Source organism: Anolis carolinensis, chromosome 4 (genome assembly GCF_035594765.1).
Source record: "Anolis carolinensis isolate JA03-04 chromosome 4, rAnoCar3.1.pri, whole genome shotgun sequence".
Taxonomy (NCBI): domain Eukaryota; kingdom Metazoa; phylum Chordata; class Lepidosauria; order Squamata; family Dactyloidae; genus Anolis; species Anolis carolinensis.
Window position 1 is genome coordinate 10,966,833 of NC_085844.1, and position 144,179 is coordinate 11,111,011.

At 40.4% G+C, this 144,179-nt stretch overlaps 1 long non-coding RNA gene across 1 annotated transcript; it reads right to left on the minus strand.

Annotated features, from left to right (window-relative positions):
- Nucleotides 1–13,369: 13,369 nt before the first annotated feature.
- Nucleotides 13,370–111,918, minus strand: LOC103278485 (uncharacterized). Its single transcript, XR_010005857.1, has 2 exons — nucleotides 110,312–111,918; nucleotides 13,370–14,104 (listed from the first exon to the last, which is right to left on the minus strand). It is a non-coding gene; the product is annotated as an uncharacterized LOC103278485 (long non-coding RNA).
- Between the last annotated feature and the right edge of the window lie 32,261 nt (nucleotides 111,919–144,179).

Below are 144,179 nucleotides of genomic sequence, written 5' to 3' on the forward strand. Positions count from 1 at the left end.
CCTATTATTCCTCTGGGAATTATTTGCCTTTGTTTTGCCTTCTTCCTGTTGAGTTTTGACTTTTAAAAAAATGCTTCTTTTTCCCCAAATAAAAATTGCTTGCAGCTGAGGCAGGCCCACTGAGACTAAAAGGTGAAGAAATGCATGTTTCTTCAGAAAGTCTTTCTCCATGTATGTGTTTCTTGGAAATGAGCGTATACTAGCAAAGCCTGAATGTGAACCTGATTTCCTTAGTGAACATTTAAAAGAACAATTCACACTTTCTGGTAACCAGTGAGATTGGAAACAATTGAGATCCCCCTCCCTTCAACGTACCTTGACAACCAGTGACTACATTGAGAGACAAAAGTCTTTTCTCCTGGAGATCAAGGCACTGCAAGATGATGGAAATCCGACATGAACCTCTTGAAATTGACAGATGAATGGCAGGAATATACATGGATAGATCTCAAGCAAGATCTCAATAAACCTGAAGATTCCAGGGGAAGCACTGGGAGACTCCAAGGGTGCAATGTTTCCTACTACTTCTCAAAAAAGATATTACAAAGTTACTTTGTGAAAACACCTGTGAGCCAAGGCGACAGAATTCTCCAATGGCTCTTTTTCTTCACTTTCAATTTCCATCAGCCTCTGCCTGACCCCTTTCCCATATATCAGAAACTGGGAACGCATGAGTGAGTTCATGCCATTGGATAACTGATCCTGTTAACAAGTCCTGATTAAGCAATAGGATCTTAATTGAATTGTTGGCGTTAATAGGTTCAGGGAAATGGTGAATCATTGAGTGATTAGATGTTAGAAAACAACATAAATGTAATGGGTTTGGCTCAATCCATGGACAAGTCTGCCTTTTTATATCATGGTTCTTTTATGGGTTATTTAAGGATTGCATTGGAATACAAAACAAAGTGGAACACAAGGAAACATGAATCTGTAGTTCAATGAATCATATTTCAAAATTAAGTGTTTTTGGAATAGGTTTACATTTCAATCAGTACTCATCCTGTTTTCTACACTATTTGAAGAACAGCTGCATAGAAAAGAGGACATCTATAGTCATGATAATGAAGGAGCAGTGAGTTGTTCCCTTCATTCTCCTATTTTGTCCTTCCATAGTTAGTTATAATAGATCGATCCAGCTTCTGTCAGGAGTACTTCGATTGATATTCCTGCATGGCAAAAGGTTGGCCTGAGTGCCTCCTGGGGTCTCTTCCAACTCTATAGTTCTATGATTTTCAACCCACTGACACTGGAGTCAATGGACAGAACTGGAAGATGTGACTACGAAATCAGTAAAGGTTATCAAAACATCCAATCTACACAGCTATAGCACTTTGATAACACTGTAAATGATTCATGCTGTGGTTGTGTGGTTAGAAAACAGCCTGCTTGATATAGTGGTATGGACACTGGCCTAAAACTCTTGAGGCTAGTTGTTGTGACTCAGCAGCAGTGCTAGAGTAAAGATGAGGAAGGGGATTTTGGGTTACAGATGCAGGAGTCAGATGATGGGATGCAAGATGAATTCCAGGATGATGTCATGGGGATGGAGAATCATGGAGTTACACAGGCTGGTTCAGAAGTGCAAGAAGCACAGCCTATGGGTGAACTCCTGAACCAGCCTGTCACAGATGAAAACCAGGGAGACATTCCTATGGGAAATAATGAGCTTGATTTGTCTCAGGCTCCTGTTCAGGTGCAAGATAATTAACTGTTTGGCCTTGACAGTCAAGAAGCTCCATTGCTATCTCGGGCAGATCGTTTGCAATGGAAAGGAATGCCTCAGAGTAGCCTGAGATTAGCTGGAAAATGGGAAGCCACTGAAGGGAAGAGAAATGCACTTTTGGGTTGCTTTTAAAACTGTGTGTTGGGAGACAAATCTCTGTCAAAGCAAATTCTCGCTTCATCAGAGTGGATGGTCTATGTCTTCATGCTTTGGAAATTCTCCTGCTTGTGAATCCTTGTAACCTGTGGACTATTGTATCTTTGGGAATAGACTTTTGCTCTTTGTCTATGGATCATTGGATTTATTGACTCTTTTACAACTACTTTGGGAACTATATTTTTGCCTGCTTTGATATTATAAATACTGCTTTTGCTCAATAAAACTACAAAAGACTACCTTCTGTCTGTGGCTTGGTGTCAATAGCAAAGTGAACTATTCTGAGGTGCGACACTAGTATTCAAATCCTCATTCAGCTGTGGAAAGCCTTTGGGTCCTATTTACTAGCGGTGTGCAATTTTTCATTATTTATTTATTTATTTATTTACAGCCTTTATATTCCGCCCTTCTCACCCCAAAGGTGGCTCAGGGCGGATCACATTGCACATATAAAGGCAAACATTCAATGCCATGACATAGAACAGAGACAAGACGCAGGCACCGGGCTGGCCTCGAACTCATGACCTCTTGGTCAGAGTGATCTCTTGATTTGTTGCAGCTGGCTTGCTTTCCAGCCTGCGCCACAGCCCGGTCCTTGTAAGTCATATCAAATTAGTTAAATTAATACCTACAATGTGATATCTGACATGTGAGATTGGCCCGAGTAAAACACTTAAAGATTAAAACTTACTCAATACTTTTTTGTTTGAATTTTGTAAATCTCTGAAGCCTCCCAGAGTCAGTTTCATTTTCAGTGCAAGCAAAGCAAAGCAAAGCCAAAACAGCTGCCTTTCCTCTTTAAATTAATGGCCTCTTGCCATTAGGAGAAGGAAACAGCAGGGAGAATGCAGAGTTCACTGAGAAAGAGACTGAGAAAGCACAGAATTCTGGGAAATGTCATTTAGGAAGGCAAGGACCCCTATGCCAGAGAATTCAAAAGGCTCTGTCTTAAACTACATTTCCCACAATTCTTATCAGCATCAGAAAGCCCCAATCAGGATGGGGAGAGATTGGTCCCTCCATAGCAGCAGCCAGCCAAGGTTCCAATAAAGTATTGAATTTGCAAAGAGGAAGACTGACTGATACTTCTAGTAAGCAAGTCTCTGTGCTGGGCTGGGAAGAAATCCCTAAATTGAAATTCTATTGGTTAATATGAGAGACATTAAATGAGAGAGCTGTTGTGGCTTTTTTTGAATGTTTTTGTCAAAACCTTTAAAAAATCCAAAAAAATCAGTAGATGTATGAATATTTCTGAAAGTTGGGGTATGATCCCATTATCTTGTGTCACTGTATAGAAAATCCAAGAAGATAGCTTTTGCTGACTTAAAAAAATGTTGTTTATAAAAACTGAAAATTCCCCAAAACTCTGTGGATGAGTGAAACATTTTGAAACTTGATGGGTGAATAGTAATAAATATGTTCTACCATTGTAGCAAGTTTCACCTCAATAGCTTTAACAATGAGGCAGAAAGGAGCCCCTGAATTATTCTCCACTTGTGCAATTACAGAAAGGAGCCTCCGGTGGCCTAGGGGATAAAAGCCTTGTGACTTGAAGGTTGGGTTGCTGACCTGAAGGCTGCCAGGTTCGAATCCCACCCAGGGAGAGCGTGGATGAGCTCCCTCTATCAGCTCCAGCTCCATGTGGGGACATGAGAGAAGCCTCCCACAAGGATAGTAAAACATCAAAAACATCCAGGCGTCCCCTGGGCAACGTCCTTGCAGACGGCCAATTCTCTCACTCCAGAAGCAACTCCGGTTGCTCCTGACATGAAAATAAATTACTATAATGAAAAAAATAACAAAATTTTGTTATTCTCGTTATAGTAATGAATGTTTACTAATGCTACTTTAGAAACACTTTAGAAAGAAAACACTAGCGCCCCCTGATTTTGTAATGACTTGAAATATTTTTTTTTATTGATTGCACAGTCCTACTATTTACACTGCAGTTATAAAGCAGATTGAACTGGATTATATCACAGTGTAGTTCTCATATAATCGAGTTCAAGACAGTTCATTCTGCATAATATAATATAATAATAACATAATAATAACATTTTATTTATATTTCATGCTATCTCCCTAAGGGGACTCACAGTGCACGTACACATCAAACATTAGATGCCATTTGGAGACAGGACAGAATAGAATAATTCAGACAGAAGGAGGTATATAGTCTTGAAGTGCCATTTTTTTTGGTGCCTTGGAGGTTGAGATTGCGCTCAGATTCAGTCACAGGGCTGCTTTTACTTCATTCTATGTGAAGAAGAGCCATCAGGACTTCCTCCTTCTACCTTCCTCTCAGTCACCACATTTCTGGTCTGGTTATTTACGGTGTCATAAATACCTCCCAAGCAATTTGCGGTACCTAATTTCTCTACATACAGTTTATAAGCTGTTTTTGAATTGCTTAGGTAAACATTGATCTGGGCTTGAGGTCGAGAGCTCACCCCTACCGGGCTTTGAACTGGCCACCTTTTGGTGGGTAGATTTTATTACTGCTGATGATTTATCACCTGTGCTACAGCCCAGTCTACACTGATCATATAATGCAGTACAAACTGCATTATATGGCTGTATTTATGGGGCCACCTTGGGCAAATCACAGTCTCTCTGCCTGTTGGAAGGTCATGGCAAATCCACTCTAAACAAATCTTCCTGAAACAAGACAAATTATGTATGATAGGGTTGTTTTAAATCAGAAATGGCTTGAAGACATACAAAAAAACATCAATGAGGTACTTAGAATGAGGCACTTCTTGTAGGAGGGCATTTGTGGTTTGTAAGCAGAGACATTTTAAGTGCCTATAATATGTTTTCTGTCGTACAGGATGGTGTGTTTTTGCAGTTTGGCGAATTTAAATGTGATCACAGTTTAAAGTGCTATGAGATGTGATGAACATAAAACTCAATGAGTTTAAAGTTCTATCAGACTGATATCAATGGAGGGGTCCTCTTGGAACCAAACCTTCATGGATACTGGGGTCCAGTGAATAGAAATATACAACATTTACACACACAATACAAGCAAATAGAGGCTGCATTGGAAGAAAATAGTTTATATGATGGGGTTACAGACCTTAATAACAGCCTTAATAACTTCTTTGTTCTTTCTATCTTTTCATGTTTGCCTTTGGCTTGCCTGACTGAACTGTCATCTAGACACATGTCCACACTGTGAGGTTATTAAAAGCTACAGGGGAAAAAGTGATAATTAGTTATGAGCACAAGATGAAAAAATGTAATTTTACTCATGCACGTACTCTGCCTGTTGTTTGGTTCTTTTAAAAAATGCTCTGTGCTGTTTTGAATTATATTGTTATTGAAGATTAGAGTCCTGTAATTACAAAAGTCAATTTTAGACACCAGTTTGTACTGTGTGAATAAATGTCATTAAAATGAACAGTTTTGTTTGGATTTGTTGGGTTTCTTTAAAAAAATAACCCTCCCTTTGTGAGAAAGTTAAGATCGGTGTGGGGAAATGTTAAAATAATAACTCAGTTTGCTTTGTCATTAATTTGCTCTTCTGGTAATTTCCCCAAAGATATCTTCCTCAGTCAACCTAAAAAGCAAGGAAATAGGAATAAGTTAATTCTTCCCATTTATTTTAGTCTTGATACATCTTGGATTCACATAACTATTAAGTTAAGTTCATGCAGATTCGAATCACATTGGGGCATGCATGATTTGAAAACAAGCATACAATCATTAACCAGCTATCGCCAAGTGGAAATAGTTTGGCATTTCGTAAAATAGCATTTTCCTTGTATCTGGAGTCATTGCAGATTGTAACAGAATAATGGGATTTTCTCAATGTGGGATGCCATGACAAGCACAGGGGCCAATTATGATCCCAGTTATCATCCCTAAAGTGGGCCACACCATTCAATTTTCCATCAGATGTTTTAGCAGAAGATAAAAACAGAACAAGGTGTAGTTTTGACCCCCAGATGTTAAGGATTGAGGAAGGGATTTATGACTTGTGTGCAGGGGTGCTTTAAGAGATGGAAATGCCGGGCTGTGGCACAGCTGGCTAGTGGCGCAGCTGGCAGCTGGCTAGTAACCAGCTGCTATAAATCACTACTGACTGAGAGGTCATGATTTCGAAGCCCGGGTCGGGTTAAGCCTCCGACCAAAAAAAAAAAAAAAATAGCCCCGGCTTGCTGACAGTTACATCTGTCAAGTAGGGAAAATTTAGGTACGCTTTATGCGGGAGGCTAATTTAACTAATCTACAACACCATAAAACTGCTCACGAGGAAAAGAATGAGGAAGAACAGCCACCAATAGACGGTGAAACAACTGCTCCCCCTGTGGCCGGAATCGTGAAGCTGGAAAGATGTTAAAAAATGCCTCTGTGTCTGTCTAAAACTGAATGTTGTTTGTCTGTTGGCATTGAATGTTTGCCATATATGTGTTCATTGTAATCCGCCCTGAGTCCCCTTCGGGGTGAGAAGGGCGGAATATAAATACTGTAAATAAAATAAATAAATAAATAAATCTCAAGAAATTTCATTCTCTCATGCAAGATAAATGCATTTTATTACTTTGCTCCTTAGTGTGAGGAAACTATTAAAAGCCACCCAGATTTTGAAGACCATTCAAAGTTTGGGACTTACTTTGTGTTTTAAAAAACCCAAAGAAATGAAATTTACAGCTAACTCTCCACAATGTGAGTTTATATTTTACAGATTTGATTATTCACAGATTTGGCATGTTGTGTTGTTTCCAGGCTGTATGGAAGTGTTCTAAAACATTTTCTCCTGATGTGTCACCTGCATATGTGGCTGGAATCTTCAGAAGATCTGGAACACTACAGAGGCCTATCACTCCTTTATGGCATCATTTTTGAGATGATCATCTGTTCCAAACAGATATGGGAAGTGACATCAATGTTGCTATTTATCTAAACGATTTTTTAAAATGGTGTTTTAAAGTCACTGAATGCAGCTGTTTTACTGTTTTCCAGGTAGTTGATTCCATTCTCTGTAATTTTCTTGATTGTAGCACCCCCTTTTTTGTGTAAGCATGCATTTTGGGGTGATGACGCTTAAAGAAAATCATGGGGATTCAGCTTATCATTGGGAAGTGTTCATGATGGCTACATATTATCTTTAGTAGTAGAGAAAGAATATATTACTATGACTATTACTGGGGAACAAGCAAGGGAGAATTATTGTCGTTACATACACTTTTGCAGGTTTCTGTGTGGCTGTAAGGGAAAATGGGATTCTGGACTATCTACTTTTATTACATGAAGAAATAAACTGTCATTGCAGCTGGACTTTCACCAAAGTTCCTGTTTTCTCCAACAATCACACAAAATCCCACATTCTTCACATGAAACTGAATGTATTCCATTACTTGTGCATCTTACAACCCACCTCAAGCAATTAATGGGTTAAATCCACCAATTGCTCTATTATCTATACTAAGGCAACTGTAGTGGAAACTTTTAAAAATCCCCCAAAATCTATAGATGTGTGAAACTTTCTGAAACTTCTGGGGATTGATGCCTTGGTTATCTTGTGCATTGTATATAAAATTCAAGTAGATAGTACTTGTAGTTTTTTTTAATGCTGTTTATAAAAACATTGAACATTCCCCAAAATCTGTGGATAAATGAAATGTTCTGAAATTTGGTGGGCTAACAGTGGAAAATGTCTTCTGCCATTGTAACAAGTTTCACTCCAATAGCTTTAAAACTGAGGAAGATAGGAGCCCCTGAAGTTTCCAAATTATAGTAATTTAGTTATGGGCATGTGCAATTACTGTACTGAAACAGTTATGAAATTTTGTTACTCTCATTATAGTCATGAATTTTTCACAAACTATACTTTAGAAATGAAATGCCACCACCCCCCACACACAGTTTTGTAATGAATTTTGAACCATTTTTAATGGAATGCACATTCATACTAAGCATCATTCATCAATGTCTTGTTGCCAAATATCAATTCCTGATGTGGAATCTGAAGCTTTTGTTTGTTTCAGGTGCCAGAATAGTACAGGTCACCTTACTATCTGAAAGCACAACCATTTTGTAAATATGTCAGCCTTATAAAATGGTTGTATATAACACTGCCACTTGATGCATGGCCAACTGCAGTTATTGTCAGATTACATTGTATCACCACTGAATATCTTTGTGTTTGTTAATAATTTGAGGTTAAAACAGTACAACATTTTACAACATACCTGATTCTGTTTATGAAGGAAAAATCAAGATTGCTATTCATCAAAATAACCCTCCCCCCCCCCAAGATTCACTAAAGATTACATTGCTGATTCTTTCAAAATAACAGTTTTGTGTGTATGCATGTGTAATTTATTGGTCTATGACAAGTTGGCGGAGATGCAACATCTGGTTGCTCAATGAAGTCTTAGATTTTTACTCAATTTTCCAGCTGGCTTGACATGAAAATATAAATCTAAACTTGATAAATACCAACCACTGTTCCTACGTTGGTGAAATTAATTTCCAAAGTCTATTGTAAGTCCGTATAGCAATCACAGTCGCAGACAAGGAGCAAGCATCATTTTGGTTTTGTCGGGCTCTCGGCAGTAAACAGCTATCACCTCTATCTCTCGTCTGTGCAGGATTTCATTTGAGCGATATGCAAATGCATGAGGTTGTTAAAGTAACTGATTGCAGAAATATGTAATCAGGAAAAAGATGTTAGTTCTTGTGCCCTGGATAAATCCAGTTCAGATAAATAGTGTTTCTCCCTTCCTTCCTCCCTCCCTCCCTCCCTCCCTCCCTCCCTCCCTCCCTCCCTCCCTTTTTTACATTATTTACTTTGATGTTTGTTTTCTATATAAAAATGACAGCATCAAAATATACTTAATAAGTGTTCCCAATCACCTTTGTATGCACTTTCTCATTACTTCCTCCCTAGATATGGATGCTTAAGTAAGGGAAACTTGTTCAACTTGGCAAATGGTTATCTGTACAACATTTTAGATAGATGTCATGCATATTCAACCATATTGGGACTGAATTATAGTTTCTTTTCATGAAAGACTAATTTTAGCAACTAGATAGTTGCATGAAACTGTAGATAAGACCAAATTACCTGATATATCATAAGAGGACCTTGACATTCTTCTAGATCCTCAAATGCAACTCTATGGTAACTTCTGGAGGAAGTTATCATAGAATAATGCAGAAGATCTAGTAAACTATTAGGTAAAAAACCATTTTCACCAGGTAAAAGTAAGTGAAACCATCAGTTGGTGGCACAATATAGGTGAGATTAGGTACTATAAAAAGGAGGTTATATTCAACACTCTCATTGGGACCAGTTTTCCCATAAAAAAGGGAGAAAATTTGGCCTGCATAACTTTGATCTTCCATCTGCTGAATCTTGTGTCCGAATCCCACAACTTTCCTTTGGTTCTCAGGAGTGGCAAATATTTGTGTGAGCTGCACTATTTGATATTGGTGATTTAACAGGGTATCTCTCCATATGTATCATACAAACACATCTTTCAACTTTTAAAAAAGCTAGGTCAAATCCAGCATCAGGAACTGCTTTCATTCCACCCTCACCCCCCAAATGTGGAAGGTTCAGACAAGAATGGAGTCATGTGATCATTAGATCATTATTACAGTTTCAGTTTTGGGTTGTGATCCTATATCATGGTTGCATATCAAAGATCTCTGCATGCAGAGTTACATGACAATGCTATGCAACCCTTGTATTAAATAGCAATGTTGTGCTGCCATAATATATATAAAAGGAATTGTATACACATAGGTTGTCAACAGTATTCCAGACATTGTGTGTAGTGGAACCCCCCCCCCCAAAAAAAAAGTTCCCCTTCAGTAATGAGAAGATGGGAAAACGGTAAGTGTAGCTGAAGCTCTTGGAAAGGGCATTTCATTCAGTCAGTTGACATTCTACACGCTCTGTTTAGTCTTCTTTGGGTTGTTTTAGGTTGTGTCTATACAGCCAAAATTAAGTGGATTCACTGCTTATCTGCTGCAGAGAGTCTACATGATGCATGGCTGGATTTGACACAGAATTGCCCAATCAACTATTCATGTGGCCATCAAAACAAGCAACTCAATTCCACAAGCTTCCTGGTGATGTGGCATTTCTGCTGATGTCCTTTGTGGCACTTCGCCCTTTGTCCAGAAATGTGACATCACCACCAAGCCTTTGGGAGGGAGCTACTTGCTGGTGGTGACACAGTGGCAGCAGTAGCGATCCCAATGCACCTTCATCTCAGCCAACCAAAGGGCTCTAGAGACACTCCTGGGCTGCATCTGAGCAGCTCCAGAGCCCTTTAAACCAGAAGTATCTCATAGGTACAGGCAGTGCCATAGTTTTTTCTGAAGACTACAAATCTCAGGATGGCTTCAAGCATGATCTTCATTTGCTCTTCTGTTTGAGTGTGGCGGTGTCCTGGCGGCTACATAAGGATTCATAGTCTTAGATTGAATGAGAACAGGTCTGGGGAAAAATGCAGAAAAGAGCAAACAAGCCGAGCAAAGAACTGGAGAAACAATGGCAGATGTTCCAGCAATGACACCTGGCCTGGGAGTTCCATGCCAGATGTCCATATATGACAGCTGCCATTTTAGATTCCTACATTACTCCAGAGTGACAGTAGGTCAGAAACTTTGGGAAACTGAAAGAACCATTTCCTACTTGCCCTTGTAACACTGCTGTATGTGTCAACACTATAGGGATGTAATATTTCTATAATTTCATTCTTGAAGGAAGTGATGGACAATTTTAGGTTGAGTAAGAGGGAAGAAAGAAGGAGAAAAGAGGAGGAAGGGTAGTAGGAGGAGAAAAATAACAACAGCACACAAAGTGCTCCATTTTTAAAATTAAAACTTCCAGATGCCACTATAAGCATGACTCATTGGGACCATGGTAGTTGTGGTAGCTGTTTGAAGATATGCATACAGTAAAAAACAAAAACAAAAACCCTGTATGGTTATGTGTACCACAGTCTCCACAATAGATGTTTAGCAACATTTTGTATCCTTAACCAAACTAAAATGTTGAACTAACTCTCATGCTGCTGCTTCTTCTTGCTTCCACTCTGTTGAAAGAACCAGATCCAGTAAACTCTGTCTTGGTGGATTTTGAGGCTGTGCAAGCTTGCCATTAAACCTACGTATTTCCTCTGACCTCGTATTTTAATTACCAAAGCAATCAGCTTCTCTTTAGCCCTGCTAGATATTTTACAGTTGACATACTTAACCTCTAGACCTCCTCATTCCCGCAAAATCAACTTCTCACATTAGAATATGGAATTGTAATAAATATAGGAACTAATTGGCTTGAAAAAATGCATTAGGAACATTGCGTTGGGTCATTAATCGGTGCCTGGTTTTTTTTTTAGAAATGCAAAATGTACTTGGCTGGTTTTTCTAACTGAGCATGAATAATAAATAGGAAAATCTGTACTCCAGTGAAAACCCAATGTTAGTGGTCGGGAGAGAAATCTATTGTGCACTTACCAAAGCAATGTTTAACAAGTGTGTCAACAATTCAAAGATTTCTTTGATAAAAACATGAAATGATTATTTCCCCCCAAATTGTTGTTTTGCTTTGCTTTGCTTTGCTTCCGGAAAAGGTCTCTGATGTTGACACAGTGCCAATTATGTTGGCATTATTCAGTCTGAATGCTCATTTTTATTATTTTAATGGCCACTGTGCAAAATAATTGAAACTTTGATTCAGCAAGAACCTAATGAGGATATCAGATTTGCAATCTTGCAAGACTGACGCAAGCTGGACAGACCATCTTCATCTGACCCAGATGCTGACTCTTAAGGTGCTCACAAACCAAGTAGCCAATTTAGTACAATGGCAAATAAAAATGATTTTTTAAAACCTTGAAAAAGAATCAAATAAAAAGAGGGGCATTCAGAGGAATAATCAGGAAAATTCACAAGTAAATATGCAGATTTATACTTGATGGTCAACATGGCTAAGAATGGGAACCCTCTCTATCTCATTGAGGAGACCATTCCACACAATGGACCCTGCGACAGAAAAAGCCTTTCTCCATGTTCACATACAAACAAGTCGCTTCAGTCCATATTATGATAAAAACAGCAAGTGCCTCCCCAGAAGCTAAAAACCAGGTCTTTCCAGGTTTAATACAGGTTGAACATTCTGAAATACTCTCAAATCCAAAAATGTCCACATGGAGGGCTGAGATAATGGCTCCTTTGCTTTCTGATATCTTCAAACTAAGTGTATACAAGTGTATATGAAATATAATGAATTTCATGTTATTTTATTTATTTATTCATTCATTTATTTATTTTTATATACTGTTCTTCTCCCCCAGGGGACCCAGAGCAGTCTTACACAATGGCAAAATTAAATGCCACATATAATACAAAATGTAGTAAAAACCAACAATCGTAAAATACAAATAAATACCAATATCGTACCCAGTTAAAACAGTAAAACACCGTGTTTGGAGTTTGCTTCCATCTCCAGGAGATAGATAGATAGATAGATAGATAGATAGATAGATAGATAGATAGATAGATAGATACACACACACACACAGATACATCTGTATCTATCTATAGCTATCTCTCTATCTCTATGTATGCAGCTGCAGGAATTCCAAATCCCCTTCCCACAAAAAAATCCAAAATATCTGAAACCATCCCAACCAAGTATTCAGATGAGAAATATTTTGGCATAGCATCACTCTCACCTTTAATCAGAAGTGGGAAGAGATGCCCTTTATTTTTTCCTAGATTTATTGCTATCCAAGGAGAGCAGAGCCATTAATCAGTTTTGTTCATCTTTGTGCTAACTCTCCATTCAGCAGTGGATTAAATAAATGTATTCTTATTTGAACTAACCAATAAGACTGAGACCTTAATCTGTTCCTTCTAATCCAATATTCTATCAGAAGGTTCTGCTGTTGATATATTTCATTTGTACTTACTCGTGTTATAACCTGTCTTTTTTATACTATGGGACTCAGATGACACCTGAACTTTAGGTTATATAGCTGACTTATTTGTTCTATGGAATTCAGTGAAATATGTTTCTGAGCAAACAAGGTCATGATGATACTGCTTAATATCCAGCCATGCTGGACCTATAAGTAAGGGGACTGGGTATGAACTCATGCTGCTTTATCTTTCATTGAAAAGTACTCTTTTTATAAACTAATAAAATCATCAAAGTCTCAAGGATACTATTACGACCATAAAAAATGAAAAAAAGAGCAACTATATATGTGCTGCCTTTTGACTAAAAAATGAAAAGCCAATGGATTGGATTGATAGCTTGCCTTCAAAGAGAAGTATGTTCTTATTACCTGCACTTGTATTGAGGACAACACTGGTATCTGATGATGCATAAAAATTATTAATAAGACACATTAACATCACCCAGATGGCTTAGTTTAAAATTCAGTCAAAGGAAGTATGAGACTTTCTTTTCAACGGCTTTTGCAGAGCCATGAATAACCAGTGACAGCACAGTCTCATGCCATTCCTAACTCATATTTATTGAGTTTCATAGAAAATATAGGGTAATACAGTCATATAATGATAATGGCCATGTCTACATAATCATATCTCAATTTAATATTTGAGATGTGGATATTATTTTTGCCCAAGCACATACACATACCTTTTCCCTTCTTGACATGCTACAATTGAACCAAGAACTCTTTTGTTAACCATATTTTCTTTAGGCCAGAAAGTTGTGGTTACTAGAATTGAACAAATGGATTTTCATCTAATTTCGCATGCTGGTAATCAGAATCTAGTTTGTTTTTAGTGAAAATGAGAAACTATGATGAATTATAGACATTTTGGCATGTTACATCATACAAGAAGGGGCAAACAAAGGGAAAGTACAAGGAAATAGTCAAATGGAAATTAATATTTTGCATTATTTTTCATGTACCCTCAACATATCAATAAATATTAAAGATTTCACAAATCTGTAAGATATATTTATGTCTTTATGACCAATTGGCTGGTTATTTTGTGCTTCACTTTCTGGGTTCTTTGGGGCCAACTGTAATTCAATATTGCAAACACAATCACAATTTATATCCCGATGTATGTTTAGCAATAAAATGAATCAGATATGAACTTTAACACATATGCACTTTTCCAAAGATTCCATGCATCAAATGAGGTGGAAATTCAGGACTTGACTGCAATACTTTTCTGCTAGTGTTGCTCAGTTTTACGGCAACATTTGGATACGGTCTGAAAGACATAAACAAATACAAAATAGGTTTAAATGTAATATAGAAGTACCACTACAAAGAATGTGTCCTTTTGTGACCCCATAAAAACTCAACTGAAAGTACAATTACCTTTCTCAAGGGGAAAAGAGCTACTCCTTAGCTCTGGTCACAGTAGTCTCTTTCCAGCTCACCTAGTAAGTACAGTTCCTTCCTTGGAGTTTTCCCACTTGTTGGGTCAAACCAAACGTTCATGTGTAAATTGTAGAAACATAGGCCCCTACACACACTGTCCTTATATCCCAGGATCTGATCCCAGATTATCTGACAGTGGGAAATAATATAATCCAGTTTAAAGCAAATAATCTGGGATCAGATCCTGGGATATAGGGCAGTGTGGAAGGAGCCAAAGTCATATAATGGTGATCCTGTTTCCTTGGCAGGATTTTCTTGGTAAGATTTATTTAGAAAAGGTTTGCTATCATAATTCTTCCTAGATTGAGAAAGTCTAACTTGCCCTAATTTTCCAGGCAAAAATTAAAATCTTGGTCTCCACGAATAGAAGAGCTCTTCCACACAGCTGAATAAAATCCCACATTTTCTGCTTTGAACTGGAATATATGGCAGTGTGGACCAGAAACCCAGTTCAAAGCAGATATTGTGAGATTTTCTGCCTTGATATTCTTGGTTATATGGGTGTGTGGAAGGTCCCCTAGTCTAAAACACAAATCAGTTCACTATATTGTGTTGTCGAAGGCTTTCATGGCCAGAATCACAGGGTTGTTGTGTGTGTTTCCGGGCTGTATGGCCATGTTCCAGAAGCATTCTCTCCTGACAGTTTGCCTACATCTATGGCAGACATCCTCAGAGGTTCTGAGGTCACAACCTCTGAGGATGCCTCCCATAGATGAGGGTGAAACCTCAGGAGAGAATGCTTCTGGAACATGGTCATACAGCCCAGAAAAACAAACAACCCAGTTCACTATATTGTTTCTCCTTAAGTAGAAGAGTAATGCCTCCCTTTTCAGTAAGAGAAGACAAATGTATATTACTTGAGAATGCACATTTACATGGATATTAGCCATATATCTTTGCTTTTATTGAATTGAACTGAATAAGGATGTTGAACATTGAATAATAATATCCAACCATAAAGGAATAAAGGTGTGTATGTGTTGCCAATGGAATTCTGGAATATGTATCTTGAGAGAGGAAAAACTGATGATAGAAAAGCAGGGACTAACACACACCCCTACTTTGGGTATATGCTCAACATATTGAGAAATCTGTTGCCCCAGTATGTTTCCTCTCATATCTCACTTCACTGCTAAGAAAGATGAAACCATCATGAGAAATGTATCCTGCTGACACAATAAGCTTTACACAGTTTCTTCACCCACAATTCTGATGCTTTCTTTCCCCCCTGGTGATGATATTGAGTTTGCACCATCATGACATACGTTCACACAGTATGTGATGCTTGGAAGTCTAGAATTGTATCATAGTTTTCAAATTTTCATTCTCTTCTATGGTTGGGTCACGGAGGAAGGCTGGATAAAGAGAAAGGGAGAAGAAATATAACCAGATCTAAAGCTAAGGATTAAATAAATACATGACTGCTTTAATATTTATTTAAGCTTAGTTTGTTTCAAGGATGAGAACATCATTCCTGGAGCTGAGGTACATTTCCTAGTCCTTCTCTTCTAGGGTTCCTGGTATGGGGAAAACTTGAGAGCAATGCACTGAAAAAATATTACTGTTGTTGATCTCCAAGGAGTTGTAGATTGTCCAAGGAGTCCACTTTGCCTATTCTTTTTCTTCCCCAGTGACATCAGAAATGCATCAAGTTTAGATTCACACCTTTCAAGGCTTGTAGTGGTCTTGATCTGACAATCCTGTATTTCCCACAAAGGTTCAATCCCACATTCAAAATGGGCAATGGAATTAATTACCTAGATATATAGTGAGGTCTGTTCTCTGGGATATTTCTTTAATATTTATTGATACGTTGAGGACACAAAGACCTTTTTTTCCTTGTCCTAAATCGGGCTAGGGTAAAGGTAACGTTTTCCCCCTGACATTAAGTCTAGTCATGTCCAACTCAGGGTGTTGGTACTCATCTCCATTTCTAAGCCAAAAAGCCGGTGTTGTCCATAGACACCTCCAAGGTCATGTGGCCGGCATGACTGCATGGAGTGCCGTTACCTTCCCACCGGAGCAGTAACTATTTCGAACTGCTAGGTTGGCAGAAGTTGGGGCTAACAGCAGGAGCTCACCCCACTCTCCAGATGTGAACCACAGACCTTTCAGTCAGCAAGTTCAGCAGCTCAGCAGCTTAACCACTGTGCCACAAGGGACTACCAGTTGAAAAAACTCTAAAATCAGGACAGTAAATAAAGAATAAAACTCTGAGAACGGGAATTCCAGACATGAAACAGTCAGGGCCAGCTAATACTTCCCAACAAAGGATTCCCTGAGGCAGGAAGAAGCCAGGCTTTGAATCTGCAAGGCCATTAAATGCTAATCAAGGTGATCAATTGCAACATTCAAACTTGCCTCAAACAGACAAGAGTTCTTTATCCCAACCTGGATTTTACACAGATAAATAAACCGCACTTGTCTAGTTCCCAGCAGACCTCACGCCTCTGAGGATGCCTGCCATAGATGTGGGTGAAACGACAAGAGAGAATGCTTCTGGAACATGGCCATACAGCCTGGAAAACTCATAGCAACCCAGTGATTCTGGCCATGAAAGCCTTCGACAACACATAAAAACAATCATTTTGGTGTTAATTTTGGTGTCATTGGGGAGTTCAAACCACACCAATGTATCAAGACACATATAATCCCCAAGAAAAGGGACTCCCCATGTTAAACACATACAGTGGGAAAATAACTTTGCCACTGTTTGCTTGGTCTCTGAAAAGATGGTTGTCTTTCAGCTGAGGGTAAATGGTTTAATAAGAAGCCACCCAATTGCTTTCAGTCTACCCACTTTAATCGCCATAGTAACCTTGTGCAGATGTGGTCAGAATTTTATTCAAGTCATATTAAATCTCTCCCAGTTGTTCTGTTATAATTACTTCATATTTCACTAATCTATAAACAAATACAAAACCACATTTTGCATGATGATAAAAAGTAATGACTGCTGGTAGTTAGTTATCCCTCTCCCCACTTCTAATTATTTTGGCAAGGGAGTGTTTAGGTTCTGGAATGTGATCTTTAGAAATAAATGGCATATCAGCTTTTTTGTCTTCACTTGGGGCTTTATATGTTGATGACTGGAATGCTAATGCCGCAATTAAAACACATATTATCTTTATTGCTGTGTATTATAATAACTCAATGGAATGGAAAGGCATTGCAAATGGACATATGAAGACTGACTGGGAAAACCCGAAAATAAAAGAAGTAGGTGTTTATTGGTGAATGGAGAGATCACTAAGTACAAAAAGGGCCATATTACAAACAGGTTGTTTTGAAAGATTACTGTATATACCCGAGTATAAGCTTAATTTTTCAGCCCTTTATTTAAGACTGAAAAAGCCCACCTCGGCTTATACTTGGGTGAGGGTCCTGGTTGGCTTATATTTGGGTCAACTTATACTCGAGAATATATGGTACATTTATTATTTTTCTCCATTATTATTGGTATTATTACATTCATTATTTTTCTCTATTATTGTTGCTACTATTACATTTACTCTTCTTACTCTATTTTTATTATTATTAATAATACATTTATTGTTTCACTCTGATGTTATTGCATTTATTATTTTACTCTATTATTACTTGTATTATTTTCCTGTATTTATTATTATTATTATTATTACATGTATTATTTTATTCTATTATTATTAAAAGGATGCATAAGCACATTTACATTGAAGAAGATGAGAATAATGATTTGATCAGAGTTGGACAGTTTTATCTTAAATTTGAGCTTTATGTAAATATTCAAAAGCATTTAACCTACTGCTGCCTCAATTAATGTAATTTTATTGGTATCTATTTTTATTTCTGAAATTTACCACCTTCGGCTTATACTGGAGTCAATGTTTTCCCAGTTTTTTGTGGTAAAATTAGGTGCCCCAGCTTATATTTGGGTCAGCTTATACTCGGGTATATACGGTATATTTCATTTTTCCTTCCTTGGTCTGGGACCTCATCAAGTCAAAAATCATAGCGTTAGATACAGGGATTTCCAAACTAAGGCCCATGGGCTGGATCTTTGCTTCCAAGGTTATTTACCCAGTGCCCAACCTAAATGTTAGCCTTAGGGTTGCCCTAAGTCTGAAACAATTTGAAGGTACACAACAACAATAATCATCATTAACTTGACTATCTCATTAGCCAAAAGCAGACCCACAGTTCCCATTGAAATGTTGGTAAGTTTATGTTGTTAGATTTATTTAAATATTGTATTGCTCTTTCATGTTTTTTGCACTACAAATAAGATATGTGCAATGTGCATAGATCTTTTTTCCCAAACCATAGTCTGACCCCCAACTATCTGATGGTCCATGAACCAGGTCTCAGCTTACAAAGTTTGAGGACCCTGGAGTTAGAAGGTTCTTCTCATTAAACAATCTGGCAACCAGGACCTGGCTCCTATTGATGTCTTACACATGCACCCATTCCCTTAAGAAGGCAATTGTCGCTCTACCGTTGTTTTATATATTTGATATATTTCATATTTGCATAAGTGGAGATCAGTCGTATCAGAAACTGCTATCACGCAGTGTAGTAACTCACGCTGACACCTCCATGGATCTCCTCCCAGATCAGACAATAAAGAATCCTTATTATCATTTTTTACTAATTGAACTCATAAATCAAAACTCCTCTATATCATTGAATGTAATGGCAATAGTGGTGACATAAACAACTAGCAAAATTGTTGTGCAAAAGCCAAATGCAGTCCACTGGGAGGTATGCCAATGATTATACCTGTGTTTTTAAACACCTGTTTGCTTTCAGTCATGCTTTTGCATTTTGCACTTTGAAACACACACAACTCCTAAATGTATTTAGATGCTCTCAGTCTCTTGTTGCTGTGGGTTTTTTAAAAATCTGTTTTCCCCCTCCCGTCACAAAAGTAAAGCATAGACTTACCAAGGATTTTTGGAATGAGTGCCCAAAACAATATTTTTCTGCAAAATCTAATTCCTTTATTCTTGTGCCATTTCCCCCTATGAATTTTCTGGCATATGCAGAAACTCTTAAATAACACACTTCCTTAAGAATGTGGAAATAGCTTTGTTTGGTTGCTGTGAAAAGAGTGGGCTGCAAAACTTCCTTTATGTGTCTGGCAGTAGGCTTTTATGTTACTATTAGCAGTTGTATTGGGCTTTATACTCCACTGAAGTAGCATTTAGTGGGTGTATTAATTATTTGTAGTTGGATGCAAACCGGAGAACATTAGTATGTAGGGGGCTAATTTAGAAAACTGAGTGAATAAATATTGGGCTTAAGACAACACCTGGGCTACTCAGCTGTGAGGCAGGGTTCATTAATTTATTTATTTCCCACTTAGTAGCACCTGGGGACTGGAAGCTCGAATGTAGCTTCTGTTGTTTAGAAAAGAGGCAGAAAGAGCAGTGAGGAGAAATGAACTTCTTTCCAAGTCAATCTAGTTAACTGAAAAGGAAAAGAGCATCGGGTTTACATGTTTATGTGTACTGCCTGCTTTTCGATGGGGCTAATTTCTATTTAGCGAAAGTTGGACAGCAAACAAATTTGATATGAAGAAACATGGCATCATGACTTTGCACCAGAAAAGAACAGAGGAGTTAGTTAAGGATATTGACAAGCCGGAGCGTGTCCATAGAAGGGCGGCCAAAATGAGGAATGATCTGGAAGCCAAGCCCTGTGAGGAATGGCTTAGGGAAGGCAATATGTTTAGCCTGGAGAAGAGAAACTTAAGAGGGGACATGATAGCCAAGTTGAAATATATGAAAGGATATCCTATTGAAGATGGTGCAGGCTTGTTTTCCGCTGCTCCAGACACAAAGACATGGAGCAATGGATTCAAATTTCAGGAATAATATTCTACCTAAACATTAGGAAGAATGTCTTGATAGCAATTGCTGTTTTACAATGGGATACTGCCTTGGAGGATGGTGGAGTCTCCTTCATTGTAGATGACAATTTATTGGGAGTGATTTGATTGTTGTTAGCTCCAGCTCCTGCCAACCTAGCAGTTTGAAAACATGCCAATGTGAGTAGATCAATAGGTACCGCTCCAGCGGGAAGGTAACGGTGCTCCATGCAGTCATGCCGGCCACATGACCTTGGAGGTGTCTACGGACAACTCCGGCTCTTCAGCTTAGAAATTGAGATGAGCACCAACCCCCAGAGTCAGACATGACTGGATTTAACATCAGGGGAAACCTTTACCTTTACCTTTTTCCTATTTGGCAGAATGGGGTTGGATTAGATGGCCCTTGTGGCCTATTCCAACTCTATGATTCTATGAATTTAATGCTTCTCCATTGGATGCTTTTAAATAGTGGCTAGCTGGTAAATATTTGGAAGGATTTCCATCGCAGATATCAGTGGTTCTCTACCTGTGGGTCCCCAGACGTTTTGGCTTTCAACTCCCAGAAATCCTAACAGCTGGTAAACTGGCTGGGATTTCTGGGAGTTGTAGGCCAAAACACCTGGGGAACCACAGGTTGAGAACCACTAACTAGATCATCCTTGAGACTCTTTCCAACTCTAGGAATCTATAACCCCCTCCATCCCTTCTTCATCTCATATTGAAAATCTGCAGCATCGAGAGGCAGCTGTCACAAGTGATTACACAGTGCTACTTTTTCTCATCTTCACTTTGATTTCCTCATCTCCCCCAAAGAATTTCAATCCTATGTTTGGCAAAAGAGGAAAACAACCCAACACACCCCCATCCCTGACTCATTTTGTGAGTTCCTTTTTTTCTGTAATGTGTTTAGTCCAGCTGGAAGAAAATCTTCATGCAAGGCAAAAAAAAAAAAGCAGGAAAAAGATATCACAGAAAATTAAAGGCAGGAAGAACACTGAATTGAATTCAGATTCATATTTAGGAGGCATGATTAGCATATATGCTGGACACATACAAACATACAAACAGGTCTCCCACCTTTGCTTCCTCCTGTCTCAACTAGCATTCAGGGGAAGGACACAGCAACTCTCCTGCTTTAAAAGCCATAACCTTTGGAATTATGTTGCAGCTTCCCGATGCAAGCTGAGCAACAATAAAAAAGGCAATCATTTTTTGCCAACTCAGTGAACCTTATTATTTTAACATCAGCGTGATGGCATTTTAAAAGCCTTCCGGCATGCTGAGAGAGTTAAGTACACATGTCCTGTTTTTAAAAAGCAAAAAGGAAGAAGAAAGGCATCACTGACCAAGACTGAAATGAAGGAGGGACCTGTCATAATTGAGCATCAAGTGGGGTGTTCTTTTTGTTCTTTCCAAATGATGCAAAACAGCTTGCTAGAGTGGCTGGGTATTTTTGTTTCCTTGTTAGACATGCAGTTAACATCCATGAATCAGGAGATTCAAACCAGATGGACCATTGTGAGTCAGAACATAGGGATATGTTGCTTTTTGGATTGTAACACCTGGAATGCCTAGCCATCTTGGCTACTTGAAACCATTAAAAGGAACTCTGCCAAGTCCTATTGCTAGCTTTGCTTCTAAGGAATTGAGATGTTTGGAGATAAAGGCAAAGAAGCTTATTTATTTAGACAGATGTTTGGCAATTAACTGGTTTTGTTGAATTTTTTTTCAGTGGGACATACGTTTTGTATGCCTGTAAACTATTTTAAATTTAAATTGCTGACACACTGTGGGAACCACATCTTTTCTGTTCCAGTATTTACCAGCTGCAATGGCTATGCTGCCTTTTTCACTAGTGAAACTTATGCTTTGTATTTTTTGATAAAGGTCTCCAGTCCTTCAGCCAAAAAGCACAGTAACCTCTTGACATTGCTACATGGCTAGAATTGACTATGGACAGCTGGAAGCAGAAAGGTGAAGCAACAAAGCCTGGTGTGAATTTGCCTTTCAATGCAATTGAGGTCACCTGGGGAAGGTGCCAAATTCTCCATCCTTTAGGTGCATCTCTCTATTTTTCTGCAATGAAAATGCAGTCAAAGGAGTTGCAGGTGCAACTGCAAAATTCCTCTCCTTTCATGGGTTCCTTCTGCATTTTGTGTGTGCTCCTCACACAGCTGTGCTGGCTGCTTCTCAATACCTCTTTGCTATTCTGGAGGTTAGGGACTGGGCCAAGTAGCTAACAACAGCACCAAGAGGGGTTCTTTTCTTCTTTTTCACTTAACAGTCTCATCACAGCCAGGCTATCGTCTTTCTCTTCCCTTCAATGTTCATGTCTCCCACTTGATTCTCTTCACCTTGTATGTTGTCTTGTTTGGTTGGCTGCTTCCAGGAAAGAAAGACCGACCAGCAGCTACAGAAACCTTTTACTCAGTGTTCGACTGTTAATGTCAGACTGAACGGATGTTAATACAGACCAACCCCACTTAGCCATGGACTCAAAAACCATGTTTCACTTTTGCAGGTTCTAAAAAATCTAGCCTCTAGAAGTGTCTATGAGTTTCTCTAGATCAGGGGTCCCCAAACTAAGGCCCGGGGGCCACATGCGGCCCATTGAAGCCATTTATCCGGCCCTCGCGGTGGCAGCTCCCTCCTCTTCTTTACTTGTTTATAATGGTATTTTAATTATTATTTAATTAATTATTAAGGGGTGCTTTGCTAGTGCTTTTGGTGCACAAAGGTAGAAGGGAGTTGGACTAAATGGCCCACGGGGTCTCTTCCAACCCTCTTTATTATTATTATTATTATTGACAGAAGGACACAGCATAACACAGCAAACGAGATATATATGCTGGATTTCATATCACAAAATCACAAGTTGAACACTTCCCAAGCATTTAGGACTGTGTGATTTATTATTATTATTATTATTATTATTATTATTATTATTATTATTATTATTATTATTAACAACATGGAAGCTGAGTGGCCATCTGTCAGGGGTGCTTTGCTTGTGCTTTTGCTTGTGCTACACAAAGGTAGAAGGGGGTTGGACTAAATGGCCCAAGGGGTCTCTTCCAACCCTCTTTATTATTTTTATCATGATTATGATTATTATTAACAATGAGGCTGTATTTGTTCCCGTTTTGTTTTTTTACTTCAATATAAGATATGTGCAGTGTGTATGGGAAATTGTTCATAGTTTTTTGTAAAAAACTATAGTCTAGCCCTTCAACTGTCTGAGGGACCGTGAAATGGCCCTCAGTTTAAAAAGTTTGGGGAACCCCTGCTCTAGATCTTCCATTGTGATTCAATCTTAAGCTTTCAGCCCAGATATAGTCAAAATATAGGGTTCACTATTATCCATGGTTTCAGGGACCCACAAGAATCTTGTCTTGGAGTATATTGCTCTATGGTGAAATCTTTTGCTCTTCCCTGTTTCATCACATCATGGTGCACAGCACCATGACCTGATTAAGTAGCGTTCTTCTCATTGGAAGCCAGCAAATGTGCCTCCCTCTGCTATGCAGCCAACACAGGGGGTAAACACATTTGTCCAAGGGCACATCTATACTGGCCAAGTATTGAATGATGAAAGTGTCAAAGGTGGAAATGAAGTAAAGGTGCAGTTTATCAACCATAAAGGGCAGAGACTGATTCTGGACTCTGACCTGGTTTTCCAGCTTCTACAGTATTAGTGGCTTCATGACCCTGGAGGATTTTTTTCCAACCCTCCCTGCCCCAATGTACATGTGCAAATTGCTAAAGTAGGCATGAGCAAAAAAAAAAAATTGAAAATGTCGTTAATTGTAATAAATTCATTAAACATATTAATATTGAACTGGGTTCCGAGGTGGTTTGGCACTTCTGAATTAACCTTCCAGTTCGAAGCGTTGGTGCCCATACCTCGAAATACCTTCAGATAACCTTTGGATATATGAGAAAGTGTTTTAATTCAACTAACCATTGCTGTTCAGGAGAGAAATCCCCTTCTGGGAGTGGTCATTTGCTAAGGAGGGAGCCTCGCTCCTTTGAAAAGGGTTGCAAGCTCATTTGCAAAGGGCATTGGTGGTTGGCTGGCTGCTGTTGCTATTCAGGAGAGAAATCCCCTTTCCCGTCCTTGAGTGGTTGGTTTCTATGGGACTCTTAAAACAGGTGTCAGAAGTGGATGGAGCCTGGATTTGCGAAAGGCATTGCTGGCTGGCTGGCTGCTGAATTGCTCTGCAGGCTCTCCCTTGCAAACCACTTCCTCTTCCCATTCTTAAACCAGCTTACAGAAGTGGAGTGAGCCTGGATTTGCAATGTCCTCACCAGGATTTCCCTTGCAATGTGCTGGCAAAACCCCAAACTAGAACTCTCCACCCAGGTTGGTGTGTGACTGACTTTCCACTTCAGGGCAAGAAGAAAATTAGAAATGTTTTTAATTTTTTGCTTCAAAAATTGGAAATGACTTTAGAAACAAAGCTCCAGTGCCCCCTACTTTTGAAGCAAGTATTTAACCATTTTTTTCATGGATCGCACATGCCTATTAAACAGCTTTACCATGTGATGTGGCTTACACCTACATGCACCAATGCACATTATTGGGTCTATTTTGGAGTACGCTATGACTTTGCTTAACTGGTTTAAGATCCCTAAACCATGTTCTTCTGCACATTCACACTATGTGTCATTGGAACACTGTGTTTTTGATATACCTTCAGTGCCGATGTAACCTGAGTCAGTTTGAGGACAGTTGTAATAACAAAATAAGGCAAATATTTTGAAGCCATCTTAAATCTTCAGTGTTTCTTTAATGTAAAGATTAATACAACTAGAAATGTTTCAAAGCCTAATCAGTGATTGGTGAACACAAGGAGAGGAAAAGAATTAGAGCTGTGCAACAGAGTATGCACTCTAAGTTTAATTCTGAGCACATATGAATAAATATAGAAATGACCGGATCTGTGGTGAGATACTGAAAAGCTGGATCTCTGGTGGGCTACTGACAATCTGTATGGACAACACAGGCTAATGTTCTCACTTGCTGTTAGAGAGCCTTTTCTGCTTCTAACCCTCTGTGCTAAGCTGTGGTGGGTGTCCTGTTTTTACTGTTTTTCTTCTTAAAATTTGGCTCCTGCCCTATGCCTTGAACAGAAGAACAGGTGGAAATGCTTATATTCATGTGCTGAAAGCTTTACTGATTGCTGAATAATAAGCTGCTGGTAAAAGCTCAGGAGAAGCCTGGGCCATTTGGCTCCCCAAGTCCACTTTTCCCCAACCAGTTAGCAATGCTAAACCTATGCCATCTCACATTTTTGCAGCAGAGCTCCACAGTGCTGTAACATTTCAGAACTTCTCTTTGACTATCCATCTATAGCTTGGAAATACATTGGTTTTTATTAGGAACTAGCACATATACCTGGATTTTAGTTTGCACTTGAAAGGGATTACCCAAGGTGTTGGATCTCTCTCTTCAAAATAGATTCTACATCTTGTGTAGTAGTAGCAATAATAATAATAATAATAATAATAATAATAATAATAATAATAATAATAATAATTGTGCGGTTTTCTGGCATTGTATATTTCTGCTGCATCTGTAGTCACATTTGTATTTTGATTCAGTAGCTCACTTGTCGATGGATGTCCAGAATCAGCAGCATCCACCGCTTCTTCCTGAAGAAGGAGACAGAAGTCCTGGTCCTTGCAGCCCAGGAACAAGCCATCAGGACAAATGCAATTAAGGCCAAGATCGAAAAATCAGCTGATGACCCAAAATGCAGACTGTGCAAGGAAACCAACGAAACCGTTGATCATATCCTCAGCTGCTGTAAGAAAATCGCACAGACAGACTACAAACAGAGGCACAACTATGTGGCCCAAATGATTCATTGGAACTTATGCCTCAAGTACCACCTCCCAGCAGCAAAGAACTGGTGGGATCACAAACCTGCAAAATTATTGGAAAATGAGCACGCAAAGATACTGTGGGACTTCCGAATCCAGACCAACAAAGTTCTGGAACACAACACACCAGATATCACAGTTGTGGAAAAGAAAAAGGTTTGGATCATTGATGTCGCCATCCCAGGTGACAGTCGCATTGACGAAAAACAACAAGAAAAACTCAGCTGCTATCAGGACCTCAAGATTGAACTTCAAAGACTCTGGCAGAAACCAGTGCAGGTGGTCCCGGTGGTGAACAGCACACTAGGTGCCATGCTAAAAGATCTCAGCCGGCATTTGAAAACAATAGACATTGACAAAATTACGATCTGCCAACTGCAAAAGGCCACCCTGCTGGGATCTGCACGCATCATCTGAAAATACATCACACAGTCCTAAACACTTGGGAAGTGTTCAACTTGTGATTTTGTGAAACGAAATCCAGCATATCTATCTTGTTTGCTGTGTCATAATAATAATAATAATAATAATAATAATAATAATAATAATAATAATAATAATAATAATAATAATAATAATAATTGGTATGTGCCTCTCCTTATGGCTCGAGGTGGAGTACAACATAGGTTAAAAAAATCTCATTTAATGTTTGTTTGAAAAGCTAATGGAGATGCACCACTGCACTGACAATGAAGGCACCAGCTTCCACTGCTTTGAGCTGATGTGAGAACAGGGCCTTTACCAATATTACACTAAGCAGCAGCAATGGAAACATTAAAACTGCCATGTTTTTAAAGATGGAGATCTGTGAAATCCATTAGGCAAAATAAGAAGCTTACCTAATATCCCATTATTTCAAATGATTTCAAATTTCCAATGCATAATAAAAGGAGTATTAGCACATTCACCATGTGCTGCATGTTTCAGGCTCTCGAAATTATCTTTTGGGAGGAAAAAATGATGACAAAGTATTGGTGTCTTCCCCAGGCTTCAAGTTTGCACTATCAGAGTTAATTCCCAGGAAACCAAATGTATTTTACACTCAAGTGTTTGGGCATTTTTAAAACAATGCCAACATACATCCTTTTGAGAGGCTGGGATACAAACAGACACACACACATCCCCTAGAATTTGATTTTGTTTTCCATTTCAATGACGGATTCAAGTTAAATGGAGCTGAACATCTGCCCACAGAGACTCCATAACTGGCTTTTTCTCTTTACACGTTTTCTTGTATCGGAGATGAAACTGTCTACAGGTTTAAGAATAATGAAAGAAAATATGTTCTTGCACTCTACATATTTGTGTCTGCATTAGGGAGAAAAAACAACTACTTTAAAAATATTCAGACTGTGTTTTTTGCGTGTTGAGAAGCCCCGATGATGGGATTCCTGGACTTATGGGAATCTTCCCTGCAGGAAACTCTCATGTGATTGTTTTGCACAGAAAACAGCTTTTGCTGTACAAGCAACAAACATTTTCCTCAGCAGAAAATACTGTTTTTTAATAAATATATAAAATATGGACAATTTTTTGTGTCTCAGCAAGCAATCTGTGCCAACTGGTAGGTTTCTGACAATGGCTAATCTACTCTGGGTTTCAACTTGAACTTTGAAGGAGCTCTCCAAGGTCCTAGATTTATATAGGGTTCCGCATTTGGTTGAAATATTTAAAGTGAAGGTCAGTGAAGTAATTTACACCATTATACTGTTTATTAAAAACTCACAAAACACAGAGGGTGAGAAAAGTGAACCACAAAGTAGTGAGGGAACACTGTATTCCATTTTTTAAAAATAACGTACCTGGGAAAATCAGAGCAGTTTCATTATGATGATTATTGTCGGCAGACTAAAGTAATAGAAAATCATATTCCTGAAGACAGGAAGACATATTCCTGTGTCTTGCATTTTTTAAAATTTCTGTTCAAAAAATGAGATCTGCTACCTGTAATTGTCTTTCAGAATAACTCCCAAAATGTGAAGATTCTCTTTATTCCAAAGTTCTGATATGCAACAAGGTTTCTTGATACTTTATGAACAAATTTCAAATTTTTTTTTTAATACATGGCAGGCCCTTGCTATTTTCTGGGGTTTGGTTCCATGAACCCATGGAAGTAAATAGATCAATTCTGTGCAGTAAATGCTGATTCCTTAACTGAAAATACTATTGTCTGTGCAAAACATCCATGTACAAATTTTGCACAGAATAAAATTCTTCAAAAGCCATATGTGTCATGGAGCCAGATCCCAGGGCTGAATTTCCAAGCCCTGAATCTGACTTCATAACATAAAACAACCCTGCAAGCACCTGGCGGGAGAAGATAAAATGAGCCTGGGAACTCAGAGTTGAAAGTATAAACAATTATAATTGCTGTAGTGTGTGGGAATAGAAATCATGGTAGAAATGTGATCCAGAAGGTGGGGCTTGATGATGATATTTACGTGTGATATTACGTTGCATCAGAAGTGATAAAATTAGATGTATGTAAACATTAGGTCATTCTCGACTTTTCCAAAGTCATGTATTCTTCAATAAAGATTGAATTTGAGAGCAGCTATCTTTGATCTGCGTTCAGACTGATCCTTTGAAGTGAGCCCGACATTAAAGTCGAGAATCCATTTCTCACCCTCCTGCGGAATTCGCAGTGAAGTGATAATGAGTGAAGAAGGAGATCAAAGCCCAAATGGGGCAGAGAGGCCTTTGCAAGGGGCCCGGCCGAAGAGAGAAGAAACGCTGCAAGCCATAGCTTCCTCTACGGGGTACCCCAGGCCGAACGGCGTGACCCAGAGAATTCCCAGGGGAGGAAGAGGCGTCTCTGCGGCTGCAGAAACCAGTTGGGGATCTGGAGGAAGTATGCCGGAGACCGTGGCCCTGCGGTTATCCATCCTGGAAACTAATTTATCCAGGCTGTCGGAAACCGTGGGGAGATTGGTGCCATTATTGGAAGAGAATCTCCAAAAGGAGCCCAGCCGATATGGCGCCGAGAGAGAACCAAGTAAAGAAGGAGATTGGAGCCAGAGGGGCCAGCGAGCGTCAACGCAGAGCCCCGTGGCGGCAAGGGACGAGGGAGATGAGGAATACTGGCGGGAGCTGGAGTTCCGGGACAGAATGGCGCGAGAAGTGGAGCGTCAGCGAGCCCTGGGGACTCTGAGGCCGCCATCTCCAACAGAGCTCCCAACCCCCCGAATGGGCGTCGGAGTGGAAAGGCCACTGGGGCCAGGGATCGGGTCCAGTGGATTGGCAGACGAAGGCGGAGAGGAGCGGGGGATCCTGGAAGAGGAGGAGGATGTGCCGTACGACGAGGAAAGGCGAGATGAGGGGGCTACAGCAAGGCCAGTATGCGGATGGGCGGAAGAGCCGACAGCGGCGGCAGACTTTCGGGAGCCGCGCAGAATGACCACCGGAGTGGGGCGCGGCGTGTTCCAAGGAGCCGCCCGAGGAAACCTGATGCAACCCTTCCCCATGCCTCCCAGACAGCATCAACGGGCTGCAGAATGGATGCCTAGAAGGGAAGATCTCAAACTAGAATACGGAGGGGAATCAGATGAACTGAACTTTTTTCTAATTAGCATCAGAGGATACATGGAAGACAATGCACACACATTCCCCTCCGAGGCAAGCAGGGTTCGAGCCATCGGCAACACACTAAAGCGAGGAGCAGCCAGCTGGTATGTGCAGCTTCATGCCAGACGCGACCCATGCCTGAGGTCAGTGCCCCGCTTCCTCGCCGCACTGGAAAACCGGTTCAGAGACCGGCTAGAGCAATTGAGGGCTCGAGACCAGCTGAAAGGAATAAAGCAGAGGGACAAAACAGTGCCCGAGTACGCAGAGGAATTCCTTCACCTCGCGGAAAGGGTACCAGAATGGTCTGAAGTGACCAAAGTGGAGTTATTTAAAGAGGGACTGCGCCCCGAGATCTTCAGCTGGGCAGCGCACAGAGACGACCCCGAAACGCTCCAGGGATGGATTCAACTAGCGGGGCGCGTCGAATCCACCCTGGCCCAAGTAAAGCGCTTCAGGAGCGGCAGCGGCCAGCAGAGACCGGTGGCGAGGGGTCGAGGAGAAACGAGGAAGCAGGAAAGACCCGGAGGGAGGCCGGGGATTCCCTCCAGAGGAGACGACAACAAACCTAAACCGGGATGCTTTGTATGTGGGAAGACGGGCCATCGAGCAGCAGAATGCTGGGCCCGGAAGGGGGAGCCGCCAAAAGCCCCAAAGCCCAAGCCAGCAACCGGGAGGCGCGCGGAAGAGGAGGTGCAAGCCCCAGAATCTTCAGAAAAGCTGGTGAGTCGGGACAACCGCATGATAGTAGTGCCCATCTGCCTCTCAGGGCTAGAAAATCGGGCCACCTGCAAGGCATTTGTGGATTGTGGGTGTTCTAGAAATATTATAACCCCGGAGTTAGCAGGAGCGCTGAAATGCCAGCAGATGGCGCTTGACTCCCCAATTGCATTTTCGCAGCTAGATGGATCAGTCGCTGCTGGGGAAGTATCTACAAAGGAAATACGAGGAATCCCATGTAAAATAGGCAAATGGGAAGGAAGAATATCCTTTGTGATAGCCCCTATTGCCACATACCACATAATATTAGGGATACCATGGCTCGAACAGGCAAATCCTGAAGTAGATTGGAGAGGAAAAAGCCTAGCATTCAAAGAACAGCAGATGCAATGGGAGATAAGCAAAATTGCAGAAGAGGAGGACGAGGAAGATGAAGCAGGGGAAATAGACCCACAGCTATTGCCACCTGAATACAGGGACTTTGTGGATGTTTTCAATCAGAAAGAGGCCAGTAAATTGCCTCCCAAAAGGAATATAGAAGTAGAAATTGAAATAACCCCAGGAGCAAACTTACCCAAACCAAAAGTGTATCCCATGTCTGTGCAGGAGAAGGAGGAATTAAGGAAATACATTGATAAAAACCTGGCGCGAGGCTTCATTAAGCCATCCAATTCTCCTCTCGGGGCCCCAGTGTTATTTAGGAGAAAGAAAGACAACTCCCTAAGATTGTGCATTGATTATCGAAATTTAAACGCAATTACTAAGGACAATAAATACCCTATGCCCTTAGTCAAGGATTTAATTACCGTATTGAAGAAAGGGAGCATATTTACTAAACTGGATTTAATTGAAGCGTATCATAAATTAAGGATCAAACCGGAGGATACTTGGAAAACTGCATTTTCCTGCGCATTCGGCCATTTTGAATACGAAATTTTGCCTTTCGGGTTAAAAAACGGAGGCGGATGCTTTATGCAGCTTATAAATGAAATACTACACCCGTTATTGTACAGAGGGGTATTCATATTTCTTGATGATATCTTGATCGTAACTGAAGATAAGGAAAAGCACGTAAAATTGGTCCGGGAAGTTTTGCAGAGACTAAGAGAAGCAAAGCTGTACGCAAAACTGTCCAAATGTGAATTCAATAAAACTCAAATTGACTTTCTGGGGTATCGGATATCTCCAGAAGGGTTAGCTATGGATCCAGCTAAAGTAGCAGATGTGAAAGAATGGGGAGTGCCTCAAACAAGGAGGCAATTACAATCATTTCTGGGGTTTGCAAATTTTTACAGACCCTTCATAAAAGGTTTCGCGCAAATAACCGCACCCCTTACAGAACTTTTAAAAACAAAAGGGAAAGGGGAGACAGCAAAAGTGAAAGCTCCTGGCGCCAAACTGAGTTGGACGCCAGAATGCCAAAAGGCATTCGAAACCTTAAAAGAATGCTTCACTGAAGGACCCATCCTAAAACACCCCGATATCAGGAGCCCTTTCATAATCCATTGCGATGCCTCAGACTGTGCGTATGGGGCAGTACTATTGCAAAAAGATCAAAATGGGAACTTAAAACCCTGTGGATATTTGTCCCGGAAGTTCAGCGAAACTGAAAAAAGTTGGCCAATATGGGAAAAAGAGGCATTAGCCATATTAAAAGCCTTAGAATGCTGGCGACACTTCCTCGAAGGAAGCGGAATCCCATTTGAAATTTGGTCTGACCATAAGAACCTACAGTATTTAAAGTCTCCTAGAAAATTGTCCCCCAAACAAATTAGATGGGCGCAATACTTCAGCAGGTTCGATTTCCAATTAAAGTTTTTTCAAGGGAAGCAGAACGTCTTGGCAGATGCTCTTTCACGCATGCCTCAACACGAAGGCATAACCACAGCAAAAGAGGGGACAATATTCTCTGACAAACAATGGGGCTTAGCTGTCAGGACAAGAGCACAAACCCAAAAGGAGGACATGGCTTTTGTTGAACTCGGCGGGGAAGGAAACTGGGGAAATGAACTTAAACAGTCTTATGAAGGAGATCAATGGATCGCGTCCAACGCAGAAAAGGGGGAACAGAAGGGGGGATTTTGGTTTGTAAACAAGAAACTGTATATCCCAGCAATATTAAGGATTAAGATTCTGCATCGTTTTCACAACAACCAGAGCGCTGGTCATACAGGAATTACAAAAACAACAAAGGCAATAGTAAAACATTGTTGGTGGCCAGGAATGAGGAAGGACATAAAGAATCATGTTGTTCAATGTGATGATTGTGCCAGAAATAAATCGGGAGGAGGGAAGCCTATGGGATTGTTACAAACAGTAGCGGAACCTACCAGACCTTGGGAATGTGTAGCTATGGACTTTGTGGGAGAACTGCCGGTTAGCAAAGGACATCGTTATATTTGGACAGTATTAGACCTGTTTTCTAAACAGGCTCACTTTATAGCGCTGACGAAACTACCATCGGCTGAGAAACTAGCTGAATTGTACATAAATCATATTTACAAACTACATGGATGTCCCAGTAGAGTAGTCAGTGACAGAGGAGTACAGTTCACAGCAAAATTTTGGGAAAAATTCTTGGAAATGCTAGGAGCAGAAAGGAGTCTAAGTTCTGCTTTTCACCCTATGACAAACGGGGCGGTGGAACGTACTCAGCAAACGCTTGGGCAGTTCCTTCAAATGTACTCTAACTTGAGACAAAATGACTGGTCTAGGTGGTTGGCTTTTGCGGAACTAGCCTTTAATTCAACTATACATTCAGCAACAAATAAAACCCCCTTTGAAGTAGTTTACGGGTATGAAATACAGCCTTTACCCCAGTTGCCAAGGTGGACAGAAAATGAAGAAACAGAGGCCGGGAAGTGGAAAACGCAAATGCTAGAATGTTGGAGTCAAGTGACTGCATCCTTAAAGGAAGCACACAAAAAGTATAAAGCGTTCGCAGACAGAAAGAGGGTGGAAGGCGATAAATTAAATAAAGGAGATCTAGTGTGGTTAAGTACCCAAAACATCAAATTGGGGCTACCTTCAAGAAAACTGGGCCCCAAATATATTGGACCATTCAGAATACAGGGTGTTATCAATGAAGTGACTTTCCAGTTGGCATTGCCAAAAAGTTTAGGGAAAATACACCCAGTATTCCATCGCAGCTTACTGAAAAAGTATATGGGGACTTTGGACAAAATGGACACATAGAGTTATTGTTTGATTTGTTTCAGAACTATGATGAAAGAAGAACCGAAGAGGAGGACGAAGAGAACGAGGGCGCCATGTCATGGAGCCAGATCCCAGGGCTGAATTTCCAAGCCCTGAATCTGACTTCATAACATAAAACAACCCTGCAAGCACCTGGCGGGAGAAGATAAAATGAGCCTGGGAACTCAGAGTTGAAAGTATAAACAATTATAATTGCTGTAGTGTGTGGGAATAGAAATCATGGTAGAAATGTGATCCAGAAGGTGGGGCTTGATGATGATATTTACGTGTGATATTACGTTGCATCAGAAGTGATAAAATTAGATGTATGTAAACATTAGGTCATTCTCGACTTTTCCAAAGTCATGTATTCTTCAATAAAGATTGAATTTGAGAGCAGCTATCTTTGATCTGCGTTCAGACTGATCCTTTGAAGTGAGCCTGACACATATGGTTTTCCATTATTGCCCTACAGCAAGAAAAAAATTGCTGAAATTACTCATTTTTTCCTTCCAGAAACGAATTCCTAGTCAATCCTTTGCTTTCTTGCAGTGAGATTTCCCTAGCATTTTCTCTACTTTCTTTAAAGCAAAATAAAATTAAATAAAGAACTCGCTGAAGTGAGAGATTAACGGAGCTGTCAAGAACAACATTCAGTGCCAAGAGTCGCTGATCACACGTCCCGACGGACCTCGATAAGTGCACCTAATGCTTGACATCCAATTTTCTAGTGACATTTTAACCCTGAGCATCTCCTAAATATCCATTTACCACATATTTCACAACCCCATTTTTTGTGTTTGTTCTGATATGTGTGGACAAATGTCTCACTCTCAGCTTTCCATTTATCCTGGAGATCAAGGACTGTCTTTTTGTGCCATATAAGTGATTGCTCAAGCTCATATTGCCATTTCCTTTAAGACTACAAATATCTTTTGGCAAAGTGCAACTTCATTCCTTATTTGTTCTACAAGACTGACAAAGCTGAGCACAATTTTACAATTTTTCAAGATTTTACTCTCTGAAGAAGTTGGAATAGGCAGGCATCTTTCCACATTTTCTGGGTTTAGGGGCACAGGACCCAATGAAAGTGAAAAACTCCAAATAAAATGCTATTTTAAAATGAATTTTGGAATCTTCTATCATGACACGATGATAAAATTCCATTGGAAACTGACTACATAATCTCATTGAAGGATATAGAAGTTTCTCTCTATAAATAATATGGTCCACTAGTATTTCTGGAGGAAATTGACTACAGTGGCATACTGGAAGACCTAGACATTGCCAGACATAACATTTTAAATCAACTGTTAGTCCCTGTAGAATCTACCCAGCAACTGCAGATGTAGTGGGACAACTCAATAGAGACACAGCAATATAGCATGTCAAGAACTTCTCCAAGAGCAAGCAAATCCCTATAGAGGGGCTGAATATTCAAGCATAATTTGATTGCCATCCCCCTACTTTGACACCTGAAAGTAAAAACAGAGATTATGATCTGGAGCAGGAGTTCTCAAACCTTTTCAGCCATGGAGTGCTTTTTGAAGCAAACGTTTCTCATGGAGCCCCAAGAAATATTCAAATATTATATATTATACTAGCTTGGGGACCCAGCAGTGCCTGGGTTATTAGAAGAAGGCATTGTTTGTTTTGGGATGTTAGGTAATATCACTGAAGTCTGGTCCAGATCTGTCGTTGGCTGGGTTTAGTGCTGTCTGGATAAGGGTGAACTACAACTTCCAGATTTCCCCCAAATCCTGCCAGTACTCGCAGTTGACCATGTTGGTTCTGTATGTCAAGTTTAGTCCAGATCAGTTGTTGGCTGGGTTCAGGGCTCTCTGGATAAGGATGAACTGCAACTCCCAGATCCGAGGTCAATCACCCCCAAACCAGGCTCGTATGCACAGTTGGTTATGTTGAGACTGTATGCCAAGTTCGGTCCAGACCTGACATCACCTGGGTTCAGTGCTTTCTGGATGCAGGTGAACTATAACTCCCAAAATCAAGGTCCATTCCCACAAACCCCTGTAATGTGCCCTGATGGTCATGGGACTTCTCTGTGCCAAGTTTGATCCCAGTCCACTGTCTGTGGGGGTCACAGTATCAGTGAAGGTACTGAAAGTCCCATCATCCGTGGAAAGTTAGGTCCAGATCTATCATTGGTTGGGTTAACAGTGTTCTCTGGATGTAGGTTACGTACAACTCTTGTAAATCATGGTGAATTTTCCGCAAACCTCTTGCTCAGTTGTTGATCAATTCCTCCGTTAACTGTGTGTCATAGGAAAAGGTAGGAAAAAGTTAAGGGAGAAGCAGTGGGAGGGGTCATGCAAATTAAGGAACCTGGGATGTCCATTCTGGAAGAGAAACAGAACATCTAGGATGAAATTGTCCCCACTGGAAAGCCTTCACTTGGGTGGGGGGCAGAATGGTGTTTGTAGAGGACTGTCCTGTTTTGTCTTGCAAGAACAGCCTTAAGACACTGTGGTAAGTAAATGAAAACTGCTTTACTTCAGCAAAACATAAAGTACAGCACACTCAGTGGAATAATGCAAAAGAAAACAAGGAAGTCTTAGGGCAAATACAGTTCTTAGTCTCTGATACAGTCCCAAATCAAATTCCAGTCTTCAGACAAAGAAACAGCAATAAATCCAGATGCAGACTCGGAGCAGGCACATGGGGAGAGAAGGCATTCGAGTCAGTTTGTTACTAGAAAGAGCTGACTGCACCTGCTTCTGCTTTATAGCCCTGGGTCCCCTCAAAGCTGCTAGGGCAGTTCCTAATTACTCCGCTGCATTTCTGGCAGCTATCCTAGCTGAACGACGTCTCTGCTCTGTTTTCTTTCGCCTCTCCTGAAAAGTGGGTACTTGCAAAATCTCCTCCTCAGATTCCAACTCACCCTCAGATTCATGAATACTTTCCTGCTCCCCTTCCTCTTCTGAAGAAGAGGAATACCTAACAAGGATGCTGGCAGGGTTTGGGCTACATTTTCATCGCACGCATAATAACCTGAATGTCAGTGGAGGGAGGGCCATTGGTGTCTCCTGCTCAGTGGGAACTATAGCTGATTGTGGAGGTGGGAGGCTGTCTGTGTAAGTGGACACCTCTGCCACATACACACATACACATTTTTCACTTTTTTATGTGTATAGATTATATATAATGTATATGTTATCAGGTATGGGCCGGACCAGTGGCAGATGGATGAAGAGTATTTCTGTGAACTAATTCATGCAGTGAAAAAAAAAGGAAAGAAAGAAAAACAATACAATATTTGAAATGAAGAACAATTTCAATCTACATAAACTTATTTCACTGGAAGACCCCATGAACCATATAGTCCAACCCCCTTCTGCCATGCAGAAAAAAACCAATCAAAGCACCCCCTTAGCAGGAGGAGGGAAATAGGGTTTTGGAAGCAAAGAAAGAGGGGGCAAGGAGAAAAAGGTTTATGGGCAATGAGGGAAACAGGGAGAAAGGGTCTGATGGCAAGGAAAAGAGTCTGAGGGAGGTGGGGAAAAGGATCTGTGACCCAAGAGGACACTGCTGCTGCTGCTGTTTCCAGCAGCTCAAAACTCTAATTCCCTTGCATTTCACAAGAGGATTAAAGAGGAGGAGACAGGAAGCAGCATGGCACTCTGGAGTCCTTGACTATCACCCATGGAGCCCTAAGGGCTCTGCAGGGTGTAGTTTGAGAACCTCTGATCTGGAGTATTCAAGGGTGGTCATTTTTCAAACACAGACTTCTGTTTAATTTTTTACACACCTCAAGTCTTTTTTTCTTTTTGAAGGAGTCATCTGTTTGAAGACCTACTTAATTCTGATCTGATTTAAAGATAAAGACTGACAAAAAGGAAGATCAAGGAGATTTAAAATCGACCATCAATACTGACTTCATAGTTGGACAAGAAACTCAGAAGTCAGACACGTCACCAGGTCATTGTTTCCTTCTCTCAAGAGAAAAGAATCACATTTATATGTATAGTTAAATTATAAAAATGAGTACTAACTTTGCCTGTATTATTCATATACTTTAGTACAGGCAGCTTTATGAAACCAATGGTCAAATAGTCACCTCTACATACTAGATATACCCATGGGAAGCATTTTTATGGTAGGAGGAAGATATTGCGTTAATCTGCTAAACAGAAAGCAGCTCTCCAAAAATCAAAATTGGGAACAATAATATAACACAGCAGCTGTAGTAGGGTGAGTAAACAGTGCAGATCAGCTTCTTCATGGCCTAATACATTATTTGCATCATAAGCAAGTAAGTTTGCATAGTATGCAAATTAGGTTATCTGGATGTGTGGAATGAGATTATGACAACCCTGAAAGAAATAAACCCAATAAGCTCATCTTACAATTTCCCCCCCAATTTATATTTACAAATATTCAGGTGAGCAACGACTTCTACCTCTTATGAGAACTAACTCACTGTTTATATATCATGAATCTATTCAAATCTTTGGTGGACAAGTCTCAACATAGGCAAAGGGTTTGCAAGGCATAGAGGCAACAACAATGCAAGTGAATAATGTTTAGAAGTTTATCAGATGTCAGGCAAGAAGAAAAGATAGAAAAAGTTCTTAAGTAAGGATGATCTTCCATTCCTCTTTAAGATTTTAGAGAGCCCCAGACAAGGAACAACAGAGAGATCCCAATTAGACAACTGAACACAGCAGCTCACTAGAGGGTAGAAGTTCACAACCTTTGATCTTTCAACTGTTTTGTACTTAAGATCTCAGAATCCTCAGCTGCTCTGTCAATGGCAATGGATCCTGGAACCTGAGGTTGTAAATATCTGGAGGGCAGAAGGTTGAGGATTGACTATTATAAAGCCCCTTTTACATTACACATATCACTTTGATTCCACTACAACTGGTGTGTTTCCACTCAATGGAATCCTGAAATTGTAGTTTTGTAAGTTATTTGGACTTTTTTTGCCAGACAGCTCCAGTACCATGTCAAACTAGGAATCCCAGAATTCTGGAGAATGCAGCCATTAACAATTAAAGTGGTACTTTAATTGTTACTTTAATATAATTATGTAGAATAAAATACACCTATGGGTGCAGCAAAATTCACATGACAGAATCTAAGCCAGTGGTTCTCAACCTGGGGTCTCCAGATGTTTTTGGCCTACAACTCCCAGAAATCCCAGCCAGTTTACTAGCTGTTAGGATTTCTGGGAGTTGAAGGCCAAAAACATCTGGGGACACCAGGTTGAGAACCACTGATCTAAGCAATCTTATCTCTCTGTATAAAAGTCACAATATGTCTGTCTGTATGAACTACAAAGTCTGTTGCTAGGTGACTCTTTGTGATGTCACTAAGTTGGCTGTTGCTAGGTTAAATAGCCCTGGATATATATGCTAATATATGTTTAAAAGCTGCCTAGCCTACATGTGGGGTTGGTGCCAGTAGTTTAATCAATCCTACCGATTGGCCAACATCATTATCCAAGTTCAGGACAGATTAAATGCTTATATTTGCTTTCAGGGTCACATTCACAAAGTGTTACTATCAGCTGTCCATCCTGCATGGATAAGGAACTCCCCCAAAGTTATACTGTATATTTTTTTAAAAAAATAGAGAAAGTAGGTCCACCTGGTAAGATACATGGAGGAGCATACCACCCTAAAGCCTCATTTCAATACCTTCCATATACTTGCATCCTTAAGTTATGGAAAAGGAAGCAAAACCTTTCTCTCTATTCACAGGATACACAAATAAAAGGGAAAAAACCTGTTGTCACAGTAGAAAATATTGAACTAACTGAACCATGATTAAACTCAATATGAGGCAGCTTCCAATGTCGCTATGTGCCTTTGAGTTCTTATGTAAGTGGCCATCACTTGTTTGGGCCATTGCAATGGGTTGTAGAGATGGCATTGGCTTTCCCTTTAAGGTGCAATTCAAACTCAGTTTAGAAAAATCCTTTTTGGGTAAAACTGAAGCGTGTTCTAAGGTTATCAAATCCTTGGATGTTATAGTTTTGCAGTCTTTATAACCTTCTCAGTTAAGCATTCTGGTGCCTCACCAAACTACAAACCCTAGGACTGCATAGCACTGAACCATGGCACAAGTGGCGTCACACTGCATTAATTCTACAGTGCAGATTCACCCTAAGTCAGGTTGACTCACATCAGAAATAGTCCAAGTAAGAAATAACCTAATCCTCCCCTTAATTTTCCCTCTTAGGCATTTCAAAGTATGCAAAAATGTGTGTATGAATATAAAAACCTAAATTTGAATATAGAATCAACTGAGCACTGTACATTTTTTTGCGAACTCTGTGTTACTTGTGAAGCTTTATTGTCTGCAGTGACAATCTGTCTTTTGAAGTGCAGCATTTGAATGAATGCATAATTTAGACTGCATAATTTGGAAATAAAAATAAAAAACACTGTCCCTGAATATGCCACTTACATAAGTGGTATAGCTTTGGGAACATAACTGTACGTTTAGAAATTGCACTTTACGATAAATAATTTACATTGCCAAATCTATAGATCTGTACTTTGTTTTAATTTTTTTTTATTTTGCTCATTTCCTAACTACTTTGCCAAAGTAATCCTCAACTGTCTGACTGCAAAGATGATTTGTTTTAAGGTTTAAGTAATTCATTGAACAACTCCAATCATATCAAAAAATTCAATTTCATTATTCCCCATGAGCAACTAGATTAGAGATAAGTATTTTTCTTTAAAAAAGGACAATTGCTAAGGGAAAATTGCAAAGTTTCTAATTCAATATCAAATCTGATTCTTTTAAATTGCTGGACCTGTGTTTCATATTTTCCAGCAGAGCATACTGAAGGCCCTAATCTTTCCTGAAAGCAATGCATACTGTGCTGCATATCAACAACATAAGCCTCGTTGTTTTTCTTGTGTGCCTTCAAGTCATTTCATGGAGATCCTAAGTTGAACATCAATTGGGCTGTTGTTGAACAAGATTTGTACAGAGTGGATTTACCATTGCCTTCCTTTGAGACTGAGCGTGTGTAACTTATCCAAGATCATAAAAACATAGAATAATGTTTATGGAAGAGGTTACAATTGCGATCCATCCAACTCTGAGGGATACATATGTTCTCAGTTTACAAACTTCCTGAGAAAGAGGCTTCACCGCAGTCAAAGTCAATGTATCCCATTGAGTGTGGAGGTGTCTCCTTCTGTGAAGGTTTTTAAACAGAAGCTGGATGGACACGTGTCAGGAGTGCATTGATTGTGTATTCCAGTGTGGCAGAAAAGAGACTGGATGGCCTTCGTTGTCTCTTCCAAATCTATGACCCTATGGGCCCATCTACACCGACCACTTAACATGAATTGAAAGCATTTCAAAAACATGGTGTTTTAATGGTGCATAGCATGAACATGTAAAGAAACACTCATGAGACACCAAAACTGGGATAAGCAGGATCACAGGATACTCCATTAATGTACATATAGGTATAGGGTTGTTGTATGTATTCCGGGCTGTATGGCCATGTTCTAGAAGTATTCTCTCCTGACGTTTTGCCCACATCTATGACAGGCATCCTCAGAGGTTGTGAGGCATGGAGAAACTAGGCAAGGAAGGTTAATATATATCTGTGGAGAGTCCAGGGTGTGAGAAGACTTCTTTGTCAGTTGGAAGTCAGCGTGAATGTTGCAGTTAATCACTTTAATTAGCATTGGAAAGGTTTGTCTCTTGCCTGGAGGGCATCCTTTGTTTAGAGTCATTAGCCATCCCTGGAGCTCCTCTGCCCTCAGAGTGTTGCTTCCCATCTACTGTTCTGATTTTTGAGGGTTTTTTTTAATACTGGTAGCCAGATTTTGTTCATTTTCATGGTTTCCTCCTTTCAGTTTAAGTTGTCCACATGCTTATGGATTTCAATGGCTTCTCTGTGTAGTCTGACATGATAGTTGTTGGAGTGGTCCAGCATACTTCTAGAACATGGCCATACAGCCCAGAAAACATACAACAACCCTGTGATCCTGGCCATGAAAGCCTTCGACAATACATAGGTATAAATCACACCTCATAAAAGAACAGATTAATGAACAAGCACTCCAGTAATTTGTTATGCTTCAAACCGAATTCAGTCTAGTCCAACAAAGACACAATAACTGTGTATGGTTGCAAAAGGAAAAAAAAAGTAAACTTTACTCTTTACAGCAGAGTCTAAACATAAAACTTGTAGTGTTACATCAAAATATAAATCTAACAGAGTAAAAAACTTACATAGTCCTTGGAAGCATTTCAAGATGCAAAGAGCATTGCATGACACAAAGAGTGTGGCTTTTTCTGTGTCTTCTTACAAAGGAGAAAGGCAAAAGCAAAGCCAAAAGCAAGAGCAGAAGCTCAGCTAAACCCCACTGGTTTTGGTCCAAACTTAATTGCTTAACTGCTGACCCAGATTAGCTCATATTGTGATCAGTAGTATCTTCAACACATACATTCTTGGTCTTCATTATACCCTAACATAATTCACACATGCTCATTGAGGCTGGGATGAGCTTTGAAAAAGACTAATTCTTCATGGCTGTGAAGACATGGTAGCTGCAATCCTGGAACCAGGTCAAAGTGAATTCACCAGTACGCCTGATCACATATTCAATTTGTTTATTCCAGTGTTGCTTCCATCCTACATTACAGGCAATCCCCAAGTTACAAACAAGATATTTTCTGTCAGTTTGTTCTTAAGTTGAATTCATATGCAAGTCCAAAAAATGTGTATTTTAAAGTGTAACTCTAGCAGTATATTTGTATGTGAATGTATTAGGCCTGTGTGATCAATGAAAAATGTTTCAATACTCATTACTAATTTGGAGGTGTGGTATTTCTAAAGTGTTTCTAAAATATCATAAGGAGTCCATATCATAATTATAATGATATAACAAAATGTTTGTTACTTTTTTATTGTATAATTGTGCAAGTGGAGGCTTCTCTGGCTCCTTTCTCCCTCATTTTTAGAGCTAGCAGGATGAAACGTGCTACATTGATAGAACACAATTACCACTGTTACCACCCACCCACCAGCCCCTGGGTTTCAGTTTTTATAAACAACACAAGAATTATCTCTTTGAATTTTATTTTCAGTTACACAACCAGGGCATCATTCCCCCCAAGTTTCATAAAAGATTGCATATCCACTGATTTTTAGGGAATGCTAACCAAAATGAACAGAACATAACTATTTCACTGGAAGACCACAGAAGCCATCCAATCCAACCTCCTTCTGCCTGGCAGGAAAAACAAAGTCATAGCACCCCCAACAAATGCTCATCAAGCCTTTGAAATAATTATAACAGCAGCAATGATAGGAAAACTACTACGTAAATTTGGAATTACTGCATGTCAACTTTGCATACCACACAGGGTCGATTCAACTCCCAACAATCCCCCTTTATCCTGAAATCCCTTTAGAGAATTAACACCAAAACGTTCATGGAGGAGGAGGCAGCCCAAGGCGGTAAGCAGAATTCTGCAGAATGTAGTTTGGGAAGGCAAGGACCCCTGTAGCAGAGAATTCAAAAGGGCCTGCCCTAAACTACATTTTCTAAAATTCTACTCGCTTCCCACATTAAAACCTCAATGTGATGGTCTCTGCCTGTTTCTCCCTGGGCTGGCCTTGTGCCAGAGGGACTTCTTCCTTGCCCAGCCATCCAACCTGGCATCCCTCCCTCCTGCCCGCTGGCCCTGCCCCCCCCTTGGGGAAAAAGCAGGATTTCTCCCTCCACTCCATCCTCTTTGGGGCCCTTTTGGGAACAAAACCCAGCTTTTTGAAGGAGAAGCAGTGCCCGCGATGGAGACCTGGAGCCATTGATGAGACTTGACATAACTCTTCCAAAAGTCATAGATCAGTGTTTTGCATCTTAAGTTTTTTGCGTGGGCGCTCCTCACATTTCTTAATATCAAGTTATATGCACTAATCTTATAAAATAGATATGACAAATGAAGTGCAAATGAAATTTTGCACAGCCCTAAGTGTATGTGTGTGTGAATATAAGCCTAGTCAGTGCTGATATCTGTGTTTGGATGTGGAACTTCATCATGCAACACAAGGTTCATATAGCACAATGAATATGTTGCTCCACATGAGGGAACAAAAGCTGACATATTTTTTTTTCTAGGAACAAGGATAGTCAGGGGGAAAAATTACTTGAGATCTCTTCTTAGAAATGTTGGGTCTAGTTTTACCCAAGCCTTTGCCTGATATACTGCATTGTGTCTATAAGAATATTTCACCGTCTTCTGAGGGAAAAAAATATAGACTTTGACCAGTAGTTGGAAGTGGTATCATCTATTTTGTCTAGAGGTGATTCCCAAATTCTTGTCCTCTCAGTGTTTTGGACTTTAGTCTCCAGTAGCCTCAGCCACTTTGGTCAGTGGTCAGAGATCCTGGAAGCTGAAGTTCAAGAATACATGGAGGACCAGAGTTTGGGAATCATGGGTCTATTTGGAAATCTCTCAAGTAGACCAAAACATGACACCTTCCTATCAATGAACATCTCAATGTGTTGTCGTAGGCTTTCATGGCCGGGATCACAGGGTTGTTGTATGTTTTCCAGGCTGCATAGCCATGTTCCAGAAGTATTCTCTCCTGACGTTTCACCCACATCTATGGCAGGCATCCTCAGAAGTGTGAGGTACCATAGATGCGGGTGAAACGTCAGGAGAGAATACTTCTGGAACATGGCCATACAGCCCGAAAACATAAAACAACCCAATAAACATTTCAATTAATTCCAGGTTCACATAATCTTGTTTAAAGAATCTCAAATTCTGTATTGCATCTAATGCTGTACCTGAAATAAAAGAAAATGAGTTCTTCAACCATCTGGGTTAAGCAGAGGAGTAGAAGGAACAATAACAACAACTTTATAGACATCAACTTTCTCCATTAGTCTTGATTTGCAATGAAAAAATCCACATCTTAGTTTGTCTGCCCCATTTTCGGCTAGTCTTCCATGCTGGGAAGGAGGGCAAGAAAGCTTTGCCAAATACAAACCCAGTCAAACACATCCTCGCATCAACAACTACATATGCATTTATGAACTCTGCAAACACCACAGCCTCCTCACACCCACAGTGCACACAGGTGTGACTCAAGGCATTTAGATGCAATTGCTTTCAAGGTTAAAAATATGGGGAGTGGAAGAGAGTGAGTGAGTTAGAAGGGAGGAGAAAAATCACTTATCATAGAGAAGGACAATTATTTTTCAGAAGTGGGAAATTTACCTCCCTCCCACAAACCTTTTTCTTTTGAAACAAACAACACCTTTTGAAGGTAATTTTCAAAGAGCCTGACAATCAGTTTATGAAAGCTTTCAATTCTTCAGTACTTGCACAAAATAGCTGGAAGAAGATGACTCCCCAAAGGGTAATATTGGGGCAAAAAGAAGCAATTGGGAATAGGGTTTCCAGCATGCCAAAAATCTGCTGCCTGAAGACAATGTACTTGGGCATGTTCTTTCCTATCTCTGCCCTTCTACCAAGGTGTTGTGGTTTAATTTTTGTCTAGCATTATCTACTGTGAATCTATATAATCAGTAGGATTGTCTTATGTGCTGACTCATGATTCAATTTATTCTCCGATTGTACTGTAATTGGGATTAAACAAGAATGTTCTCACTTCTTGAAAGGGAAAGGTTTCCCTTGACATTAAGGCTGGTTGTGTCTGACTCTGGGAGGTGGTGCTCATTTCCATTTCTAAGACAAAGAGTCGGCATTGTCCATAGACACCTTCTAGGTCATGTGGACAGCATGACTGCATGGAGAGCTGTTACTATCCCACTGAAGCGTTACCTATTGATCTACCCACATTTGCATGTTTTTGAACTGCTAGGTTGGCAGAAGCTAGGCCTAACAGTGGGAGACAACATATCAGAATTTCCATGGCAAATTCTTTTAAGGACTAATAAACCTGTATGTCTAGTTGTAGAAGTACTTCAATAACAGAGGTTCAGAGCAATCACTGATTCTGATGTCTTTTCTAAACTGGCCCTGTTTTCCATTTTCAACCAGAAGCTGCTCCTAGATGTCCAGACAAGACCCAGGAACTTCTAGTTAGAAGCATAAGGTACATAGAATTAGTTAATGCATTATAACTATTAGGAGAGGTCAGGGAATGCTCTGGAGATTTGGTGAACTTTTCGAAAAGTTCTCCACTCTCGGATATTGTGGACAAATTGACTTCAAACCAGTCTTCTGCTCACATGACAGTGCCACTGTCTCTTTTCCTTTGTGCACCATGAAGCATGCAAAAGAAAACAGATTGTGGGTCGTACTGTTGTCACTGCAGTAGGCTGCCAAGACCTCCAGATAGCTCCTGGTCATTACTGGGCAACCCTATTGACATTAGCATAGTCCAAATGTAAAACAAAGGTATCACTCAGCCACAGAATATAAAACAAAGATGAATAGCAAACACCGATGCAGGTTCAAGAAAACACCATAGTAAAAAAAAAAATCCAGTCAAAAAGTCAAAACACCTAGAATTCAATGAAGTCCAAGGATCAAGAGTCTATACCATAGTCAATAGCCAATCCAGAGATTCAAGGTTCCAGGGTTCCAAGAGTTCAGGAGACAGGTCAGAATACCAAAAATACACAAACCTGGGGAAAATACCAGCAGCATCCACAGCCAAAATAAAACAAACACTTTTCTCTTGAAGATCAGTCTCCAGGCTAGCTCCTTATATCCAGTAAAACCCAGCTACAACCTATTTCTTGCATGCCTCCACCTCAATTGCTTTCACCTGTAAACTCTTACTTGCAGATTACTCAGCCCTTTAGAACGAAGACTTACATTAACCCCTTCCATCACCAACTGCTAGGCCTGACACCACCAACCACCATCTACTGCAGAACATGATACATGGCATATACATATTTTTTCTTATGGTCTTGCTCTCAGAATAATAAAAATTAAAGGGAGGCTTAGATGACTCTTTGATGGTGGTACTTTGAGGTTCATAAGTATAATGAATTAGGTAAAGGTAAAGGTTTCCCCTGACGTTAAATCCAGTCATGTCTGACTCTGGGGGTTGGTGCTCATCTCCATTTCTAAGCCGAAGAGCATTGTCCGTAGACACCTCCAAGGTCATGTGGCCGGCATGACTGCATGGAGCGCTGTTACCTTCCGGCCGGAGAGGTACCTATTGATCTACTCACATTGGCATGTTTTCGAACTGCTAGGTTGGCAGGAGCTGGGGCTAACAGCGGGCGCTCATTCCGCTCCCAGGATTTGAACCTGGGACCTTTCGGTCTGCAAGTTCAGCAGCTCAGCGCTATAACACACTTCGCCACCGGGGTTCCTCTATATGAATTAATGGATGAAAAATTGTCAAAGATTAGGGAGTCACATTGACTCCTGAGGGGACTTTGGAGATATACTGATCTCTTAGAAATGGCATTTCCCCACCCCCTAAATAATTGATGGACCTCTTTCCATGGGACATTTTTGCCCTGTTTTTCCGCTTTTATGCTTGGACAGGGCCTGCCATGCACCATCACATGATGCATTGCAGACCCTGCCCACATTTCTCCCAAAGTGGGGTGGAAGTGCAAAAAGGCGCTTCCTCCACTACTACAGGGAGGAAAGTGTTGTTTGGAGCCACACTTTCTTCCCCTTTTTGCCATGTGATGGCAGAAGAGTGGCGGGGCAACATGCATTGTAGCACTCTTTGTCATCTGATGGGGGGGGAAGGGTGCCAATTCTGTCCCATCCCCACCATGTGATGAGGGTAGGAGGGAGGGCTTGTGTGGCACCACGAGCCACCCCACACACCTTCCCTTTAGCAGCACAATGGCACATCCCAAAATGACAGTGTGAAGAGGTTCTTAGAGACTGTAGAAGAAATTTTGCCCCCTTTTTTGGCTTCTTTGGTACGTTTTAGGCCCAGATAAGGTCTTTTTATAGCAGAAAGGCAGTTTCTAATCCCATTCTGTTGGGAAAAGGTCACTCATAGGCATAACATGACACTCCCCCCCGCACCGCCCAAGAAAACTTGGGTTGTTGGCTGCCCTGGGGTTGTTGGCTGCCCTGGGGTTGTGCACACAAGCTTTTAATGAATGAGAACACGGACTTTACATGACCTGTATGAAGATTTATTGAGGATTCTGGATGAATGGATTTTAATCTTTAATGCTTAAAATTTTATATAATGTGATTTTATTTTGCAATGGTACCTGTTTTATATGAATTGTTGTTTTGTAGATTGTTTTATATGAATTGTTGTTTTTACATTGTTTTTAGGCATTGAATTTTTGCCTATTTATGGTAAGCCGCTTTGAGTCCCCTCGGGGAGAAAGGCAGGGTAAAAGTGATGTAAATAATAATAAATAATAATAGCAGAAACTACTTTGAAGGCCACATGCTGTCCAAAGGTGCACTGTCCCCAATTCCTAATTTAATCATTCAGTTAATTTCTTCCCAAGGCATGGTGGATGTTCTTTGATTGCACACAACTGGAGAATTAGCACTCCCTTCTGCACCAACGATAGCTGGCAATAGGTTTGGATCATTAACTACAAAGAAACCATCAACTTTGAAGGACATCTCAGAGAGACAGTTTATGTTGCCTGGGCTCTCACGGCCCCAGTTTTATCTTCTGGTGCATTATCACTGAGCAGCTATTTAGTGATGCATGTTCAGCTGAGAGTTTACAGCCCCACACTTGCATCAGGCAACCAGATCTGGATAAATTTAGCTCTGTTTTTCTCCTCCATCTTTCGTGCTGATGTGCTTGCGCTTTAGGATAATTCCTCTGACACCGAGGAGTGTTAGTGAGAAATTCATGCACCATGCTTTCATCTTCCACATTAAAATAAGATCACCTTGTTAATACTTCATTAATGGAGTGAAGCTGATGCACCAGAGATTTCCCCCTATTAACTTGGGGTCTGAATAAGTTTTAAATGAATACTTTCAAGATTGCAACTCTTCCTTGCAAGAGAGTTATTCAATAATATATCCAGGGATGTACGTGATGCTCTGTATTTTAATGTTGTCTTCCATTTCATTTCCCCCGCCATAAAAAAGGAGAAGAAAATCAGCAATCAAGGATTTCTTTTATTAAACTTGTAAAATTGATACGCCTTTAAATATTTAGTGCTAAAGTAGATTACAGAGGCAAAGCCTGAGAGTAAAATTGTGGCAGGAGAATGGAAATTGTATTCTTGGACCTTTAATGTGTGATTGTGAGTCCTATTATTTTTAAACAGGAAGCTGAAACAGATCACTTCCTGTTCAAAGTTATAAATAATCCAAGGACAAATTTGTGATAACGTTTTTCAAGGGCAAATGTATGAGTATCTGTTATCCCATAGCATTGATTGCTTGCTTGCGTGTTTAATAACAAATTTGTTTCTTTTAGTCATTTTTTATGATTACTGCTATTTTTATTTTGTCTCCCCTTTATCTTTATGACATAGTTGGTCTGTTTCTGCAAAAGGTTTAGTCATTGTGATTAGTTTATTTATTTTAGATCAGGCGATTTGAAACCCTGCCCATGGGCCTAGTTTGGCTTATCAAATGGTCCCATATGGCCTACAAAAAGTCCAATAATTTCCATTGTTATCTCTCCTCTCCTGTTCCGATATCAGCCAGGACGGCAATGCCTTAAATCAAGAAATAGCTTTCTAAGATCTACAAAGATACTTGCAGGAACATGTCAGCAAGCGAGAATCCAAAAGTGGCAGGTTAAAACTCGGAACCTTAATCCATGATTGAGACTGGATGAGAGACTGAAACTGAAACTGAAGATGAGTGACATGGAAGGCACTGAACAGACTGTGCTCTGGCACCACAAGGTGCAGAGACAATCTTCAGAAATGGGGCTACACAGTGGAGTCTGTGACATGTGAGTGTGAAGAAGACCAAACCACAGACCACCTACTAAAATGAGCCCTGCCACATGCACAATGGAGGACCTTCTCTAAGTGACACCAGAGGCACTCCAAGTGGCCAGTTACTGGTCAAAGGACATGATTAATCATTATAGGTTCGATTTATCTGCCCACTCAACAATAGGATGCTCTGCTATGATTACCTTGCACTTTATTGACTATATTAGCTGTGAAACTACCTCTCCCATTTTGAAATATTCTGCACTTTGGCCCAGATCCGTGTTTTAGTCTCCCGTTTTTAACATTTTATGCTGTATGTTGATTTCTTATCACTGTTTTATTGATGCTGATGTTTTATTGTTGGGATATTGTTTCATTGTTTTATTGCTGTTATTATATTGTTGTGTCGGGCAAGGCCCCATGTAAGCCGCTCCGAGTCCCTCCGGGGAGATGGGGAGATGGGGCGGGGTATAAAAATAAAGTTGTTGTTGTTATTATTATTATTATTATTATTATTATTATTATTATTATTATATTATTATTATTTAATATAATGCCAACTTTTTAACTTTATTTGTGTTTCTAAATACATTTCAACTGTACCCTCGGTTTTGCTTCTGATACGATAAATAAAATGAAGTGTGGTACAAGTAAGCATGTTGGTTAGAGAACCAGTGGAAAAACAAAAAGACAGAAATCAGATATAATTTCATGTTTTCAGAACCTGCATGCCTCATCTTCTTCAGATGTATGTGCACAAAACCAGTAGTTATTAAGCTTTATAAATATAACACATAACCAAAGGAAAAAATAACAAACCACACAAAGAGGAAAGCACACACAAACATTTCAGGTTGTTAACATGGTATATTGACACATAAAAGGAAGAAAGCAGGTAGATTTCTTCTACCTGCAAAATACAAACAAAGTATTAAGCATTCTCAGTAAACACCTACTGCCCCATCTCTCTTCAAGTCATGATGCCGAGTATAGCCTAGTTACACTCACTGGACCTTTCAATAAATTTATTTATTTATTTATTTACAGTATTTATATTCCGTCCTTCTCACCCTGAAGGGGACTCAGGGCGAATCACATTATATACATATAGGGCAAACATTCAATGCCCATATACACATACAGGGCCGGCCCCACTCATGCGGCAGCTGACGCCGCCGCCTCGGGCGCAGGCCCGGGGGGGCGCCGTCAGGCTGGGCGGGAGGCGGGGCACCGCCCTGACGGTGCCCCGCCTCCCGCCCAGTGCGCCCTGGCCCGTCTGGCCTGCTAGAAAAGGCCAGACGGGCGAGCGGGAGTAGCGTGGGAGGCGGGGCCAGCTCTGACGCCGCTCCCCCCCCCCGCCCAGCGTGCCTTGGCCCTGCCTCCCACGCAGCGTGGGAGGCGGGGCCAAGGCACGCTGGGCGGGGGGGGGGGAGCGGCGTCAGAGCTGGTCCCGCCTCCCACGCTACTCCCGCTCGCCCGTCTGGCCTTTTGTAGCAGGCCAGACTCAGCGGAGGTTTCTCCAGGCCGCAATCGCGGCCTGGAGAAACCTCCGCTAAGTCTGGCCTGCTACACAAGGCCAGACGGGCGAGCGGGGGTAACGTGGGAGGCGGGGCCAGCTCTGACGCCGCCCCCCCCGCCCAGCGTGCCCTGGCCCCGCCTCCCACGTTGCGTGGGAGGCAGGGCCAAGGCACGCTGGGCGGGGGGGGGGAGCGGCGTCAGAGCTGGCCCCGCCTCCCACGTTACCCCCGCTCGCCCGTCTGGCCTTGTGTAGCAGGCCAGACTGAGTCTGGCCTGCTACAAAAGGCCAGACGGGCGAGCGGGGGTAGCGTGGGAGGCGGGGCCAACTCTGGCCCCGCCCCCCCGCCCAGCGTGCCCTGGCCCCGCCTCCCACGCTGCGTGGGAGGCGGGGCCAGGGCACGGGGGCGGGGCCAACTCTGGCCCCGCCCCCTCACTATTCGCCCTGGCCCCGCCTCCCACGCAGCGTGGGAGGCGGGGCCAGGGCACGCTGGGCGGGGCCAGGGCGCCGGTGGCGGGGGCGCTTTTCAGCACCCCCGCTTTACATAAAAAAATATCTCCGGCCGGCCCTGTACACATAGAACCGAGACCGAGACAGACACAGAGGCAATTTAACCTTCTCCTGAGGGGATGTTCGATTCTGGCCACGGGGGGAGCAGCTGCTTCATCATCTACTCTGATGGCACTTCCTCACTTCCTCATTCCAACGTCATAAATTAGTTAAACTTGCCTCCCCACTTTTATAAGTGGTACCTTAATTTCCTACTTGATAGATGCAACTATCTTTCGGGTTGCTAGGTCAGCAACGAGCAGGGGCTATTTTTAATTGATGGGTGCTCACCCTGCCACGGGCTGGCCTCGAACTCATGACCTCATGGTCAGAGTGATTTATTGCAGCAGCTGCTCACCAGCCTGCGCCACAGCCCAGCCCCAATAAATGTCTTTATAGATAAATTAAAGACCTCAATTTCAAAGTATCACAGTGACTTTTTGCTCTACTTGCAAAGGAACATGCTATTTTGACTGCTTCCTATATAGCCTGGATGAATCTCTTCTGCCAGTCATAAGAAAAGTTTGGAATAATAACCTTTTGGAAGTGTAGTTCTACCAGTTTCCAAGTTCTGGTTATAAGGACTGTGCAGCAAAAGGTGAACAAATGTTGGTCAAGATTCAGGCAGGGAGACAACTCATGCTTCACTGACTGTGCACAGATCTACACATAGTAAAATGTAATGTTGGCTTTGTTATGAATTGACATGTTTGACAGAGGAAGTGGTGCTCATCAAAACAACCCAGTAGCAACAGAAAAAGAAAAATCTATTGCGAAGATAGACCGAGAGTGCATCTACCCTGTAGAATTAGTGCTTTCTACACCACTTTAACTGTCATGGCTCAGTGCTATGAAATCATGAGAGTTCTCGTTTCACAAGGTTTTTAACCTTCTGTGCCAAAAAGTTCTGATGCCTCACCAAGCTGCAAACCCCATGATCCATAGCTTTGTCCCATGGCAGTTAAAATGGTGTCAAACTGCATTAATTCTGCAGTGCAGATACGCTCTGAATTAAAATGCTTACTATCAAAACTAACTTGCGGTGATTCCAAGTGTAGCAACTATTCCTCCCAGGTTTTCCCTGCTCTTCCTTCCTTTTGTTACTCTGCCACTCTAAAAAACAGTAATGTAGCTTCACAGATCACAATAAATTAATCATCAGACAATGACAGTTAATTGAAATCTCAGGCTAAATTAAACATTTCCAAAGCCTACACCTTGTTGGATTTCTCTCCTCATCTACATTCTAGAAATCAGAATCCAATGAAGCTAACTGAGAGGGATACATGCCGGGGGTTTATCAATAGTTTCTAAGGGAAACCCTGTGTAGACTGCAATACAATAATCCAAATGGGTCGCAATCAAGGCAACATGTGAACATAAAAATATTTCATTTTATATGAAGGGCTGGCAAAGTGGCATGTCTGTCTTGAGCGTTCATTATTTCAGAATGAAGCAGATCCGGTGTTTCAGTCCAGTCTTGGGTTTCTAGAACATGAGACTTCTCAGCTGCAGGAACTAAGGCCCCTTCCACACAGCCGAATAAAATCCCACATTATCTGCTTTGAACTGGAATATATGGCAGTGTGAACTCAGATAACCCAGTTCTAAGTAGACATTGTGGGATTTTCTGCCTTCATATTCTGGGTTATATGGCTGTGTGAAAGGGCCCTAAGACCACCAAGACAAAGACCCAAAAGACTGGCACAAACCCTCTTTTGCAGACGTAGCAAAGGAATTTTGAACCCATCCATGTTAGGCACTATCTGAGATGTGGACATAGACTAAACTAACAGGAGACATTTGTCATTCATTAGAAGCAAACTTTCAGTCCACTTCTCAACCTAGCCTATCTTTTGTTAGTTTATTATTTATGGATGATCACCAACTCTACTAATTCAAGTAATCTGGGTGCTGTTTCAATGACAGGTTTTGATCTTAACATTGGCAGCACTTGCACCTTGGACTCTCATTCACTATGAGATCAAGGACATTACAATAACTCTGAGCATGGCTTTATATCTCTGCACACACATGAACTGGAGAGTGTCCTCATTCAGATGTAATAGTCCTCAAATCAACCACTTCTGATTCATGTCATGCCAGACACAGACTTGATTATGTTAAAATATAATCACAAATAGTCTCTGTTGATATTCTTTGCTGGGTAGTTAAATATTATTTAGATGAAGTCACTTTCCACAAAAATGGTTCTCTGCAGGGGACTGGAAGCAGCAAAGGAAGAGTTGGAACACAATTGAGAAGCTGCATGGCATTTCGCACATATGAATAGATGAAAGCAGTTGGTTATGGAATTTTAATGGTTAGATTATAACTTCTATTTCCTAAAATAAGCATAGTGATTATAGTCCGGAGTGTGTAGCACTTATTACTGCCGTCCCCCTTCTCCTGCACCCCCCGTTTTCTTTGCTCCTTTTGGCCATTGCATCTGTGTTTGCCTAAAACAATAATATGCCTCACACAGATTTCCTATCTATTATGTATAATTGGGAGGGCAAAAAGTCTAAGCTGTAGAGAGAAGATTTTGGAATCCAAAAAGGAAGAAAATGAAGTCTGCTGAGCAGGTGAGTTTGTAATCCTTAAATAGAGATTGCCACCTTTTTTCCCTCTTCTCTGCTGCACATCAGATTATGAGCAGTCAAAAATGAAAAGTGTGAAATTTGTCAAGGTAATGTGTTTGACTTTAAGCTCCTTTGGAGCCTTCATGTTCTTAAGTGTATTTATATTGGTACGCTTATATACTAACCTGGTAGGAAATACATAACAAGATAGCTCCAAAATGGGTGTGAACAATTGCATTATTCATATTAGACCTTGAGGGAAAGTAAAATCATGAATGCAGTCAACCACTGACTTATTCAGTAAAAGAAATCATGTGCGGTTGTTTTGCCAGGGTGGGAAAATGTTTTCTGCACAATTCCTGCACAGAAAAGCCTTTTTTTGTGTCAAATTACACAGCGTACAGGTTTTGCACAGAATTAATCCTGAAGTACAATTAGGCTTTGAAAGCTATGTGGCTTTCAAAGTCTTTTGCTAAGTAAGGAGAACATTGTTAAAATTGCTTCCTTGGAGTTGAAATTTAATGAAGGATTGTATCTCTAAATGGAAATATATATTTTTCCCATTTACAGATCTCCCTCACTCCCACACTATCTATAATGTTTATCATATACTATACTATAATACATACTATATTTATCTTATTCTATACAAATCTCACTATTGCTATCCCAACCAGAGTACATCCATTACTTCAATTAGTTTTGTGTATGCATTGATTTATCTTTTTAGCTTGAGCTTCCATTGGTATAAGCCAGTAGTTCTCAACCTGTGGGTCCCCAAATGTTTTGGCCTTCAACTCCCAGAAATCCTAACAGCTGGTAAACTGGCTGGGTTTTCTGGGAGTTGTAGGTCAAAACACCTGGGGACCCACAGGTTGAGAACCACTGATATAAGCTGACTTCTTTGGCTGCAGTACCAAGTGGCATAGTCAAAAAGATTCAAAATGTGTTCAGTGAAGTATCAAGAAACCTGGCTGAGAAGAATTCTTTGCATTTTTGGACAATAAATAAAATAATGAATCATGTGTAGCTCTCTTTTTTGACCAAAAGCAAAGACATTTTTGTGAAGAGCACAGCAGTAGCTGTAGAAATACATATTTCTCTACAGAATATATTTGTGTTGAAAAAATGTGCAAATTTAACATTTTCTTCTCAGAAAAGAGTACAGTAGAGTCTCACTTATCCAACATAAATGGGCCAGCAGAAGCTTGGATAAGCGAATATCTTGGATAATAAGGAGGGATTAAGGAAAAGCCTATTAAACATCAAATTAGGTTATGATTTTACAAATTAAGCACCAAAACATCATGTTTAACAACAAATTTGACAGAAAAAGCAGTTCAATACACAGTAATGTTATGTTGTAATTACTGTATTTACAAATTTAGCACCAAAATATCACGATATATTGAAAACATTGACTGCGAAAATGGCTTGGATAATCCAGAAACTTGGATAAGTGAGGCTTGGATAACTGAGACTCTACTGTATTTTGGCATTTTTATGATTTTTGTTTCTTGTTTCACATTAATCCTATCAGTCACCTTGCGTTCCTCATCCTCTATTTGAAAGGCAAATCAAATGAAATAAGCTTAGCCAAATTTGTTATTTTGTTCAAAAGATCCCTTTCCCTGGGTTTTCTTCCTTTTCCAAATTCTTTCCCTCTATTTTTGGCGTTCTCCACTTCTGGCTACTTCCCCCTCCCCTTTCCCAATTCTGTCTTTTAATTTTCTTCTCCATCTCTTTGAACTTAAACATATCATGGTAGTGCTTCTCCTCATTGGGAGGTGCATGCAGATCTAACAAGGCAGGGCCAGTGGTTTAAATGACCTTGATTTTCCTTCTGTTCTGTCTTCCTGTGATTTGTGAGTTAGAGATGTACTGCAGCTGTGTGACTCCTTCTGTCATTCATGCATTTTCTCAAAGCCTGACTAGTATTTGAAGTCTCCAGATCAATGAGAAAAAAAGAAATATGTCCTGGGAGGTACAGGAGTGATTCATCACATACAAGAAGATATTAAAGCCTTTCTCCAGTCTAACTAAGGGAGAAAAATAACAAGCTGGAGAAAGACCTCTTTAGGAATGCAGGGATGTATAGGTTTAACTTTGTTGATCACTCCAGTCTTTTACAGTTGTTAGAGTAATTGACAAATACATTTTTCTTGTGCAGGGGACTGGGGCATTTTTTACAGAGGTGAAAATAAAGAAATGGAGATATTTAATGGAGCAGAATGGATACAGTTGACATGCATTAACAAGATGGTATATATTTAAAACCATTCTGTTGATGTACTGAACACTAACAAGAAGACCTTTCTGAAATGATTTAGCAGGATATGTGGTGGTTGTAGGGCTGTGATTCCTCACTAAGTTTCTTCTTGGATGAACCAATCAATAATTTTACTATTTCTTTCCCATTGTGACAAAGACTTTGAAAACTACAATTTCTCAGACCTGTTGGCAATTTGGAAATATTCTGTACAAAATTTGGGAAGGACTGTACGAAAATAGGGAAAAAAAGATAATACCCTAAGGAAGGAAGAAAAGAACTGGACATCGTCCTACCTTAGGCCAGACAATACCACCTCTCCAAAAACACCAAATGGCAAACACTTCTTGGTACTACAATAGAACAAAGGGAACTGAGAGGACAAAGGAAATCACATTGCTCTCCCAAAACAGAGGATTTGCTAATGGACATGTTTAAACTCAGCCCCACTCAATCCTTGTCCTTTATAATTCACTCTGCATGTTTCATGGAAAGAAACATCATTTTGAATGCCTGGTCATTTGTCTTTCTGAAGAAACATCTCACACCTAGGCTTTGGCTGAGTTTAGGTTCATCTCTGGTAGCTTGATGGAGATGAGATAACTTCACCTTAAGGAGCACCCACAGGTACCTATGTCTGCTTAAAACTTTGATCCAAATGACTTCGCATTCCTAATTCTAGTAGCAGTTGTTGACTTTTATGTCAGTGGGATAGTGAATCTGTCTCTGGTTTTAGTTTGAGGTTTAAAGGAGGTATCCAAGATATCAATCCTATCTTGGAAACAACAGCTTGGACAGCTAATTTGAAGTTTAGACTAAAACCTGGGCAAGATTCACCACTTCACTGACATAGAAACTGGTGCTGCTTTGTTCCTATCAATGTGCCACTAAATCAGACAAAAAAGTGGGAAGAGGACGCAGCATCCTTAATCTGTCAATCTGTATAATAGGTGCAACCTTCATTGGGCTTGATTGCCTCATGTAGGAAGAATAACTGAAGACAGTGAACAGCGTTTATTGTCATTTTCTCCTATTATCTTATTCCTTGACATTTGAAATGTACAGCATGCATAAATGATATGCAGTGTTATAGTTATAGTCAAAGAAAAGAAGGAGATGTGTGTGGGAGTACAAATACACAAGATAGATGTATTGTTGCATAGCTTTCTTTCTAATCTCCTAAACTCTCATTGCTCCTATACATAAAGGATTCAATTTTAATTACAAAAATTGTAACCTCAAAGAAAAGACCTACTGAATGATGAGAATGAACACAGGTGGGATGAAAATTGCAAAATCAGGGAAGTAATAAAAGATTTTTTTTATTTAATATATTTATATCCCACCTTTCGCACCCCTGAGACAGGCATGAGCAAACCTTGGTCCTCCAGGTGTTATGGACTTCAATTCCCACAAAACTGGCTGGCTGGGGTTTCTGGTGGTTGAAATCCAAAACACCGGGAGAACTGAAGTTTACCCATTCTTGTCCTAGAGCAATTGAATGCTACGGTTGCTCAATCAAGCCAATCATTTACTGGAAGTGAACCTAAGGAACTCCCCATCCCAAATCACAGGACCTAAAGAGGCCATTCCAGAGCATTACTCTTCACCAAAAAGGTGTCAAGATATACAATGAACATATTCTCACACTCCCCTAGGATATGTGCCATGAGTGTCCGACTTTCAGCCCAGCTCACTGCCCACCTAGCAGATCGAAAACAGCTGTGAATAGATAAATAGGTACTGCTTAGCAGGGAGATATTTTAATTGACACCGTAAGAAAATACCAGAAAAATGCCGTTTACAGGAGGAAGTCTGTGAACAGGGCTCTTCAACATGAAGAATAAAGTGACAGCATCCCCTTGTGGCTGGAATTCAGCACAACCACCAGGACACCGAAGATAGGAAAAGTCTATATATCTCTATCTGTACTGTGTCTGTCCTGTCTGTATATAATGGTATTTAATATTTGCTGTATATGTGTTCTGTGATTCGCCTTGAGTTCTGTGATTCACCCTTTGGGGTGAGAAGGGTTGAATATAAATACTATAAATAAATAAAAAAAATAAAAAATACACATTTCATACTGATAAATTATGCAGTTCAACACAAGTTTTATACAGCATGATTGTTGTGTTACTTTTATATCACATTAGTAGTTTTTGGTTATTGAATTTCCCTAGTGAAGAAGGTGAGAATTTTATTCAGTTGAATTCTGAGAAAAACTTACCTACAATTACGGGGGGGGGGGGGGGTTGCATAAATTTAATGGGAAGAACTTTAAATTTAAAACATTTGAAAGAAAGGAGAATTGATATTCATCCAGTCATAGCTCACTGAACTGCAAAAGTAAGACATAAAAAAGAACAATTCCATGAAAACACTATCTGATAAAATGCATTATTAAAACAGCAGCAAATGCAATTGAAAACAGATCAAAGAAAAAAGAGAAGCAAGAATGTAAAATAAATAAATACATACACAGAGCTAAAACATTCAGAAATGCAATAACATGATTCAGCAAGCTTTGAAAAATAAAAAGGTTTTTGCTTGATATCTAAAAGATATTCAGGTAGATATCAAAAGAAATCCAAAGAACTTTCAGGCCACCACTAACTTGACTTGTAGCCTGCTATAAAAAAGTATTTTGGTGGTTTTGATGCTTCTATTTAAATCAACTGTTTCATAATATCCTTTATTTCCATAACTTTTCTTCAGAAATAAACATATTTGCAAGGCATAACATAGATATTTCAAAGATAAATGGCTTCAAATGTCTACATTGATCTGTGTGAGAGTAACTGCACAGGAAAGGAAATGAGCTCTCAGATATTTTGGCTCCAAGCTATTTGGGGCATAGTGCATCAAAATCTTCACCATGAATTGAGCATTGTAGGAAACAGGAAGATAAAACAGTTGGTTCAAAAATGTGGTGGTTATGAAACCATATACCAAACACTAACCTAGTTGCCACAGATCGGGGATGTAATTCTTTGCTAACCTTTTTCACGTAGGAAGGGATGGGTAATTTTATCATGTTTCTTTTAGCTGTGAGAAGGATTTCAGAAATTGTTCAGTTTTCATGTACCAATGGTACATGACCCTCCCCCCCCCCAAAAAAAAAATTGCTAAATTTTCCAAAGATATAAATTACAAATGCTGGAAATGTGGGGAAAAATGAGGGAAGGGGGTGGTTGTATGTTTTCTGGGCTCTATGGCCATGTTCCAGAAGTATTCTCTCCTGACGTTTCGCCCACATCTATGGCAGACATCCTCAGAGGTTGTGAGTTATGCTTGCCATAGATGTGGGCAAAACGTCAGGAGAGAATACTTCTGGAGCATGGCCATACAGCCCGGAAAACATACAACAACCCCATGACCCCGGCCATGAAAGCCTTCGACAACAAAATGAGGGACTATACAGACTATAAAAGAAGAAATTTATATTCCCAAAATGACCATGAAGAAGGACGGAAATGCATCTCAACCCCATCCTTCTTTTTTTTTTGCTCTTCCTTCCTCCGTCTCCTTTACCCCTCCCTATTCTCTTCTGCTTTTTTTTCTTCCCTTCCATCCCCCTCAATTTTATCTGATTTTTCCCTCAATTTTTTTGAGGGAAAAATCCCTCCATATATATGTGTGTGTGTGTGTGTGTGTGTGTGTGTGTGTATTCAAAAACTATAGTAAGGTCAAGACTTACTCTGTACAAAAGTCACCCATGGCATTTTTGTTTAGGAAACAGCATTCTCTACAGAGTGAACAGCATTTTAAATTCAGAAACACTCTTCAATGGCAGCCCTATGTAGATCACATTACAGTAGTCCAGTTGAAAGGTGAATCATTGCAGTCAAGCCTAAATTTATGTTTCTGTTCATGTTGTAAAACATAGGAATTCCTTCAAGGAATAAAATGTTTCCAACCAGCATTGCTAGTTTTTTGCATGTATCTCAAATGTGACCACATATTTAGATGTATCCATATCTGTCCAACAACACAAATTATTCAGGAATGCACATTACATCTGATGTATGGATCCTGCATGTGCAGACTGAGAAAAAAGCATACTGAATCTCAAATTTATATTGGATTCTACACATATCCCTAATAACTTGCATAAATAGCTCATTTTAGATTGACTATATAGGATTTTCTATGTGAAAAGATATGTGTCATGCAGCCAGATCCCAGGGCTGAATTTCCAAGCCCTGAATCTGACTTCATAACATAAACATGCGAGCACCTGGCGGGAGAAGATAAAATGAGCCTGGGAACTCAGGGGTGAAAGTATAAACAATTATAATTGCTGTAGTGTGGGGGGGATAGAAACCTTGGTGGAAATGTGATCCAGAAGGTGGGGTTTGATGATGATATTTGCGTGTGATATTACGTTGCATCAGAAGTGATAAAATTAGATGTATGTAAACATTAGGTCATTCTCGACTTTTCCAAAGTCATGTATTCTTCAATAAAGATTGTGTTTGAGAGCAGCTGTCTTTGATCTGCGTTCAGACTGGTCCTTTGAAGTAAGCCTGACATTAAAGTCGAGAATCCCATTTCTCACCCTCCTGCGGAATTCGCAGTGAAGTGATAATGAGCGAGGAAGAAGATCAAAGCCCAAATGAGGCAGAGAGGCCTTTGCAAGGGGCCCGGCCGAAGAGAGAAGAGACGCTGCAAGCCATAGCTTCCTCTACGGGGTACCCCAAGCCGAACGGCGTGACCCAGAGAATTCCCAGGCTCGGAAGAGGCGTCTCTGCAGCTGCAGAAACCAGTTGGGGATCTGGAGGAAGTATGCCGGAGACCGTGGCCCTGCGGTTATCCATCCTGGAAACTAATTTATCCAGGCTGTCGGAAACCGTGGGGAGATTGGTGCCATTATTGGAAGAGAATCTCCAGAAGGAGGCCAGCCGATATGGCGCCGAGAGAGAACCAAGCAAAGAAGGGGATTGGAGCCAGAGGGGCCAGCGGGCGTCAACGCAGAGCCCCGTGGCGGCAAGGGACGAGGGAGATGAGGAATACTGGCAGGAGCTGCAGTTCCGGGACAGCATGGCGCGAGAAGTGGAGCGTCAGCGAGCCCTGGGGACCCTGAGGCCGCCGTCTCCAACAGAGCTCCCAACCCCCCGAATGGGCGTCGGGGTGGAAAGGCCACTGGGGCCAGGGATCGGGTCCAGTGGATTCGCAGACGAAGGCGGAGAGGAGCGGGGGGTCCAGGAAGAGGAGGAGGATGTGCCGTATGACGAGGAAAGGCGAGATGAGGGGGCTACAGCTAGGCCAGTATGCGGATGGGCGGAAGAGCCAACAGCGGCGGCAGACTTCCAGGAGCCGCGCAGAATGACCACCGGAGTGGGGCGCGGCGTGTTCCAAGGAGCCACCCGAGGAAACCTGATGCAACCCTTCCCCATGCCGCCCAGACAATATCAAAGGGCTGCAGAATGGATGCCTAGAAGGGAAGATCTCAAGCTGGAATACGGAGGGGAATCAGAGGAACTGAACTTTTTTCTAATTAGCATTAGAGGATACATGGAAGACAACGCACACACATTTCCCTCCGAAGCAAGCAGGGTTCGAGCCATCGGCAACACACTAAAGCGAGGAGCAGCCAGCTGGTATGTGCAATTGCATGCCAGACGCGACCCATGCCTGAGGTCAGTGCCCCGCTTCCTCGCCGCACTGGAGAACCGGTTCAGAGACCGGCTAGAGCAATTGAGGGCTCGAGACCAGCTGAAAGGAATAAAACAGAGGGACAAAACGGTGCCCGAGTACGCAGAGGAATTCCTCCACCTCGCGGAAAGGGTACCGGAGTGGTCTGAAGTAACCAAAGTGGAACTATTTAAAGAGGGACTACGCCCCGAGATTTTCAGCTGGGCAGCGCACAGAGACGACCCCGAGACGCTCCAGGGATGGATTCAACTAGCGGGGCGCGTCGAATCTACCCTGGCACAAGTAAAGCGCTTCAGGAGCAGCAGCGGCCAGCAAAGACCGGTGGCGAGAGGTCGAGGAGAAACGAGGAAGCAAGAAAAACCCGGAGGGAGGCCGGGGATTCCCTCCAGAGGAGACGACAACAAACCTAAACCGGGATGCTTTGTATGTGGGAAGACGGGCCACCGAGCAGCGGAATGCTGGGCCCGGAAGGGGGAGCCGCCAAAAGCCCCAAAGCCCAAGCCAGCAACCGGGAGGCGTGCGGAGGAGGAGGTGCAGGCCCCAGAATCTTCGGAAAGATTGGTGAGTCGGGACAAACGCATGATAGTAGTACCAATTTGCCTCTCGGGGCTAGAAAATCGGGCCACCTGCAAGGCGTTTGTAGACTGCGGGTGTTCTAGGAACATTATAACCCCAGAATTAGCAGGAGCGCTGAAATGCCAGCAGATGGCACTTGACTCCCCAATTGCATTTTCGCAGCTAGATGGATCAGTCGCTGCTGGGGAAGTATCTACAAAGGAATTACGGGGAGTTCCATGCAAAATAGGCAAATGGGGAGGAAGAATATCCTTTGTGATAGCCCCTATTGCCACATACCATGTAATATTGGGGATACCATGGCTCGAACAAGCAAATCCTGAAGTAGATTGGAGAGGAAAAAGCTTAGCATTTAAAGAACAGCAGATGCAATGGGAGATAAGCAAAATTGCAGAAGAGGAGGACGAGGATGACGAAGCAGGGGAAATAGACCCACAGCTATTGCCACCTGAATACAGAGACTTTGCGGATGTTTTCAATCAGAAAGAGGCCAGTAAATTGCCTCCCAAAAGAAATATAGAAGTAGGGATTGAAATAACCCCAGGAGCAGACTTACCAAAACCAAAAGTGTATCCCATGTCTGTGCAAGAGAAGGAGGAATTGAGAAAATACATTGATAAAAACCTGGCTCGAGGCTTCATTAAGCCATCTAATTCTCCTCTTGGGGCTCCAGTGTTATTTAGGAGAAAGAAAGACAATTCCCTAAGATTGTGCATTGATTATCGAAATTTAAACGCAATTACCAAGGACAATAAATACCCTATGCCCTTAGTCAAGGATTTAATTACCGTATTGAAGAAAGGGAGCATATTTACTAAACTGGATTTAATTGAAGCGTATCATAAATTAAGGATCAAACCGGAGGATACTTGGAAAACCGCATTTTCCTGCGCATTCGGCCATTTTGAATACGAAATTTTGCCTTTCGGGTTAAAAAATGGAAGCGGCTGCTTTATGCAGCTTATAAATGAAATACTACACCCGTTATTGTACAGAGGGGTGTTCATATTCCTTGATGATATCTTGATCATTTCTGAAGATAAGGAAAAGCACGTAAAATTGGTCCGGGAAGTTTTGCAGAGACTAAGAGAAGCAAAGCTGTACGCAAAACTGTCCAAATGTGAATTTAATAAAACTCAAATTGACTTTCTGGGATATCGGATGTCTCCAGAAGGGTTAGCTATGGATCCAGCTAAAGTAGCAGATGTGAAAGAATGGGGAGTGCCTCAAACAAGGAGGCAATTACAATCATTTCTGGGGTTTGCAAATTTTTACAGACCCTTCATAAAAGGCTTTGCACAAATAACCGCACCCCTTACAGAACTTTTAAAAACAAAAGGGAAAGGGGAGACAGCAAAAGTGAAAGCTCCCGGCGCCAAACTGAGTTGGACGCCAGAATGCCAAAAGGCATTCGAGGCCTTAAAAGAATGCTTCACTGAAGGACCCATCCTAAAACACCCTGATATCAGGAGCCCTTTCATAATCCATTGCGATGCCTCAGACTGTGCGTACGGGGCAGTGCTATTGCAAAAGGATCAAAATGGGAACTTAAAACCCTGTGGATATTTGTCACGGAAGTTCAGCGAAACTGAAAAAAGTTGGCCAATATGGGAAAAAGAGGCATTAGCCATATTAAAAGCCTTAGAATGCTGGCGACACTTCCTCGAAGGAAGCGGAATCCCGTTCGAAATTTGGTCTGACCATAAGAATCTCCAGTATTTAAAGTCTCCTAGAAAATTGTCCCCCAAACAAATCAGATGGGCGCAATACTTCAGCAGATTCGATTTCCAATTAAAGTTTTTTCAAGGGAAACAGAATGTCTTGGCAGATGCTCTTTCACGCATGCCTCAACACGAAGGCCTAACCACAGCAAAGGAGGGGACAATATTCTCTGACAAACAATGGGGCTTAGCTGTCAGGACAAGAGCACAAACCCAAAAGGAGGACACGGCTTTTGTCGAACTCGGCGGGGAAGATAACTGGGGAAATGAACTAAAACAGTCTTATAAAGGAGATCAATGGATCGCGTCCAACGCAGAAAAGGGGGACCAGAAGGGGGGATTTTGGTTTGTAAACAAGAAACTGTATATCCCAGCAATATTAAGGATTAAGATTCTGCATCGTTTTCACAACAACCAGAGCGCTGGTCATACAGGAATTACCAAAACAACAAAGGCAATAGCAAAACATTGTTGGTGGCCAGGAATGAGGAAGGACATAAAGAATCATGTTGTCCAATGTGATGATTGTGCCAGAAATAAATCAGGAGGAGGGAAGCCTATGGGATTGTTACAGACAGTAGCGGAACCTACCAGGCCTTGGGAATGTGTAGCTATGGACTTTGTGGGAGAACTGCCAGTCAGCAAAGGACATCGTTATATTTGGACAGTATTAGACCTGTTTTCTAAACAGGCCCACTTTATAGCACTGACGAAGCTACCATCGGCTGAGAAACTAGCTGAATTGTACATAAACCATATTTACAAATTACATGGATGTCCAAGTAGAGTAGTCAGTGACAGAGGAGTACAATTCACAGCAAAATTTTGGGAAAAATTCTTGGAAATGCTAGGAGCAGAAAGGAGTTTAAGTTCTGCTTTTCACCCCATGACAAACGGGGCGGTAGAACGTACTCAGCAAACGCTTGGGCAGTTCCTTCGAATGTACTCTAACATGAGACAAAATGACTGGTCTAGGTGGTTGGCGTTTGCGGAACTAGCCTTTAATTCAACTATACATTCAGCAACAAACAAAACCCCCTTTGAAGTAGTTTACGGGTATGAAATACAACCTTTACCCCAATTGCCGAGGTGGACAGAAAATGAAGGAACAGAGGCAGGGAAATGGAAAACGCAAATGATGGAATGTTGGAATCAAGTGACTGCTTCGTTAAAAGAAGCACACAAAAAGTATAAAACGTTCGCAGACAGAAAGAGGGTGGAAGGCGATAAATTAGATAAAGGAGATCTAGTGTGGTTAAGTACCCAAAACATCAAATTGGGGTTACCTTCAAGAAAACTGGGCCCCAAATATATTGGACCATTCAGAATACAGGGTGTTATCAATGAAGTGACTTTCCAATTGGCATTGCCAAAAAGTTTAGGGAAAATACACCCAGTCTTCCATCGCAGCTTGCTGAAAAAATATATGGGGACTTTAGACAAAATGGACCCATAGAGTTATTGTTTGATTTGTTTCAGGACTATGGTGAAAGAAGAACCGAAGAGGAGGACGAAGAAAACGGGGGCGCCATGTCATGCAGCCAGATCCCAGGGCTGAATTTCCAAGCCCTGAATCTGACTTCATAACATAAACATGCGAGCACCTGGCGGGAGAAGATAAAATGAGCCTGGGAACTCAGGGGTGAAAGTATAAACAATTATAATTGCTGTAGTGTGGGGGGGATAGAAACCTTGGTGGAAATGTGATCCAGAAGGTGGGGTTTGATGATGATATTTGCGTGTGATATTACGTTGCATCAGAAGTGATAAAATTAGATGTATGTAAACATTAGGTCATTCTCGACTTTTCCAAAGTCATGTATTCTTCAATAAAGATTGTGTTTGAGAGCAGCTGTCTTTGATCTGCGTTCAGACTGGTCCTTTGAAGTAAGCCTGACAATATGCTTACATTCATTTTACATAAATCGGATTAAAGCTGGATCAAATATGAGAAGCTTTCTTCTATCCCATTTTTAAAAAATAAAACAAACAAACAGCCCAAACCAAAATCACTCTTAAAAGCTTATGGAAATGAGTTCCTTTTATGTCATTTTTTAAAACACACACAGAGAGAGACCTGTTTGTTTCGAAGGAAATAATGTTGAGAAAGAATCAAATTAGCAGCAGCAATTTTCTTTCATGTCAGATCATTTCCTCGCGAGCTACTGATGATGACTCAATTTATATCCCTGCCAATTTTAATTCCTAATTATTCTCTTAAAGGCTTTATTCCTAATAACCCATTTCAGGATTTAAATTTTCCAATTTTCATACTATCAGGAAAATTATCTGGAATAATATTAATTATGGAATTGGGTAAGGATTGGAAGGGAGCAATGTCAGAGCTAGACATTCTTCTGAACCAAAGAAAGACATCTGCACAGCCCATATTATAAAACACAGAGATCTGAGTTATTCGCTGAACTTGGTAAAATTACATTTTTGGACTATAATTATAGCTTCTAGAGTATCAGTCAATCAATCACATGTATGGGAATATAAGAGTGGGTCTTCTCAGTGGCTGTTCTAGATGGTGGGACTGACTTCACAAAGAGGTTAGAATGGCTACCTACTTGTCCTCCCATCAAGAAATAGGCTTTTATAATGAAACTATTTTAAGGGAAGAGTTGTAAAAGCTGTATTATTTTAAACTGGACCAGGCAATGCACCTTTAAAAATTAGGCTGCAGATTCTCCTGCCTTGTTTAATATCAAGAGCATCTCCATTGTTTTCTAAACTAAACTTGGACCTCTCGCCACTTTTGGAGATTGTCTTCATTTCATTCTTTTGTTGGAATAAAATCAGAATTCTTGGAATAGTATTTTCCATAATTTATGGTATTTCTAGGGTAGAAGAGAAGAAGTGGTGCTTCACCCCTCTCCCCTTAATTTGACATATTTTAGAGCTTTAGTTTGTGGTAAATTGGATGTCAGTACCCCCATTCTTAATGGATGTAATGAATGGTGGTCCAAATTTAACCAAGACTGTGTATTTATCTCCTTATCCCCCCCCCCCCCCACACACACACACACACACACATTTTAAGAATTCCTTGGAATGTGAAAAGACAAATGCATTCTGGTTTAATCCTGGAAAGATTCAAGCTTGGATTCTCCCTTGAAGCCAAATAGACTAGATGGAAACAGAAGCTTTTTGGTCATATCAAGAGAGGGCGAGAAAAGATTACAATGCTTGGAAGGCAATAGTGGAAAAGAAAGATTGCATTATAGGTATATGGATATAACCAAGAAAGTTTCATGAGTTTGCAGGATATGAGGAGGGTTGTAAAGAATGTGGGCTCTTAGAAGCCTCTTATTCATAGGGTTGCCATGAGTCAAAGCCAACTTGATAGCTATTTATAACACAATAAAAGATAATTCTCAATCAGTTTCTGAAATCTTGTTCAACCTAACATCGATCATAGTTCACAACTTCAGGTGACTTGGAGGAATGATAAATATTCCTTCTTTGACACATTATGGTTCTGTAGCTCCTCCAGATTTACTAAACGCAAGAGAATAACAGCCTGAGAACACCTGGAATTGTTGTAATTGCATTTTAGGGGTGTGTCTACACTGTAGAACTAATGCAGTTTGGTACCATTTTAATTGTCATGACTCAGTGCTATGGAATCCTGGGATTTGCAGTTTGAAGAGGCAATAGCACTCTTTGAAAAAGAAGGGTAATAACCTTGTAAATAACTGCCATGATTTCATTGAAAAGAGCCATGGCAGTTACAGTGGGATCAAACTGCATTAATTCTATCCTGTAGCTAAGCTATACCCACAGGCCCAATAAAATGGCTTCTTAAAATCTACCCTATTTACCAGCCACAATTGAAATCAATTGCTGAATGTTCACCTAAAAATCTCTGATTCTGAATTTTATAAGTAGATTTGGGAGATATTCATAAAAACAAATAGCAGGTTCAGTGTTGTTTTTTTCTAACACCCCCCCCCACACACACACCCACACACACCAATTCTTGAGGGGTCAAATATTTTATAAAACTCTGTATAAGAGTTTTATAAGCATTTTGAGTCACATCCCTTCCACCTCCTTTCCTTCCATTTTGAAAATGTCCTTCAGAAATGTTTTGTTTATGTTTTGATTTATTATCGCAGGACTGTTAATCAGACACTACATAACAACCAGTGATAACAATATTGATGTATGTTTGTTTGTTTCCTTTGTTTATATTCCCCCTTCCCCTCAGCTATTGCCATTTCAAGTTTCATAAATCTGACAATTAGAGATGCTGACTTTCCCATCAATGCCAACTCTAATGACAAATGAGTCAACATGTTTTGAGAGTCTATCATGTTAGTGCCTTCATTAAATCTGAGAAGGTGCATCAGGAGAAAATAATAAAAATAAAGCCTCCCTTCAAAGACATAAAACAATTTCAATCATTCTGATTCTGTTCCCACTTCCAGTGATCTGCAGGGTTCCTCTTCTCATGCACAGTATCCGGAATCTTATTATTGACATATTCAAGCATACATCTGCAAGATGCATCTACACTGTAGAATTAATGCAGTTTAATAGCAATTTAATTGTCTTGTTGCAGGATGTGTAGTTTGGCAAGATGGCAGGACTATTTGGCACAAGAAGGTAAAGACCTCACTTTGGGGACTACAGAGCCAGGAATGTTCAGATTAAAGTCATGTTTGGTACAACAACGCAAAGAATCCCACCTATTTTTTTTTTAGACTTTGACCTCTTCATGACCTTTCATAATGCACCATATTGGTGACTGTTGGAAACCAAATACTAAACTAAGGGTGTGTCCAAATTGATTAAACTGACCCAGATTTTCTCCATTATCTTTATTTTACCCTGGTTTAAAATAAACCAACCTGGGGATGTAGAACAAAATATATCTGGTCATACTAGGAGCTGATAGAAATATATAAAGAAAATGTATATGTATCTCCAAAAAAATCAGAAAGAACCAGAACCAAATCTTGGACTTTCTGGTCTTTCTAAGCCAGTGGTTCTCAACCTGTGGGTCCTCAGATGTTTTGGCCTTCAACTCCCAGAAAACCTAACAGCTGGTAAATTGGCTGAGGTTTCTGGGAGTTGTAGGCCAAACCACATCAGGACCCACAGGTTGAGAACCACTGTTCTAAGCCATCAAGACATGGCCTAAATAGGCTGTTGCTGTCCATTGGATTCCTTTTTATATTCTCAGTATATAAACCCACATTAGAGATTGGCAACCCTTATGGTCAACTCTATAATTGGGAAGAATTAGGTTGACAAATTGTGATAGACAGCAGCAAGGTTTTGGAGGTGAGCAAAGAAGCCCTCATGTGTACCTGCCAGGATATTGTTCTTCTGCCATCAGCATGGTAAAGTGGTTTGAATGTTGGACTATGACTTTAGGGACCAGGGTTTAAATCCTTGCCTGGCTATGAACACCTGAGGGGATATTAGGTTAAGTTTCACTCTCTTAGCTTCAGAGGAAAGCAACACAAACCTCTTCTGAACAAATCTTGCCAAGAAAACCCTGTGACCTACAACAGAAGTATCACCATGGGTTTGGAACATCTTGTAGACACACAACAACAGCAACTAGTCAACTTTCATAAATGGAATGGAAGGTTGCCATGTTTGTGTATTAAGTTAGCCTTGATGTCCATGTTTAAGTTGTTAAAGATAGTATTAAGCTGTTAAAACAAATATGGAATCAGGTGCGGCTAGGCAAGATCAGTATTTTATGAGTCCTATCACTTCATCCAATAGATAGATAGTTGGGAAACAATACTCTGAACCAAATGACTGAGAGCTCTTCCAATAATTTCATTAACAATAGCAGCAGCAGCAGCAGCAAGAACAACAACTTACATAAATGAAGAAATACCTCTGAGCCAAGATTACATGGAGAATTTTTCTCGTCCTCTTTGAACGCAAGGCAATTACCACCTAGCATATAAGCCTCATATTTTATTTAAAAACATAAACTTGTGATTTTTATGCAATCATTTGCTAATCTTATTTGTAATTCCCACTCATATACACCTTTGTGGGTTTTTTTCATAGACTAAACACTCAGACAGATTCAATTACAGAAGCCTTAATAATTTAAGATGCACCGAAGAATGAGATAAAAATTTGATAAGCAGCAAGTAAGCATAGCTGTGTGAGATGCAGGAACTTTTCTTAAAATTCGGCTCCTGTTTGCCCCCGAGCGGTTTTGTTAGATTAAAAATAATGTTTATGCATTTCCAAAAATTGAATTTTCCCCACTTCTTTGATTTTGGTTCTGCACCAATTTGCTTCTGTAATGAACTGTGTTCTTCGGAAGTATTTTCCTCACTGGCCTTTCACCTCTAGAACTTTTAAACGTGTAATGGAAGAATCTACATCAGCAAAAACAATTTTACCAGCTATGAAAAAGCAATCATCAACTGGAAACACACTCTTGACATTCCGTCTCCAAATGCAAGAGTGAGCAAGATGCATTTTTACTTCTGATTTGTGCTTAATTTAGAATGTGTTTATCTTGTGCCCTGCTTGGGCCTGCTATGACCTTTCTTGAGAGGTCTTTTGGTCACCATGAGAAGAGAACTCAACAGAACATCAAAGAATCCAGTAGCTGGTTACATTTTCAAAAGCCTGGTGAATTGGGAATTTTAATCCACCATGTGCAATCATTATCATTCATAGATATGCCTGAAATCTTATTGGTGTCACCCATATGAGTAACTTTCCTATACTCCAGAGCCTTCAATATATCCACTTTGGTGTCCAGCGTTATGGAAACGGCAATTCTACAGCATGGTGAGAAAGCCACTGCAATGTATTTTGAACATTGGTTTAGTTATGTTGTGAATGAGTCTTCTGAGGCTGTTAGTGCCAATGGTAGGATCAGGAGAGGAAGGAAGACTCCTCGTGAGGAGGGCTCGTTGGAAGACTTACACAGGAAAAGGCTCAGGGAGATACTTGAGGAATCCTCAGATGAGGATTCATTTGGGGATTTGGAAGGGTATCCTGAGGTAGAAATGACTGTTGAGGACCCGGTGGCGGCAGAAGGGGTTGGTATAGACTGGGCACGGGCTCCGGAGGATCTTGGGGGGGAAACTGGGCCCATGGATGCTGAGGACGCAAGAGAAGCTTGGGGTTCTTCAGAAGCAGACCCTACATGGTCTGCCCGGAGAAATGAGGGTAATTTCGCAGGTGTGGACAGGCTTGGGCGTGGGCAGGGCGATTCTGGCTCTGATGAGGAACTTGGGACGCCTGATCCTAAGGCGTTGGTTGTTTGGACGCCCAAGGAAACCTAAATAAATTGGGGACTTTTGGTCATTGTTCCTTGCATGTGGCAAGATGTTGTTGGGCGCCATTGGGTTTCTTGTACATGCCTCCGAAGACTGGCTTGGGGCTTTGCAACCGATCTGCCGCTCGCCTCTGTCGTTTTGGCTCTTTGTGTAACCCCGTGACGTGGACTTTACTGTGACGACTTCATTCCTTGCACCCTGGACTGGACTACAACCTGGTGTATCTCTTCGCTTCCAAATTTGGCTTGGCTTCATTCCCATCCTCGTGGCTGCTTCCTGTGTTGACTGTTGGCTTTGTCTCTGACCCTGGCGTTCCTCTCCTGCCCTGACTCCGGACCGGCTTACAACTACTGTGACTACGTTTCGTTCCTTTGACCATTAGCCCGGCTTCCAACTCTTCGCTTTTGTTTCAGCGTTTTTCGGCTTTGGTTTGTTTACACTGCTTTCAGCGGTTGATTCTAGCCTGGTTTGGGTTTCCTTTTAGTTTTGGGACCTTTTCTGTATATTTTGGGTTTCAGGACATTTTGGATCGTCGGGACGCTTTGTCCTGTGTTGGTTTTGGTATTTTGACCCTGTGCTGCAATTTTGAGCTGAATTTTAGCAACCCAGTTTTAATCCGGATTATACCTCCAGATAATCCGGATTATATTCTGGTTTGCGTTTTTGGAGTTTCTTGTTTCAGACTGTTTAATCACACTGAAGGCTAAGTGTTGCAAGCTCCCAGGACCTTTTGTTGAGCTTTTTTGAGTTATTACTAAATAAACTGAATTTACCTAACTGGCTGGTGTCTGACTCTTGACATATCACATGAGGCTGGTAGATCATAGCTGGTACTTTTCACATGACAATGTCTCTCCTGTTACTGCTTTATATTTAAATAGTTAGTTGATGGAAAAATATCATTGGATTCCAATGTCTCTGCTTGATTGAGTGAATCTGATACTCCTTCTCTCATCCTCTCTCCCTATTTCTAGAGGTTGCTTTTAGGCATGGAAGAGTGAGCTCTGGAGGAGGCTGGGTTCATTCTTTCCCTCCCAGGAAATATCTCTCTTCCTAATGCAACTTCTTCTCCCTTTTGTCTGATTATTCAGTATCCCTTTTCTTCCCAAAGTGCCAGCACACAAGCAACACAGCAATGGTGATTTTGACAAAGATGATGCAGTAGTGCGCCAAAGTTGTCCTGACCCAGCTGGGCTAGAATAGACTCTTCCCTGCTGCGGGTCAGGGATAGAATGTGTGAGTCCTGTAAAGATAGTTTGAACTGTTTTGACTTTGGCCTGTCCCTGCAATAACTAGCCACTGCCTGTTAGTTACATATTACATATGGTTGCATATTATGTAAAGAGGTTATTTATCTGAGTGTAATTAAGCCATGTTGTCTGACCTTATTCCCCTAAGCGAGCAGCTGTATTGGGCAAAGAAGATGCATTCAGCTGTGGTTCACAAAGCACAATATAACAATAGTGAGTGTGACTCTGATAAGCACTTGCAACAGAGGTCCTTCTTCTGATTGTTGCAGTCTTGTTCAGATGGGAGATACAGCCAGAAATGTTATTTTCCTTGTGCCTCAGTCATGAAGCTATTGAATATTAGGTACTAGTAACAGTTCCATAGCTTTTTATAACAAATCCATACATATATAATTTATCTTTTTATACCCAGAAGCCTGTGATACATTAGCTATTTTTGGTTTTGGTTGAAGGGACATGGCAGAACTCTCTTTGTTCTTATTTCTGTTACTGTTTTCTTTCCCTTTATTATTATTATTATTATCATTGTATGATACAGCAAACAAGATAGATATGATGGATTTCATATCACAAAATCACAAGTTGAACACTTCCCAAGTGTCTAGGACTGTGTGATGTATTTTCGGATGATGCGCGCAGATCCCAGTAGGGTGGCCTTTTGCAGTTGGCAGGTTGTAATTTTGTCAATGTCTATTGTTTCCAAATGCCAGCTGAGATCTTTTGGCACGGCACCCAATGTGCCGATCACCACCAGGGCCACCTGCACTGGTTTCTGCCAGAGTCTTTGAAGTTCAATCTTAAGGTCCTGATAGCGGCTGAGTTTTTCCTGTTGTTTTTCGTCAATGCGACTATCACCTGGGATGGCAACATCAATGATTCAAATCTTTTTCTTTTTCACAACTGTGATGTCTGGTGTGTTGCGTTCCAGAACTTTGTCAGTCTGGATTTGGAAGTCCTACAGTATCTTTGCGTGCTCATTTTCCAATACTTTTGCAGGTTTGTGATCCCACCAGTTCTTTACTGCTGGCAGGTGGTACTTGAGGCATAAATTCCAATGAATCATTTGGGCCACATAGTTGTGCCTCTGTTTGTAGTCTGTCTGTGTGATTTTCTTACAGCAGCTGAGGAAATGACCAATGGTTTCGTTGGTTTCCTTGCACAGTCTGCATTTTGCGTCATCAGCTGATTTTTCGATCTTGGCCTTAACTGCATTTGTCCTGATGGCTTGCTCCTGGGCTGCAAGGATCAGGCCTTCTGTCTCCTTCTTCAGTGTCCCATTTATGAGCCATAGCCAGGTCCTCTCCTTATCAGCTATTCCTTCAGTTTTGTCAAGGAACTTTTCATGCAATGTTTTGTTGTGCCACCTTGCCGTGGTGGTGGTGGTGGGGGGGGGCTTAACTGCTCCAATGATGGCTGTGCTGGTGGTAGTGTAACTACTGGCAGGTCCAACCAAGCCAGAGAGGCCTCAGCTGAGGAACAGAACTAAGAGCACCTAACCCATTAGCATTATGGAGAATCAAACCAAAACGAAGTCTATACTGGCTCGGTTGTCGCCCAGGATAAAAAGGACAGTGGTGGATTCTGCTGATTCTGGACATCCATCGACAAGTGGGCTATGGAATCAAAATACAAATGAACAGTCACAGAAGCGGCAGAAATATACAATGCCAGAAAACCACACTATTATTATTATTATTATTATTATTATTATTATTATTATTATTATTTCATTTATTTTCTCCCATGGGTGGGACTAAAAGTGGTATACAAAGTTTAAACACCAATACAAATACATCGACACATAGAATACATAATCAACAAAAACAAATACAAATATAAAAATATCCCAATTTAAATGCATTATATAAAACAGTTAAGCTGCCTTTGAACCTGATTTGGTCAGGACCAGCATGGATCATCACCTCTAGAACAATACATCAGGTTTCTGTCATGAAAACTGAAGGGTAATGGAGGGTGCATCTACACTATCAAATTAATGCAGCTTGACACTACGATAAATGTCATGGCTCCATGATATGGAATCATGTGAGGTGTTGTTTCACAAGGTCTTTAATCATCTTTGTCAAAGGGAGCTGGTGCTGTACCAAAATACTAATTCCAGGATTGCATACTATTGAGCACTGGCAGCTAAATTGGTGTCAAATTGCAGTGTAATTCTGCAGTGTAGATGCACATAGTCACTGAAAGTGGAGGAGTGGCCACACTGGTATAAATATCCAGCTGATGGACCTGAGGAAAACCATTTCCCTTTAGACCCTTCTCTGGCAGACAACCAGACCTGGTCAGGAGGCCTGCTTTGATTGGTCGGCCACCCCAACATGAGCCACAAAGCGCATGGAGCCCAGAGCCTCCTGGGAACAAGGAGGATGGGCAAAAAGTAAATAGAAATGGGGAGGATCCTGTGTCTGATGAGGTTTAGCATCACATGAATAGAGAACTAAAGGTGACTTTATTTTCACCCATTTTTTACTTCCAGAACATTGACAATAGTCAACCTACAACAAAAACAGGAAATCCTTGCAAAAAAAACATATCAGAAAGATTTGTCAGAAGATTTACTGTATGAACTCCTTCATATTAAAAGTATTCAGATGATAGTTTTCCGCAGTAAAAGAGGCCTGATTGGATTTCTGAATGTAATTTATAACAAAAAAACCTGCAAGATATTTGTCAATATCTGCCCCGACATTTTGTACAGTAACAGTTACTGATTCTTCAGCTGAAAGATAATTCTGCAACTTGCAAGCTTATTTGAAAACATAGCAAAGAAGTACAACTAGTCAAGAGCAACCTGTAACCTCATCAGATGGGTCTTTTTTTATATTACTGTAAGTTTTTATATATTACTGTAAGTTTTTATTATGTAAATAAAGATAGTTTATTCAAATTTCAGAAGAAAATTGAACATCTGCTAAAAGTAATATTTTTATTTTCTCAAAATAGCTGATTTGTTTCCATCTAAGAATGCTCTCTAGGCCTTCCTCCAAGAATAAAAATCAAAGAACCACATAAAAATACGGGACATCTAATTACATAAGAGTATTGGTATATTTGTACACTGCTGTACATATCCATTTCATATAGATATTTCAAAAATGCTCACTGAAGAAATCCATAACACTGATACAAAGAAAGCATGTATATAAAAGATGAAAGGTATTTCTTTTTAAAACAGAGGTAGTATTCAAGCGTATTTAGAGGTAATGAGGGTAAAAGGAAAGAGACTAGCCAAAGTTATAAAGTTTTGGTTGGAGTGCAAGATAGTAAGCTTCTGTATTTAAACTATAAAGCATTTGTAAGACATTCCTAGCTTTGGAAGAGTCACAGAGTCACTCTTAAAAAAAGAAAATGCGCACTTTCCCCATTTAAGTTTATAAGTGGTTAAGGTTTTAATTTCCAGATCCCTGCTGTCATCCTTTTACGCCAAATCCCCTTTTCAAAAAGTTCAAAATGGCCCATGTTTTGAAAAAAAAAACAAGACAAGGAGTTAGAAATTAAAAATAAAGGAAAGGTGACATCCGTTCTTCCTTTAAACTGTATATGGCACTGCAATTATTCCAGGCCTATCAAAGATAATATCCGGAAATTCTTTCCTTTCCATCTACTATTTCTTTCAACAACCTGAAAAGAAAAGAAAAAAAGTTTCTCCCAAAGGTTAACATATCTGGCATTAATATATCAGGTCGTTATCTCTCTGTATTCTTGTTCAGCATATGAACCAGGACATAATATTACATTGTGGTAAGTTTCTAATCTTGATATTAAAAGTGACTTACTGACTTAATTACATGTTGTTAATCTTCAGTACTTGAAACTATAAATCTTTTACATGTGATATCATGTCACTACATCCAAATATATCTCACACTTCATATTGTAAAATCCTTTTCAAAATTGTTGTAAAACCACTGTTCATTGTCTTGTGTCTGCAACTATTTCAAAGTCTTCCTTCAACCACTACCTTTTTTCAGTTTCATTTTAAATTTGGTTGAGTCCACCAAATTTTTGCAAAATCTAAAGACTCTTCCAGAAAATTGCTGCTCCAAAAATGGGTCACCAAGGGAGCATCTGCTTCTCCTGTTTCTTATTCTACCAATATGTTCTCTTTGATCTCTCTTAACACACCTCATTGTTTTCTGTACACAAATATTTGATATTTGGACTGCACAACATAAATAGCAAAACTGCTATTGCAGGGCGGTTAAATGTTCCAATCTTGTTTTACTTGCTTGTTTATTTTCTTGCTTTAATCTACACTAGTGGTCAAACAAAACTGTGTACTCTGTTATTCACAAATGACATAAAACAAAATTTCAGGGATGAAATGGCAAGTGACACAGTTATCACTCCCTAATAACACAAAGGTTGATTTTGGGCTAAAACAAAGAGAAATATTCCCATCTTAGTCTCTTAGTCTTTTTTTTAGGCATGGCTCTTCTGGATTTTGACCCCAAAATTGGGCAAAGAAAGGACTTAGAAATGTATAAAATCATGTGAAGCATGGTCCTCATAATACAAAACTTTCACCATTGAACTAGGCACAGACCTATCTCTGTGGATGGATCTACACAGCATAATTAATGCAGCTTGAAACCACTTTAACGGCCAAGGCTTAATACTATAGAATCATGGGAGTTGCAGTTTGGTGAAACACTTTGGCAGATACTTTAAAATCTTATAAAACATCAATTCACATGATTCCACAGCACTGAACTCTGATTTTTAAAGTGGTGTCCAACTTCATTAATGTTACAGTACAGAGACACTCTGGACTCCTACCATAATTCCCATGTTTTGGTTACAAAGGAGGATGATCAAAATGTGTGAATTTTTTTCAGATAAGAAACCATTATGTTTGGGTCAGTATCAAGCATGTTACTTCCCAAGAAATGTCTCTTTTGCATATTTCCCCATAGCTTTCTGCATATCTCCCACTTCTTGCCCATTTCTGTCCATGCCTAAAAGGAGGATATTCAAATGACAATGAACTACCTGTTTGATTAGAGGAAAAAATGATCAGGGAAAGAACTGGAAATCGAACAAAGCTCAAGGAATTAAGTGGCAGAGGAATTCAACAACTCCCTTATCTACAGGCGGTCATGACTTTCCCTCTGCACTTACAAATCATTAGCATCTAGGAAATAATTTGGAGAGGCATAGCCTTGGGCAAGAGTAAATTGACTTCTAACAGGCACTAACATTTTTTAAGGAAGAAAAATGGCTTTGCAATGTGGCTTTTATACTTTACTATGAGTTATCCCCAATGTTAGATTTTTAAGGAATATTAAACTGTAACTAGTGTGTATAAGATGTGGATAAGATACTTACAGCTAATGGTTAGCAATCATCCAGCCACAATGCCCATAGATTTTATCAAGGGATTTAATAGATTCGTTAAGCATCTTTTTTAAAAAAATCTCAGTAATGGCAAGGCTAATTGCTGAACAAAACCCAATAGAATTATTTATAAGGTGTTTAGACTTCTCTGTCAATGAGTGCTGGTGCTTCACCAAACTACAACTCCATTGACTCCATAGCATTAAACCATGACATCCAAACTGCATTAATTCTACAGTGTAAATGTATCCAACATGCAGAGAGTTATGCTATGACATCCTGATGAAAACATTGGCCATCAGCACCTATCACATTTTCTTCTTCAGTGTTGCTGAACAAGAGACATAATCAGCAAACTTTTCCGCAAATTTATGCTTTCTTTTGCCTTCTTGTCATCTTGAAGGTCATTGCATGAGAAAAAAAAGATATCCACAAGGGGAGGGGAAAGAATAGACAGAAATTCATCTCTTGTGGATAAATCTCTCCGGTAGGGCACTTTATCTGAGAGGGAGTTGCCCACAAAGCTTGCCTCTTGCAGGTCGTAAAAACAAACAAAAAGGCAGTTTGGAAAAAGAGAAGGTGCCGGTTGTATTTGTCAGACTCAATTTATTTGGCATGGCTGAAGGAAGGATTTTCACACAGCTGAGCCTATTAATTCCCTGTCTTCTCTTGTCCTTTTCTCTCAGCTCCTGTCATTTCTCCCCTCACCACACCTGCTTAAAAAAACAAGTTGGATTTACCACATGAAGGTATTTTGTCAATGGACAAGTAATACCACAGCTGCCAGCTTCATATCTTGCATTTCCTAATACCTCCTATTCCTCATCCCCCCTCCCAATTTTGCTCGCAACACACTTTTTTCGGGGTCAGAGAGAGCAAGCAGCTACAAGAAACGGCACATTTGAATTTGATCATGATCTGCTTTTACTCAGGAAAGAAAGGCGCAACCTCCTCATGTGCAATTGATAGCCGATCTATGAAATGCCAGTACGGAGGTGGGCGGTGCCTCATGGGAGAAGTTTCTGCTTTCATACACAGCTTCTGAAGGGAAAATTAGACCACCAGCTACAAGGTGATCATTCTAAGTAATGAAAAAACATTGCAGGTCTAGAAGAAAAGTATGTTGGATTAATACTCATAGAAAAATAGAGTTGGAAAAGGCGACAAGGACCATCCAATCCAACTCCCATGCAGCAATCAAAGCACTTCTGGATAGGTGGTCATCCAGCCCCTATTTGAAAGCCTCCAAAGCAGGAGCTACACCACACTTGGGACTTCATCACATGGTAAATTTTAGTGTCCTATGATGCTTTCACCCCATTTGAACCACAGAATCCATGCCACCTATCAGATGACACCGGCGTGCTTCCGGCAGGGCTCCCTGGCTCATCTGGGATGCAAGTATACAACGATGCTGCGCCAGCAACACGGGAACCTTCTCCTGTTCCATTAGGAACAACAGAATGAGCATAGATGGAAGCCACGTGGAAACACTTCTGCACCTGTGATGGGGAAGAGTAGCTGTTGGCAAGGCGGGTACCTGGGATTGCCCCGCCATACCGCCAATTCACCATGGAAGTTGATGAATCGGGATGGGGGACCTTATCAATGTGTTGAAATTCTTGGAGACAGTGTATTTCAATGCCAAATAGCTCTTATCTTCATAAATGTCTCTCTCATGCTTAGCTGGCTTGTCTTTTCCTGCAATTTGTACTCCAGGCCCTAGTTTCTGGATCAGCAGAAAACAATCTGACACCCGTCTTAATATGGCATCCTTTCAAATATTCAGAAATGACTGTCATGTCCCCTCTTAGCCTCCTTTTTTCAAAGTTAAACACACTCAAATTCCTAAGTTGCTCATCATAGGGCATGGTTTGCAGATCTTTGACCATTTTGACTGCCCTGCTCTAAACACATTGTTGTTGCTGCTGTTTATTCATTCAGTCGCTTCCAACTCTTCGTGACCTCATGGACCAGCCAAAGCCAGAGCTCCCTGTTGACAGTCATTATCCTCAGCTCCTTCAAGGTCAATCCAGTCACTTCAAGGATACCATCCATCCATCTTTGGCTGACCCCTCTTCCTTTTTCCTTCCATTTTCCCTAGCATCAAGCTTTCCTGTCTTCTCATTATATAAACAAAGTACTTCATCTTTGCCTCTAATATCCTTCCCTCCAGTGAGCAGCCGGGCTTTATTTCCTGTAGTATGGACTGGTTGGATCTTCTTGCGATCCAAGGCACTCTCAGAAAACATTGCAGAATGTTAATTGAAGCTTGGAAAAGTTATTATTAATATTTGGATTGAGATAGAAAGTGATGGACCTAGGTTTGTGGTCATCAGTTGTTCCACAAACCTAGGTCCATCACTTTATTTATTTACTTCATTTCTATCCCGTTCTTCTCACCCCGCAGGGGACTCAGAGTGGCATACACTATACATCTAGGCAAAAATTCAATGCCTCATTATACAAACCAAATAAAACATAAAATCACTAGAAACAATCAACATATAAATACAATTTAGAAGCATTAAACATATTAAAACATAATAACCCCATGCACAAATAACACATTGCAGCAATCCCTTAATCATAATTTGGCTGCTTCATTTCAAACTGTCATGAGAGGATATTAGACTGCATTTCTGTCACTCATCAGACTTACATAGTGGTGTTTCTCAAGTCTCTTGAGTCCATGACTATAATAGCAGCATCATGATACACCCCACTAGGCCCTACCAGGCCTACCCCTGTCATGATCTTAAGGTCTTCTTTGGCTCTCTTGGATGGTGCTGTGTGATTGAATCAATGGACCTGAAAAGGTCTTCTAATAATTACTGCCTTTCAACCAGCACTATAATCATGTTGTTTCATATGCCCAATGTACAACAGGCTCATTCTAGTTATTTTGGTTTCTAGTGAAAGCTTAGAGCAGATGCTGTAAAATGAATGGGGTCAATGAATCTTCACTAATATACATCCAGGGGATTCACTAAGCTTTGATCCAAACTTAAGTATAGTTAGCTTCTTTCCATAGTGCTTTCCATGCAAACTGTCAAACAAACATGCTGTATTTCAAAGTCAAAAGAATAGAAAGCATTATTAGTTCAATCAATACTTTCATCAAGAATTCTATTTCAGCCACATACTGTGTCTTATTGCAGAAACTGCCCGGAAAGCATGAAAAATATGCTGAAATACCTGATAACAAAACACCAGAAGGACCTTGTCTGGTTATTGTGTAGCTGGATCTTTTCAATTCCTTGAAAATTACTTGAAAATGCACAAGAGACAAGGCATACAATTAAAAATTTAGTACCCTCAAACGGTATTTTTATAGCTTATTAATTATACTGAAGGAGCACTACTAATTAGTTTAATGGCCAGCATTGTGTATGCAAGTAACATTAAACAGATAACTAAAGTAAATCAACATGCAGCATTGTCGTCTTTCTATGGCCAACAGAAGTGATATACGGCAAGGAAATAAATAAAGTTGTTCCAACTGACAATAAAAAAGAAAAGTTTTCCCCATTGTTTTCAGATTTTACTTATTCCTTTAATGATTCTTACAGTGGTTTTAAATATTTCTTTTGTAATGTTTCCCATCTTCCTTTCTTGCTGTCTTGCTGTCTTCTTTATGACCAAGGTTTTCCACTTTTCATACTTGGTGCAGTACTAGTTGCAAGAATTTTCAAGCATGCTATGATATGATCTGAAACTTATTCTGACCCCAAAAACTCTGGATCACAATCCATCTGGAATCCTTTTGTACATCTATATCCATGGATTCCGCATTCACACCATCCATAGCTTGAAAATATTGTGGGGAAAATCTCCAAAGGAAACCTTGATTTTGCTATTTTATGTAAGGGACACCATTTTTCTTCAACATTGTATATAATGGGACTTGAGCATCCTTGGGTGTTCATATCCACAGAGGATCTTGGAACCAAACACCAACAGATACCAAGGGTCCACTGTCTCAATAGTGGGAGATTTCAGTAGATCCAGGGGCCTTTTTTCTACCAATGGGGCTCTCAGTAGATCACAGAGACAGAAGAACATGGCACACTATTGAGCTCAAAACATACAAGATAGTGAGCAAAACTCTGTTCCTGTTTTTTAATGTTAATACGTATGGGTAGCATGAGATTGAACAGATTTGAAAGGACAAAAAAGATTTCTAGGAGAGTAAAAATGCCAGTCTGAGACATGCTGTTAAGAGCTGGGACTATAAAAACAATATTGCAGAACTACATATGGTCTCACCCTCTTTATAAGAATCTATCCAAATTTTAGGAAGAACTTCCTGATGATATGAGCTGTATGACAGTGGAATAGACTGCTTAAGAGTGTATTGGAGTTTCCTTCTCTGGATGTTTTAAAATAGAGGCTTAATGACCATTTGTCAGGATTGTTTTGACTGTGTCTTCCTCCATGCAAGAGAATTGAACTGGATGTCTGGATGTCCCTTGTAGTCTCTTGTAGCTTTATACTGATTCTATAAACAAGATCCACTGCTTCCAATGGGAGATGTGAAAGCTACTGAATATTGTAGAGTATATAAAGGAAAAAACAAAACACTCATCAGTGGTATCCTGGCATTTGCTATTCCACAGCAAGAAGAAATTATTTCACCAGATCTGTAGCCAGCATACATAGATACAATGGGGCTACATCCAGGATGGGCACAAATTGCACTTTCCCAGATTGATGCAGGATCTCATCCAGGATCTGGACCATGCATGTTTGGTTGCTCTCACCCAGTGGGTTACTGAATCTGTTTTGATTTTTCACCCAAACTTTAAAGTAGCTAACCGAGTACTGAATTCTATCTCCAAGTTCATCATATTGGATAGCGCTTACAGGAAAGGAGATTCCACCTGATCATTAGGAGGAACTTCCTGGTCGCAAGAAGAGCTGTTCAACAGTGGAACTCTCTGCCTTGGAGTCTGATGGAAGTTCCTTCCGTGGAAGCTTTTAAACAGAGGCTGGATAGAAATCTGTCAGAGGTACTTTCATTGTGCTTTTCCTGCATAGCAAGGGGTTGGAGTAGATGGCCCATATGGTCCCTTCCAATTCTGTTATTCCATGATTCTTTTATAATTTGAACTAAAATCCAGAGGAGATTCAGTATTCCAGTGACAAGTGAACCATCAACCTCCATTATGTATAAGCACATTTTTTTTAAAAAAAAATAATTTAAAAATCTGTAGTTACATTAGAAAACTGAATGAGAAATCTTTTTTATGTATAGGAAAAAAAACTTTGCACATTATGCTATGAAATTTCTATGCATAGCATACATGTTGTTACAGAAAATGATCCAAACAAATGCTTAGGTTTCTTATAGCTTCTGTGACAGTTCTGTTCTCCCTCTTAATAATTCAGAACACACATTTGATCTCTAAATAACATTTTGTCAGTATTTTACAAATCAACACAAGGAAGTGATTTGCTATTTAATTTTATCTGGGACTCACAGTTTAACCATGGTAGCTAAATCCGTAAGCAGTGAGAGTGATTTCCTGTGAGACAAGTTTTACTCAAACCTATAATGGATTCATTTTATTTTAAGGGAAATCAACAAGCTGTATTGATGAGGCCAGAAATAATTGTGTCGGCCTTTTCTAGCATGTAAATGTTAAAGGGAGGCGTTCTGGTTGTTTCCTTTCTTAGACTTAAGGCAATTCTTGCCCTATTCTGTATATAATAAAATAATAGAATCATAGAATAATAGAGTTGGAAGAGACTACATAGGCCAGCTAGTACAATCCCCTGCCGTGTTGGAAAAAGCATAATTACAGGTGAAAAGGTAAAGGTTTTCCCCTGACGTTAAGTCCAGTCGTGACCGACTCTGTGGGTTGGTGCTCATCTCCATTCCTAAGCCGAAGAGCCGGCATTGTCCAAGGTCATGTGGCTGGCATGACTGCATGGAGCACCATTACCTTCCCGCCAGAGCGGTACCTATTGATCTACTCACATTTGCATGTTTTCGAACTGCTAGGTTTGCAGGAGCTGGGGCTAACAGTGGGCGCTCATTCTGTTCCCGGGATTTGAACCTGGGACCTTTTGGTCCACAAGTTCAGCAGCTCAGCGCTTTAACACACTGTGCCACCAGGGGCACCCCCAAAAGATGGCAATCCAAAAAGATGTTTCCATCAAACTCCGAGGCAGTGAATTTCCTTGTTGAACAGCTCAGACAGTCAAGAAGTTCTTGCTATGTTCAGGTGGAATCTCCTTTCCTGTAATTTGAAAGTAGTTTTGGTGGCCAGGTGCTCAAGACAAATCTATGGCCAGCCAGGTGTAGCGACAATGACACAGACATGATATCTCCTCTTTACCTGTGTTGATGGGGATAAGGACAGGATTAATTGCCCACCTGGACAATTAGTTGGACTGAACTGGTCCCAATCCAACTTTCTAGACTTCCAGAACCCTGGGATACTACCGAGTTTTAAGCAAATTCTGGAGGACCTTTTGACTTTGACTCAAGTGGGATAAAGTCTGTTCAAAGTGAAAAATAGTTGGGATGCACACACCAAAAGAAGTGTCTATGGGTGTCAGGACCCAGGCTGCAGAGCACCAATAACCATACACAGAGGCCAGAATCTATCTAATATCTTTATTGTGGAAATATATAAAGTTAATAAAAACAAGTGTAGAAAATAGTCCAGAAGCAGACCCTTCAGGAAAGGTCAAAATTAGTCCAAAGAAACAATGTCCAATATGAAATATTAAGGTCCAAAGTTGTAATCCAGTAACCGAAACACTCACTTTGCCAAGCAAAGTGAGGGGAGATGACAAGGTCCTTTAGTCCATGAAACTAAGCAAGGCTAGGAAGTAAACTTGATTCTTGGAACACTAGGCTTAATACAAGGCAACAAGAAACGAGGAGCAAGAACAGGATCCGTGGTAAATTCGTGGCGAGGTCCGGAAGGCAAGGCAAGGTCCGTGGAGCAAGGCAAGGTCTTGGGAAGCAAGGCAAGGCTGGAAACGGGAGCAAAGGACTTGAACGCGGGAGTAGCGTAGTCCACACACAACCTACTCCCGAAGCTGACGAATTGACTCCGCAAGATTCCTACGTGGGCAAAACACCTAAATAGGGTCTCGTTTTCCCGCCAAAGAACAATTCTCTGGGGAACCAGAACCGAAAGCCATTCTCTGTGTCCAGATGCATGACTCCCTAAAGTTTCCCATGGGAAGCAGGCTTAATCAGCTGAATGCCTGGCAGCAATCCTAGTGCTCCTGCGAGACGCCTCTTGAGCGCCTTTCTGTTGTTTATAATAATCACGGCGAGAAAATGGGGGAGATTTCGGCTCAAGGCTTGTTTGGCAGACTTCTGGAAGGCAAATCTCCTGCAGGTGCAAGGGCTCCAATTCTGGCTGAAAAAGCTCCAATTCTGGCTGAAACGGTGGGAAACCTAAGTTTTCCTCTTCATCTGTCTCAACAGTGCTGGGAACGGGACTACATGGCCCATTAGTCATCACACTATCCCCCTCCTCAAGGCCCCTCTCCAAAATGGGCCCTCTTCCCAAGGTGCGGGGCCGCGGCTTGGCGGGGTAGGCCTGGTGGAAGCGGCGGACTAAGTCGGGGGCATGGACCGTGGAAGCGTCTTCCCAAGAGCGTTCCTCAGGGCCAAACCCCACCCAGTCAATGAGATACTGAAGGCGGCGGCGGCGGAAGCGAGAATCCAAAATGTCCTGAACCTCGAATTCCTCCTCCCCGTCCACCAAAACAGGAGTGGGGGCCGGCCGGTCTGCATCAGGGCGCACACCTTCCGCCGGAAGGAGCAGGGAGCGATGAAACACTGGATGAATGCGCATGGAGCGCAGAAGTTGAAGTTTGAAAGTCACGGGGTTAAGTTGCGCCACCACTGGATAGGGACCAATGAAACGGGCATCTAGCTTCCGGCAGGGACGGTGGGAGGGCAAAAAGCGAGTGGACAGAAGAACCCGGTCTCCTACCTTGATCTCGGGGCCCGGCTGGCGATGTTTGTCAGCGTGACGTTTATAGTCCTCCTTGGATTGGTCTAGTTGCTGGAGCAAAAGTTGTTGCACCGCTGTGAGTTCTTGCAGCCAGTCCTCTGCTGCGGGAACTTCTGAGGTTTCAATGACAGGAGGGAAGAAACGTGGATGAAATCCGTAGTTTGCAAAGAACGGGGTTTCTTTAGTTGAAGCCTGGACACCATTGTTGTAGGCAAACTCCGACAGCGGCAACAGGGAAGCCCAATTGTCCTGCTGGTAGTTTACATAACAGCGAAGGTATTGTTCCAAGGTGGCATTGGTGCGCTCCGTTTGCCCATCCGTTTGGGGATGGTGAGCTGAAGATAAACGAGAGTCTATGCCCAATAGTTTTTGTAGTGCTTTCCAGAAACGAGAGGTGAATTGAGACCCACGGTCTGTGACCAAACTCTTGCGCAAACCATGTAATCTGAAAACATGCTGAAGGAATAAATCTGCAGTCTCTTTGGCTGTGGGGAGGCCATCGCAGGGAATGAAATGGGCTAACTTGGTAAAAAGGTCCACCACCACTAGGATCGTGGTGAATCCAAGGGAAGGTGGTAGGTCAGTGATAAAATCCTCAGAAATTATTTCCCATGGACGAGATGGAGTAGGAAGGGGATGCAGTAGCCCTGAGGGCTTCTCCCTTCTTGTCTTGGAACGCTGGCATACCGGGCAGGTATTGACATATTTTTCCACATCCTTGCGGATCTTGGGCCACCAGAAATCTCTTAGGATCAAATGCATGGTTTTAAATAATCCGAAATGCCCTGCTGGCTTGCAGTCATGACACAGACGAAGTGCCTTTTCCCTGCCCAGTCCTGGAGGGATGTAGACGTGATTTCTATAGCAAAGCAACCCATCCTTAAGCGAGAAGGGAAAATGTAGTCCTTGGCGAAGTTGATCTTGAGCCCAGGCATCCGCCTGTTGACTGGCCCTGATTTCCTGAGCGCAAAGGGCCCCTGGAGTAGAGGAAGTAGATTCAATTGGAGTGGATTTAGTGTTCCCCACTGTGAGCGTGGCAAAGTTCTCGGGCTGCAGTAATTGGGATTCAAAGGTCTCTCTGCGCCCTGCAGCATATTCTGGTTTCCGTGATAGAGCATCTGCTTGCTTGGTCTGAGCTGGGGTTACATAATGGATCTGGAAGTCAAAACGCTCAAAGAATAAAGCCCAGCGCTACTGCCTCTGATTTAACTTGCGGGCAGTTCTTAGATGTTCTAGATTCCGATGATCAGTATGGACCTCAATGGGAAATTTGGCCCCTTCTAAACAATGTCTCCAAGTTTCAAAGGCTGCCTTTATGGCCAAAAGTTCTTTTTCCCAAATAGTGTAATTTCTCTCTGGGGCTGTTAGTTGACGGGAGTAAAAAGCACAAGGGTGAAGATGATCTCCCACTGGTTGCAAGACTACAGCCCCAATTGCCACATCGGAGGCGTCAGCCTGCACAACAAAAGGGGTTTTAGGATCTGGGTGCTGAAGGATTGGCTGGGACGTGAATAATTTCTTTAGTTGCTGGAACCCTTTCTCTGCTTGCTCCGTCCAGCGGAAAGGCTGTTTCCCACGTATGCAGCTGGTGATTGGATCAGACCAGCAGGCAAAGTCTGGAATGAACTTGCGGTAATAGTTCGCGAACCCCAAGAAACGCTGCACCTCTTTCTTGTTGGTTGGCGCCCGCCATTCCAGTACTGCTGAAACCTTTGCCGGGTCCATGGAGAGCCCTAGTGGCGAGACACGGTATCCCAGGAAATCTACCTCTTGTAGATTAAAAGCGCATTTTTCCAGCTTGGCATAAAGTCCATGATCCCGCAATCGTAACACCATTCTGACGTGGTTCTCATGTTCTGATTGTGATCTAGAAAACACCAAAAAATCGTCCAAGTAGATGATCAAGAACCGATCTAGATAATCCTGAAAGATATCATTGACAAAATGCTGGAACGTTGCGGGAGCTCCACATAAACCGAAATTCATGACCAGGGACTCGAATAATCCGAATTTAGTCTGGAAGGCGGTTTTCCACTCGTCCCCCTCCCTGATGCGAATTAGATTATAAGCCCCCCGAAGATCCAGCTTGGTGTAAACCTTGGCCCCTCGAAGCCGGTCTAATAGGTCCGAGATCAAAGGCAGGGGATAGCGGTTCCGCTTAGTGATATTGTTCAATGCTCTATAGTCCACCACCAAGCGTAGGTCCCCTGACTTCTTTTTCACAAACATCACTGGGGAAGCGGCTGGGGATTGAGAGGGTCTGATGAACCCCTTGCGGAGGTTTGACTCTATGAACTCCCTGAGAGCTTCTTGCTCTGGTTCAGTCAGGGAGTAGAGGTGTGCTCGCGGGATCGGGGCCCCCTCCACCAAGTCAATGGCACAATCATAAGGCCTATGCGGGGGCAGTTTCTCGGCTTCCTTCTCATTGAAAACATCCCAAAAGTCTGAGTATTTCTTGGGCAAGGTGATGATGGATTCAGCGTCTGTGGCATGGCAGACCTTGGCTACAAGACAATGGTTTTGGCAATATTTAGAAGCAAACTGCAGTTCTCTGTTGGTCCAAGAGATGCTGGGGTCGTGGAGTGTCAGCCATGGAATCCCTAGAATCACAGGGAAATGAGGAACCTCGGTAACAAAGAAGGAAATCTCTTCCATATGTTCCCTTATCCACATTCTGGTGGGTTCATTCCATTGGCTTACTGGACCTGTCTTTAGGGGACGGCCATCTATGGCTTGCACCACCTGGGCGTTCTTGAAATCGTGATATTGTAATCCCAGAGAGTCGGCATACTCTCTATCAATGAAATTGTTTTTTGCTCCTGAGTCTATCATGGCATGGATCATGACGGGTCCTTTTTTCGCTGACCACAAGGTGACCACTAGGAGAAATAGGACCCCGGTTGGCGGCTCTTGAGTGGGGTTTCTGACCGGGTTGGCGAGCCTCTCTACGCCCAGTCGTTGGCTTCCCCCGCCGGCTTTGCGCCAGCCACCTCGGCCGTCTCCGACTCCACGGAGGACGCCGCCGCCAAACGAGCGGCGGGCTTTCTTTTGGCTGGGCACTCTCTGGCAAAGTGGCCCCCGTCTCCGCAGTACCAACAGAGGTTTAAACGTTGGTGGCGGGCCTTCTCGGCAACGTCTAACCTGGGGCGCACATTGCCCAATTGCATTGGCACCTCCCCGCTTTCTCTGGGGTATGGGGCTGGTGGCGGGGGTCTCCACACTGGATGTGGTTGGACGCCGGCGGGAGCGGGAGGTTTTGCCCCAGCTCTCCCACTCTGGCCTCGGAGCCATTGTTTTCTGTTGGCAAGCATGACTTCGGCTCGTAAACATTGGTCAATAAGTCTTTCAAGAGAGTTCGGAGGATCCACCTTGGAGATTTCTTCCAACATCTCGATATTGAGACCCTCCCGAAACTGTCCTCTGAGGGCTATGTCATTCCAACCGGTGTTTTGAGCCAGCACTCGGAACTCAGCTATGTACTGGAACACGAGCCTGTCCCCTTGAGAAAGGCGCCGGAGTTTGTGGCCGGCCGCCTCTAAATTGTCCTCGATCCCCCAAGTCGCCTTAAGGTGATTTAGGAAGTTATGCGCGGAACTTAGGTGTGGGGAGGCTTCATCGTACAGCGCCGTGGCCCAATTGGCCGCGGGGCCGTCCAGGAGACTGTAAATCCACGCCATCTTGATGTCTTCTTTGGGAAACTCGGCATGACGGGCTTCTAGGTAAGCCTGGCATTGGCGACGGAAAACGTGAACCTTGGAGGCTTCTCCAGAAAACTTGGTTGGCAATGCCAGGGCAGGGAGACGGATTCCGCGTTCCTTCAAGCCCCGTATTTCTCCCTCCTGCGCATGGATCATATCACGGATTCTGTCCACTTCATCCTTGGCGATGGTGTAGCTGAGTGGCTGGTCTCCCGGCCCGGCTCCGGTAGACATTCTGGCCTAGGTTGACTGGTGCTTATGGTGGCGGAGTCAAACTGTCAGGACCCAGGCTGCAGAGCACCAATAACCATACACAGAGGCCAGAATCTATCTAATATCTTTATTGTGGAAATATATAAAGTTAATAAAAACAAGTGTAGAAAATAGTCCAGAAGCAGACCCTTCAGGAAAGGTCAAAATTAGTCCAAAGAAACAATGTCCAATATGAAATATTAAGGTCCAAAGTTGTAATCCAGTAACCGAAACACTCACTTTGCCAAGCAAAGTGAGGGGAGATAACAAGGTCCTTTAGTCCATGAAACTAAGCAAGGCTAGGAAGTAAACTTGATTCTTGGAACACTAGGCTTAATACAAGGCAACAAGAAACGAGGAGCAAGAACAGGATCCGTGGTAAATTCGTGGCGAGGTCCGGAAGGCAAGGCAAGGTCTGTGGAGCAAGGCAAGGTCTTGGGAAGCAAGGCAAGGCTGGAAATGGGAGCAAAGGACTTGAACGCGGGAGTAGCGTAGTCCACACACAACCTACTCCCGAAGCTGACGAATTGACTCCGCAAGATTCCTACGTGGGCAAAACACCTAAATAGGGTCTCGTTTTCCCGCCAAAGAACAATTCTCTGGGGAACCAGAACCGAAAGCCATTCTCTGTGTCCAGATGCATGACTCCCTAAAGTTTCCCATGGGAAGCAGGCTTAATCAGCTGAATGCCTGGCAGCAATCCTAGTGCTCCTGCGAGACGCCTCTTGAGCGCCTTTCTGTTGTTTATAATAATCACGGCGAGAAAATGGGGGAGATTTCGGCTCAAGGCTTGTTTGGCAGACTTCTGGAAGGCAAATCTCCTGCAGGTGCAAGGGCTCCAATTCTGGCTGAAAAAGCTCCAATTCTGGCTGAAACGGTGGGAAACCTAAGTTTTCCTCTTCATCTGTCTCAACAGTGCTGGGAACGGGACTACATGGCCCATGAGTCATCACAATGGGTCCATTTGAAGTGACTGTGGGTATTTTGTAGACAAGCCCTAAAACCCAGAGCAGATTCATTGCCCAAATGATATAAAACCTACTAGTCAGGACTGATATGAGTAGGTAGGAATCATGCTTCCAACTGTAGCAAGACTATGAAACTGAGTTCTTTAGCCCTTGATGGTTGCCTTCGTTTAGAAAGACATGAAGGTGACATTATTGTCGTTAAAGGATAAAAGCTCTCTTGGCAGTATTGAGGGACACCATTTCTTCCAGGGACACCCATTAGCACTCCTCTCACTTTTCCCTAGATATAATCACACCGGGATGTTGGCTTTAAAAGTGTTAGCTGTTCCAGAATGGCTGTCAGACCCATAGGAAACAGGTTCTTCTGCCTGCATCGTTGAGGGATATAACAGGAATACAAATGGAATCCTTGGCTCAGCTAACATGCACTGGGGGGAGGATCCTAAGAATTCATTACAAGAGAAAAAGATTAAACTCCAGAAGCTGGAAAGAATTAAATGTTCCATAGACAACAGATTAAAATGGCATAGAAAAATATGGCTTCACTTTGCTTCCACACATTGGTTCATAGAAATGTTTGAAGAGGAAGGAGGTAGAGGGACACTGGCTTTATTACTTTGTTTCCTACACAGGGCTGATCCAGACGCACGTAAATTATTGTGAGTTGCCACATTATAGTTCTTTAGTGCTTCATGGGTTTCACTGGTTTATTCTTTACTCTGTGTCCACTTCTTCTATTCTGAGTTGTGGGCATGTTTTTAATAAATCATTGAATGTTTTGAAAAACTGGGGCATGATTTGCCGAGGTAACCTTATACTCTGCATGATACATTTCCTCCTTTCTTATTCGTGTTAATTTTTAATAACTAGCTATAGAGCAATTAATACACTGTAATGCTATTACTCTAATTTAGAATAAAGAAACCAAGGAAGTAGCTGAGGAAGTAAGAGAGAAGAAAGTAAGGTGAGATTAGCTTTGTAAGAGCTTTATAAATTCTTTCATTCACACACACACTAGTTGAATCTTTAAGTAGCTTTGGGTGCATCTACACTGTAGAGTTAATGCAGTTTAGCGGAACTTTCCCTACCACCACTCAATGACATGAAATCCTGGGGTTGGTAGTTTGGTGAGGCATCAGTACTCTTCGCCAGAAGAATACTGGTGTTACATACCTTTGGCAGAAGCCTAAAGATGAGGATTTCATAACATTGAACCATAGTGGTTAACTTGATACCAAACTGCATTAATTCTTCAGTGTGGATACACCCATAGTTCAGTAGTTTTCATTTTTAAATGGCCATCAAACTATGATATCTTTGCTCATTATGCAAATTGTTACGATAATTCCAGGAACCTTCATATGGGTTTTGTTCGAGCTCTAAAGATGAAGTCATTTTCGACTGCTAGCAACCAGACCTAGAGCATCCCACTGAGGCTATTTAAGTTTAAGCAACCTTTCATGAAATCATCTCTGCAATTCTCGATTTGATTGCTCTCAAGGGAAAGCCATTTGCTTCAGATGGATTTATGCAAGCAGGGTACACAGCTTTAGTGAGCACATTATGAAAAAGAAGAAGTTTCTTTGTTTAGCAATAATAAAGAGGTCTTGCAAATCCCTAGCATAAAACATCTGTTGGAATAAAGTTCCCTGATCAAAGTGAATGTCAAGATGATGTCTGCCGTTACTATAAAATGGAAGGCAGGAGATACAATGGAGTTCTTTGTTAGGAGATATTTAGGGAAAGATATGTCCAACACTTACATCACGTTGCACTAATTATTGCTCTGTCTAGGCAGCATGCGCCATTACTTCAATATGCAGTCTACACTGCCAGAAGAGGTTAGGACAAGTAATATACTCAACTTCAACTTGATAGAGATAACTGCAGGATTAAATATTTTGAAACCATATCCATTTCTTCCCACAGTTTTCCTTTGAAGCACGCTTACAAGTTGATCAAATTCATATGGTTGGTACTTACGACATGATTTCCAAAGTATGGGTGTTGCCCGTGCCCAAAACTAAACAATCAAAACTTAAGCCTGGGTTTGCTTCTTAAGTTTTGATTTCTTCTGAAGCCTCTTTGATGCAGTAAAAAAAAAAAATCACAGAGCCACCAAGTCCTGCTGAGAGACAAAGCCAATCAGAGCTAAGGAGACGGAGGCAGAGGCGGAGGCAGAGGGGCGGCCATTGATGCTTAAATTTCCCTGCACCTCCCTGCATGCTTCATTCTTGCTTGGGAATAGGATAGGAGAGGATCTCCATAGTTTTCTTGTCAGGCAAGCATTAGGCAGGGACCTTGCAACAGAGAACAAAGAAATCAAGGAGACTCCATCAGCTAGATTTTTCTAGGCAACATTTGTTCAGAGAAGGTTTGTCTTTTCCTCCCTCTGAGGCAGAAAGAATGTGATTTACCCAAAGTCATTCAGTATATATTCACAGCCAAGGGTGATGCAAACAGTTGCGCCCCTAGGCCACGCAGGCACCTCAAAACCACACTGGAGCCCCAGAATATAAGCAAGCAAACTGTTTATTGAAGGATATATGCAAGCAAAAGTAAAACAAAGTTCAGAGTCAATAAAATGGGTTTAAATCCAAAAAAAAAAAAGATACTTGAAATTCAGGAAGCAAGAGTCTATAAAAGTCACTCAAAGAACATAGTCCGAAACTGGATATCAAAGTAGGTCCCAAGAAAGGTATCACGAATAGTCCAAACAGGATTAATTCCACAGCATGAGTCAAACGATAACCACAGAAAAACAAGACTAGAGTGCAGGATTAACTCCAAGATAGTCCAAGGTATGAAGTCAATGATGAAACACAAGGTGAGGGTCTTGACTAGAAATAAAACCAAATGGCAAAGTCACTGGAATATCCAATTGGATTCCTGAATGCGCAGGCACACAGAGCAAAGATCCTTCTTTATTGAATAAGCAATGTTACCACCTCTGGCTGTGGCAAGGACAGCAAACAATTTTAAGGGAAATCCAAGGTCTTTCTCCCATGAGAAAATTGCTCATTAGATTGCTTCAAAACGCCTGCTTCTTCGCAAATATTCTCATTCCCTCTTCTGGTGCGTTATTGCTGCCTTCCTATCAAACTCACTATCCACCTCCAGTGTCTCAGCTCTCCAATCCAAACTAGAATGTCCATCTGGCACCTGGATATCTGACCTTGACTGCTGGGAGGAATGTGGTTCAAAATGCCTGCTTGCAACCATTCTGTCTCTGGTCCCAGAATCCACTGGGACAAATTCTGGCTACATCTCGGGCCCAAACCCAGAGTCCGCTGGCTGCATCTCAGGCCCAAACCCAGAGTCCTCTGGCTGCATCTCAGGCCCAAACCCAGAGTCCCCTGGCAAGGCAGGTGCAGGGACAATCACTGGCTGAATGGGCCCAATCTCAGGTTGGGCTACAACACAAAAGCTGGTCTCCAAAATTGTAGCTCAACACTCATATAACTACACCACTTTGGCCCACATAAGTTTCCCATAGGACAACATCAAGGTATATTAGACACTATCAAGGTTTTTCTCCTTTCAGAATGTTTTCTGTTCAAATTATGCCCAGCCAGACACTAATGGGAAGCCTGTAACCAAGAGATGACACACCAGATTGCATCTGTTTTATGACTGCATAATTGTATTGCTCTGCTTGCTTTGAAAAATACTTACAGTTCAAATGGAATCCCTAGGCATTATGACAGTACAACATGCATTCATTCCCTGTAAAAACCCCATTTAAATAAATGGAGTTATTGTACCATTGTCTTTATAAGCTGTTTCATGTTAAGGTATCCCTGCCTGAACAAATTTCCTGCACATGAGTATCTCTTTTGACATCCAAAGTGATGAAAGCAATGAAAGTGGATGTTTCTTTGAAGGAAGCCAATGGAACATTATAAATGCCTTACCATGTGTGTTCTCTCGTGAAACAGTTTATATCACTGTATCACATTAGATTAGTTTATTTAGCATGCTGAGAAAGAAATAATGAGCTATACCTTTATGATCCCAGTAGAGATGGAAAGGAATATTGCTGGATTTGACAGTGTAAAAAAAAAAAGACTGTTTTTGCACCTCCTGAGAGACTTGGGAGAAAAATAAGCACCTCGCCTCAAGCATCCACACATTTGGGAGGTTTACGGGGTGTTTCTGAGAAATGAAGTGCATACAAAATGATGTGAATATTTTAACATTCAAAATGACTGAGGCATTCAAAAAGACAAGAAATGGCACATGGTGAATAGAGTAGAGGGAAGTGGTCTTTTTAAGGTTCTCCCAGGATGAACTAAGCTCTCTCTTTTTGCCACTTTACTCAGAGAGAAATAGTTTTTTTATTGAAAAGAGTTAGTGGACAGGACTCACATTGGTCTATGGATTAGTTGGCCCAGAATTTTTGGGAAGATTTTTTTTGGATAAACTTCTAGACTTATACTTCAATATATAAGGTAAGCAAACTGTACCAAAAAAAAGCATCAGCGTAAATGCATAACAATTGTGTGAATTTCTCTGTAGGAAGAAAACTCAAAGGCTAAGATACTTCAGGTGAAGGCAGTCCATGCGTCCCTCTGTTAGGATTGCAAAGAATGTTGGGCAATTCATTAATTGTACTATGAAACCATTGTGTGGAATGGCAGTCTCGCAAAGTGCAAACCATCACATTCACTAATGAATGCACAAGCAAATAAACTACGTACGTACATTTCTGCTTTCATAACCTTTAATTGAAGGTAAGCATTCCACAGTAAATAAAAACACCCAACTTCTTCCATAGTGATATCCATCACTATATAGGACACTAACAGGATTCTAGTTAGAATTATAACAGGATTCTAGGGGTGGGCTGTGGCGCAGCTGGCTAGTAGCCAGATGTAATAAATCACTGCTGACCGAGAGGTCATGGAATCGAAGCCCGGGTCGAATTGAGCTCCCAACCATTAATAGCCTAGCTCGCTGCCCACCTAAGCAGCTCAAAAAAAGTTGCATCTGTTGAGTAGAAAATTCTAAGTACCACACTATGTGAGGAGGCTAATTTAACTAATTTACGACTCGATAAAAATTGCCATCAGCATGCAGAAAGGAATGAGGAAATACTACCATCAAGGATTTGGTGTCACAGTGGACAATGAAGTGGCAACTCCCCCTGTGGCCGGAATTGAGCATACCCTCATGAAGCCGGAAGCTGGAAAATGTTAAATTGCTGCTGTGTCTGTCTATATGTTGTCTGTCTATGGCACTGAATGTCTGCCATATATATGTGCATTGTAATCCACTCTGAGTCTCCTTTGGGGTGGGAAGGGTAGAATATAAATACTGTAAATAAATAAATAGTCCTGCAACCTGCTTTTTTAAAAAAGATAGGGGAGAAATGGAATTCAGATAAAAAAAAATCCAAACTGAATAAAATTCAAAGTAAGAGATTATTCAGATCCCTAGTTGAAGGAGGGTCAAAAATTTCTCTGTCGTTGCCAAAAATACATGACTGGGTAATAGATCACAAATAAATTCTGCTGGGTGAGACCAAAAGTGTAAGTTAATCCAACCTCCAATGGCCAGCTTTCTCATAATTATAAAGACACTAATCCTTCTCTACTGTTTGCCCTCCAATATCTGGGTTCCAGCATCAAATTGCCTCTGATTTTGGATGTTCAGTATCTATAGCCACCAAACTAAGCCAGAGTTGAATGGAATTTATGCTATTTCATAATCTAATAGAAGCAAATTTTAAGATAAAACTTGCCTTTCCGCCCTATATTGAACATAAAGCTTTTCTTAGTGTCTGCTTCGATATGGATTGCATTGAAATGTTTTTAATATAAGACACTTTGAGTCTATTTGTGGAGAGAAAAAAGTGGGGTATGGTCTCTAGTAAAGGTAAAGGTTTTCCCCTGTCATTAAATCCAGTCGTGACCGACTGTTGAGCAACCAGCTGCAGCCAGTGCAACAAATCACTCTGACCAAGAGGTCATGAGTTCGAGGCCAGCTCGGTGCCCCGTGTTTGTCTTTGTTCTATGTTAAGGCATTGAATGTTTGCCTTATATGTGTAACTAGCTGTGCCCGGCCACGCGTTGCTGTGGCGTTGTCTGGTGGTGTCTATATTTATAGGTAGTGTGGAAGAGGCCTAAGTGAGGCCTAACTTTGCCTGTCCCTGGGCTGAGTGGGTTGCTAGGAGACCAAGTGGGCAGAGCTTAGCCTTCTAACTGGCAGCAATTGGATAAAAACAATTATTCCTCTCCCTCTAATTAGGACTTTATTTTTCTTTTCTTTTTGTTGTATCAACCTAGAGGCATGGATGAGGGGTTGTGCAGTCAATTTTTGAGGTTGTGGGGTGTTTTGTTTTGTTGTTTTGTCAGTCGCCAGGATTCCATCACTCTTTTATATATATAGATGTGATCCGCCCTGAGTCCCCTTCGAGGTGAGAAGGGCGGAATATAAATACCGTAAATAAAATTCACTAATGAGATGTCATTGTGTAACTGCTACATAACTCAGTGTGTAGAATGAGATGCTCCATCTGCTTGATGTACAATCTTGGCCTAAATTACAACCCAGAATGGATAAAACTCGGACAAGGGAGGTCTGAACCTGCACATGTCTTATATATCAGAGAAGAAGCCACAATGAAGACATTTTTGAGCAGATGGCAATTATCATAGGGGAACATGGAGGTGACACAAATGTGTTAAGCGTTTATTGTTAGATTCTTAAAATCTCTGATTATGCCAGATCACTTATCCCATAATTTGATCCTTAAAGCTCCTTACTGTGTTTCTGTAGCACAGCTAAGTTTTCTAAAGTGAAATTACCATATTCAAAGAATCCTGTCATTATCACACAATCCTGCCACTAAAATATTGGTTAACTAACTGTATCGTTTGCTAGTTTTCCTGACTCCAGGATGATATTATTAAGGACAATGATATGCCTTTAGTTGACAGGATGTTAACCTTCTCTGAGCAGCAATTTAATAGGGCTTATCCAATAATCACCATTTGAAACGCTGGCCAAACTTTCAGCTGAGCCTGTCAGTCATGCTGCTTAATCACAGGGAAGCTGAGAAGCTAAGATGCTCTGCAGGTCTTCTCTGCACACTGTTTCGCAAAACTCAGGATTGATTCCTGCAGAATTAATCATGCAAACAGATCTTCAACATGGTATTATCTCCAGGGAATGCAAGTGACATGGAGAGCTAGGCTCTTGCAGCTCTGTGGCTTTCTTCCTTCTGGCAGAAACAGGATTGAGGAGGATGCTGAGGAGAAACAATGACATCGTTCATGGAAATGCCATCCACCATTTACAACACTATCCTCAGAAGAGACCTTTTCTCAGGTCTACCACTTAACTGATGTGGCTGCTACGAATGGAAAGTAGAAATTTCCTTCTCATGGAATCGCAATATCCCTCTTGCTTTCCTTTTGTAAACAAAGCCTTCCCAAAATTCTGACATGGTTTTCGGATATCATGTTTTAAAAGAAATAGTTGTAGAAGTACTTAAGCAAGAAATCGGACTCTAAGTAACCCTTTACCTACCTGGAAGGTGGAAGCAACAATAAGGAAACTAGCTGCAGGTTGAAGGTGATGGTACCAGTGGTGGCAATTTTGGTTAAACCTCATGCTGTTTTCGGTGTCCAGATTTTGGTGGCCCCATTGATCTGCTTATCGGGAATCTCACAAATCAGAGTGGGCAAAATTCCATTTTTCAATCCGGCAGCCAAAAGATACATTTGCACTCCAGGAAGATCTGGCCCATTGGTGGCAATGGGAAACTTACTAGGCTCCCCTTTCTGTCATTTTTAGGGCATTGGGCTTAAGAAACCACTTTTTCTGGCATCATTTCCACTCAGATCCTTCAATAAGAACTGGTTTAAGGCATCAGACTTAAGAAACCACCTTTTCTGGCCTTGTTTGCCCTCAACACTTTTTCAGTGAAGCTGAGTTAAGGCACCGCTTTTAAACACTTATTTCAGTGGGAGCCACATCACTTGAAGGAGCATTAGTAAAGGTAAAGGTTTTCCCCTGACATTAAGTCTAGTTGTGTCTGACTCTGGGGGTTGGTGCTCATCTCTATGTCTAAGCCAAAGAGCCAGCATTGTCCACAGACACCTTCAAAGTCATGTGGCTGGCGTGACTGCATGAAGTGATACCTATTGATCTACTCATATTTGCATGTTTTCAAACTGCTAGGTTGGCAGAAGATGGGGCTAACAGCTGGAGCTCACCCTGCTCCCTGGATTCGAACCACCAAATTTTTGGTCAGGAAGTTCAGCAGCTAAGCGGTTTAATCCGCTGCACCACTGGGGGCCCTTCTCTTGGTCCCACCTCCATATCAAGCTTGGTTGGTTGGAATGAGAGAGTGGTCAACTCTGGAACTCCCTGCCCAGGGAAGCCAGAATGGCCCCCTCCCTGCTGTCCTTCTGACAGCAGACTAAAATGTTTTTATTCAAAAGGCATTTAAAGATGAAGATATTTAAGATCTAGTCGGGGGTGCTATGGTTTTTAACTTTTAATATGTTTTATGGATTTTAACTGATTTTTTTTTACTGCTGTTTGTGTTTAATTCTGTTTTACTCTTTCTATATTTGTGTATTTTAAATTCTGTGCTAATGTTTTTATGTCAAGCCATTCTGAGCCCCCTTTGGGGAGATAAAGCAGGGTATAAATAAATATAATAATCATAATCATGATAATAACAATGAAGGATATTGGACTAAATAGGCTGTGGGCCTAATCCATCTGGTTTCCTAGTTCTTTTAATAGCAAATCTGAAATGTAGCAGTATTTCTGGAGCCTTTTCTAAGCAAAGCCGTCAAAACACTGTCCAATACAATTAATTCTGCCAGAAGAAAATAGTAATTATGCTGTTAGTGCTTACATGCCATCTATTAAAAATGTTTCCTGATATATTTCACTATCACCCATTATAGTTACTTCCAAATTACACTCAAGAATTGCAGTAGATTATAATTTGTGTTCATACTCATGAACCATGAAGTATGTGTTATGTCATCCTCAAGCATGGACATTACTCCCTTCCCTTGTTTTAACTCAGCTTTCATTGAAATTGCTCATATATTATTCCATAGATTATATATTTAAGTCAAATGGAGGTGATTGGAGGAGATGTTGTGATCCGCACAAAAGCTGAGGAACTGATCTTCTAAGAAGTCTAAGAATATGGGAACTTTCACATTTCTCTTGCAGGTTCACTTGATGCATCAGAAGGATTTTGGGCAAACAAAAAATGGCTTATGAACCTGCATATACAGAAGGGATGTGCACCTGAATGCTAGATACTGTGGGGTATGAAAAGGAGGAGAAAAAAATGAGCAAGACCCACAAATACAGGTTCTTGCTGAAAGAATAAAAGCTTGGTAGCAAGCTTTTTAAAAAATAAATAGGAAGGAGGGAAATAAAATGAATTCTTCTAGTGCCTTGCATTTGCATAGGCTTTTAAGTCACCTGACAATTTATAGCAACTCCATGGATTACATAGAAGCAGTTGGACATTATTGTCTGATGCAGAACGGTCACATTCAGTCCAAAGATTACAAAATGGGGCTTCACAAGCAATGCCCTTATGAATGGCTGCACACTATGCATTGATTCATGTATAGGCATTGAATATTTCCCTGTTAGGCATTGAATGTTGTTTATTCATTCAGTCGCTTCTGACTCTTCGTGACCTCATGGACCAGTCCACGCCAGAGCTTACTGTTAGCCGTTGCCACCCCCAGTTCCTTCAAGGTCAAGCCAGCCACTTCAAGGATACCATCCATCCATCTTGCCCTTGGTCGGCCCCTCTTCCTTTTTCCTTCCATCTTCCCCAGCATCATTATCTTCTCCAAGCTCTCCTGTCTTCTCATTATGTGGCCAAAGTGCTTCATCTTTGCCACTAATATCCCTCCCTCCAGTGAGTAGTTGGGCATTATTTCCTGGAGTATGGACTGGTTGGATCTTCTTGCAGTCCAAGGTACTCTCACAATTTTCCTCCAACACCACAGGCAAACATTGAATGTTTGCCTGTTAGTATGTTAGAAGCCACTCTGTGTCACCTTAGGGAGATAGAGTGGCATGCAATTATTGTTGTTGTTGTTATTATTATTATTATCCACATTGCACTTTCAAGAACTATATTGACAAGCTGGAATGTGTCCAGGGAAAGCCAGTTCCAAAGAGAATTCTAAATCACACCAAACTAGTGATTGGGCTGACTTCATATACTTTTGTGTTGCCAGCCCATAATTAGATCCAGATCTGGATTGCTGTGGGTCTTTCGGGCTGTATGGCCATGTTCCAGAAGCTTTCTCTCCTGACGTTTCACCCACACCTGTGGCAGGCATCTTAAGAGGTGTGAGGTATGTTAGAAACTAGGCAATGGATGTTTATATATCTGTGTAAGGTCCAGGGTGGGAGAAAGAACTCTTGTCTGTTGGAGGCAGGTGTGGATGTTGTAATTAATCACCTTGATTAGCATTGGATGGCCCTGTGGCCTCCAGGCCTGATTTCTTCTAGTCTGGGAAAATCCTTCATTTGGAGGTATTAGCTGCTCCTGATTATTTTATAATGTTGTTCTTTATTTACTGTTTTGATTTTAGAGTTTTTTAATACTGGTAGCCAGATTTTGTTCATTTTCATGGTTTCCTCCTTTCTGGTGAAATTGTCCACATGCTTGTGGATTTCAATGGCTCCTCTGTGTAGTCTGACATGATAGTTGTTGGAATGGTCCAGCATTTCTGTGTTCTCAATTAATATGCTACATCCAGGTTGGTTCATCAAGTGCACTGCTATGGCTGAGTTCTCTGGTTGAAGTAGTCTGCCATGCCTTTCATGTTCCTTGATTCATGTTTGGTGGTTCCTACGTAGACTTGTCCATAACTGCATGGTATACGATGGACTCCTGTAGAGGTGAGAGGATTCCAACAAATGCTACATTCAGCGAAGGACAAGAGGGATCTTCTCATCTCTGTAGCATACCGTATACCATGCAGTTGTGGACAAGTCTGCATAGGGACTACCAAATGCAGCACCCAAGCAATACATAGATCCAGATTTTTTCCTCATTCCCTTCTTTCTTAGCAATCACTTAATAAAAATTCAGCACCTTGCGGAAATGGCTGGCTTTATTCAGATACTGTTTTCCCTGTGCCCCTTTTTGGCCTTCTGAATACATCTTGTTCAGTCTCCCACACCTACATAATAAAAATAACAATTAAACAAAAGGGATGATTGGCCTCTCATGAATGTTTTCCCAGCCAGCCATATGAATTATGTTGAAGCAGCAAGAGCCAAATCCTTGACACAAAGAAAGAAGGCGAGAGGTGTAAAGAATATCAGGGAGTAGTTAACTTCACGCAGTTTTGGTTCTATTGTTAGGCTATGGTGTTATTAAAACTAAGTGGCGGGATTATTTTATGAAATAGTTGTGGTCTTGATCTCCAGGAGCAGGGTCTTTCATTATGCAAAGAAGCACTGCATGTTCATTCCCTTCCTTGCCCCAGTTTCTCCTTCTCTCCCTTTTGTTTGTTTGTTTATATTGCAGCTAAATGAAAGAATATTTTGGCAGGACTGGTGTGTTTCTTCCAGCAGTCATATGCTCTTGATTAATCACACATAATTGGCAGGCAGCATGTGGAGGAGAGTAATTTCATACCAATCACAACCTATTATTTAAGATCACTTTGACACATCGCCTTGCCTGTCTTATCGGAGACCCCGGGGAGAGTCAGAATAACCATGCTATGAGCATCAGGGAAAACTGGTAGCAGAAACTGAATGGAATAACAAGACACATATTTACTGAAAAAAACTTTAGACTTTCCATCATGTTAGAAGTGGGGAAAATGTCTAGAGCTCATCAAGAAGTATTGATATCAATGGCAACTGGTTATTTCTTGACCCTTTGGTTGGAAAACTATAGAATGGCAAAATAATATTTCTGAAACAGATCTTGTAATGTGTTTCTACATCCTTCTGGAAAGAGAGGTTTCTTCCACTACGAACCAATGCACGGGAAATTACTGCCTGAGATGAGCCCTTGAGTTGATATCCTACTATAGTGAATAGCCCAAATCTCTACTTCCAGATATGTTCATTACTTGTGTTTTATAATCCTTGCATTGGACAGCAGTGTTGTGCAACTGAACTAAAGAAACATCAAATATGCAATCAAACTCACAACTGAATGTGCACCTGCACCTGCTGCAAGGTGCAACCATGTATAATGGTACTATGTCCACTACTCTGCTTCAACGTGTATCAGATAAACATATCCAGCAGCTTCCCTGGGATAACTTTGCCTCCGGTGGTACAATGGGTTAAATCAGTGGTTCTCAACCTGGGGTCCCCAGATATTTTTTGCCTTCAACTCCCAGAAATCCTAGCAGCTGGTAAACTGGCTGGGATTTCTGGGAGTTGTAGGCCAAAAGTAGGTTGAGAACCACTGGGTTAAATCCATACGCTGGCAGGAATGCTGACTGAAAAGGTTGCCAGTTTGAATCTGGGGAGAGCATGAATGAGCTCCCTCTCTCAGCTCCAACTCCCCATGCAGAAACATGAGAGAAGCCTCCCACAAGGATGGTAAAAACATCAAACATCTGGGCATCCCCTTGGCAATGTCCTTGCAGATGGTGAATTCTCTCACACCAGAAGCGACTTGCAGTTTCTCAAGTCACTCCTGACATTAAAAAAACTTTGTAGTTGTTATTCTTTTGGAAATGGCATACCTCCACGTCATTGAACTTACCACAGGGTTTTGTTGGTAAGAGTAGATTTGCCTTCCTCTTACAGTGAATGTCTGTTTCAGTCAGTCCTCCACACTCCCTGTGATTAGGGGCAGAGGGCCCCTCCAAAAGTGGGAAAAGAATTTAAAAACCAGTATTGTTTGACCTAAGAGAACATCTTTCTAGAAATATCTAGATCTTTCAGTGCCACTCTATGGCCAGAATTTGACCACAGAATCACATTGGAGGACCTACAAATGCTTAGAAAAGCATTCTCTCTAGGGATCTCTGGGTCCTCCAATGCAACTGTCTGGCTAACATCATGCTGGAGGACTTAAAGAAGAGAGAACATATTAATCAAACACATAAGATAATCAAATACACAAAAGTGAAACCTGAAAATGTACTGGTAATTAGTTTCCCCTGATTTAATGACGCAAACCTCTTACTTTTCTTCTAAACCAATGATCCAAACATCCATCATATGTAACAAAAAGAAGAAGAAAAACAAATAAACAACTAATGAAGAGCAGTTCCCATACCACAGTAGTAGAAGATGACTACATTCTGATTTATGTATGATTTTTCTTTTTGTTACCCAGCAACAAAATTTAGAAATGCAACAATTCTGCGCCAGAAATGTGAATTGAGACACTGAGCCTACAGGGCAACAGCCTAGTGCTGGCAACCAACATGAGCAGATGGTTCACAGGCTTGAACAACTTGGGATCCACCAAGCCAAGTATTGCCCAACAGGCATGTACTGAGATCTGCCAAGTGTTTGACACTCACCTCCTCGTTCCTCTTAACTTTGTTGTCCAAATATGTCCACCACTACCCAAAAATGGTCAGAGAAGGTTGTTTAAGCCATTGGCAAGCTATCAAAGAGTCTAAGGCACACTTACTGAATTATAAATTATAATTTTAAAAAAAACCTTGTTCAAATAAAGACCATAACAGAGAAAGATAGCTTTATGAAGATATACATTATATAAAATTATTTCGGAAGAATTTTAATAGAGTCTCAACCTCATGAATCTAGGATAGGGGTGGAGAGACCTTTCTTTCAAAGCCATATTTCCTTGACAGAAAAGAAAATATAGGAATCTGTAGGGAAGTTGAAGCAGATTTTGGATGGAGTTAGTCAAAACTCCCCCCCCCATCTTTATCTTTCAATCACCTCCTTCTCTTTCAACTTTTTTATGCAATGTTTGGTGGGTGGATATGCATGGAGGGACAGACAAATTGCTCCTGCATATTTAGCTCTTCCAGTCTAAGAGCTAGAAATATCTATGCTTCTAGTCTAACTACTACATTAAAACAGTAATATCAGAATAGATTTGTGTCAGTTTGCACCAATATGCATTAAATATGGACCTATTGGAAGCAAATGTGAGACCTGAGTGAAAATTATGACCCCAAATCTGTATATTTAGGAGCATATAACCTGATTTGCAGAATTTGTTCTTGATAAAACCCATTCTGGATGCTTTTCACCTCCTCATTGTGATCTAGACATTTGCAGGCTCTTTTATGAGCTATTATAATATTTTATCTGGTATTGAGGTCAGGGGGACTAGTCTCCAGTTTTGGTCTTTTGGAAGAGATGGGCGGTCTCTCGCTCTCAGTCACTTCCTGCTTGCCTACCTATTTTCAGCCCATTTTCAGCTTTCTTAGTCAATTCCTGCAAGCTTGGCCTACTCATCTGTGCTCTTCTTTGGTGATTCCTCCTTTCTTCTATTCTTTATAAATTCACTTTTCATTTCTTCCATACATTTTTCATTTCTTCCTTATTTTAATCTTTTCAGAGGTTTCCCATTTTCCTTCCTGATTGTGACTGTGTTTTTTGCAAGTCCTTCTTCAAGAACTCCCACTTTGCTGTTGTCTTTTTCCTTTAGCATCTCTAGCCATGAGAGTCTATTCAGTAGTCAGTTTTAGAATTAACTTCCCTAATAGCAAAGTTTCCATAATTGTTAATTCTAGCATTAGATAGTCATTTCCACTTAACTGATTATTGGCCAACTTTTCCCTATTGGTTAGAATCAATTCCAGGATTCCATATTCCTTCCTTCCTTTTTGAAATAGGATATCATCTGCAAGGAACATCAGGAATTTGTTGGACATAATCTCTCAGAACATATTAGGTTATTTGAAGTCTCCTTATAACTACTACAAACCACTTACTAACTCCTATAACAATGTATTTCCCTTGCTTTCTCCACCCAGGATCCCTTCAGGAGGGGGGCGGGATATAAATAAAGCTTATTATTGTTATTATTATTATTATTATTATTATTATTATTATTATTATTATTATTATTTTATCAAATGTTCTAAACAAATCCATTAAATTTTATGGATCTTATGGATTTCTTTGACATATAATACTACCCCCTCTTATTCTGTCACATTTATTCTTTTTTAAATTGGTTGTAGCTTTTAATTGTATTTAATTATAGATTTTTACACTTGAGATAGAATATTTACATTTTTCAAATGTGGGTGACCATGCTTCAATCGATAAGGAGAAATGTGTAAATTTCAAAAATCTGTACATGAAGAAAATACATTGAGAAATATTTATACTTTTTCAAAAATGATCAACATATATGAGATGTGATGGAGGATATTGTCCAGGCTCCACTTCAGACCACAAGCTGTTCTAGGATTATACTATTTTGCACAGATCAAATGGCTATTACCACATGAAGTGTCTGGAATGGAGCTGTGTTCTGCTTGAATTTGCAAAAATTTGTTTTATCACATCCATCTCAGTTTTAGTTTCACACTGATTTATTCTTGACCTCTCATTTGGCTACTAGGAGAAAAGAAATACCATAAATCCCAACTTGTTGGTAAATGATGACTTACAAACTTCATCGGGTGAGTTAAGGAGAGCATGAGTGGAAGTAGCAGTCATGTAGTTGGTATTTCATGAGGCTGCCATGGGCTATGATTCCTGACAATGCATCACAAATGCAATCAGATTGATTAAAAAAAACAAACAAAAATGTTCATGTTATTTCTTTCAGAAGAACCATGACTTAACATGGTGAAGAGAGTGAGCCCATGAAGAGCGTGGAAGGACACCTCATGAACAAGGCAGGGAAAACCTCCAACAAGAATGTAATAAATGAACCACTTGGAACATGACATAGAAAGATATGCAAAGATCTTTTGAGGTTCTTCATTTTATATATGGACTGAAGAAAAGAGCCAAATCAATGAGGTTTCTCTGGGGTCAGGAGAAAGTAAGTTGGTGATTAAGGGTCTAAGCAGGGAGAGAATTTCATTCCTCATTGGTAGGAGGAGTCACCCCCTACTCATACCATAACATGTCATCTTTATGTAGATATTTATTGTAATATCGATAAACTAGTTGACAGTGAGAGAGGATGCAATAAGACCAGGTTGATGGTGGAAATGCAAGCTATGTTCCTTTGCATGTAAGGTTTCATCTTAATGTAAGTAAGATTATACTGGGTTAGCCAATTAATCAATTCTATAAACCCAGTATGGACAAATTGGGTATCATTGTCTAGTCTCGATGATGCTACAAGTTTTCTTTGCATTCTGATATTCTAGGTTGATATGGCTTTACTTTATTAGTTAGCTTAGAATACCACTGATCAGAAGCATATGTCCAGCAGATGACAGACTGTGATCAATAAATAGCACAAAATGTGTGTAGTCCAGAGAAATTTCTGTAAAAATATACCGATAGAACGTCCCTGGGAGAGATTGGTGCAAACCAAAAGAGACAGTAAGATGCTGTGTACCACTACACTAGAGCATTTCCATTTTTAGTTTTATACGTTTCTGATATCTGGTTGCCAAAGTGAATTGTGTGAGCATGGGGATTTAATAGATGCATTACATTATTTAATATTAGCTAAGGTTTGCCACCTATCTAATAAAACAGTCATAGAGCTTATTGCCTATCACCTTAAATGAACCAGGCTCATTTGGCACTACAAGCAAGAATCAAAGCTGACAAATAATTAGAATCCAGAACATAACTATTCAAGGACTTGTATGTAGGGACAAAGAGAACTATTATAATAAGCAGTGCAAAGATATGGAGGTAAACAACCAGAAAAGATAGAATGAGAGACCTCTTCCACACGATTTGAGAAACACAGGTGAAATCTAAACTGCAGGTGGGGAAATTATATGACTAATAAGTTGATATAGACACCCAACGCACTTGTGAAAAATGAATCATCTGGAACAAACAACATATGAATAAAATTGTTTAAAGCTACTAGAGACAGAATCCATTCAAATTATAAATGAATTTTTCCAGCAAATATGGAAACCTAAGCAATCATCCACAAATTGGAAATGTATTATACATTCTAACTCCCATGAAAGGAGTCACTGGGAACTGGAGTAACACCAACAGAACATTTTATTAACTTCCTATACCAACAAAGTGATACTCACAATTTTACAATATAGATATTGGCTATATAAATGGTGGTACAAAGTTCTATATATGGTTGTGAAAATTGGACTATGAAGAAAGTTGACAGGGATAAAATAGTCTCATTTGGATACTGAAGGAGGGTTCTATAGATACATGGGCTGCTGGAAAAAAAAAAGATTTCTAGAGCAAATCAAACCCAAATTCTCCCTAGAAGCCAAAACTGATTAAACTGAAAACAATTGTACTTTGGACATACGTGGGATGCATTACACAAGACAATAAGGCCCAGCAAAATAGAAGGCAGTAAGAAAAAGGAAAACGATTGTATTGGTGGATAGACTCAATAAAGGAAACCACAGCCCTGAGTTTGCAAGATCTGAATAGGGCTATTAATAACAAGGTGTATTGGAGGACTCTCCTTCATAGCATTGCCAAAAGTCAAAGCTGACTTGACAGCCAGTAAAACAATAAATCTTGAAGGCAATTTTGTATTCTCCAAAACTTCTTAAATTCTAGCATAATTCCTTAGCATTTAACTGGGGAAGCAGCAATTTCTACACTCAAAAATTTACTTTTTGCAAAGTCAACTTTTTTTTTACTCAGTGAGGCAGTATTGGCGGCAGGAGGGGGGCAAGAAAGAACAAAAAGCATCGACAAACATTCAGCTTGGTTATAGGGTTGTGATATGAACAGATATGTGCATGTACTTTGAGGATGTTACAAAAAGAGGTCTTCAGTTTGTTACTGTTAATTGCCATCAAGATAACTTTGACTTATGGTGACCCCATGAATGAGAGGACTCCAAGTTACCATGTCATCAGACTTAGAGCTGTGGCTTCCTTGACTGAGCCCATTCATCTGAAATTAGGTCTTCCTATTTTCTTGCTGTTCGTACAGAGATTAAATAAAAGTACTAAATCTTTCTGATCTTGGAAGCTAAGAATAGATCATGCCAAGGAAGTCCTGTTGCTGTAAGGCTATATAGCAGAGGATGGCAATGTCCAAGCACTTCTGAATATTCCTTCCCAAGAAAATCCTATGAAATTTATGTTGATTTTTTTTTTAACCTGAAGAGGAACATCAACATTGAGTTCAAGGTTGTGGAAGTGGAGTTGCATATGTGGTGACACTGAATGTTCAGATGAAGTTGCACATGGCATGCTTGTAAGAATGGATGTGTATGGTGGCCAAATGAGATGCACATTGATATATGAGCACATTTGGGTGCATATCACATTACACATTTCAGTGTGTGTTCAACCAAGCAATGTTGCCATTCAAGCAGGAATTACAAAGTACAATCAATACATCACTCCAGATGTGAATATTTCATTATGCAGCCCCAGTGTACAATCTCAACCATAGTAATAGGGGGAAAAATCTGTTGCACAGCCATATCAAGAGGGACAGAGAATTGGGAGCCTGACCTCAATTTCTGTCTGTCTGTAGTCTGTCTATTCCTCGCTCCTTTTTTTCTCTTGGCTGCCTTGTCCTCCCTATCCCAGCTCTCCTAGACTTTTGTCCTTTCTCTATGCTAGCTGGATTCCATCACATTATTTTCCAAACATTATAGAAGTGGAATGACAGAAATGGACCAACCAGTTCTTTCACACAGAAGAGTAAAGTGTACATTGCTGAATATGGATATATGGGAAATAGAACAGTTCCACTGATATTTCAGGCAAATGATTAGGTTCACTTAACAGTTGTACAGTGAAGCTTTTTTTATAATTGTATATCTGCCAGAAAATAATTTATATTTCCACTTCTCAGGCAGCTAGAGATACTGACGAAGTTCTCTTGAGTCAAACTCAGAGTGTATTGACACTAACATTTAGAGCAGTTTAGTATAATGCAATTTTGCAATCTTTAGTCTCCTGAGTTATTCCATGTTATCTGCTGGAAATGTATAGACCACCCTCTTAAACTGTAATATTAGAACATAGTTCTAGCAGAGATTTCCAAAACCTTCCCCAAAACTATAATTATCAAGATTCCCCAGGATGAAATCAATGGAGTTAGAACCCAGAGCTAGATTCCCTGAAGCTTAACATTAGAGCACACACCAACTGCTGTGAGTAATACGAGTTCGAAGTTCAAATTTAACATGGTTACACTGAAAGAGTTCATGAAGCAACAGGAATTTCAATTCTAAAGTCAACAGACCTGGCAAACTTCCAATGCAGAAGTCAAGGTACCGTTCAGAATCAGCAAGGCCAAAAATCCAAAGAATCCATAGTTTCACCATGAAGCAAAACATTGCCTCCTATAACATGAGTACAAACTTAAACACCTTTTATTCTATGTTCTCAGGTGTCACTTATGAAGAGCTCGTTTTAGTGCTAATCAGGCAGACCTGAGGTTGCAGCATATTTATGTCTGAATTGTAAAAGGGGTGGAGTATTTAACCCCTCATCAGCTTTCCCTGATGTACTGGCTCCTGCTTTCTCCTTCTGCTTGGAAGTGGTAACTACTGCTGAAGGCTCACCTTTTGCAATAATCAAGCTAGGCTGGGAGGGCTGCTGGGAGCTACTGGTCTCCAACTCTGGCCCTTCCAACATCCCTTGTTCTCACTGTCAGAGCTGTTTAGGACATGTCTACTTTGACATTCAAAAAAACAACTTCAGGGTCATATCAAAACCTCCTTCAAAGCAGAATAAAACTTTTGATGTCCCAGATTAAACAAATAAAGAAATTATTCATCATTGTCAACTCTACATGTATTAAGTCACAGAGTTTGGAAATCTAACATTTCAAGATTTCTCAGATCCCTCATCAACATGACTTTGGCCATCTTTAGAAAATTGAGAAGTTGTGGTCAAAAATGATTTTTCAGCTTTTGTCCAAATCTGTTCATTCCCATGTTCACAACAGCCTGTGATTGAAGACAAACATGCATCAAAATTGAAATTGCAGTCCAAGTGCACTTTCCCCTAATAAATGCATCTTGTGCACAAATTTATGAAATATAAACATTTTGTGAACAATATTCCTAAATGTGAACAATACTGTAAACAATAGAGAAATGCATAACTCAAAGCAAATCATATTCTAATCTGCATATTAGTTTGGGGGATGTGATTTAGAACAATTGGTACTATTAACATGTGTACAGAGCTTTACCTCCCCATTCCTATATCACAGAATGTTTCTCCTCTTCCAACTGAACTCCAAAAACAAAAAAAAATGCCAGCTCATCTAAGCCAACATACCTTTCAGAGGAACATTCAAGCATGGGTCAACAACCCAGGAAACAATTTGTCATGTGATCTGGGTTTCACCCTTAAAGACCCTTAAATTTTATTTAAGGCTTAACTATTCACTCTAACATCCTTTCATTATTTTATTTATCTCTTATCCCTCTCTTGTGGTTGTTAGTTCAGAATGCTCAAATGCTCTGCTCTGCTATTTTTAACAAAATAATTACTATAGCCATCGCACTGCTGTTTCCCATTTTCATAATTTGCTTAATGTAATTGCTCATCTTCCTTCATTACATTTTAGTGCTACGTCTTTAGTTTAACTAGTTGGTAGTAAACATCACTGCAATAAAGAATCCTCTTTCAAAACAGAAAAATTGGGGTCCAAAGAAGAAAAAACGACAGGAAAGGTCAGAACCATAGGAAACACCCAATATTTCACGTTTATAACATATTTTTGTCTATTTGCTCAAGCCCATTTTCACATGATTCCAAGGGTCCATGCAGCATATGGCCACCAGCACTCTTAGTTCATTTCTATCCTGTTAGTTGAAAAAAAGAGAGTTTTTCTTGGCCTTAAAATGGACTCAATGAAGAATGAAGAGAAGTGTTTACTGGTCAATAAAAGAGGACATATCAATTTAAGAGGTAGATAGATAAAAGGGGATTCAGGGGACCTATTCCACAGGAACTAAACTATTTTTACCTAAGCTATGTAAAGCCTAAATTCAAGTGATGGTCACCACTAAATCCATTATGTATAGATTTACTTGCCAAGCTCTCATTGATTCAATGATACCAAAAATAAGCATGGTTTTGACTCATTGCCTGCAAGGCTTTCCTATCTATTTGTTGACCTGCTCAGGGTGACATTGCCTTCAGAAGAATACTGATAAACACGGCAACTTGTCTGAAGAACAAAGTGAAAGTTGGGTTTGGAAGGATGAGATGGGGGTGGAGGGCAAAACAAAAACAAAAATCCTTGGCAGTGGGACAAGAAGAGACATTGTACTGTAATCTGCAACTAAAAGCAAAGTGAAAAGAAACTCAAATGACACAAAAATCATAGGGAGTTTTTTGCAGGCACTGGAAAAGGTTACATTTTTGAACAATAACTCCTAGAGCTCCATATCAAATGAGGCCAAAGTGGTTTGTAAATTCTGGGAAGTATGAAAAACGGAAACCAGTCGAAGTTTAAAGTTTGTTGAAACAATAGCAAATGTAAGAAATCCAATTGTCCCACAGAGAGTGTATAGTTGAGAAAAGGGAAAAGTGGGACCAAATAAGAATGTCACATCAGATGTATAAACAGGAGGAAATGGAACCCTGAAGAATGGGGAAAACTTGGGTATATCCCTGCTAAACAGTATCCAAGGACTGTTTTCTTCTTTTTAACTCAAGGGACAACACAGACAGCCAGTCTGCAGCCTTTTCCCACTTGCTTTCTGATGGGTTACTGAACCAAATAATTGCTATTGAAATTAGGCCAATGACACACTAGCCACATTACTTACGTACCGTGACAGTCTGCAGCAGCCTGGCAGTCAACAGAAGACTATGAAAATATGAATATATCCATAAAAACTTCACACAGAAGTTGGGCAGGAAACTGTAATATTAGTTTATTGTCAAAAACTTTCACAACCGGAATCGCTTGGGTATTGTGTGGTTTCCGGACTGTATGGTCAATGTATTCTAGCAGTATTTTCTCCTGACATTTAGCCTGCATCTGTGGCTGGCATCTTCAGAAGATTTGATGGTGGTAAATCAAGTCAAGTATATATTAGAGGTGTGCATTTTTGTTTGCCTCATAATTCAGATAAAATTCATTAATTTTTGTACTTACGAAACTATATCCAGTACGTGGGTATGGCCCTTACCAAAAATTTAAGAATCAAAACTTACCCCATATTTTTTCATTTGAGCTTTGTAAATCTCAGAGGCTCCCAAAGTCGTTTCCTTTTCAGCACAAGGAAACAAAGCAAAGCCAAAAAGGCTATCTTAGTGCCTTGCCTTTTCTCTAAATTCATAGAGTCTCAGCATTAAGAGCAGAAAAAGGAGGGAGCAATGTTTGCTGGGAAAACAGCACAGAACTCTGGGAAATGTAGTTTGGGAAGGGAGGAACTCTATGCCAGAGAATTCAAAAGTCCCTGCCCTAAACTACATTTACCAGAATGCATCAGCATCAGAAAGCACCAATCAGGATAGTGGAGAGAGAGATTTGTCCCTCCCTAACAGCAGCCAGCAAGAATTCTAATGAATTGTTGAATCTGCAAAGAGGAGGACTGGCAGATACTTCTAGTAAGTAAATGTCTGTGTTGGGCTGAGAAGAAATCCCTAAATGTATGGCCCCCATACTATCGTCGTCGTCTCACTCGTTCAGTCATTTTCGACTCTTTGTGACCTCATGGACCAGTCCACGCCAGAGCTCCCTGTCAGCTGTTGCCGCTCCCAGTTCCTTCAAGGTTGAGCCAGTCACTTCAAGGATACCGGCCATCCATCTTGCCCTTGGTCGGCCTCTCTTCCTTTTTCCTTCCATTTTCCCCAGCATCGTGATCTTTTCCAAGCTTTCCTGTCTCCTCATGATGTGGCCAAAATACTTCAACTTGGCCTCTAATATCCTTCCCTCCAGGGAGCAGCCGGGCATTATTTCCTGGAGGATGGACTGGTTGGATCTTCTTGCGGTCCAAGGCACTCTCAGGATTTTCCTCCAGCACCAAAGTTCAAAAGCGTCTATCTTCCTTCGCTCAGCCTTCCTTATGGTCCAGCTCTCACAACCATAGGTTACTATGGGGAACACCATTGCTTTCACTATGCAGACCTTTGTTGTCAGTGTGATGTCTCTGCTTTTCAGTATTTTATTGAAGTTGGCCATTGCTCTTCTCCCATACTATACTATACTCCATACTATAGGGGAAGCATATTAATTAGTTTAATTAGTTTAGAGGCTGGATTGCCATCTGTCAGTAGAGCTTTAATGGTGCCCTTCTGCATGGAAAAAGGGGGTTGGATTAGAAGGGGCAGGGCAGGGCCTGGGTCATCCTCAGGTTGTTCTTCGAGCTGTCCTCCCGGCATAAAGATGGGGCTGCTTGTACTGTCCTTATGCCGGGAGGAGGTTGAGACACACGGTGGCTGAGAGCACTCCAGAGGGCTTTCAGCTGCTATGTGTCTTCCTCCCCCATCATTTTGGCATAAGGATGTGGTGGGCCACTGTGTCCTTCTGCCAAGAGGACAAGGAAAATGAGGAGGGCCTGAGGTAAGCACCAAGGGAGTCACATCTGGCCCCTGGTCCTTAGTTTACCCATGCCTGCTCTAGACCCTACTTTACTGGCCCTCCTTAGTCTTCCAAAGACCATTAAAAGTACAATTTTATTTAACATTTTTGTAGCTTTTTCAGGGGAACTTCTGCCCCTAAATTATGCAAGAAGTACTTCAATACATGAAAACACATAACAAGATCTCAGAACCCCAAACTATATCTCTATACCTCTATACCTTTCTCATTTGAAATGTTTCTGAAAATTGTGACAGAAATGACAAAATAGCACACCATTTTCTCTTTGTGACAAGGACTGGCAAGAAATAATAGGTATCTGGGCTTTTTTTAGGGAAGGAAAATTGGCCTCTGGACCTAATGCAATTGCCGCTTTCCACTAATCCTGAGGGACACATTACTCTTTCCTCTGCAATATAAAGCTTCTGCTGATTAAGTGTGTTTCTTAACAAATGTTTTTGAAAAATATTACCTATTCTTGTTTTGTCTTTTTCAAAGTTCTGTTTCTCCTCATTCATTCCAGGCATTTCCTACCCAGAAGAACCACACACTTATTAGTTCCAGTGGGGCATGGCTTTTATAGCACGTCATTAGGATTCAGTTGATGCCTCCGACTGGGCCAAACAAGAACAAATGGATAGCCAAACTGGCCCAATGACATGGGAGTGGATTCAAATGGGTAGAGGCGGGAGGCTAGCATCTGTCCTGATCATCTTAGACCAGCCAAAAATGCTCATGGATGCAGCTCGGTGCTCTTCCAAAAGCCGCCTGCTCACAAATAATAAGTAGATTTTAATGGGTAAGAATTCAGCTTCAGGTGCTTAGTGGGCAATCTGTCGCTGGCTTTGAGGAAAGATTATTCTGAATACTGAAACAGCCAGTTCAGCAACACAGTGTGTCCACTGAGAGCTCATCCAGATCTGATTAGTGGCTTTTTAGAACTTGAAACTGCATGTGTCTCTAGGCATAACCAATATTGTATTTCTATTTTCTTTCTTTGCTTGGCTTCTGCAGCCTAGCACTGTTTGCACGGAGTTGTAGTGCATTTCATGTAAGATTCTTTCCCAATCTTATCTGGAAATACTGGGCACTAAAGCTAGGGATATTTGTCAGATTTCCCCCCATTCTTCTCCATGCAAAAAATTGACACGATTGTTGGAAATCCCTCCTAGCATTGTTAATTATAGTTGGTTAATTGCTGTTCTTCCCTGTTAAATTTGTCTATTTTTGGTACAGTGGAAGGTGTTGGAATTCAACCCCACACTGCTCAAGTCTTCAGTCCTCAATGAGGAATGGTTAGTTAGCTTTAGAATAGTCTGAGGGAATCCCTTCCCTCCGAGTCCTGAATGACAGTTGGAATGTATTTATTTGCTCTCTTCTCTCTCTTTTTGTTATCATTCTGCTTGGTTATGTAGAATGGATACTTTTTCAGGTGCATGCTTTTGTTTCAGACTTCTGCTTTTTACATCTTAGTTTATTGAGACCCCTCTCTGCTTGCATGGAGAAATGTAGTGCTTGGAGATTTTTCCCTCTCTTTTGAACCCTCGAAGAGATGGAGCTATCTTTGCCTCCTGAGCTCTAAATTCTTTTCTGGCCACAACACTTCGCGCTCTGTTTGCTGTGAGCTGAACACTCAACTATAAGTATCCTGTTTGTATTTTTGGATACTCTGCTGTTTTTGGGAGTTTTTCTTAACAAAAGGAACTACCACATGTATTGTTGAAGGCTTTCATGGTCAGAATCACTGGGTTGCCACATTTTGTTGCTCTGAACCTACATTCCCAAGTGATTTTGAAACACCACAGTAACTTACTTTACTTATCAAAATACACTATTGTATCATTCTGGCTATATCAAGACTACAAAATCTTCAGCATGCAACATTTGCTGCACACTGCACAGGAAAAAAAATATTTCCCTTGAAAGGCAAAACAAAGCCACCCCATTTGATTTTTGTATGCATAATAAGTCCTGAACTTTGAAAATTCTCATCAGTTCAAAATACTTTTCATCAGGGTTGACACTGAAAACTTATTTAACTTTTATATTTTATTTTTTATAAAAAATATTCTTAACAACCTTATCATTATGGAGATCTCTGGCTTCAGTGCCTTTGGCAGTGTATGCTGATACAGTAATGCCAACACAAGCAACTGTTTGACATGATGGTGGCAGAAGAAGATGAGCCATAGCTGCAGCACATGTCTTTTTCTGAGGCAACTTTTCCCCAACACCTTGGCTGTAAGAATCCATCCACGGGCCAAACATTGGTGAAATATACTGCTCAAAGCTACCAGTGTTTTTTCTCCCATCAATAAAAAATGATGGCTTTGCTTACCTTCTTTTATAGCTGCTCCAGAAGAATGCTGAAAAGCATAATACAAGCACAATGGAGTATTACAATGCCAAAGGATATCAAGAAGATTCTTTCCTATTCTTTTATCTCTTCCTGTTGGGCATATCTAAAGACACATGTCCCCCTAGATCTAGAGCACAATTAAAGGCACAAAAACCTTCCGGCATCTCCTCGTATAAGTGTACCATCCCAGCATCACAAATAGTCATGTATTGAATAGCTGCCCTGGGTGCAAGATTGGAAGGTTTAATGCAAAGAGTTTTCTAGATGGATAGACTCAGTCAAAAAGACACAGCTTTGTGTGCAAGACCTAGACAAGACAGTGGATCATAGTTGAAGGACTCTCAACTATGTGAGAATGTAACAACAAGATTCCAGCCAAACTCTAAAACCAAACCAAATGTTCCTAGATGCTTTTTGTTCTTTCTGCACCCCCCCCCCCCCCAAATACTGAGGCAACGGCTCTTGAATATTTTCTTTTAAAAAAACCCTGAATATCCCTTACCTAGATGACCCCTTCTCAAAACCTTTTTTTCCCCATGAAAGTCTTGACAGGACATGTTCTGCCTGACATTTGCTCTTTGCTCATAAAATAAGGACATGCAAACTGCAACAATGATTTGGCTTACTGGATAATGCATACATGGGATGAACTATGAACATGTCACCTAAGGATACTGCATACGTGGAACAAACTATGGACACTTCACCTGATGTGATGAGTATTGAGTTATATAAGTTAGGGTGAGTTACGCATGTCCGAAAGTATTATAATAGTCAGTGAATTCCATTGTTAGTTTGCTCTCTGCGCATGATTGTGTAAAATTCTATTAATTGGAAAGCCACTAGAAGCAAGGTGTGGCACTGGATTTCTGGCATTTTCTAAGATTGTCACCTGCTCTTGGCCAAAAGTAAACTATCTTGAAGACAACTTCAGATGTCAGTCTGCTTTCTTCACCCACGTCCAAACGAAATTTCGCAAAAAATACTGCCCCCTTTCACCCCACTGGGTAAAAAGTTCTTTTTCAGGAAGTCAATTTTTGAGTGTGGAAATTGCTGTTTCCACACTTGAATGTACAATAAGTCTATGCTATGACAAGTAACAACAACAAGAGTTGTAAAAAGAAAACTACACTACAAAGGAAATTTTATATAGCCATCCAGCAGACAGGATTGCCTTACCCTTCATGCATAAATCATTATTGATTTTTCTTTAAAAGCAGCTTTAAAAAGTACATTTCAAATTGAAGAAGCTATACTTGCTTAAGGTGTCAGATACTTCAGCTCATTTCTATTTTCCTCTTCCTCTCTGTGTGAACTGGTGCACACTTGAAAACGAAAAAAAGAATGAAAAGGGGGAAAATGGATCTTGGATTATTAGTTTGCTAGTTGTTCACTCCATATACATCCTACCTTTCTGCTGAAAATATTGCTTGGGGACAGGAGCATCCAAATAAATACAGAAAAGCAATCAAAACATGAAAGCAAACTGAAAATCTAATTAAAATGCATCCCTCCACCAGTTAAGACCACTTGAATAGTAACTCAGATAGAATACCAAAATACTATTTCAATAATACCACTGCACATGAAACCATTCACAATGCTCATCCACTTTAGATCTCAGCTGCAGAATAAAACTGGGATTCAAACTAAAATTTATTATTTCATGTAAGGGAAAAACATCAAACTGATTCAACAAGTGAATAAGAAAATCGAATCAGTACTTTCATATCCAGTGCTTTTTGGTAAGTTGCAAAAATAAGTGCCATACATTTACATAAACCTAGCTCAATTGTGACCATGCCCAGTTGACCATCCCTTTACTGATCTTGCTGACCCTGCTGTAAGTGCATTGGTAGAATCTAACAATTCACCAGCTTCAAATATAATAATAATAATAATAATAATAATAATAATAATAATAATAATAATTTATTTTTGTATCCCGCCACCATCTCCCTTAAGGGACTCAGACTGGCTAACACGGGGCCAAGCCCAAAAGGCAAAGTGTGAGTAAGTTAAAATATAAAACAAGACAATTAAAAACAAGCAAAAAGCAGTATAAAAAGCACAGTTTTAACAAATACATAAAAACAAGATAAAAAGTTTTAAAACAATATCAGCTTCACCACCAAAGGTCAAGAGGAGTAAAGGGGGGTCAAAGTAAAGTGCATAATAAGAAGGTTATCCCCTAGAGTGCCTGGCTGAGGGTTCCAAGGTTTCCTGAGATGACGTTAGGGGTAGGATGGGGTGGGGCCAGAGATAAAGTGCAGAACAGTAGCATGGTTGTCAAGAGGTCTGCAGTGCCTTGTTTAGTCAAAAGTGCGCTGAAAGAACCATGTCTTAAGTTGTTTAATAAAAGCAGACAGGGTTGGGGCCAGCCTAATCTCCCTGGGGAGGGAGTTCCAGAGTCGAGGGGCCACCTCTGAGAAGGCTCTCTCCCTCATCCCCACCAACTGAACCTGTGATGTTGGAGGGAATGAGAGGAGAGCCTCCCCAGAAGATCGGAGATATCATGAGGGCTCATGGGGGAAAGGCGGTCACGAAGGTAGGTGGGTCCCGAATCGTGCAGGGCATTGTAGGTGATTACCTGCACCTTGAATTGGGACCGGAATGTGACTGGCAGCCAATGGAGCTCCTTAAACAGGGGGGTTGACCATGCCCTGTAAGTTGCTCTGGTTAGCAGTCTGGCTGCTGATCGTTGGACTAGTTGTAATTTCCGGGCCATCTTCAAGGGCAGCCCCACATAGAGTGCATTGCAATAATCCATTCTGGAGGTAACTAAGGCATGGACCATCATGGCTAAGTCAGACTTCATGAAGTACTGTTGCAATTGGCACACAAGTTTTAATTGTACAAAGGCCCTCCCGGCACCATCGACACCTGAGCATCAAGTGTCAGCATTGAGTCCAGAAGGACCCTCAAACTGTGGATCTGTGCCTTCGGGAGAGTGCAACCCCGTCGAGCACAAGTTGCCACCCTATGCCCCGATCGGCCAAACAACTGACCTGGAGGACCTCTGTCTTGTCAGGATTAAGTTTCAGCTTGTTCACCCTCATCCAGGCTAGCACAGTGGCCAGGCACTGGTCCAGAATGTGAGGGGCTTCCTTGGAATTCGGTGTAAAGGAGTAGTCGAGTTGAGTGTCATCTGCGTAGAGATGGCATCGAACTCCAAAACTCCAGATGACCTCTCCCAGCGGTTTCATGTAGATATTATAAAGCATGGGGGGACAGAATAGAACCTTGTGGGACCCCACAGGTCAATGGCCAGGGGTCCAAGAAGGTGTCCCCCAGCTTCACCAACTGGGAACAGCCCTCCAGGAAGGACTGGAGCCACTGCAAAGCAGTACCCCCAAGGCGCATTCCGGAGAGCCGTCCCAGAAGGATACCATGGTTGAGGGTATCAAAGGCCGCTGAGATGTCCAAGAGAAACAGCAGGGTCACACTCCCCCTGTCTAGCTCCCTGCGGAGGTCATCCACCAAGGCGACCAAAGCCGTCTCGGTACTGAACCCAGGCTTGAAGCCAGACTGCGACTGGTCTAGAAAGTCGGTGTCATTTAGGAACCCCTGGAGCTGCGATCTTAACCTTTATCCACCAGTAGAAGGAAAACAGTGATGTATTCAGCTAAATTTCATTTACAGGGAAGTTCCAAAACCTGTAAATGGTTACACTGAGAAAGCTTCTTTACATGTCCCCACTAAGTGAGCTCAATAAAACATTTAAATCACTATGGAGGAAAGGCATTTCAGAGTGCAGAGTTTATTCATTCTCAAATATGCATTCCTTCAGCTCAAATATTATTTAAAATATCTATTTTAATTCAACTTTGGGTTACAAGTTGATACGAATAAGGGAACACATATACAGGTTAAGCTAATGGTCACTGCAAAAATAATTTCCTTTTTACTTTCTTGAGTCATCTGAACTGAAAGAAGAATAGAAATCAAATAGGAGATATTAGTTTAGCCAGGTGTCCAAAGACATGATATAATTTTAATAAGAAAAGAAATTAAAAGGCAGGGAATGTGTAGAGGTGTCTTGGGGAAGGTTTTAATAAGAAAATAGTGCCTCTGATTTGCAAATAAGTTAAATCAGAATACATTAACTTGAGCCAATTCTATCCTATTCACATTTACAGGAAGAAATTATCTCACTTCCATAAAGTCCAATATGAGCAATATTTTCAGCAGACTCATTTGTGACTTTTGCTTGTCTTGCGGTTCTCCATACAGATCCTACCAAGTTTGGTATTGTTTCATTATCCGAGTGGGTTCAAAAAGGGGGTCTAGACAGAGAGGGATAGCCCATTTTAGGAGGGTGGTTGAAGGAGGAAAACCATTTTTCCTGGTTATTCCTCCCCTTTCCATATCGTAAAGTATGGTTGTTTCGATGATGGCCTCATGGATGGGGAGAAATAACAGGAAAACGGGGGGGAATAATTTTACTCCTTCAACCTATCCTCCACTCCAGCTCCGCCCCTTGTGGCCTCCACCCAGATAATGAAGCACAGTACCCCAAGTTCTATTATTCAGATGAGAGCTCAACATGAAATGGGCACATTTTGCACTTTTTCCAACCATTTGCATTGTATATGCATAAAAGCAGAGGAAGCAGATGGATTAATTGCTAAGAGAATGGTGAATCCCTTTTTGGTTTCATGGTCACTCCTTCCATGGGGGCACCACATTATACAGAATCCAACCAGGAGCTAGTTCTATTCCTAAGAGAGATTTAGCACTGGAAGAAGAAGGAGAAGGAGAAGGAGAAGGAGAAGAAGAAGAAGAAGAAGAAGAAGAAGAAGAAGAAGAAGAAGAAGAAAGAAGTAATTCTGTAGCCACTCAGGAAGTGGGGCTAATAGCAGGAGCTCACTCCGCTCCCTGGATTCGAACTGCCAACCTTTTGGTCAGCAAGTTCAGCAGCTTAGTGGTTTAACCCGCTGTACCACCTACTATGGTTCAATATACGAAATCATAACCTTGAAATAGAATGAAACTATTAACAACATGATTTGGGTAAGATTTCTCTTCGGTCCTAGGTGCATGGTACATTTAATATCCCGTATAACTATGTGTACTCTACAGCCCTAAAGTAGGGTATTTTCCTCCATTAAGACCAGCCACAAACTTTTGGCTGTAGAGCAAGGCATGGTCACAGCATCATTGAGCTTTGATGGACCATGTAGACCTTGCATTTTCCCCTTTTGTGAATGTTCAGTGGCACATTCTTTAACAGACCAATCTTTCTAAATCTGACAACGCTGCTCCTGGGATGCTTAGAATGCCACAAGTATCTGCAAAAGACCATTTAGGCCAATTAAGTGAAGTAGCCTCTAAAGAAAGCTCAGCTTGATTATAACATCAAGCTGGTTGTGAAGGGTTGATATAAATATATATGAATAGAAATTAACGAACTAAACATTCCGTATGGGAATGAAGCAAGGTAAACAGGAGGTGGTTGAAGGTACTTGGCATTTGCAGCTCTCCTGGATTCTTGATTTCAAGTCCTTCAGCATTCATGCATTGATGAGGAAAGTTATGATAATTTCTATAATGATGCCGAGCATACAGGTTTGATTCGCAGCAGGTAGCTCTCTCCTTCAGCCTAAATCAAGACTTACAAATGCCATTGTGTCTTTAGTCCTCATTTCTAGATTATTAATAGGCATCTGCACATGGTATTATATTAATAATTCCCTTTGTGTAAACTGCCTAAGAGGCTTATCTCTGAAAAAATCAGATCTGGGGCATATTTAACAAGTCTATTTTGTAGAAGAGAAATGTTTTTTTTACCACTATTTTATACCAGACAATGCATAAATGTTTTAGCTTAGCTGAAACTGCAGTTTTCCAAGTGGTTACACTAGTTTAACCTCCACTTATGGCAATATACATTTTGCCAGCAGGATCCTGGTTAGTGTATTGTTATTATTATTACATTGGGTGCACAATGATTTCACTGTCCACAAGAACTTTGAATTCCATTTATTGGGAAAGAATAAATATGCATATGGAAATAGAACAAGAGACTTGGATTGCAAAAACACACACACACACACACACACAAGTAAGGGGGAAAGGAACAATTTTATATCTATCTAAGATCAGGGATAGGGAACTGTGGGAGTCTAGGGGAATGAGTTAGCACCCAGGAAACCCTGGAGAGTTCGTTTCCTATTGCACTCCCCAATAATGAAATCATTTTTATCCACAAATGCTCTCAGCTGGGTATGGGAAGCTCCATCAAATATCTATATGACAGTACTCCCTCTACCAGCTCCAGTGTTCATTGAGATTCTCACCCAAGATCCTTCCAGAGACTCTTGGGGTCTTGTTGGCCATTTAGATGGGGCACACTTTTAGTCTTTGGATCATTGGTAAAAACAAGAACAGTAATTGCTTGGAGCAAGTAGGAGCTTTTGCTTTTATCTAGGGCGTAAATACCTTAAGTATGCAGATGATACCACTCTGATGGCTGAAAGTGAGGAAGAGCTGAGGAGCCTTATCAACAAAGTGAAAGAAGAAAGTGCAAAAGCCAGGCTGCAGTTAAACATCAAGAAAACCAAAATCATGGCAACCAGACCGATTGACAACTGACAAATAGAGGGAGAAAATGTGGAGGCATTGACAGACTTTATATTTCTAGGTGCAAAGATCACTGCAGATGCAGACTGCAGCCAGGAAATCAGAAGACGTCTACTTCTTGGGAGGAGAGCAATGGCCAGCCTTGACAAAATAGTGAAGAGCAGAGACATCACACTGGCAACGAAGGTCCGCATAGTGAAAGCAATGGTATTCCCCATAGTAACCTATGGATGCGAGAGCTGGACCATATGGAAGGCTGAGTGAAGGAAGATAGACGCTTTTGAACTTTGGTGCTGGAGGAAAATCCTGAGAGTGCCTTGGACCGCAAGAAGATCCAACCAGTCCATCCTCCAGGAAATAATGCCCGACTGCTCACTGGAGGGCAGGATATTAGAGGCAAAGTTGAAGTATTTTGGCCACATCATGAGAAGACAGGAAAGCTTGGAGAAGATCATGATGCTGGGGAAAATGGAAGGAAAAAGGAAGAGAAGACGACCAAGGGTGAGATGGATGGACGGTATCCTTGAAGTGACTGGCTCGACCTTGAAGGAACTGGGGGCGGTGATGGCCGACAGGGAGCTCTGGCATGGACTGGTCCATGAGGCCACGAAGAGTCGGAAATGACTGAACGAGTGAGACGACGACAAGGGTGTAAATATGCCAAAAGCACCAAATCCCTTCTGATCTTGGAAACTAAGCAGGATCAGCCTAGTAGTTAGTACAGATTACCGGCACAAACCAGATCCTGCACACTATGTTTCAAAGGAAAAAACCTCTTCTGGATAGTCCTTGACTAAGAAAACCCTGGAGTCACTATTACCAAATTGCAGTACATACATCAAGGAGAGACCCTGACAGAGTGAGAACACCGTATCAGCTGCCCAGAAGATGATGCCAGTAGTGCTGGATTTGATGCCCAAGCCCATGCCCCTTTGACATGACTGATGAAGCTTTAGCAACGTCTAAGCAGAAATCCTTCTGGTTGGTCCCATCTAGATGATATTCAATTGATTGCTTTATGGTGAATCTGCATGTGGGAAGATCACATAGTTAACCAAACAATTGGGGCTAATAGTAGGAGTCGTATCTTTGTGATAGTATGCTGCAACATTCTCTCGCATCATTTTTCCAATTCATAACTACTGCAAAGTAACAGCAAAGAAGTTTCAGCCCAGTTTGATTTCTACTTACTCTCTTATATGTATAATGGAGCCATAGTTTGGTTACATGCTGGGGATACAGACCACCAGCACCATCCACTAGAATGCTTTCAAAATGCTATTTTCCAAGCAAACCTCTTATTATATATCCTTCTGCAAAATTAATTGAAGCCTTACAAAAAACAGTTGTTCACTCATCCAGCCTGAAGCTTAGCTCTGTTTTGTGGAAGTTTTGCTATGAAATATTTAACAAGGATATTAGAGGCCTGTGAGATTCTTGCAGCTCCAGTAAAAACGGTTAAACCAGACTGAAAGTAAGAAGGAGAAGGGGAGAGACTTTTAGTAGTTTTTCCATCATTATATGCCAATCAATGTCGACACTTCTTAAGAATAGGTTTCAATGGATTTAGGAGATACAATGTCCAATTTTCAAGAAGGAAAATCCTTTCACAGACTGCAAGAGGCCAAGATGGAAAGTAAGAGGGAAACATTAAAGATATGGGGGAAAGTATTAGAACTACAAAACTGGAGGAAACCACAAGTGTAATCCAATGCAATCGCCTACTATTCAGGAAAATACAATCCAAGCCATCCTGACAGATGGCTATCCAGCTTCTGTTTTGAAACTTCCAGAGACTCCAACAGAATCCCAAGCATAATATTGCAATGTTGAATAGCTCTTGCCATCAGGAAGCCCTTGTAATAGTCAGGTAAAACCTCTTTTTCTGCAATTTGAACCCATTACTTCAAATAGGCCAGTGGTTCTCAACCTGGGGTCCCCAGATGTTTTTGGCCTACAACTCCCAGAAATCCCAGCCAGTTTACCAGTTGTTAGAATTTCTGGGAGTCGATGGCCAAAAACATCTGGAGACCCTAGGTTGAGAACCACTGCTATAGAGCAACAGAAAATAAGATTGCTCCCTCCACAATGTGACATCCTTTAAAATATTAAAACAAGGCTATTATGTCTCCAAGTTAAATATACCTAGAATTGGAAAAAGAACAGATGACAGGTTTAGGAGGAAAGTGTAGGTTAATTTACATGGTAGATAGAATAATCTGATTACTTAATAGGTTGGGGATGGGTATAATATATGATTCTTATATCTACGTGAACTATATTATTGGACTTCACATGAATATGTGAAATCATGAGTAATATTGAAATGAATACCATAGAGTTGTGCTGAAGGACCTAGAAAATGCCTTGAGATGGCATATTTTTGTCTGCCATGTAAACTGCAAATGCAGGTCTCATGGATATGGGGTGATATTACATGGTCAAAATTCTGTTGCTGTATTGTGGATGTGTTATTATTCCACAATAAGATCAATTGGCCATTTTTGTTCAATGTGGAATAACTTTAATTCACTTCAAAATCTCAGAAGTGGCACTGTGATTGTGCAGCACCTACACAATTGGTTGTCCATTTGGTTGCAAATGTGGTGTTTGTTATGCATCATTGCTATATATGGTTCACTGTCATTCTGTAGAAGGGTTGAATTGCACAATTGTGGAGTAACTCTACAGAAAGAGATTAACACTAAGCAATCCAGTGTAGCACCCTAGCTATCAATTTCTCTAACCACAGGAATGAAACAAAAACATATTTGAAATACAGAGATGCCAACTTTCTCCTCTAAATTGTGTTTGCCTAAACACACGTTGGGAAATGTGTTGGCATAAAGTAACTTTTCCATAGCCTAGATTAATTTTAACATGTCTCTGTGTTTCTATATATCTAGACATGTCTATTTTCTGTGAGCTTTGAGTTTCCTTAATTCTGTTTAAAACCTTTTTCTACCCCAAATGTAGAGTTAACGACTTAGTGGGCTCTTCTTATATATATACAGTAGAGTCTCACTTATCCAACATAAACGGGCCGGCAGAATGTTGGATAAGAAAATATGTTGGATAATAAGGAGAGATTAAGGAAAAGCCTATTAAACATCAAATTAGTTTATGATTTTACAAATTAAGCACCAAAACATCATGCTATACAACAAATTTGACAGAAAAAGTAGTTCAATATGCAGTAATGCTATGTAGTAATTACTGCATTTATGAATTTAGCACCAAAATATCACAATATATTGAAAACATTGACTACAAAAATGCGTTGGATAATCCAGAACATTGGATTAGCGAGTGTTGGATAAGTGAGACTCTACTGTATATATCATCCATGGGTGGTATGGTATATCCTGGATCCCCTTTTGCAACCTATGAAGCTATTCATTAATCCTCTGAAGACCTTCATCCCATCTCCATTTTTACAGGCCTTTTTGGTATAATATTTGGGTATTTTTAACTGGAAAACTGCATGGAGAGCCACCAAAATTGACAAAAACACCTTCAATCTTTCACAGGACGCACCCCCCCCCCCCCAAAAAAAAAAACTCTTTTAAAATTGGAGTCCTTCACAAATTGGTAGTGAATGATCATCTTGTGACCATGACATTCAGATGAAGACAGAGGTTTTTGAGAATGTTATTGGGAAAAATTCAGTTGGATGGATTTGGAGAGATGGAATTGAAGACTGCTCCTCAAGCATTTGTGCATCCTTGTTTCAGTTTATTGTCTGTGGGAAGATATAGAGCAGAAAAGAGAGTAGATGTCACTATAAACTACATCATATTTGTCACCAAGTAACTTTCCCTTGTTCACTTTTGCTCTGGTTTTATAAGCCTTTAGTATATCCCCCACTGGTAAAATTAAACCATGTCTTTTTTAAGAGCCATTCTTATCAAAACAAAAGGAAGGATAAGAAATGCAATAGAATGGAGACATAAAACTGATTTGTGAACAAGCTTCCAGATCAGGATACTAATGGACAGGAAAGACAAGTCAATTGGACTTCTTGTTCCTCCTGCTGATTATGATAATCAAGAGAGTTCCTGCCTTAAAAGCCTGATCAGTTTATCCATCCATCTGGGGAGGGGACAGGACTCATTGGGAAGCATATCTCAGGTGAAGGTTAAGGTCATAATGCAAATGCATCATTATGCAAAATGATACTACCTGAACAGCTCTCTAATTGTAGGTGCATAGCCTGAACAAAAGTCCATTATAGACATCTATTTCTGGAATGCATTTGCTTTCCACTCCATTGGCATTTTATATTATGACTCCTACAAAGCCAAAGTAATAGGCAATGCAGGCACGGGCATGATGTGGCTTGTAAAATTTGATTGGCTGAACATCAGATTAATAATTTTCCTTTAACCTTCATTACACTCATTTTCCCCCTTTTCTTTTAAGCAACAAGCAGTCATCCAGCCAAGTCAGAGATGCATGCACAGCAACCCACAGAGGACATTGTCAACTGTCACCATCTAAGAGCAATAGCTTGTCTTTCATACATTAATTACGGAGTAGTTTCATCCATGGTTATGATCAGAAGACATTTGGAAAATGTGATGTTTGCATAAACAGAATGATAAACAGTATACCATTGTGAGTAATTCTTCTAGGGTGATTAATCCAGTGTGAGAAAGAAAACACATGAATATGGTGATGTAGTTGCTTTGAGTGAAGTCCAATTCCTAGCACCAGCTAAAGTAGGCCCATCAAATCAATACAGTTTATGTTAGTGTTGGCTTATTAGGTTCCCAACCATTCTTTGGGTTGGCTGTAATTGAGACTAAACAATTAGTTTTAGCACTATATTTTCCATCCAAGTGCAATGGGTTTTTTTTTTCATCTAGAAGAACAGTGAGAACAGAAACTACAGGCTGAGTATCCCTTATAAAAAAATGTTTGGGACTGGAAGTGTCCTGGATTTTGGATCCCCCCCTCCAGATTTTGGAATACCTGTATTTGTACATCTAGATTCAATGAGACATCTCTGAGATGGGTCTGAAAGATTTTAAAGTCTAAACCTCATAATACTCCTTATATGTGTCATGATAAGACAATCTTATATGCAATATTTTAACTAATGCGGTGCTTGAAACAAAGTTTGTGTACACTGAACCATCAGAAAGCAAAGGTGTCACTATCTCAGACAACCGTGTTATTTTGGATGTTGGTGTATTTTGGATTTTGAAATTCTAGATAAGGGATGCCAAATTATGGAGAAGGGATGAAAGTGAGCCTGATTCTCAGACATCATATACGCTGTATTCTCTTGGTATAGCCTTTTGGAGTCTGGATGCCACAATGACAAAACAGAATACAACTTGAAGTAGGTAGAGATTATTGTAATAACCAAATAGCTCAGATAGATAGATGATAGATAGATAGATAGATAGATAGATAGATAGATAGATAGATAGATAGATAGAGATAGAGACACACACCTTTTTTTCCAGAAAGCCAGGAAATATGCTCTCTGTCCTTTCCTTCCTCTGCTACTTCAAAAAGTCACCATACCATTTCCATACCATGTATAGAGGTGGAGTAATCCATAGCAGGATTGTGTCACATAATATTGAAAATGTTGTGAGGCTCAACATAACATGGAAAAAGGTGAAAACTGGAAGTCCTCCTATGTAATATTGAGCTCTGACTTGAATAATATCTTTCAAACCTGATGTATCATGAACGCAGACTATGTTATGATCTAGTGCTACCATATTCAATGAACAGGAAGCATATTCCATAAACGATAATATGAATCACTCACAGCATTAGCAAACTTTCAACACATATGGTATAAATTGTTAATCAATAGTTAGAGGTTCCAGTACGTTAATACATTGTTATTGTTTTATTGTGTGGTTTACCTTGACATATCATACTGTCAACTCATTTGCTCATTATTCTTCACAATGCATCCTTCCTAAGTCTATTACATCTGCCAAGCATTCATTTTATTCTATTTTAACAGCATTTTTATATATATATTACAAAGCTATTCATAAAGAGGACTCTCATGGAAAGAATGACCATCTAAGCCAAATATTGCAAAATGTGTTCATACATACACCACTTCTTTGTTTTATTGCTAGGCAACATAAATTACGAATCCTGGGGGAAAATTTCTGGAATTTCTGTTATTTGGGTAAGAATTTGAGGGCAGCAATTCTAATCACTTAAGTCTGTTTTTCACTAATGGAGTTTTCATTGTAGTTTGAGTTTCAGATACATAAGTTTCATAGGAGTAGGGTGCATTTACAGACTTTCTAATAGGAATGTAAATATTTACTTATTTAATTCCAAAGACAAGATCAAAATTATTTCAGTAATTTTCTCTCTGTTCTAAAATGATAGAAAGACTTCCTATCATCTTTTGAGAAGTATGCTTAATTCAGGACTTTTGTGGGGGGGAGGAGGGATTCATCTGGTTACAAATGTATGATCCAAACTGGGTCTTATCTTCTGTGTCACTTAGGGCCCTCCCACACTGCTCCTATATCCCAGGATCTGATCCTAAATTATCTGTTTATCCAAAGTTATCTGGCAGTGGGAGATTTTATATATATAAACTGGTTAAAGATTATATATAATCTTTAAACTGGTGTATGCATATGTATATATATATACACACCAGTTTAAAGATAACCCGGGACCAGATCCTGGGATAAAGGGTAGTGTAGAAGGGCCCTTAGTTTAGTTTTTTTTTTTTACGTTCTTTATTATGAAAACTGCTCCATTTACATTCACAGCTCCCACAAAAATGTTTTTTTTTAAATAAAGGAGCTACACACAAGCCATGATTGAGATGTTTAGAAATTATTTGCACTAGTATACTAACTCTAGTTCGTTTTAGCCAAAAGTGTATTTTACATATCTTTCATTCATCTGTAATAAACCTGGTAAAAGTAGTTTAGTTAGTGCTGCTGACTTCTGTTGAGTGACAGTTTCTGAGAATAAGTCAAAGAGTGAGAAAGTTGGAAGAGATCAATAGTTTCATCCAGTCCAACCCCCTGCTATGCAGAAATACACAGTCTAAGCACTTCTGACGCATGGTCATCTGTTAAAAAACCTCCTAAAAAAGGAGACTCCACCACACTTTCAGGGAGATGTAAACACCACTGTTGAATAGCTCCTGCCATCAGGAAGTTCCTTCTAACTTTTACATGGAATCTCTTCTCCTGCAGTTTAAATCCAATGCCCTAGTCTCTGGAGCAGCAAAAAACAAGTGTGCTTGGGCTTCACTATAACATCCTTTCAAATTATTTGAACATCACCTCTTCACCTTCACCAAGGTAAACACATCCAGCTCCCTAAGCCACTCTTCATAGGGCTTGGCCTCCAAAACCTTTTATCATTTTGCTCACCCTTCTCTGGACATGTTCCAGCTTGTCAATATCCTTCATAAATTGTGGTGGCCAAAAATAAATAGTTTTCCAGATGATGTCTGACCAAAGCATAAAAGGAAGTTGCACACACTCGATCCATCCATTTAATTCTATGGAAGCAATTCCCAGAGAAACAGACATTCTAAAATTATAATGCCATTTTGGATAAATGTCTTGGCATTTATTGAAGGAGCTTATATGTCACCAGACATGAAATTTGATGAGAATTTGCAATTCTTAACAGAACCGTATATTCACTATGTTCATTGTCTTCCATAAGATATAAAAGCTCCTACATATTTAAATCTGTCCATTAAAATAAATACGGCAATTTATTGGTCCATTTTGAATAGTAAGTAGAGACAGTCTTGACACATTTTGTTTTTAAATTTCTTTATCTCTCTCTTGGGTGTTTCTCTCTCCCACCCCTTGGTTTCTACTTTCCTCCCTTGAAAAGAAACACTTTGTAAAAACCATCCACTGGTATTGTTCTCTATATAGTCTGAATTATACTTTCCTAGAACTGTTATGATCCATCAGGTCAGTAGCACACAAAATATTCCCTAAGCAATTCCCAGCACAATAGCTTGTAATGGCTCCAAAAGAGCTGTCATAGTCGATCATGTCAGTAAACAGCTTTGATACGACTGTATTCCCTTGGTTTCTTCAGTTTATATGACAGGAAGAATGACTCCCAAATGTGACTATGGAACAGAGTGATTTTCTCTTTCTTTTCCACATTTTATAGGAAGCATAGAAGAGAATGGGCATTGTGTATCACTTTGAGAGTTAGACCAGGAGGCTGGGGACCAGAGTTTGAAATAACGCTCAGTATTGAAAAAAATATATTGGGTGACTTTAGGAAAATTACATTATCTCAGATTTTGAAGGAGGCAATTGAATACCTTTTCTGAATAGAGCATGCCAAGAAAAACATACAAATAGGGTTGCTGTAATTTGGAATCTACTTGAAAGCACATAACAATAACAAGGAGGTTACAATTTAGAAAACAATCTTTATCAAGATGCAAACATGCATATCAGAGGTGGGCAGGTTAACAGAGGTTAAAGGATATTTTTTGTCATGCTAACTTTATATGCACCACACCAGCACATTAAAGGCATCCCTGGAAGAGATGGTGCACCTTACATTAGGTCAGTGGTTCTCAACCTGTGGGTCCCCAGGTGTTTTGGCCTGCAACGCCTAGAAATCCCAGCCAGTTTACCAGCTGTTAGGATTTCTGGGAGTTGAGGGCCAAAACATCTGGGGACCCACAGGTTGAGAACCACTGTCCTAGGTGCTATTTCTATCTATCTTCAATCCTTCCACTCGCTTGCTTTTAACTTTGTATGGAGGTTTAAAGCTGATGATCAGAAACCTCCCTAGGGGTTGTAAAATAGTTTTAGAAGTCACCAGAGGAGTTGAGGCTGAACATTTGTGGGTTGAGGCCACACTTGAGTCCCAGGACACATGTTTACATTGGAATTTGATAGGGTTTAATTCTGAGTAGGAATGTACAAAGTTGCACATTTAATGAAAGAAACTCTGAAGATTTGAAAGCTATATCCAGTCAGTCTTATACAATTGTTGGTGTTAGGGGTGCAAGATCCTCACAAAAGTGGAAAAACCACAAATAAAAAAAGCACATTTTTTTTTCTGAAATAGCACCTGAGAGGCATTTTGTTTAGGGATCTCCAGGTCTTCCAGCAAAACTGTAAGATCAAGTTCTGGCTGATGTTGATCTCACTGTCGCACCGAAGGACCTTATAATTCATGGAAAGAACATTTCCCTGGATAACAATATATGCAATGCTTAAACCAGCATGGTATCTTGAGTTGGTTTAAACAGCTGATTTTAAAGCAGATATAACTGATTTTAATGTTTATGTATATTTATAATTAATTTATGTCCTGCAATGGAAGGCTTGCCATATATATATTGTGCTCTGCCCTGAGTCCCCTTTGGTGTGAGAAGGGCGGAATATAATTTTTTAAAATAAATAATCAATAAATAAATAATAACTAAACCTGCAAATGAGGCCGGGCTGTGGCGCAGCTGTTGAGCAGCTGCCTTAAATCACTCTGACCATGAGGTCATGAGTTCGAGGCCAGCCCGTGGCGGGGTGAGCACCCGTCAATTAAAAATAAAAAAAATAGCCCCTGCTCGTTGCTGACCTAGCAACCCGAAAGATTGCTATCAAGTAGGAGATAAGGTACCACTTATAAAGTGGGGAGGCAAGATTAACTAATTTACGACCTGGAATGAGGAAGTGCCGTCAGTGTGGATGATGAAGCAGCTGCTCCCCCCTGTGGCCAGAATCGAACATCCCCTCAGAAGAAGGTTAACTTGCCTCTGCGTGTGTCTCTCAGTCTCTGTTTGATGTGTTTATGGGCATTGAATGTTTGCCCTATGTGTGTTATAATGTGATCCGCCCTGAGTCCCCTTCGAGGTGAGAAGGGCGGAATATAAATACTGTAAATAAATAAATAAATGTGGAGGAATGAAACATTCCATGGTTTCAAAGGTTTGGGAATATGTCAGATATTCTTTCCACTCTTATCTCTTTTCTTCTCACACAGGCTTATCCTAATGGAGCTGCTCCTCATTTCATCAAGCCGGATTTTATCATTAGAGAAGACAAACCAGAATTTGAGAGAGAACCCTCAAGGAGTGTTTCAGCAATGTGCTATCGCTTTCTTCCGTCCTGGGTTGGAGGTCTGATGCAAAGCACAATTTGACAAAATCAAAAAGTTTTCTGCCAGCTCTAAATTCCACCAGTGAACTCCAAAGAAGGAGGGTGGAGGAAGTCAATATATATCCAAGTGCATGAGCATACACATACACTCATACACAAAAGCAGGAACATAAAATAAGCAGACTAATGTACACCTATGATCCTCCAAAATATGCAAACATACTACCAGAATGTAATAATATAGTTTTGGCATCTTTAGATGGTTTATTTTTTATTTGTAAATGTACATGTAGAGCAGACATGATAGAACAACTTCATTTGGGGTGGGAAACTAAGTATGAAAGGAGACAGTGATAATTCCAAAAGGCCACCGGTGTTTTCTAGACTTTTCCGCATAACAGCAGCTAAGAAAACAGAAGTTCGAAGTATGATTCAAAAGCTATTGCAGATATTAGAGTAAAGTGTATATTTCTGGTGTTAATTGCCCATTAAAGGTTATTATTCTCTATCAATGAACAAACTATATGAAATGGACAGGGTTTTTTTTTTAAATAATGATTGTGACTCATAGGTCAACATGAACTAACTGAATGGGTTGCTTTCCCTTTTATCTCACTAAGCCACCACATTTTAAAAAAATCAATTTGGAACGCCCACTTCCTATTCCAGGAAAATAACCAGGTAAATGTGTTACTTCTATTACAATAAAAATACAGGATACCTTAAATGCACCTTGGGTAACATTCATTGTGAGAATGTTACCCAATATATATATATATATATATATATATATATATATATATATATACATACACACACACACACACACACACACACACACACACACACATACACACACACACACTAGCTGTACCCGGCCACGTGTTGCTGTGACGAAGGATGGGAAATAAAGTATTGAGGAATTGGTGGTAGTTAAGGTAAAGGGTAAAGGTTTTACCCTGACATTAAGTCCAACTGTGCCTGTCCCCTGGGCTGAGTAGGTTGCTAGGAGACCAAGTGGGCGGAACTTAGCCTTGTAACTGGCAGCAATTGGATAAAACCTATTATTCATCTCCCTGTAATTAGGACTTTATTTTTGTTTTCTTTTTGTTGTATCAACCTAGAGCCGTGGATGATGGGTTGTGTTGTCAAATTTGGAGGTTGGAGGGCCTGTAGTTTTGTTGTTTTGTCTGCTGCCCCGATGCCATCACTCTTTTATATATAGAGAAGATGTGTGTGTGTGTGTGTATGTGTGTGTGTGTGTGTGTGTGTGTATATATATTTAAGAGTCAGTTGAGGAACAGCTTTATGTGGAATGAAAAATAAAAATAGACACACAACCTGCAACAAAATTTTACATGCTTGAACTGTGACCATTAAAGTGGCATCAAACTGCATTAATTCTATAGTGTAGATGCACTCCTGTTCTTCTGCTGAAAAGTTTTTTAGCTGACCAGTTTGTCTCCTCAACTTAAAGTTGTCCTTTTATTTGTTGAGAGATGCAACCATCCAAAGGTCCTTGAAGAAAAGTCGTGGATTCTATTTGTTTTCAATCACTTTTCCCCCACCTTTCAAATCTCTTTGCCTTTCTCACACCAGACAACCTTGTCCTTGTCATTCCAACTCTATCTCTGTCATTTGCCTTAATGTATTTGGAAGGAGTACAGTGCTTTGATTGGAGAAAAAAATCGTTTTTATAGTGGGGGGATGAAGTAAAATTAATATTGGGGGAGGATTCTATTATGCGGTGAAAGTGTAGGCAGGGGACCTTGAATATGGGCAATTGAGGTTTTCTTTTTAAAAAATAGACTTCCAATCTTACAGAGGTTAACAGGCTGTGAGAATGTAAGCGCAGAGATTCAGGACAATTTGCAGAGTTAGACACACTGTTACGGTGCCAAGTGATGAGTTTTCAAAAGGCAAATGTCTCTCGGCTGGATTGAACGCCAATCTAACCCAAGTGGCAGTTATCTGGAATCCAAAATAAGCTGATGTGTGAGGGTCTTCTATCATTATTATTATTTCTGAAATGTCAGAAGAATTCCTGAAGGGCAGCACTGTCATTTCCCTGCAAATGGTGTTAACAAGAGATTATACACCTCCTGGTTTCAGGAAAGAGATCGCTATTGGATAAAAGCTGGTGTGGGGGCAAGCTTGATTGCTTCGTAACTATTGCAGGAATGGAGGAACAGGTGAGTACCTCTTATGGGACCAGAGGTGTTTTGATTTTTGGATATTTTTTGGATTTCGCAATACCTGCATATACATACAGAGTAAGGTATCTCGGAGATAGGACCCAAGTCCAAACACACAAAAAAGTTATTTACTGTATATACTCGAGTATAAGCCTAGTTTTTCAGCCCTTTCTTTAAGACTGAAAAAGCCCCCCTCAGCTTATACTCGGGTGATGGTCCTGGTTGGCTTATATTTGGGATACTCGAGAATATATGGTACATTTATTATTTATTATTTTTCTCTATTATTGTTGCTACTATTACATTTATTTTACTCTTTTTATTATTATTAATACATTTATTATTTCACTCTGATCTGATCAGGCCCGGGCTGTGGCGCAGGCTGGTGAGCAGCCAGCCAGCTCCAGCCAGCTGCAACAAATCACTCTGACCAAGAGGTCATGAGTTCGAGGCCAGCTCGGAGCCTATGTTTGTCTTGTCTTTGTTCTATGTTAAAGGCATTGAATGTTTGCCTTATATGTGTAATGTGATCCGCCCTGAGTCCCCTTGGGGGTGAGAAGGGCGGAATATAAATACTGTAAATAAATAAGTAATAAATATTTTTGAGAGATATAAATACTGTAAATAATAAATCATAATAATCTTATTATTATTACATTTATTATTTTACTCTATTTATGATTACATGTATTATTTTCCTGTATTTATTATTATTATTATTATTATTATTATTACATGTATTATTTTACTCTATTATTATTAAAAGGATACATAAGCACATTTATATTGAAGAAGATGAGAATAATGATTTAATCAGAGTTGGACAGTCTTATCTTAAATTTGAGCTCTATGTAAATATTCAAAAACATTTAAACTACTGATGCCTCAATTAATGTAATTTTATTGGTATCTATTTTTATTTCTGAAATTTACCACTCTCAGCTTATACTTGAGTCAATGTTTTCCCAGTTTTTTTGTGGTAAAAATAGGTACCTCAGCTTATATTCAGGTTGGCTTATACTTGAGTATATATGGTACATTTCATACAGACCTTATACACATAGCCTAAATGTCATTTCCTACCGTGTTTTAAACATAATTTAGTACATGAAGGCAAGTTTTTATGCACTGAATCATAAGAAAGCAAAGATGTCAAATATCAGCCATCTATGAGGGCAATTTTGGATTTTGGAGTATTTTGGATTTCAAAATTGTGAATAAAGGATGCTTACCCTATATTACAAAGTTCCACTTCAAGAATGAAATGACTGATAATAGAGCCACTTTACTAACATGACATTTCCCCCCAAAAAGGTTATTCTTTCAGGCTTTGAAAATAATTTTAGAGGTCTATTTAACTTTTATACTACTGTTATTTTATCCTCCAGTATTGGAACATCAATGAGTAGAAAATCAAGAAAAGTAATGAGTAATTTCCTCCAACTTCACATTGAACAGTAGCAATGAATCACTTATTGAAGGGACTACTTCACTTCAGCTCGGTTTGAATAGTTCCTCAGAAATGGGAAGGAGAATAGGAAAAATACTCAGTAACTTCTCACAGATGTACAAAATTTCCAGCAAAGAATGATATTAATGATAATTATCAATGGCACTATACAACAAGATTTTTGTTCCAGGGTTATAAATGTCATTTCCCAAATGTCTCTATCATAAAAACATGGAAAAGGTTTATTAAACTTGATGTATTTTCATTAAGGTAAATTACAAATGAAGTGCCTAGACTGAAGGACATAATAGTACTGCCCTTAGCCACAAAAATGATGTTTCTGTAGGTTGTGCACAACTAAACAGGAAACAACACTTTCAAACCAAGAAAATAAGATTTTTAAATTTTTGTTACATAGTGTTATTACAATTTCTCTGGCGTTATATGGTTCTAAAGGGACTTGACTATGCTCCATCCTGAATCAGCATATGTAGATACTAGAATGGATTTGATGATCCATGCAAGTTTATCCATAGATCATATCAATGTAGGTACTTTTTAAGATCTTGTACAAGAAAGTATGTAGGGACAAATGTAAGATATTCCACTTAGGCAGAAAAAAATGAAATCCAAAGATACAGAACAGAGGACGCCTGGCTTGATAGCAATATGTGTGAAAAAGATCTTGGAGTCCTTGAGAGGAACAAGTTCAACATGAGCCAACAATGTAATGCAGCAGCAAAAAAAAAGCCAATGGGCTTTTGGCCTGCATAAATAGGAGGATAGCGTCTAGATCCAGGGAAGTCATGCTACCCCTCTATTCCGCCTTGGTCAGACCACACCTGGAATCACACTGTGTCCAATTCTGGGCACCGCAATTGAAGGGAGATGTTGACAAGCTGAAAAGTATCCAGGGGACGGCGACTAAAATGACCAAGGATCTGGAGAATAAGCCCTATGAGGAGTGGCTTAAAGAGCTGGGCATGTTTTTCCTGCAGAAGAGAAGGCTGAGAACAAACATGATAGATTAGCCATGTATAAATAAGTGAGGGGAAGTCATAGGGAGGAGGGAGCAAGCTTGTTTTATGCTGCCCTGGAGATTAGGATGCGGAACAATGGCTTCAAACTACAGAAAGGAGATTCTACCTGAACATTAGGAAGAACTTCCTCACTGTGAGAGCTGTTCAGCAGTGGAACTCTCTGCCCCAGAATGTGGTGGAGGCTCCTTCTTTGGAGGCTTTTAAGCAGAGGCTGGATGGCCATCTGTCAGGGGTGCTTTGTGATTTTCCTGCTTCTTGGCAGGGAGTTGGACCGGATGGCCCATGAGGTCTCTTCCAACTCTATGATTCTTTGTTCAACACATTTGTATAACTGATTGCAGACTGTGCTGGGTTTCCCCATTGCACAAAATTTAAGAGGCAGTGATTTTGTGGAGTGCTGTGGTGTACACCATGGGAAGATCCTCTATATTGTTGCCCTTCTGGTCACCTTTGCCTTCTAGAACTTCTATATTATCTATGATATTTGAGTGGAGCATTATGTTCTACTATTCCAATTGGATCTTGGCTATACATTCCCTCCTTCCTATCCACCCTACTATATTCGGCTGAACCATTTTTAATCATATATTGCCAGGGAGTAATTAGATTCCTGATTAAAAGGGTAAAATGCTTAGCTAGGTTTGAATAATTGTCACTTATAAAGTTCCAAACAGCTTCCTTCTAATGCAAGTGATTCACAAGCACTCGACTTCTGAGCCCCATTAAGCCCCCCTTTAAAAATCTCCATGATGGATGACCTTACTAAATACTTTATAGGTAATTGAGTTTACAGGCAGAGTTTGGTGCAACACTTCCTTCTCCCATAAATCACACTTTGAATATGGCCTGCTGCATTTCTTACTGATCTGAAAATTTCGTGTCTCATATATTATGTAAAATCAGCCAGATTTTGATTCCCACCTCTATAGCCTTGACACCAACCCTACAGAATAGCAGCAAGGTATGCCAGTATCACGTTTATAGACTGAGGAATGATTTCATCACAAAGGGCTGCCAGTCTAAGCCAATTTATTATATGCTGCACAAGTGTTAAACTGCCTTAAATCAATAGTTAAGAAGACAGGGGAATACTCAGGGCATAGTAAGTCATCATTTTAATGAAATATAGATTATTCCAAGACTATTAAAGAAGTGGTTGGGTGTCAGGGAAATGGTGCACATTTTTCCCCAACGTTAAACAAAACCCATCTATTTTAGTGGAACAAAATCAATAGATAGCCGCGACCTGCCATGTAACCTGAATGTGTAAGTAAATTTATAGGCAGAATTATCCATTGCTAAATAGACAGGTTCTGCTTAAAGGCCTGGGTCAGTTCATCTGATCCAATTAAATGGATGGTTATAGGCAACTGAGAGGATGGAGACAGAAAAGCCTGTAAGAACTAGTTACATGTTTTGCTTTCCCCATACAGATAACATTTACCATCTGATAGCTCCATCATTTACTCAAAGGTGTAATTTACTATAGTTTGCATACAGTCAGAATGACTGGGATCATTTTAGTGTCTTGTATGAATATCAACACTCCTATTTGTTTATTTGTTTGTTTTTGATATCCTGCTTGCTTCCCAATATGGGACCCAGGATTATTATTATTATTATTATTATTATTATTATTATTATTATTATTATTATAACAGGAAAAAACTCAGCCGCTATCAGGACCTCAAGGTTGAACTTCAAAGACTATGGCAGAAACCAGTGCAGGTGGTCCCGGTGGTGATCGGCACATTGGGTGCCGTGCCAAAAGATCTCAGCCGGCATTTGGAAACAATAGACATTGACAAAATCACGATCTGTCAACTGCAAAAAGCCACCCCACTGGGATCTGACCGCATCATCCGAAAATACATCACACAGTCCTAGACACTTGGGAAGTGTTCGACTTGTTATTTTGTGATACGAAATCCAGCATATCTATCTTGTTTGCTGTGTAATAATAATAATAATAATAATAATAATAATAATAATAATAATAATAATAATAATAATAATAATTTATTTTTGTATCCTGCCACCATCTCCCTGAAGGAACTCGGGTTGGCTAACATGGAGCGAGGCCCAAAGACAAAACATAAACAAGATTAAAAGCATATATAAACAAAAAATAGGATAGATCAGTGGAAAGTTATAAGAAATTAGAAATAACAAAAGTTGGTGGTGAATAATCATTCAACAATCAATTACATGGGTTTACTCAAAAAGAGATTAATAAAAAAAATTCCAAACTTCATCTATATGTCTACATCTAATCTTTGGAATTACCTACAAATATGACTCATTATCTGGGAACAAGCTAGGCTTTCATTGAAATTTCTCATGCTTTTCGAGGGAAGTTTAAGTAAAACTGGCAAGGTAATTCCTGTGTTTTTAAACACTGCTACTTTTTTTCTCACCCAATGTTATGTTTGTTTACTTGTTTTCTGATCCAAGGACGAGCATGCAAAGAAGTAGCTTTGCATTTTCCATGGCATTTTCAGTCCCAATTGCTTTTCAGTAAAGGTTATGTGAATTAATCTATTTTCAGTGTGAGTCATTTCCGTGTGTGTGTGTTCATCCAGCTGTCTGTTTCATCTTGTTCCTGCGCAAATCTGTAAAATGAAATATTAACTAAGCTTGAAAAATCACATTTGCCAATTGTTTTAAGACAGCCAGTGTGTTGCATTGGTTTCACTACTGGGAGATGAGGGTTCAAATCCTACTCAGTCATGGAAACTGACTGGGGTGACCTTAAAATACCACTCTTTCCCAGCCTTACAGAAAGGCAGCAGCAAACCTCCTATGAAGAAATATCACCAAAGAAAATATATCACAGGGTCACCATAAGTCATACTTGACTTGAAGGCACATATGAACAAATACATTCTGAAATACATTTTTCTGTCAAAATAGACATTGTAAAATCCATAATGTCTAAAAGAAATGATGTGAGCTACATTTGCTAAGTTTGCAGTTTTTTGACCTAAGAACTGCTCATGAACACTGGCGATGTGAAACCTGATAGGTAATTCCATTCAAATCCACATATTACTGCCAAAACAGAGTGAAAGGTCAGTTCACACAAGAAATTGCAAATACTGAATTTCTCAAGAGTTCTGACTCCTTAGTTGGAGACAGTAGTGACAATGGATGGACTGTTGGGTAGCCATTAGACTGGAATGCTTTATCCTGGAGAGAAATTCCGGGGTGTATTAAGACACATCAGAATATAATAGCCTTTCCTCCCACTTCCAGACTGAAGATGAGAATGTAATGTACTGAATAAATGCAAGAACAAATATCTTTGTCCCTAATGGAAGCAGTGTATTTGGAAATTAAACTCAGCAGGTAAGAACAGTCTATTCAGTTTTTCAAATGAGATCATTTGTCCTTGTACTAAAGTGTGTTGATTGTATGATTGTTTTCTGCTGTTCCCTCCCATCCAAACTATTATCCCCCTCCTTTTTCCTGCTGCTTTCAATAAAACTAGAAGGAAAGGACTTTGGAAGAAATCATAATGTTTTCACACTCAGATACATCTGTTTAGGCTTGGTTCATCCAACTAGTTTTGACTTTAAAGACCATGCCTCATTAGTGAATGTTCTTGGGGTGCATCTATGATGTAGAATTAATGTAGTTCAACACCACTTTAATTGTTATGGTTCAATGCTAAGGCACCCTAGGAGTTGTAGTTTGGTGAGGCACCAATGCTCTTTAGGAGAGAAAGCTAAAGAACTTGTGAAACAATGAAACATTCATCCTGACCATGATTCACATTTTAAGCAGTTAGATTATTTAGTAGTTCAAAACCCTTCCAGTTCTTAATTCCTTGATTCCGTTCCATTTTTCAGTCTTCTCTTCTCCCAAATAAACATATCCAACTTCCTCAGCTCCTCCTCAGAGACTTGGTTTCTAGAACTTTGACATTTGTTGCCTTCTTCAGCACATGTTCTATGATATTTCCCTTATTTAATTAATTTCAAGAAACTTTCCTGAATTAGAGACTTTTCTTTGAAGTTGTGAAAATAAGAGCCACTTCACTGCTCCAGTCTAAGCATTTATCTACCCAGCATTCTCTTCCCCAAAGTAACTACACAAATGCATTTTAGTGGCCACGGTCAGAGCATGAAGCAGGTAGGTGCCAACAGGATTTTGTTCTCCAAATCTGTATTTACAGATATACTGCCTTTGTTCATGGAGAATTGAAAATATTGGCAACAGCTATGAACTGAAGAAAGTCAATGTACTGAAAATCTCAAGAATCTCTGCTGGATCTATTGTTGATATTAAGATGAGGAGCATGATAATGAACCTCATTATAGTTTTATAGCAGCACATACTCAACATCAAAAACTGTATTATTATAATCTGACCTAAGAAGAAGCACACACAAAAAGTTATGCACTGAAACAATTTTTGTGACTGAGATGTAATATGAATTATACATGAGAATTCATGAATAAATTACCTTAATTTGAGCAATCTCAGAAAATAAAGAAAATTTCTATAACCAAGCTTGGAGGGGCAGCTATGAAGGAAATGAACAAGATCATGAAATATATTTATATATCATGAAATATTAAAGTTAGGACAGCATTTAACAACAATATTTTCAATGTATACTTATGACTGGGAAAGCTGGGCAGTAAAGAAAACAGATTGGAAGAAAAGTAAACTAATTTGAAATGTGTTGCTGTGGGGGGAGGATGCTGCTAGAGCAAATCACAACCCGAATTGATTTGCTCTAGAGACCAAGATGATTAAACTGCCATACTCTGGACATACCATGAGAAGACATGAAAAGACAATAATGTTTGGTAAAATAGAATGCAGTAGTAAAAGATGGATGGACTCAATAATGAAAACAAAGCTCTGACTATATCAGACCACAGCAGCACTGTTGCTAATAGGATCACCATAAGTCATCCATAGGGCCACTATAGGTCAAAGTCAATTTGACAGCAATTACCAACAAAAATTAACTGATGTACAGTCAGCCCTCCACATTCACTGGTGTTCGTGGCTCAGAGCCCCCATGAAAGTGAAAAGGGTAAATAAGAAAATTGATCTTCCTCCCTCAGACACCTCTAGATCTTCCAGCATGGTCTATTGTCAACCTCTGGTAGTAGTTGTTCATATAATCACTAGGATTGTCCAAATATTCGTTATGTTTCTCGTTTCGTAATTATTTCGGATTGTTCTCGTTTTTTGAAACGAGTATTGAAACGTTTCCCTGGGCGCAACTGGCAATGTAATTCGAACCATCATTGGCCCATTCTCTAATTGTTTTTTAAAATTTTCGTTAATTTTTTTCCTTCCAAATTTTTTTTTAATATTTTTTAAAAATTATTTTTTATTTATTTTTTTGTTTCTGCAACCTAACATGAATGGGAGCCTAGCGCAGCCTAACATGGCCACTCCCTGGCCAATCAGAGTCTTCCACGATGGCTGCCAAAGGTGGGGGCTAGCGTCCTCCGTGTCCATGTGGAGGATCTCTATGAAAATCCCCAACCGCAGCCGACCCAAGCCATTCTGGGTTGGGATACTGAGGAGAGAGGGTGTTTGGCGCGCGCTGGGAAGCTGCTGCTTGCTTGTTTGGGGGAGAGAGGGCTAACTGGGGGTAGAGTGTTTCTGTTGTTGCTGGTTCGATATTGTGTTTATTGGGGGGGAAATTGGCTGGGGGCTTGGGGCAGAGTCCTTGCTGTGGCTGGCTTTAGGGAACTTTTTTTTCCAAAGGACGTCTGCATTCCTGCAAGTGCATTGCTTCCTTCCCGCTCCATTTGTAATCCCAAGCCCCTGGGCTGAGTGTTATTGCAGCAATCACAAAGACA